The sequence below is a fragment of the Hippopotamus amphibius genome, chromosome 7, assembly GCF_030028045.1.
Source record: "Hippopotamus amphibius kiboko isolate mHipAmp2 chromosome 7, mHipAmp2.hap2, whole genome shotgun sequence".
NCBI lineage: Eukaryota > Metazoa > Chordata > Mammalia > Artiodactyla > Hippopotamidae > Hippopotamus > Hippopotamus amphibius.
The window spans coordinates 19,356,360-19,500,538 of NC_080192.1; the positions used below are offsets into that span (position 1 = coordinate 19,356,360).

The 144,179-nt window shown below is 40.9% G+C and overlaps 1 protein-coding gene across 4 annotated transcripts; it reads left to right on the forward strand.

Moving 5' to 3' along the window:
- The first annotated feature begins 41,953 nt into the window (after positions 1–41,953).
- IGF1 (insulin like growth factor 1) lies at positions 41,954–110,141 on the forward strand. 4 transcript variants are annotated; one of them, XM_057742476.1, is made up of 5 exons: positions 42,016–42,298; positions 46,817–46,973; positions 95,265–95,446; positions 96,899–96,950; positions 109,920–110,141. In XM_057742476.1, the coding sequence occupies exons 1-5, from the start codon at positions 42,236–42,238 to the stop codon at positions 109,943–109,945; spliced, it is 480 nt and encodes a 159-aa protein (XP_057598459.1). In that variant the 5' UTR covers positions 42,016–42,235; the 3' UTR covers positions 109,946–110,141. The 4 variants fall into 4 exon arrangements, with proteins under 4 accessions (XP_057598460.1, XP_057598459.1, XP_057598461.1 ...); XM_057742477.1 differs by lacking the exon at positions 96,899–96,950 and having other exon boundaries at positions 41,954–42,298; XM_057742478.1 differs by lacking the exons at positions 42,016–42,298; positions 96,899–96,950 and adding an exon at positions 44,016–44,104.
- Positions 110,142–144,179: the final 34,038 nt, after the last annotated feature.

Below are 144,179 nucleotides of genomic sequence, written 5' to 3' on the forward strand. Positions count from 1 at the left end.
TGATAGAATTTACCTGGGAAGCCATCTGGCCCTGGGCTTTTCTTTGTTGGGAGATTTTTAATCAGTCTCAATTTCAGTGCTTGTGATTGTTCTGTTCATAAATGTCCATCAACAGATGAATGGATAAAGAAGATGTGGCACATATTTACAATGGAATATTACTCATCCATAAAAAGGAATGAAATCAAGTTATTTGTAGTGAGGTAGATGGACCTAGAGACTGTCATACAGAGCAAAGAAAGCCAGAAAGAGAAAAACAAATACCGTATGCTAACTCACGTATATGGAATCTAAAAAAAATGGTACTGATGAACCCAATGACAGGGCAAGAATAAAGATGCAGATGTAGAGAACAGACTTGAGGACATGCAGCGAGGGGTGAAGGGGAAGCTGGGACGAAGTGAGAGAGTAGCACTGACATATATATGCTACCAAGTGTAAAATAGATAGCTAGTGGGAAGTTGCTGCATAATACAGGGAGATCAACTCAATGATTGGTGATGACTTAGGGGGGTAGGATAGGGAGGGTGGGAATTAGTTGCAGGAGGGAGGGATATATGTATAAATACAGCTGATTCACTTTGTTGTACAGCAGAAACTGGCACAACTGTGTAAAGCAATTATACTCCAATAAAGAGCATTAAAAAAAAAAAGAATCAAATAGGGCTTGAGTCTGGGTCCCAGTGACCCTTGTAGCCCAGCTCCCCAATAATTGACCTCTGCCTCCTCCCCCCCTTATGTCTGAGTCCTTTTTGGCTCTCAAGTTGCCGGGGATGTCACCTCTTTCTTCTAAGCCTGTTTCCCTGTGCCTGCCTGTAGTAGACAGAATTGTTAGCCCCAATTCTTCACTCCTCCCGCATTTACAGCCTTGCCGTGGTTTCTTCATGGGTGCAATGTACTTCATTACTTTTGACCTTGAGTTTGGCCTTACGGCTTGCTTTGGCCAATGGCATGTGGGCAGAAATAACAGTGTGCTAGTTCCAACCTTAGGCCTTAAGAGGACTTTCATGTTTCCATTTACAGTCTGGCAGCTTTGTTATCACCAGAAGTTATCCCACTGGTCCCCAGAGAAGGGTGAGAGATTTGAGACAGCCTCCGCATCTGCAATAGCCTGAGGCTGAGCTACCCCAACATAACCATAGACTTTTGTTTAGAGACAGAGCTGTTCACGCTAGAGCAGCCTAGACCCATGAATCACAGCCAACCTGTAAAAGCATTAGCAATTGTATATAAATGATTATTTTAAGCCACATAATTTTGGAGTGATTTGTTATGTAGCAATTGCTCACTGATATACTGACTTCCTTATACTGGCTGCCAATATCACCTTCCTGGTCCATATTCTTGGACATTCCCTAATTACCTGTACCTCGTAAACATCCTAGGCATGCTTTTTTTTTTTTAAGATATAATAGTTTATTTTATTTTATATTTATTTATGTATGTATGTATTCATTTATCTTAGGCTGTGTTGGGTCTTTGTTGCTGCATGAGGGCTTTCTCTAGTTGTGGAGAACTGGGGCTGCTCTTCATTGTGCTGCGCAGTCTTCTCATTGTGGTGGCTTCTCTTGTTGCAGAGCACAGGCTCTAGGCACATAGGCTTCAGTCGTTGTGGCACTCAGGCTCAGTAGTTGTGGCCCAAGGGCTTAGTTGCTCCGAGGCATGTGGGATCTTCCTGGACTAGGGATCGAACCCATGTCCCCTACATTGGCAGGCAGATTCTTAACCACTGCACCACCAGGGAAGCCCCCTGGACATCCTTGAGTAAGATATTTAGGTTCTGTATATCTAAGAAGACTTCTCTTTTCTTCTCTGTAAAGGTGTAGGATAAAATACAGGATGTCCAGTTTAATCTGCATTTCAAATTTTTAAAAAAATTTTAAATATAAGTACATAAGCAATATTTGCAAATATTTATCCAAATTCAAATTTAGCTGGGCATTTTTTTTTTTCATTTACTTTTTTGCTAAATCTAGCAACCCTGCTCCTCTGCTACTTACTCTGCTGGGCTTTGACCAAAGAAGAAGATGACTCCCCCCAACACAGACACACACTTAAGGCTTAGGGTCGCTTATTCTATCATTTCATGGAAGAGTTACCAGCAATGAAAGTTTAGAGCATCAATTTTTTGGTAAGTCTGTTTGAACTGATTGCCCTGTGACTATCCTCTCCAAATTCCAAGGTGCAGAGGTGAGGCAAGAAACGAGTTCTTTACATTCCACATTCAGTTCACTGAATCAGTGGAAGGACTTCATTTGCCTCTCCATAACACTCTCTAGTGAAAATCTGTCCAGCCTCAACCCATCAGAGGTGAAGCACAGAGTTAAATACCAGCAACCACGCACTGGGATCACAGACGGCTGCTTATTCCTCGGTTCATAGAAGGACCCTGTCTTTAATGTCAATTTGATTAAAGGCTTCAGCTTCAAAATAAAATTTGTGTCCAAGGGGCTTTCATTTTCCCTTTGATAAACGGGCAGAATTCACTTTTCTTTAATGTTATTCCAAAGAGCATTGTGTTACAATGGGGTTTTTGTGATGCCCCAAAAACATTTTTGAAACTGGTCTTATCTTTCCAGGCTCTTACAAACAGCCACCACAGTACTCTCTCGGGTATAAGTGTGCCTACTCTAGCAGACGTTCAAGAAATAAGTTTATAGCCTCTGAAAGTCGGATCTCCTGGGTGGGAGGGAGAAAAGGTTGCATATAAATTCTTTCCCATAAAAGGCTTTTTCAAATGAGTGAAACACAGCATACTAGGTAACGTGTTCCAGATTCATTTTCCATCAGTATTTTGTGAGCACCAGCTAGGTACCAGGTGGTTCATAGACCAGTGGTTCTTCACCTTGACTGCACATTAGAATCCTCTAGGGAGACTTTTTGAAAAGACTGCTCCCTGGGGCCCACCCTTGGAGAGTCTAGCTCAGTTGGTTTGGGGTAGAGGCTGAGCATTAGTATTTTAAAAGCTCCCTAATGACCCTAAAGTTGGAGGAAGCAATAAGCAACGCTGATGTATCCAATTGTGTTTATTCTTCCCAGCCATCTGACCAGGGCTGCAGGAGTATCCTGCATAACAGGAGGGGATTGCTCACTGGAAAGCAGCCTCCATCACCGTCCTCAAGCTTGGGTCTATTTCCTGCTCAATTTCATATCATGACAGCTCAGCATACCAGGGGGCTGCAGTGGATTTTTTTTGAATTGAGTCCTTAGAATGTGTATAATGCTTAGAGCATCTCAGAAAATTGAAATCAACACCCCAATACATGATAGACATATTTTAAACTTTGTGTTAAGTATTTAAGGTACATGAAAGGTAAAGAACCATATAATGAGCCCCCATCACCCATCACTCAACTTCAACAATCACATGCATTTTCTCAGTCCTGTTTCCTCTGTCTTCCAAGGTTTCTAGTATTTTGTTTTACTAGATTGTTTCAAAGCTAATCCCGGTCATTACATTATTCACCTGTAACTACTCCAGCATTTGTCTCTAATATCTGAGGACTTACTTATTTTGTTGTGCTAAAGTAAAAATAACGCAACATTTACTGTTTTAACAATTTTTAAGTGTACAGTTCAGTGAATTCCATTCACATTGTTACACAACTATCACCACCATCCATTCTAGAACTTTCTTCATCTTCCCCAGTCGAAACTCTGTACCCATGAAACAATAGCTCCTCAACTGCTCTTCCCCTGGCTGTGGCAACCACCATTCTACTTTCTGTGTCTAAGAATTTGACTTTGCTGGGTACCTAGAGTAAGTAGAATCATGCAATATTTGTCTTTTTATGTGTCTGGATTCTTTCGCGTAGCAGAATGTCTTCAAAGTTCATACATGTTGTAGCATGAAATGCCTGAGAACTTTTTCCCATAGCAAAGTCCGATACTATTTTCATCCTTAACAAAATTAATACAATATTAATATGGTAGGTTTCCTTTAGTCTAACAGTGCCCTCTCACCCAAAACCTAGCACTTTTTTTTCCCTTTTACATTTCATTGTCTTGAACTTAACTGCAGGAGAAACTGGGAAAAGTTGTGTTCTGACTGGGCAGCCAAAAGACCTAGCACTTTTTTGTGCCATTCATTTGTTAGTGAAAGAAACCAGGTCGTTTGTCCTGTAGAACTGCCCACATTCAATTTGGCGGGTTATATACTTATTCCCTGGGGAGCATTGAACAGGCTCCTCCATCCTGTTATTGAAAGCTGGTGGGTAGTTGGAGAAGCTTAACCAGACTAGTTTTTTAGCAAGAAGGCTTCACGGGGAGCATAACATACATCCCATTGTGCCATTCAGGAGACCAGTAATGTCTGACTGTTCTACTACTGGTGAGGTGAAGATAGTTCAGCTGATGTCACCCTATTCTTCTGTCCAACCTCTGCATGACAGGATTTCAACACTGAATGAAGCCACTCCGAGTTTATGACCCCTACCTAGCTTTTCTCATCTGTTCAAAGGAAGAAACAGGACCAAGGAAGTTTAAGGATTTGATCAACACCATTTGTTTGTCAACAAATATTTATCAAGCTCCCTCTCCTGGGAGAACCCAAGTCTCTTTCATCCCTCCTCCCCATGCTTCCACGCGACTCAGTTCTTCAAGAACTTGGTAGCTATGAAAGTTGCCTAGAGCGGACCACAAGCCGCAGAAGGGCAGACATCGTCTCTATTCATTCTCCACTGAACTCCCTGGACAGAGCATAGTTCCTGGCACAGAACAGGCAGCTGACAAATATTTGATATTTGAAAGGAAGAATGGGGACTTCCCTGGTGGCGCAATGGTTAAGAATTACCTGCCAATGCAGGGGACACGGGTTCGATCCCTGGTCCGGGAAGATCCTACATGCCATGGAGCACCTAAGCCCATGAGCCACAGCTACTGAGCCCATGTCTGCAACTACTGAAGCCTGCAGGCCACAACTACTGAAGCCCATGTGTTCTAGGGCCCATGTGCCACAACTAATAGCCCACGTGCTCCAACTACTGAAGCCCATGGACCTAGAGCCCATGATCCACAAGAGAAGCCACCACACTGAAAAGCCCATGCATGACAATGAAGAGTACCCCTGCTCACCACAGCTAGAGAAAGCCCACACGCAGCAACAAAGACCCAGTGCAGCCTAAATAAATAAATAAATATTTTAAAAATAATTTTAAAAAAGAAAGGAAGAATGAGTGAATGAAATGAATGCTTAATTAATCTAATCAAAAGATGCACGGACTTTTTGGGCACTTTTCCAAACGTATGTCTCTCCATCTCCTTTACATACATACATCTTGACAAAAAATCCCCAAATAGTTCTTATTAGATGCTGTGTATGATTCCATCCCAATATGAATCTTAGATATTTGTAAAGAGCAGTGTGATCTTTTGCCAAGTGGCTTTTCTGGGATATCTCACAAGGAGTTGAGGAATGGCTTTGATTTCCCCAAAAAACTTTGAAGTCTCTTACCTAGGTGCTCTGTTGCCCCTCTATAATTTCCAGGCAGCTGCCAGGGTGAAATTTTTCAAGTGAAATTCTGATCATGCCATTCCACCACCAAAAAAACTCTCCAATGTTCTTCCATTGTGTTTAAAATACAGCTCAAACTCCTAGCTGGGACGCCTGCCCATCCCACCTCATGGCCACCTCTCCAGCCTCATCTCTTAGCGTCCCTCCTCCCACACTGGCTGCTTTTTTCATGCCCCTGACCCCAGAGGCCCTTGCACCTCAGCCCCACCCAAAGCCCTTGGACCTGCTTCTTTCTCTGCCTGGCCTGCTCCTTCACAGCTCTTCGTACGGGTGGCGTACCTTCACCCTTCAGCTCTCTGATCAACTCCCCTGGGACAACTGTATTTAACATGGGCTTCCTCTGGTTACACTCCATTCCATCAACCGGGGTATTTGCTTCATAACACTGTCACCATCGGTAATTATCTTTTTTTATTTATTTGTTCCCTCATTTATTATCCCTGTTCTCCATTAGAATAGAAACTCCATGAAAACAAAAAATTTATGTATCTTATTCACTATTCTCAACAAATAGCACAGTGCTTGGAACAGATAACTATTTACTGGGTAAATAAATTAAGGCAAACTGTTAAAAGGTTGTGAATGCAGAATATCTGAATCCTTGATCAGTCTGCCTGCTCCCCTACCCGGTCCTCACCCCAGATCATGGCTAAGCCTTTTGACACCCAGTAGCTCAACATGCCACCAGACTCTAGGAAAGTTTGAAAGAGTCCCGATTGCTTAGATTTCACATCAAATTCCATTAATGTGAGGCCTGCTCCCACCTTGGGCCCAAGGTCTAACTCCCAAGGTTGTGGCTTATTTTTGGACCTAAGTCTTCATATTACTTCTCAAGTCATACACAGACTCTGCCTTGTTCTCCCTGCATCTCCGTCTGCCTCATTCTTATCCACTCTCCTCCCATCCTAGCACTTAGGGTGCTGGTCCTCATCCCAGGCCCTGTACTAGGCTCATGCTGCTGCTGCTGACCTGGTGGGCCTCTTCTGCATCTGTCCCCGAGTCTCCCATCGAAGCCTTTCCCATCCCTCTTCCCCCAGCCTTTGTCCGCAGCAGCCAACGCCCAGATGGCGGGTCACGTTAAAGGCTGTTATACCAAGAGCAAGCGGGCTTGGTCTGCCCCTCCTCCACGGCAGTGGGCAAGGGTGTCCCCAAGATGTTGAAAGGGAAGAGGAAGTGGGTCTGTTGCTCACATAAACACATCAAATGAAAGAAATGTCAGCATTTTAGATTTGAAATACTAAGTTGAACCACATGAAATCGCCAGTTTGCTACTTACCGAAAATAGAAGGCTTATGTCACTCCGCCACACATCTCCTGGCTTGCTTCTCCCACCCAGACACGGCACGCAAAGCTATTGTTGGCTGTCTTGGACTAATTTGGAGTGAAGAAAATATGGACCATAATTAAAGGGTGAAGTCTGGAACCAAACTCTATGGAAGAGAAAGCCTTCCCAATCCCTTTGGTATTGCTTAGGACACTTGAAGCCAAGGATAAGAAGGAAACATTGGCCACTCATTCACTCCTTCAGCACAAATGCATTCAAGTCCCACTGTACACAAGGTGTCATGCCTTTAACATAACATTCTCTTTACACTTTATTTTTAATCCCAGCCTTATCTTCTTTTTGAGGAAGGCCTTTGTATTATATGAGGAAGAGAAACTTGTTTAGAGTCAGAAAAACCATGGCTCATCTCCCAGGGGTGTTCTTCATTAGCTGGTTGACCATGGGGGAAGTTTCAGACTCTCTCTGAGTTCTCAGTTTGCTCATTGATAAAATGGGTCTAAAAAAATACTCCCCCTACACTTTCAGGATAAGATAAGTTGGTCCCCACGGCACTCACCCTGGGCAAGTTCCATTCACTCCTGCTTTTCTCATAAACGTCTTATTTATTTTCAAGTTTCCTCAGAGCAGCTATGGCCCCTAGTTTAAATAGGTATGTTCATACCATGTTCCTGGATTGGAAGAATCAACATCGTGAAAATGACTGTACTACCCAAAGCAATTTACAGATTCAATGCAATCCCGATCAAATTACCAATGGCATTTTTCACAGAACTAGAGCAAGAAATCTTACGATTTGTATGGAAACGCAAAAGACCCCGAATAGCCAAAGCAATCTTGAGAAGGAAAAATGGAGTTGGTGGAATCAGGCTTCCTGACTTCAAACGATACTACAAGGCCATAGTGATCAAGACAGTATGGTACTGGCACAAAAATAGAAAGGAAGATCAATGGAATAGAATAGAGAACTCAGAAGTAAGCCCAAACACATATGGGCACCTTATCTTTGACAAAGGAGGCACGAATATACAATGGAAAAAAGACAGCCTCTTCAATAAGTGGTTTTGGGAAAATTGGACAGCAACATGTAAAAGAATGAAATTAGAACACTTCCTAACACCATACACAAAAATAAACTCCAAATGGATTAAAGACCTACATGTAAGGCCAGACACTATGAAACTCCTAGAGGAAAACATAGGCAGAACACTCTATGACATACATCAAAGCAAGATTCTTTTTGACCCACCTCCTAGAATCATGGAAATAAAATCAAGGATAAACAAATGGGACCTCATGAAACTTAAAAGATTTTGCACAGCGAAAGAAAACGATAAACAAGACTAAAAGGCAACCCTCAGAATGGGAAAAAATAGTTGCCTATGAAACAACGGACAAAGGATTAACCTCCAAAATATACAAGCAGCTCATGAAGCTTAATACCAAAGAAGCAAATAACCCAATCCACAAATGGGCGGAAGACCTAAATAGACAATTCTCCAAAGAAGACATACAGATGGCCAGCAAACACATGAAAAGATGCTCAACATCACTCATCATCAGAGAAACGCAAGTCAAAGCCACAATGAGGTATCACCTCACACCGATCAGAATGGCCATCATCACAAAATCTGGAAACAACAAATGTTGGAGAGGGTGTGGAGAAAAGGGAACTCTCCTGCACTGTTGGTAGGAATGTAAGTTGGTACAGCCACTATGGAAAACAATTTGGAGGTTCCTTAAAAAACTAAAACTAGAACTACCATATGATCCAGTAATCCCACTCCTGGGCATATACCCAAAGAAAACCATAATCCCAAAAGAAATATGTACCATAATGTTTATTGCAGCACTATTTACAATAGCCAGGACATAGAAGCAACCTAAATGCCCATCAACAAACGAATGGATAAAGAAGATGTGGCATATATATACAATGGAATATTACTCAGCTATAAAAAGGGATGAGATGGAGCTATATGTCATGAGGTGGATAGACCTAGAGTCTGTCATACAGACTGAAGTAAGTCAGAAAGAGAAAGACAAATATTGTATGCTAACTCACATATACGGAATCTAAAAATGGTACGGATGAACTCAGTGACAAGAACAAGGACGCAGGTGCAGAGAATGGACTGGAGAACTCGAGGTTTGGGAGGGGGCGGGGGCTGAAGGGGAAGCTGAGACGAAGCGAGAGAGTAGCACAGACATATACATACTACCAACTGTAAAGCAGATAGTCAGTGGGAAGTTGTTGTATAACAAAGGGAGTTCAACTCGAGGATGGAAGATGCCTTAGAGGACTGGGACGGGGAGGGTGGGGGGGACTTGAGGGAGGGTGGGGGGGAGTCAAGGGAGGGAGGGAATACGGGGATATGTGTATAAAAACAGATGATTGAACTTGGTGTACCCCCAAAAAATAATAAATAAGTAAAATTAATAAAAAATAAATAAATAAATAAATAAATAAATAAATAGGTATGTTCAGGTGGGAGCAGACATGTATTAAGTGGGATACAATTCTGGGGTAAGGTTCGTAGACACGAGGTTAAGAATTCCTGATGTATGTTTAGATGCTTCAGTACTCAGTGGATGACTCTGACCCCAAATGATCAATGTCTCTGCTTTCTTGTTCTATTTTCAGGTGCTGTATAAACACACCAATATCAAAGAGCAATGTCAGAGTTCTGCTGTCACACTGGACTTTGCCACTGCCCAGAGCCCTTGGCCAGTGTTATCACTGATCAGGACTAACTGTTGGCAGAGCTGCAAGGAGTCCCTCTCCTATCCTGCCTGGGGAAGTGTAAATCCAGAACACTTTTTGGAAGACAAGTTGACAGTCCCATTAAAAACCCAGAAATGTATATAACTTGTATATTAGAAATTCACTGTTAAGAATATCTGGTGAGAAAGTAATTCGTTAGATATTTTTTTATAAAAACTTGAGGGGGGCCCTTCAGTATCCAAGCAGAGTTTTAATTAAATCAAGTAAGACTAGCTATAAAATGGAATACAATTGGGCCATCAGAAATCTCATGATAGGAGTCAAGGAAGGGAGGGAATACGGGGATATGTGTATAAAAACAGATGATTGAACCTGGTGTACCCCCAAAAAAATAATTAAAAAAAAAAGAAATCTCATGATAAAATGAGAACGTATAACCCATTGCTAAGTGAATAAAGCTGATTATAAAACAGCACAGTACAGTGTTTATATTTTTTTTACCAAATACACCAAAAGTTTAACAGTGGTCATGTCTATATGGAAGGATTATTGATGACTTTTATTCTCCTCTGTGCTTTTCTATATTTTCCAAATTTCCTGCAATCTATGTAAAGTACTTACAATACTTTCAAAATCAGAGGGTGGGGGGACGGATGCATCTTATTGTTTCTAAGCAGTTAATTCAAAAACAACTCTTTAAATAGCACTTTACCACAGGGGAACAGAGCAGAGAACAGGGACTTCTGAGAATGATGGAGACACAAATGGCCATTGTTACGTTGTGGTTATGAAAGATTTAAGAGCCAGCCTTGTTGCTGTTTCCATGTTCTTATTAGTCCATGTTTAAAGGATGTTGTAGTGAGTTTTCCCGGACGTGTGGAAAAAATTGCCTTGACCAATTGCTTTCAGCTCAGTGACGAGTACAGTGGAATATCAGGGCAGGAAAGAATCTTCAAAATCAATTTGCTTTACTTCATTTCCTACATGAGGTATCCAAGCTCAGAGGAGCCAAGGGACTTATCTGAGGCTGCAGAGCTAGTCATGGTCTTATCTATGGCACTACGTAGCAAGTAGATTGGGGTTCATATGATGAATGGGGGAAGATGATCACAGATTAGAAAGACCCTTCATAAAACTATCCATTTGGAATAAGTGTATAAAAAACAATAAGACAAGATGAAAATTGTGTTTGCCAGCATTCCACTCACACAGTGTTTGTTTCAAGGAATGGTATGATAAGCCTACCTGGACTAGAAACTGAGGCCTTGGGGCCATGAAATTGTTGGTGTCAAGGCTTCAGGAAGAGGGGCAGAACCCCTCTGCACAAGAGGAGGGAATTGTTTTTGTTCCTTAAAAAGGGAAGGATGGGGAATGAGGAAAGAGATAAGAAATGTTGGTCATGAAACGGTGAATAGATGGTTTTCTGTAAGGTCCGTGAAATAGCTGAGTTCGGTATCCAAGTTGGGACAGCCCGTAGGCTGACTTGTCCCAACTCATCCTAGTTAGCTTCAGACTTTCCCAGTTTTAGCAGTGATGGTCCCGTGTCCCAGGAACCCCTCAGTCCTGGGCAAACCAGGGTAGTTAATCACCTTACGGCAACATGTGCAATTATGGGAGTCGGAAATCTCATTTGACTTCAGGTTACAAAATACGTTTTTGCAAATCCGAGAGATTATCGAATTTTGCAAAACACTGTCAAGTTTTGTAACAGGGTAAATGAGCAAAATGGGAAAGAAAACATCTCTTCTCACACCCAAAGAATCTATAATTTTTTAAAAGTCACTTCCTAGGCTGTAACAATGCTTTAAATTATTTATGAATGTGAGAACCTTCATTAGAAAGATTCTCTCTTGCCCGAAGACCAGGGATTATATTCCTGCCCTGCCAATTGTGCAACTCACCAAACCTCTGTGACATATGTAGAAATCACATCTCCTGTAAATAAAACCCAACCTCCATATGTTAAAAATGGAGATATACTTGTTGTACTACTTCAAAGTACTGAAGTTTATTTTTATTTTTTTTTATTTATTTTTTATTTTTTATTTTTTATTTTGGGGGGGTACACCAGGTTCAATCATCTGTTTTTATACACATATCCCCGTATTCCCTCCCTTCCTTGACTCCCCCCCCTCGAGTCCCCCCTACCCTCCCCGTCCCAGTCCTCTAAGGCATCTTCCATCCTCGAGTTGGACTCCCCCCGCCATACAACTTCCCACTGACTATTTTACAGTTGGTAGTATATATATGTCTGTGCTACTCTCTCGCTTCGTCTCAGTTTCCCCTTCACCCCCCGCCCCCTCCCACACCTCGAGTTCTCCAGTCCATTCTCTGCATCTGCATCCTTATTCTTGTCTCTGAGTTCATCAGTAAAGTACTGAAGTTTAAATGAGCACTTCTTTTCTATTTTCAGATCCTCTGCAAATGCGCTAATATTGAAGGTGGAAGAAAGGTGACCATAAAAGTTCAACATCATAGTTTGGGGCTAAAGGCTGTCCCTAGTCCCGTGGAAACTGACGAGTTTTCCTCCCCCAAGTTTTCTCTTTTCCCGAACAGACTAAGACAAGCTTTGCATCTTTAGCAGGCACCTGTGTATCTAACTACCTCCTCAGGCGATTCCAATGCACAACCAGGGTCAAGAACCTTGAGCATAGAATATGTGTGGTGCAATAGGTCTCAGACTGGGTGGTTCTGATGTAAGTGGAATGCAGCCTGCGCTTTGCGAAAGGTTGCTATCGTGGCTAAGAGCACAGGTCAGGCATACACTGGGAACGAAAATAGACCCTTCCTGTCAGATGAGAGGAGAGAATGTTTATAAAATGGTTAGAAGCACAGAACATGGTACACAGTGAATAGTAAAAGACAGTCCTTACTCTACTTCTAATCAGTCACTTAATCCTCTGGGAGCCTCAGCACCCTTATCCACAGAATGGAATTCACCCAATGTCGTCTCTAAGGTGCCTCTCAGTTCCACCTCTCTATGACTGAGGAGGATGCAAAGCAGGCATTGGCAAACTTTCCCTCTAATGGAACAAAAAGTGAATGTTTTAGTCTTCGCAGGCCATATGGTCTCCATTGCATTAGACTCTACCTTTATAATGTGAAAGCAGCCATAGTTAATACCTAAACAGATGAGCATGGCTGTGATCCAATAAAACTTTATCAACAAAAACAGGCGATGGGCCAGATTGACCTTGTGCTCCAGTTTGCAGCATCTTGGTGTGAGACAGAAAAGGAGCAGCTATGTTCCTTCTGCTCTGTGCAGTCAGAACTGCAGTAGTGTGTCTTTCTTCCCAGGCACTGCACTTGTAGAAAATACCAAGGCACAAAGCAGTTTCACAATGTGCCATAAGTAGGTTATATTTTTCAAATTGGCCATAACAATATCTCCCATTATACTCGCTCTTTGTACAATGAGACTTTGACATTCTTCTCATCAAGAGGTGAGGCCCGGGCTTCCTAGGTGGCTCAGTGGTTGAGAATCCACCTGCCAATGCAGGGAACATGGGTTCGACCCCTGCTCCAGGAAGATCCCACATGCCGTGGAGCAACTAAGCCCGTGAGCCACAACTACTGAGCCTGCGCTTTAGAGCTTGTGAGCCACAACTATTGAGCCCATGTGCTGCAACTACTGAAGCCCACACACCTAGAGCCTGTGCTCCGCAACAAGAGAAGCCACGGTAATGAGGAGCCTGTGCACCACAACGAAGAGTAGCCCCCACTCACTGCAACTAAAAAGAAGGCCCGCACACAGCAAAAAAACCCAACACAGCCAATAAAATTAATTAATTAATTAATTAATTAATTTAAAAAAAAAAAGAGGTGAGGCCCGCGTCTCCTAACTTTAGCTCTGGGCAGAATTTTGACTATGGCAGAGTGACACTATGTGATTTTTGAGGAAAAAAAAATTACTAAAATGATACAGTTTCTGCCTGTTTCTCTTGGGACCCTTGTCTTTGTAACCTAGACACTACACTGTGAGGAAGCCCAAGTCACCCTGTGGAGAGGCCCACTTGGATAGAAGCTGGCAGTCAGCACCGAACTGCAAGTTGTGTGAATAAGTCATCTTGGAAGTGGATGATCCAACACCACGTGAGCCACCCCAACCAGGAGGAGGAGAGAAGACACGTTCCTGCGAGCACTGACCAGGTGGAAGATTCAAGAACCAAATGAATAATTGGTTTTACTTTAAGCCGTAAGTTTGTGATGGTATGTTATGGAGCAATAGATCAAGACAGTTTGGCATTGAGAATGGAAAAAGATGTGTGTGTATATATACATATATATATTATACACATACACACAATAAATACATATATATACATGCACAACAAATATATATATACATATATATGTGTGTGCATATATGAGGGTGAGTAAAAATTATCTTCACTCTGGCTGTAGAATTTATTGTAATTAACTTTTAGAAAAGACAAATACATCATTTTTCGACATAATCTCCTTGCTTTTCAATACACTTTGTCCATCTGTCAACAAGCTTTCGTATTCCCTCATTAAAAAATGTTTTAGGCTGAGCTGCGAGCCACGAATGCACCACTGTCTTCACTTCTTCATCAGAAGTGAATCTTCGTCCTCATACGGCTGCTTTCAGGGGACCAAACAGGTGAAAGTCTGAGGGAGCAAGATCAGGACTATAGGGAGGATGCTTTCACACCTTAAAATGAAGTTTGTGCAGAGTGTCGACAGAGTGGGCAGAAGTGTGCAGACCACAAAAAACAAATCACTGCACGCTGCTCTTCTTTCCTGCAAATCACAAGTGGGGCATCCATCTTTGCTCACACCACAGTTACAAATGAACTGCTGTAACATGTTCACACCCACAGCAGTGACTGGGGAGACAGTAGCCTTGAACGGAAAGCTCTGATAAGACAGCGTGGCCAACAGAAATTTTACTATAACCAGAGTGCAGATAATTTTTGACTCACCCTCGTATACATACATATATATAAAGTCAATGCCATATGTACACATCTATTGGACAGTGGGAAGAAACCTAGAGAGTTCTGAAGGGAGTGTTAATGAAAGTCTAAAGGGTCTTAGGAGGTATCAGAAAGAAAAGTGAATAAAATGTTGTTTTGAAGCTGGAGAAAAGAGTTTCCATATTATGTAGTGGCAGAAAACTTGACATCATCCACCCAGGTTAGCATGGCCAACAGGAAATGTACCTAGTGAGTCTGATGATTCAGCTAAGGAGATTTCCAAAAAGAATATTGGAAGAGTCACCTTGCTTCTTCTCACTATCTATGACAAAATGTGAGAGGAGAGAGATGAGCTAAAGAATAAACTGTTACCTACAAAGGAGCCAGGGTTGGCAGGCTTTGAAAAATAAAACTATTTCTCACTCCCAACCTTTCCAAGGTTTTTAAATCTATAAATGATTTCAAGGCAAAGATAGTTGAATAAAGGGTGTGACTATAAACCCCTTTGTTAAGACTTCAGAAATATTTGAGGTGGTGCCTCAAAGACCCTTTCAGATAAAAGAACTATTACAGATATGAAGGATGTAGATCACAGATCCTCCCATCAAATCACAGGGCTTCCAAGAATCTTAAGGGCAATGTCCTTCAGAAGGCTTATGAGGGGTCAAAGATTAAGAGCCTGTTTAAAATAGGTTTGTAGGTATAACTTTTGTCTAATGGGTAAAATCAATATGTTCATGGAAAACTCACAATGTATTTACGATACATTTTTTCTGGTGGAAGCACTGCCAATTTGGGCTAAAAAGCACAGCAACTATACAAAATTAAAAGAGACCTTTGGACTGGAATACAGACTAAGAAAATGACTTGTGTACAAACATGGGCTATGGTTTATGGAAGATAAAGGAGAATTCGGAAGATAGAACCAAGAGTTAGGTGGTACAACCACGTGCTGTGGAGAACCATTCCAGGGAGTAGGATGAGCCCTAATCAAGGAACTAATAATACGTATCTGGCTGGATTCTAGAATTATTATGGCCCCAAATGGTTTTGTGCTTCTTATTTTTCTCTCTTTCTCAATGGAAATGTCTATGAGGTTTTTCAATGCCTGTCCCAAATTATACGTTGGGTGTGAGAAGAGCAAATACCTTGCTTCAGTCACAAGTCTTCAAATGGTACTCAAATGGCTGTACCCAATGACAAAAAGGGATAGGACTTGGATTCTGGGAAAGGCGTATGAGTATATTTTGCATAAAGAATGAATATGAATCATTGTTCCCAAAGGGTAGATTATGAAAGAGTGTATTTTCTAAAAACAGCCGTAAGAATAGCTCCAATCTCACATGATTTTTTTTACAACGCAGTATCCACACCCTCTATCAAATTGTGATGATCTGTGACTTCTGAGGCTAGGTCATTAAAAGTGATAGAGCTTCTGCCTAGTTATCTTGAAATGCTTGAAGTGCCTTGGAATCCAGGCACCATGCTGTAAGGGAGTCCAAGCTCACTGGTGGAGAGGTCATTGCTGAAATTGCCACCATGTAAGTGAGCCATCTTGGAAGTGGACCTTCCAACCTTAGATGAGCCACCCCAGCTAATGCCATATAGAGCAGAAATGAGCAGTCCCCACTGAACCCTACTCACATTGCAGATTTGTGCTATAAATAAACGATTGTTGCTTTTGAAGCCATTAAGTACGGGGTTGTTTGTCACATAGCAATAGATAATTAGAACCCTTAGCAAACGGTGGAGCTCACATTTGAACACAAATATGGATTTGCAGTTGGTACAGAAAGCTGCTCTTCCCAGATCCCCCCTCAGGACTAAAAGGCATATTCACTCCAATGCTGGGAGTATTTCCCACCAACAGCTCTCAGCTCTCAGGCTTCTCAGTATTTGCCCTTGGCTAAAAATAGCCATCTTCCCCAAGGTAATGACTTCATCCAGGGGCAGCCTGCCTCCAACGTTTTGTTGATATAGGGCTATCAAACCTCAGCCTCCTTACCCTAACTTGGGCCAACTCCAAAAATGCCACCCCAGCTTCAGAACTCTCTATGGGGTCATCTGAGGCCCTCTTGCTACTGCATCACAGCCCAACTTCTCTCTTTTTCCCATCCGCTTCTTTCACTTCCTCCACAGGTGCTGATCCCGAGAGACCTCCCCACAAACTTCTTGCACGCAAATCTCCATTTCAGAATCTTCTTGGGGGACCCAACCTGCAACACTATTCTTAACTATCATGAAAATAGTAAGAGTAGAATGAGATGTATACAGAGGTGGTAAGCTCAAAGCTTTCAAGTAGAGGCACTTGAAGGGAATAGCGTAGAAAAAAGTCTATGTAAACAATTTTTACTGAATGCCTACCGCATGGAAATATAAAGATAAGGAACTGTCTTTATCTAGAAAAGTTTACCATCTAATAAAGGATATAAATAAGGAAATATGAAATTACAGTAGAGGGACTTCCCTGGTGGCACAGTGGTTAAGAATCTGCCTGCCAATGCAGGGGACACAGGTTGGATCCCTGGTCCAGGAAGATCCCACATGCCTCAGAGCAACTAAGCCCGTGCGCCACAGCTACTTAGCCTGCGCTCTAGAGCCCGAGAGACACAACTACTGAGCCCAAGTGCTGCGACTACTGAAGCCCGTGCACCTAGAGCCCATGCTCTGCGACAAGAGAAGCCACCACAATGAGAAGCCCACACACCTCAGCAAAGAGTAGCCCCCATTCGCTGCAACTAGAGAAAGCCCGCGCACAGCAACGAAGACCCAACACAGCCATAAAGAAACAAACAAACAAACAAATTAATTAATTAATTAATTTAATTTAAAAAATACAAAAAGAAATTACAGTACAGTGTAATAATTACTGTAATAGAGAAGAATTCTAACAGGGCCATGGGAACCCAAAGGGCTGGGAAAGGTGCCTCTGAGCTTGAAAATACAGCACAAGGGCAGTGTATAAGGATCCACAGGCACTGTGGAAAATACAAACAGATGAGAAATGGGAGGTAACGTAGCTAGAAAAGTTGGCAAGGGCTGGACTGCGAAAGACTGAGTACCTTGGTTAGTGGAATGTATTTTACTTTACAGGAAACACAGAAGGCTTTCAAGAAATGGATCAACAGGGTTATACCCACATTCTAGAAAGATCCCTATGGCCACATCTTGGTAGATGATGTTAAAAGTAGCAAGACTGGAGACCAGGAGAGCATTTAGGATTTGCTGGTGCAATAATCTTTAGGAGAAATCACGATCTTTCTTATTATTATTCAATGGGGCCAACTAAGAGAAAAAGGGATTCTGTACCTCTCCCCTAACTCCCTGCCAAAGATTAAACCCTCTAATCTGGGCAGTCTGTACTGATTAAATTGAGCAATTAGCTGACTAATCCTCTTCTTCGCTGAGAGGCTGAGAAAGCAGAAGAAACATCCGCAGTTCACCAGTTTCATAAAGGCAAATGAGTTCCTCAACACCCAGCACTCCAGAAAAAGCACCAGTTCCTCAAAAGGAAGATCGATGTTAATTAGACATTTCTGTGACACGCCACTGCCCAGTCAAATGTTGAGACATTCCGGGTGCCCCTAAGGAATGGCTTCCCTGCCCAAGGGTGTCACGACCACTCGAAAGGTTTTCCCCGAGGATGAGAACATTTCTGCTGGCAATGTATTATCAAGAACATCTAGTCTGGCTTGTGCCAGAACTTATTTGTTGTTTGTGTTTGTCTTAAAAACATTTGTCAGCCACCATTTCTTTGGTTCACAGGAAAGCAGAGACCTGTGAAAAATGCAACAGAAAAAGAAGCCTGGAGTAGGTCACTTTCATAATTGTCTTGAAATGGGATCATCCCAACAATAGGAGATCTAAGAGCCCCAGTAAATTTGAGATTCAATTCCCTTGGGATTAGAAGGTGAGCCTGGAGGTAGGGGAAGATGTTTCTATTTTGTTTTATTAACTACAGTCTATACACACATACATACACAATTACCATGCACTTAAAATTCTAATTTCTTACATTACTTTCTAGATTGGGATTGCCATGTATACATTACTAAAAAGAAAAAAACATCAAATTGTACACTTTAAATATATGCAGCTTATTGTATGTCAATTGTACCTCAATAAAAGTTCTTGGAAAAAAGTACTTTCCACATGAATATATTTAAAATTTAGACAGTACAACAGATTATGGTAAAAAAAAAAAAAATGTATGTTTTCCTTTCACCTTGTCTGCCTTTTCTCTCATTCCCAATTTCCATGCCAGAGGAATCACTGTTTCCAATTTCTTCTGCACCCTCCCAGTGATGCTCTATGCACATGTACGTATATATACTTGGTGGACTCACATCTCAAACTACTTGCCCTCAAATCTTTGTCTCAGGGTTGACTTCTGAGGAAACTCAGTTAAAAGGTACCCTCCACAAAAGCTGTGATAATTTGCACTTCCACCAACAATACTGTTCCCTGTCCCCACCTCAATTCCGTCTCCACCCCAACTCACCACCAGTTTTATTGTTTATTCACTCATTTACTCATCTGTTCGTTAATTTAACAGATAGTTGTCGAGCATTTTCTATGTCAGTCCTGACCCTAGATACAAGACAGAGCCCTGGAGCTCAGACATACTATCTCCATCACCTGTACCCCTCCTCCTTTAAATTGACAACTAGGCATCTTTTTTAAAAAGGTAAGTCCAATATTCTTCCACAATTGGAGCAAAAGCATTTCAAATGCATGGTCTTGACTAAAGCAACACACAAAACGAAGGCTTCCAACAATCTGTAATGGGCAACAAGCAGAGTGATGATCCTTCCCAGGTTTGCTAGGGGATGAGGTTGAAGAGAACAGGAGATGTCAGGCCCTTGAATTAGGTCAAAGGGACCTAGGACAGAAGGTATTTTTTCAGAGATTTCACATGTTGATCTAGACAAGGGTCTGGTCCAGGACAAAAAGAAGCTGTTTACCGAGCAATTTTGTCATAAGGCTACAAATGTTCTGCTTCCGTGATTTATGGATATGTTTTTGTTTTTCAGACTGCCTGTTTTCATAGTAAAGCGCTTTATTCCTGGAGCACAAATTAATGGAGGTATTATTGTTTTTAAAAGAACAAGAAGGAAAGTCACCCCTATCCTGGATGAATGCCACAGTCTGCCTTGTCTGCTCCTAAACCAGGCCTGCCAAGCTTTGCTGGGAAGTCCCTCTATTCTATAATCATGGACTCCAACCACAGCTGGGCCCCTGATGCTCTGAATAAAACTGGTACTTATCCACACTCAGATGTTTCCCATTCTTCTCAGCAGCTTCTCAGACTTTCTCCTTTCTCTTTAAATCCCCTGTTCTTCTGCTTTCCCCCTCGTTCTAAGCTTATTAACCTCTTTTCTGTTTTAGGGGGAAAACCAGGCAATCCAAACATGGGCTCCTGCATCCACAAACCTCTCCACACGTGCTTCCGTCCCCTTTTCTCAGTTACCGGACTCTCCACCAGAGGACCTCAACTCCTTTCTCTGGTCCCCGCCAGGGACCAGCCCCTGTATCTTCAGCTTCTCCAGGCTTCATTACAACCCGTTGTCTTCAGTAAATAAACAAGCCCAAATCTCTCCGTCTTTAAATAAAAAGGCTTTCCCTGTCACTCCCTCTAGCTGGTTCCTGCTCTCATTTCTTTGATAAGTTAATGCCTTGAAAAAAATCATCTACCTCACTGCCTCCACTTCTCCCAATCACTTCTAATCCCCTTCATCTTCTTGTGCCCACCATAACACAGACACAGGTATTGTTCTCCTTTCCTCTCTTCAAACCTTGCCTTATTCAAACCCTCTAAAACTACAATGAGGTATCATCTCACACCAGTTAGAATGGGCATCATCAGAAAATCTACAAACAATAAATGCTGGAGAGGGGGTGGAGAAAAGGGAATGCTCTTGTGCTGTTGGTGGGAATGTACATTGATACAGCCACTATGGAGAACAGGATGGAGGTTCCTTGAAAAACTAAAAATAGAGTTACCATATGACCCAGCAATCCCCCTACTGAGCATATACCCAGAGAACACCATAATTCAAAAAGACACTCTCACCCCAATGTTCATTGCAGCACTATTTACAATAGCCAGGACATGGAAGCAACCTAAACGTCCATCAACAGACGAATGGATAAAAAAGATGTGGTATATATATACAATGGAATATTACTCAGCTGTAAAAAGGAATGAAACTGGGACATTTTTAGAGACATGGATGGACCTAGAGACTGTCCTACAGAGTGAAGTGAGTCAGAAAGAGAAAAACAAATATCGTATATTAACACATATATGTGGAATATAGAAAAATGGTACAAATCAACCAGTTTGCAAGGCAGAAATAGAGATACAGATGTAGAGAACAAACATATGGACACCAAGGGGGGAAAGCAGGGAGGGTTGGGGGGGGAATGAATTGTATATATAGGATTGCCATATAGACATTGCTAATAAGAAAAAAAATACCAGACTGTACACTCTAAATATATGCAGTTTATTGTATGTTAACTGTATCTCAATAAAAGTTCTTAAAAACAAAAAGCAAAAAAAACACCTCTATAGCAATGTTTCTCAAAGGTGGTCCCTCGACCAAAAAAAAAAAATTACCTGGGAACTTATTAAAGACTTAAACTCTTAGGCCCCACCTAGACTTACTGAGTTGAAACTCTGGGATGGGGTTCAGCCATCCGTGCTTTAGCAAGCCCTCTAGGTGACTCTTGTCATGTAGACTCACACTGAGCTCACACTGAGTTTGAGCTCAATACTGCTAACCTCTCCTCTTCCTTTTAAAAATTCTGTCTTTATTTGGTTTCTGTGAACTTGATATTGCTGGTTCTGCTTTTGCATTTTAAGCTGTTTCTTTTTAGTCTCCTTCTCCCGCTCATCCATAAATGTGGTATTCTCAGTGCTCTATTCTCACACTATCTCTTCTGTTCATGTGATGTCATCTATTCACAACACTTGGCTTACACCTGTTTTCATCAGGACTCTAGGTTATAAATGGCAGAAAATGCAATTCAACTTAAGCAAAGTTGAACAAAATTAAAAAAGAGAGAATTTATTGGCTCAATGTTACATACTCGTTTTGATCCAGGATCTTAAATAATGTCATCAGGATTTGGTCTCATTCTTTTTGTCCCTCAGCACTGCTTCCCTCTGAGTTGGTTTTGTTTCCAGTCCAGATTCTTCTATGATGTCCCTTGAAGCTCCAAAAATATATCCTTACAGTTCTAGGGCTATGGTGGTTTATGTGCCCATTCCAAACCAATTGTTGTCATCAATAAAGTAGACTATGATGGTTTTCTTAAGCTTTTGTCACATCACCACCCCTAAAGGTAGAAGTCAGATCAACCTTAACCAAATTGACACTGACTTATTTAACATACATTGAGCACCTACTACGTGCCAAGTGCTGTTCTTGGTTCTAGGGATGCAACAGTAAACAGCAGAGTCAAAGTCCCTAGTCTCATGAAGTTTATATTCCAGAGGGAGATATAGGCAATAAACAAATAAAACAAACAAATAAACAAAGATAAGCATAGGAAGATAAAAGACACAGAGAGCGATGGGGCTGCTGGGGAAGGACAGGGGTAACTTCTCAGAGAATACCAGAATGTTGTGAACAGAAGGATTAATGAGTTCTAGGTGGGCAAAAACAATAGGTACAATACCTAGGTCTACCTCTTTAACCATTATATCCAATTGACCCTGTCATTTGCTAGGGAAATTAACATGTCCCAAAGTGAAATTAGCATATCCTTATTTTTAACTTCCTATTCAGTTTTATTTGAATTAATTTTTCTTTTTAAATAAATAATTTTTTAAACTAATAGAGGTCAGTATCTTCTCTCTACCCCCTCATATTGGAGATAACAAATAGCAAAGGGTAGTAGGATAGAAGCCACAAAAATAAGAGTAGAGAGAAGCTACAAAGAGTATTTTTGAGAAGTCTGAGGTGGGAAGCTTGTAGAAAGACAGTTAAGGTAAAAAGAAATGAATGACATTCTTAAGAAGTCCCTTCCAATCCCACTAGGAAGTGTAGAAGTAGGAAGTACTCTGAGTAAAAGTCTTAAATTTAAAATGACTTCATTTGTCCATTGTTTCTCGCTTCTACCCAACGGTTCATGATATGAGCAAGTTGAGTATCTGGTTGCCTAAGCTCGGTTTCACTCACCACATCATGCCAGTTCTGCCTCCTAAGTGTGTCTGGAGAGTATCCTCTGACCTACACGCCTGTGGCCACTTCCTTAGTCCACATGTCCATCATCTCTTTTTTGCATCTCTCATCCAAATTCTACCTGGTCTTCTTGCTTGTAGACTTCTCCTTTCCCCCAATATTCTCCACATTATTTCTGGAAATGTCATGGATTTCTAGGCAGTTCTGAAGGTTGACTTGATGTTTGTAGTCAAAAATCTAAGTAAGGCCACTTACCTGATTGTGTGTTTTCTTCAGCCACATTCAGCTGCCTGGATGCAGGCATAGATTTGACAAAGATTCAGATTTGGAGTTTTGCCTGGCAAGTACGATGGGAGGAAGGATGAATAGGTATGTGAACACAAGAGGATGGATTAAACTGATGTATCATGGAATCCAAGTTGAGTAAAGGAGTGAAGCAAGGGCATGAGGAGACAATAGACAGGAAAATAGTAGAATCAAAGGACTGGAGATCCCAGTAGGGCCAAGAATGTTTAGAGTAAGAGCACTAAAATAAGTGAGCTGGAAAGATAGAAGATGGTTTGCAGGGAGTGGTACTTGAAATGAAGATTTTGGAGATAATTTCTTTTTTTTTTTCTTCCCTGAGAACAGGTTTATCTAGCATATTCTGAAATCAATGGAAAATGAATTGAACTTGGTTTAAGGTGAGAACACACTTTAGCACTGGGATTTTTGTGTGATAATATTTGGTAACCTAAGCAAGGGGCAAAACCCACAAATGACTGCCAAACCAGGACTTGAACCCTGGGCCCTCAGATTGAAAGTCTAATGTTCTATGGACTGAGCTACCCAGGCTAGAAGAAATTCAGTTAACAATGACTAAGGTATGAACGTGGGGAGTGATAGTTGAAGTACAGTGGAGGAACAGATGATTAGATGCAAGGAAGTCAAGGAGTTCAGACGCCAAGTTGTCAAATAGTCTGTCCATGTGGATGCTGAAGTCCCCAAGAATGGTGGAAGAACAATGGTAGAAAGAAACGATATAGACAGTAAACCTTCAGCAAATGAAAGGGAACAATCAGGAAGACAACGGGTAACAGCAACAAGGTGGGAGAGAAGGTGGAATATTCTGACAGCGAGTGCTTCAGAGGAGTTGGAAGGGGAGTAGCTTAGGGAAGAGACAGCAAACATAATAGTCATAGGGACACGCATGAATCAACTCCAGACCCTGTTGTGCCTGGAATACAAGAAGAAAAAAGGAAATAGTCCCAAGAGAAGACTGGGGAAAATCATTGTCCTGGAGAGGCAGATGAGTTTTTGTTAGAGCAGAAAGGGGAAGCAAAAGAAGATGAAGAAACGGGAGATTCTGCTGATGACGTGTCATGAGTTCCAGAGGACACAGCAGAAGAGTTTGCGGAAGGGATACAGAGGAGTAAGTCACATTAAAGGATGTGCAGAGAAGTATAGAGAGTCCCCAGGGTGGCATGTGACCTGGAACGTAGAGAGGGATCAAAAGCATAAAGAAGTTAGTCCATGTGGTCTTTTAGAAGAAAGTAATCAGCTCTGACTGTAGCCTCCTTTCTGACACTAGTCTCTGAAGCAGTTTTCTTTTAAAGCTCTTTGTTGTTATGTAATTGCTTTACACTCTTGTGCCAGTTTTTGAGGTACACCAAAGTGAATCAGCTGTATTTATACATATATCCCCATATCCCCTCCTTCCCACGACTCCTTTCCACAGCCTGGCCTCTAAGTCATCACCCATCATCAAGTTTATCTCCCTATGTTATGCAGCAACTTCCCACTAGCTATCTATTTTACATTTGGTAGTGTATATATGTCAGTGCTACTCTCTTACTTCATCCCAGCTTCCCCTTTGCCCCCTCAACCCAGTGTCCTCAAGTCCTTTCTCTACACCTGCATCTTTATTCTTGCCCTGTCACTGGGTTCATCAGTACCATTTTTTTAGATTCCATATATATGAGTTATCACACGGTATTTGTATTTCTCTTTCTGGCTGAAGCAGTTTTCAGTGATGATTTGGGAAGTGTTGAAAAGCAACACGTTCTTGCTAAAAAGTATGAGAACCTCCGTTAGACTTATATGGAACCCCAAAGCAATTCCTACTAAGCTCTGGGTAAACTGTGACCTTTCCAGGGGCTTTTGTATTTTATTTATTTATTTACTTACTGAATTAATTAATCTATCTATTTATTTGGGGGGTCTTCATTGCTGTGCAGGGGCTTTCTCTAGTTATGGCAAGCAGGAACTACTCTTTGTTGTGGTGTGTGGGCTTCTCAGTGAGGTGGCTTCTCTTGCTGTGGAGCAGGGGCTCTAGGAGCACAGGCTTCAGTAGTTGCAGCACATGGACTCAGTAATTGTGGCACATGGGCCCTAGAGTACTCGGGTTCTAGTAGTTGTGGTGCACGGGCTTAGTTGCTCCGTGGCATGTGGGATCTTCCCAGACCAGGGATACCGTACCACCAGGGAAGTCAGGGCCTGTTTATATTTTTAAGGGACGCTGTTTTCCGCTAGCTGATGAAGGAAAGGGGGTTGAGCCTCTGCACCTCACCTCCTCAGACCCACCTTTATGCATGCTCCCCACTTCGCCTCAGCTAATGGTCTAGAGGGTTAACATGGCAGAACAAAGATTATAGCTGCAACTCTCCCATCATTAAATCACTAAAATCAGATAAATACTAATATTTGATTCATGTCTCTCAAAATCACAGCTGGTAAATATGACAGAAAGATCAATGTGACTGCTTGTAGTTTGAATAAAATTTTAGAATAAGAAATCCTTCTGGGTAGCTATTTCAGCTGAATCTTTAGATTTGGTTTCCAATATGGATTGATGAGAGGGATGGTAAATTTCATCGTAGGTGAATTATTCTCAAGGCTTACATAAATTTAGGACTACCCAAATCAGTTTGAAACAGGTCACCTTAACTTTGACCCAACTTTTCTACCAAGGAGAGGACATCAGACAACTCTGCATGCAGATAACACGAAGCAGCTTCCAAACTGAAGACGTTTATAGGCCAGTTGTTTATACTAAACATATACAAACATCCTCACACTAATAATATCTACTCTATTAGCACTTTTCATGTTCTCAATCTTGAGGTAGGTATTGATATCCCAATTCTATAGGTAAGCAGTTTCCCAGAGAATGAATAATTTGCCCAAGATCACATGCAGCCAGTGATGCTGCTGGGATTTCCATCCCAATCTGTCTCATGCTAGGATTGTAGATAGGGATGCTCAGGGGGAATGAGTAACTTTCCCAATGCCATCGAACTATTTGGTGATACTCTGGGGATTTAAACCCAGGTTTTGCCTGAATTTCTGTGACACTATTTTGGGGGACAGTTATTTACTCTTTCTCACATGATACTTCTATTTCCCCACCTAGACCACCTTGAAGCTTGGCTTATCCATCCAAAAATCTGTTTCTAAACTTCCTTTCTTTTACTGTTACCCCTCTTTCCCGAGGCACACACATCTAGAAGAAATGCTTTCCCCAAGCAGGTGCCGAGCTATGTGTCCAAGAAGCCATTATGTTTACCATTTGCCTTTTCTACAAAAATGCCACATTAGTGAACATATGCAGCAAAAATACACATTTTTCCCTTCTTGTTCTCCTGCCCATTTGGGATCACTGTCCCTCATTATTTTGTACACTATCCCTCATCAGATCTTCTAGTCTCCGTTTCAATATCAAATGAATAGGCAGTTGGACCTGAGATGGCCTCTAAGGTCCCTTCCAATTCTAAAGTCCCATGAGTCTCTCAATACTGTAGTTCTGATTCTTGTCTTGAAACGTGGTACACTGAGCACTGGTAGCAGATATGTGTTTTGGTTGGCACTCCCCTACCCCACCCCCCAGCAAAAATATGCATAGTGATTCTTTTAAATGTTGGTTTTGCACTTCTGTAGTTTCTTCTATGATGTCAAGTAACAAGGTTTGATCGTGAAGAAGGAAGAGTGTCATGGTTCTCTGGATTTGCCATCAAAAGTTCCAAGTACTCAGTAGTAAGATGAAAAGATGACATCGATTGCCTTTATCTTTGAGGCTGAGGATAGATATGTATTTATCAAATAGTTCATGTTCATGTAGATGCCTACCGTGTCTACACATCAACTGTTTTAGAAATTGTCTTGGCAATTTACCAGTTGACCTTTGTGTATTAGTTTCTGACGTTCCATGATTTTCTCAAATAGCTACCTACATCTAACATAATTTTGGTGTAGTTCTACCAGATAAATTATTCCCTGCCAATAGACTAAAATTATCATAGTTACAATTCAGTTTTATAAACAGCAGTACCTCATTCACCAATGATTTGTGTTCTCAATGTTCATCCACTCCAAGGAATCAAAGCTGCATGAAGAAATTCAGGCTTGGGGACATTATCCACTTGCAAGGCTATTGGCTATGACCTCTTGCAATGGTACACAAGTCCTTACTTTTATCCCAATTTTCATTTTACTGTGCCTGATTTTAAGAGGTACCTTCTTTTTTTCCTAAAGAAAACACTTTATTTCTATCCAGTTGGAACCAGACCTTTAGGAATCCTCAGCACTAATAAACAGTGATTTCCCCTGTTCTCCATAACAATAATTTTTAAACATTAAGTGGGGAAAAGTTCAACAAAATAATGCTTGTGGTAAAAGGAAGGAGAGAAACGAGGTGGCAGCTAAAGGGGGAAAGTAGAATGAAGATGGGAGAAGGGCCAGCATATTTATATGCTGACAAGAACAATGCAGGAGAGAGCTGAGAATGCAGGAGAGGGGAAAGAATTTCTGGAGTGAGGTCCTTGATAGGCAAGAGGGGACGAAAGTGATGGTTGGCCTCAACTAGGAGCATGGACCTTTATGTCTACTAATAGGAAAGAAAATAGTTTGTAACAACAACAACAAAAAATGAGTGAGTAGGTGAGTGTTATGGGAGGAGCTTGCAGAAAGCCTCATGATTGCTTCCATCTCTTTGATGAAACAAGAAGTAAGGTCTTCAACTAAGAGTAAGGGCGGTGGTGGAGGTGGTAGAGAATTGAGGCAAGAAGAGAAGATCTGAAACAGTCTGCAAAACGAGGTGAGTGAACAGACAAGGGAAATGGAGTATGACTGCCAGGGAAGGTCAGGGGCCCATTCTCTGCTCTCTGCCCACCGTGGCAATACACATGTAACGATAATCATGTAATTTAGAAATTGATCATGTGTTGAACACTTTCATGGCTATATCATCTCCAATTGTGTGTGTGTGTGTTCAGTGCCTCTAAAGCAAGATAGCAAGCTCCTCAAGGTCACAGACCATGTCTTGTATTTCTTTGTGTCCTCATAGCGACTCCCAAGGGAGCTGGGCACAGAGCAGAGGTCCCGTGAATACTCACTGTGTTCCATTAGAGCCGCATCTGCTGCCTGTTTAGGATCAGAAACTGACATGGTGTGGTAGAGCTTACAAGCTTGATGCCAACACAGGAAGAGACTGTGCTTCAGGATGATTGATTTTGAGCTCCTTGACCTCTCTAACTTGGAGATTTTGGCGGGGGTGGGGGGTGGGGGGGGTCATAGGCTAGGAGGGCACCAACTGAGATACAAATATCCACACTGGAGAGCTGTCCGCTCCATGTAGACTTCAGACCACAGAGGTCACTTGGGAAGACTTGTTTGTGTTTATTATAATGTTGCCTGGCAGGCATAGTGAAACCTTATCTGGCCCAAGGCAAATATAGTAAAATCTTTATCTGTAGCATGTAGATGAGTTAACTGAGGTTTATTCTTAATGCACATGCTTGCTCATTTTTCAAGAACATTTGGATATTTGTTTCCTACCTCTGTGCTTTCAATTTATAGAAACTACACTTTCAATGAGCCGAATATTTGATTCAACTTATAACACTAAGCTTATTCTGCCAGCTAAGAGGTTTGAAGCAACTTGAGATTTTAGTTTTTTTTATTGCTTCTTTAAACCATGGTTGTTATAACAGGTAATTTTTACATGCTCAATTTTTTTTTTTTAAGAACGGCCTCTAGATTCTTATATTTCTGGTCTTATTTCAGCATTAAATTACGTACCATTTAAAGTCAACCTACATTAAAAAAAATTACTTAGGACTCATGTTGTTTAGTTAAAGCTCACAGTTAGTGCCCACAATACAGTTACCCTTTGGGTTTCTAAGAGGCCTTTTGCCGAAGTGTGTCAAGGCCACAATTAATTAATCCAGGCACTAAGTGGAAGAACACAGGTAGGAGAACATAGATTGTATGTCTAGTTCTTAGCACGTTGCCTATTATGCTCAGCAGTTATGTTACGAATGAGGGAATAAATACACAAATAAATGTCTGCATATGTACATAAGTGCACGCAAGAAGAGACGGCATGAACGAAGTGACATGTGAGTTGCCGGGGGCGAATCATCACTTCAAGCTGGTGCAGGAATGGGGGCGTGAAGAGACAGCAGGATGGTTGAGGAAGGGCAGGAGGAAAATGCGCTGAAATTTTCAACACAAAGATTTCAGGTTGGGGGGCGGGGGGCAAAGACATTTCATCAGGAACTAAAGGGTCAAACGGGGCAAAGCATGTCTAGAGTGTAGTGAGTAGTCCCAATTTGGCCCGAGAGGCAGATGAAGTTATGTGACGAGGTACATTTGTTTGCAAAGATCAGTTCAAGCTGAACTGTAAAGGGCTTGGGAATTGTACTGATCCCATAATAACGTCAACCAAAAAGTTGGTGTGATTCAATACACTACCCTCCAGGATAAAGAACACTGTGAAGCAGTCAGCTGCAGTCTAAAAGTCTAAACACTTTTTAAGAGGACTCAATAGAGGTCGCTTAGAACTAATTCCCTTTGGAGGAGATTTTGAAATGTAAGCCACTCAGCAAATAGAAGCATCTTTTTCTGATCGTGCAAGACACTGAACACTGATTTTACAAAGGTCAGTTACTCAGTGATCCATTTGAGCTGATCTACAGCTGCATTTACTTTCCGTGCCCCTAGAGCTTTCCAGCAAAGGCTGTTTGATGGTAGAAATGAACATAGTGCTTGTGAGGCTTAAACAAGGAAAGAAAGACCTCAGATAGAAAGATCCCATAGAATTGCCTTGGCTTGCTCTTTTTCTTTTTCTCTCCCCCCTCTTTTTTTACGTTTGTTTTGTTTTGCACACATACACTTACCTAACTGGAACTATGAGATTTAGCATTATAATTCCAAATGTATCAGATTTCAAGCGTGTCTCTGTCTCAATGACTAAAATCAGGCTTCCTGGGCAAGGAGGAAGCCTCCACTTTGCTCCCAGCAAATGATTGAGACGTAATGAACATCTGGAATGTATACTCGGCCTCTTCACATGATTACTGGGAGACCCAATCCCGTCACGTTCTTCCAGGACTATAAAAACGTGTTAACGTGGTTACATCACACAGTTCAGCTTGTTTGTATAAGGCATGATTTTGCCACATGATATTTACTTAAGAAAGTAAATAATAATCCCATTCAAAGTGATGCTGTGGCTCGGGGCACCCAAGTCAGCCCAGCCCTGGCATTTCCTGCCCATTTTCTGGACTTAACCAAACTACTCGACACTGGGCTGCATAAACTTACTCTCCAGGCAGCATAGATTAGTAGTTCCGAGAAAATGATGTTTGCTCTAGTTTGGGGTGACCCTAGGTTTAGTGTGGGTAGTTGGACTGCCCCAACTGAGGAGCTGCATCTTTCAGTCATGTGTTTCAGAAATGGTTTCCCTTCACAGAGAAAATCCCTCTTGTGTAGAATAACACAGCCCTGGGTTTGGCATGCTCAGGACATGGTTGCCGCTGAAATTTTTCAGAAGGGCTCAATGAAGACCCTGTGGAATTGTTATTTATAAACCGTAAAAAATGCAGATTTATCACCACTGGTGCTAACGGCTGACGACTGCTATTGTCTGGTTATTCCTGACCTCACTTAGTGTCTGTTCTTGGTTCTTCTCTCCCGTCAAAAAGATTTCTTTCATTCCCCAGGCATCTTGGGGTTTAGGTTTTGTCTGTTTTGTGTCTGGGTCCTGAGAGTTGCTTGGGTTTGGATCATAAGAGTCCCCTGCTCCACTGAGGCTGTTCATAGGGGCAACACCTGGCAAATTGTCTGTAGTTTGAAAACGTTTACTTTACCTGCAAAATCCACAAAAGTTAGTGGGTCAGAAAAGTCCAGCTATTGGAAGACTTGACTTAGATAGCCCTTTGGGTAAAACGTATGTTCTCACTTAGCAGTCCCAACGTCTCTCCAAACTTTGCAAATGCTACAGGTGCCTCTGGGTGTCTCTTGCTCTCCAAAGCAGTGGAGTGAGTTTAACAAACTTGGCACCTTGCAGAGAAGCTAGTCAGTCCAGGATGTGGGATTGCTACCTTGATGGGAACCCAAGCTAGGAAGGAGCCTGCCAGTTGAATTGGCAGTACTCTGGCCCCAGCAAGGTCCAAATCTGAAGTCACCATTTTCCTTGTGAAGAATCAGAGATGTAAAGCCAGAGAGTAGTTGATTAAAAGGAACTAGTTCAGCTCAGATTCAAAAGAAGGGGGTAGTGAGGGAAAGAAGGGGGAAGTGAAAAAAAAACACACAAAGAATAACTGGGAGCAAAAGGCTAAAATTCTAGTTAGTGAGAATATAGTCTGGTCAACCGAACCTATCTTGAATTGCAGGAAACTCAGTAAGACTTTAGGAACTGTCCCTAATCCATCACAAACTCCATTTGGGAATTGCCAGACAGCAAAGGCAATAGCTGACTGAGAACCCCCAAGCTGCACGGATTCTGAGGCAGGCTGAGAGGGATTTGCTCTGTCATCTATTCCACACCAACCTGCAGATTCTTCCCTAATCTGAGAAGTATAGACACCAAAGACTGAGTTTGCACTAGCCTCTAGGACGCTAAGTACAACATAAATTGTCATTGAGCTAAGGAAATGTTAAGGCCTTTAAGTTTCATCAGAACAAAGTTGATTTATTTTCTTTAAATTTTTATTGGAGTATAGTTGACTTAAAATGTTGTGTTAGTTTCTGCTGTACAGCAAAGTGAATCAGCTATACATATACATATGTCCCCTCTTGTTTAGATTCTTTTCCCATATAGGTCATTACGGAATACTGAGAAGAGTTTCCTGTACTAGACAGTAGGTCCTTATTAGTTACCTATTTTATAAATAGTAGTGTGTATATGTCAATCCCAATCTCCCAATTTATCCCCCTTTCCCCCCAGTACCCATAAGGTTGTTTTCTACATCTGTGACTCTATTTCTATTTTGTAAATAAGTTAATTTGTGCCATTTTTTAGATTCCACACATGAACGATATTGTATGATATTTGTCTTTCTCTGTCTGACTTACTTCACTCAGTATGACAGTCTCTAGGTCCATCCATGTTGCTGCAAATGACATTATTTCATTCTTTTTTATGGCTGAGTAATATTCCATTGTATATATGTATCACATCTTCTTTATCCATTCCTCTGTCGATGGACATTTAGGTTGCTTCCATGCCCTGGCTATTGTAAATAGTGCTGCAGTGAATATTGGGGCACATGTATCTTTTCGAATTATGTTTTTCTCTGGATCTATGCCCAGGAGTGGGATTGTGGAATCATATGGTAGCTCTATTTTTAGTTTTTAAGGAACCTCCATACTGTTTGCCATAATGGATTCAGTTGACAGATGTTTGCCAGTGTGAGTTGCTTTACTACAGTTGCCCACATGGAAAGCTCCAGGAAGATTACACCCCAGAAAAATCTATCCTCTGTTCTTACCATAATTAGAAGAGGCAGGTTTTGCCTGAGCTTCTGGCTTGAACTCTTGTATATCTTGTTTCTGGAGAGTAACTGTCTCTTTCTGCAGCTTTGGTTGCTTGTTTTGTTTTACTAGAAGCAACATGATATAAAGAAAAATCTGTAGGGACTTGATTTCCTCTCTATGTATTCTGAGGCAGAAGCTAAGGCTAGAAGTGGTGGGAATGAGGACCAGTAAGCATAATCTCTCATTGTTAGTTTCCCCTAAAATGCCTCAAACATGGCTGTAACCAGACTCCATCCTAAGTGCTCATCTCTGAACTTTCCAGACTGGCTACTTTGGAAACGGCTATTACAATTATTCTAAACTCATGTTTAGAATTAATTATCCCTTTACTGAATACCAATAAACATCCCACTTTGTACTGTGGGGAATAAAGGGGTAGTACAACAAAATATTGCAAGAGAGAATCCATCTACCAAAGATGTGTAAACCATGAAGTGGTGCATATAAGACCAACCTGAATTTGAATCCTGGCTCTGTAATTTACAAGCCATCGGACATTAGGCAAATCATTTAACTTTTCCTAGCTCAATTTTCTCTTCTTTCATCCAAATATTTTTGAGAATCTGGTATGTTCCCAAAACAGCACCAAGCACTTTGAAACAAAAGTGGGAGTAGAGTATCTATTTCATTGAGGTTTGTGAGAATTAAGTGAGACAATTAAAACAATATGAAATAAAGAATTGAATATAATATATACTCAATAATGCTAGTGGTTATTATCATTATTAATTAACAAATATTTATTGAGAACCTATTAAAAACCAAGCACAAGGCTGGGGCCAGGGATGGACAGGTTATGAATAATGGGTTATGAAGAAGCCACGATGGGTATTAGCAAGAGAGAAGACTGCTGAAGAAACGAGTGTTTTGAACGACAGGAGAGGACTTAGCTGTGACCAAGGGACTCTCAGGAGGTGTAACATGAACATGGCGTCTGAAGAAGATGATTCCAGCAACCACACTAAGCTAGACTGCCATCAGGGAAAACTGGTTAGAAGCCCATACAATAATCCAGGAATTCATCAGTCCAACCTAGAACAACTCTGGGTAAACTGAGACGAAGAGGCTGAACTTCAAAGACATGGTAAAGGAAGAAGGGGAAAATGAGGGTGAGGTTTGATGAGTGAGTGCATGTAGATGTCACATAAGCAAGCCAAGACTGAGAGAGTAAGCACAGAGGTTAAAGCTTTGAAGAATAAGGAGGTAAACTAATACATACCCACACAAACATACACATATAGACTACATTTTCAGTCAATATTAAGAACACACAGCACTATTCAATGATGTTTTTAACAACTGTTGACTCTAAAAGCAATACCTCTGCACTTTAGAGCCTGTGAGCCACAACTATTGAGCCCATGTGCTGCAACTACTGAAGCCCACGTGCCTATAGCCCGTGTTCAGCAACAAGAAAGGCCAGGGCAATGAGGAGCCGGCGCACCACAACAAACAGTGGCCCCCACTCACTGCAACTAAAAAGAAAGCCCACACACAGCAAAAAAGACCCAACACAGCCAATAAAATAAATAAATAAATAAATAAATAAATTAAAAAAAAAAATAAAAGCAATACCTGCTGAAAGTAAATAAGAATAATAATAACTAGAAAATGCAGAAAAGTATTGAGAAGGAAGTTAAAATCACTTGACATCCTGCTCCACAAAGGGTCACGGGATCCCCCATTAGGCCAGGCATAGTCAGGCTATTGGGATAGAGGCATATGGGAAACCTCTCTCTCCATTTTGCCAAAGGGCAGGACATCACCCTACCCCAAACACTGCCTTATGCCTGAAACGTCTTTCCATTGATCAAAACTGCAATTTTCTGCGTACAGGTCTTTTGCCTCCTTAGGCAGGCTTATTCCTAGGTATTCTATTCTTTTTATTGCAATGGTAAATGTGAGAGTTTCCTTAATTTCTCCTTCTGCTTTTTCATTGTTAGTGTATAGGAATGCAAGAGATTTCTGTGCATTAATTTTGTATCCTGCTACTTTACTAAATTCATGGATTCGTGCTAGCAGTTTTCTGGTAGCATCTTTAGGGTTTCCTATGTATAATATCATGTCATCTGCAAAGAGTGACAGTTTTACTTCTTCTTTTCCAATTTGGATTCCTTTTATTTCATTTTCTTCTCTGATTGCCATGGCTAAAACTTCCAAAACTATGCTGAATAGTTGTGGTGAGAGTGGGAGGGAGTCGCGGGAGGGAGGGGATATGGGGATAGATGTATAAACACAGCTGATTCACTGTGGTGTACAGCAGAAACTGGCACAACAGTGTAAAGCAATTATATTCCAATAAAGAGCTTTAAAAAAACCTGCAATTTTTAAAATAAGGAATGAATACATTTCTTATTATCTAGAGAAATTAAGCACAGATGATTACATGTGTGTTTGTATGCATGTGTTTGAGTGGTATGAGTGTGGATGTGTGTGTGTGTCATAGGCACACTTGTTCTCCTTCGTGGAGGGAAAAACAAAATAGTGTTTATTTTCTTGTCACCAGTGAACAGAATTTTCATAAAATAATGATATAGTCAAGGCAAGTGTGCTGTGACTTGCTTTTGGCAACAACCAAGGAACAGTAAGTTCAGGAGCTGAAGTTTAGTGTGTGGGAGGAAAACTTAGAACTGAACAATGTAATCCATTAACTTGAGTTTTCTTTTCATGAGGTGAGTGCACCTTTTGAGAACCACCGATGTGATCGTTAACTATACGAGCCCACTTGGCTAGGCCACAGTACCCAGATATGTGGTCAAACTTTCTAGATGTTTCTGAGAAGGTATTTTTTAGATAAGATTAACATTTAAATCAGTAGACTTAAAAAAAAAAAAAAAGCAGATTTCCCTCCATAAGGAAGGTGGGCCTCACCCAATCAGTCACATCACTTAATAGAAAAAGACCCATCTCTCTGGAAGAAGAGGGAATCCTGCCAGCAGACCACGTTTGCACTCAAACTGCAAATTCTTTCCCAAGTCTCCAGCCTGCTGGCCTACTCTGCAGATCTTGGACTTGCTAAACCTCCACAATAACATGAGCCAATTCCTTACAGTATAGGAGGGAGGGATTAACATTAACACACTATTCTATATAAAACAGATAATCAACAAGGACCTCCTGTACAGTACAGGGAACTCTACTCAATATTCTTTAGTAACCTATATGGAAAAAGAACTTGGAAAAGAATGGATGTGTGTATATGTATAACTGAATCACTTTGCTGTACACCTGAAACTAACACAACATTGTAAATCAACTATACTCCAATATAAATAAAAACTTTTATTTAATTTTTTAATAAAGATTAAATTTAAAAAAAAAAGAGAGAGGAGATAGATGATAGATGATAGATAGATAGATGATAGATAGATAGATAGATAGATAGATAGATAGATAGGATAGATATAGGCATATAGATCCTGTTTATTCCATTGTTCTGGAGAACTCTGACGAATACAACTGGGTTTAAAGATGTATTCTGAGCTCTGAAAGATGCTGAGGCCTTTACCAAGGTGTTGTACAGAGGAGTAAAAGTGTGCGTTTCTGTAGCACTTCACACCTCACTCCACCCTCAAGGGACTATGTTGGGCATAGGATGAGGTACAGTGTTCAAAGATAGAGGCTTCCCAAATGCATCATTACCAAAGGCTCCTCTAGATTCTACATCTCCTCCTCAACTGATTACTCTAACTTCTGTTTATGCAGGGACCCCTCGCTGGAAGCAGTCTGAAATGTTTCTTAGCAGCCACCTTCAAGTAAGAATCGAGGCTGGAGGCTGTGTGCCCTACTCTCAAAAAGCATAATAAAACTGCCTCAGCCGACCCACAGGAAGAGTGCGATGCTCTGATGAACCAGTTTTTCCAGGAAGGTCAGGGCTCACCAGAAACAAAATCTTTTTACTTCAACCTTTATTGTGGAAAATCTTTATCAAGTGTCATCATTTTGTTTATCCATTAAAATTTACTTACCAAAGTATAAACACTACAATTTAATCTTTCAGAATGGAATCTCTAGCAAGACTGCTGGGAGATCAATCTCCACCTTCGTTCATCTTACCCAGCACTACTCAGATCGACCTAGGTTATAATGTAACCCGGCTCTGCAGTTGCATGTGTACCTTGAGGCACTATGCCATTCCCAGAATTCATCACAGACTCAGTTACATACAAATCTTTGTTTACGAGAGAATTGTGAGGGAATTGGACTGTTCTCCAGTCTTGCGGCTCTGGAAAGGCTCCTGATGGGGAAAGGAGAGACTAAAGGGCCTCCACAGTGCGGCAGTCTTAGAGCATGGCTGCAGCCTTACCTCCCACAGCACAACACTGGGAACCTCCTCATTCCCATAGAATTTCGTCCATGCTGTTCCCTCTGCCTGGAATAGCATTTACTGTTTGTTTGTTTGTTTGTTTGTTTGTTTGTATCTTGGACATGAGCTTATGCCTCAAGACTCAACTCAAAAGCTACTCACTCTACAAAGACATTTTCAGAATCTTTAAGCTCTAAGGAAGACTGGAATGAAAAAGAGTGAGCTTAAAGGGTATCTAAATTATCAGGAAACATAACTGATACATTTATATGGTGGAATGTTTTATGTACAGGGTCTTTGTTCCCTGGGTTTTCTTCCTAACACACAGAATGTTACGCTGCAATCATGCCCAAGCATCAGACATTCAAACACCAGTTACATTGTATTTTGGTCATAAACTGTCTGTCATCTGTAATACAATTTTCTTACTTTAAAAATATTTTTTCCTAAATTGTTCTTTTAAGACTTAGAAACATATATTTTTAAACTAAGCTTTAAAATATCTACTTCAAAAAGAGCATCACTGGCTCTAAATAGAAAATATTCTTAAAAACAAATACCATAAAACAAAATGGTATTATTAAATTCTGCATAAAACCACTGCATGAAAAGACTTTTGGCTTAAGGTTCATTTTTTGTTTTTGTTGTTTTGTTGAAAAGGGCGATTAGCAGGTGTCAGAGAGGCACTGAAGACAGATTCATACCAAATAGACTTTCTCGTCAGTAAATTCAGGCTGGAAAGAGAATTAAAAATGGAACCACTTCCGCTTTTACATGATTCTTTAATGCCGTGTCTTTGACCATCAGTGTTAAAGCCTGCATTTCGAACATCGACGTGGAAGAAAGTGCAGAACAGACAGGAGGACTGAATTCGAGCTCGGTTTGCAAGCACCTAAATCTGTTACATTAAAACAAGTCACTTTTCTATCCGCCACTCCCCGACCCCTCATTTTTCTTACTTATAAAATGAAGAAGTTGGTCATTTCACTCTCAGAGAGTTTATTATCTTTTTATGTGAAATAGTTTACCATTATCATTACTTAGTTTCCAGACTTTTATTCAACCAAAAAAAATGTTTGGAGCCCATAGGAAGCATTGGGACTAAGCCATGGAGACGTCATCTGTACTCTCATAAAGTTTATCATCTTTCTTTCTCCCCTTAGCACTTTTCCTTTTTTTTAAACTAGAGCGAATTAAATACCTAGCTTATTTGTTTCAAAAGATAAGTGCAGTTTAAAGTATATTTGAATGCAGAGCTCTTCAAAACGCCCCACGCCTCCAAACTCCACACATCCACGGTTAAGATTGTGATGGCAGTTTCCCCACAGTCCACTAGAGGGCGCGCACATTTTTCGATTCTAAAAGAAAGCGCTCTTTGGGTACTTGCCCCTGAAATTTGGAATTGGTGTCTCCTTGCCTCACTTTCTTTTCAAGTTGGGGCAATTGTGGTGAGCCCTTAGGTTCTCTCACTCCACCAAGCCATCCTCGCCCCATGCAGTGACTCCTTGTCTGCCATTACGAAGAATTCCTTTGCTCCCAAAACCACAAAAGTTTTGCTTCTGACTGTTCTCCGCATTTGCCCTTTTGACATTTTAGAAGAAATAAGATCCAAGTTTGATGTTGAAAAGAAAGCATTGATTTCTTTAGTGGGAGGATTTCTTCTCCCTATTACTGTTTTCCCTAGCTGTGGGGAAGAAGCGCCTCTAAGGATTTAAAGCAGTTCCTTTGAGCTAAAGATCTTTCTGAGGGCTAACAGAGCTGCTTCTGAGCAGATCTTTCGGAGCTGACATTGGTCCCCTTGTTCAGCAGCATGTTGTATTTTGGAGGCCCAGCCTTTTCCTCTGAGTTTTACATTCTGAATTGACAAGATCTTGATCTCAGACACTGGAGAATACACTCCCAGACCCACCCTCCCCACAAACCAGGGAGCCAAGAGACACGTCGAGTAGTTTACCCCAAATTCTTTGCCTGGTGGGTGGCCCCAGAACCTTAAACCTCACCCTTTATTTGGTTCCAAGGTCCTCTTACCTCCAGATATCCATCCTAAGCTTTTCTTAGGAGTCAGCACGGGCATTAATGAAATAAATTCTAACTCCGCCCCATCACAGGTGGATATGAGATGACCTTCCTCCCTATCACAGGTGGATATGAGATGACCTTTTGAATGAGCAACTCCACAGTTGACATGGGGAAGATTGGGAACGTGGCTTGAGCAAAAAAAGTGGGGGACAGGGTCTTGCCTACCCCTTTCTGTGAATCTCAATCAGCCTGCTCTTTAAGGAGATGAACAACTTTTTTTTTTTTTTAAGAAAGGTGTCAGAAGTCTGAGACTGCAGCTTTATGCAAATATGCTACTCAAGAAGAAGACTTTAGGAGAGAGTTATTTATATCCCTCAGGCATTGCACATGCAAAAGGTGAAACTGTGAATCTCTGCATTTCCAGGAGTGGATGTTCTCATGATGATCACATCCTTGCTATTTTGGTGGCACAAAATTCCCATAGCTAACTGTCAGGTTGTTCCAAGCAGGAGACTACATAATCATTCAGTAATTTTAGAATGACCCTATATGTTTCTCTCCAGTGGGGCTTCTTGACCTGAACTCTTCCTGGGGATTAGATTTACTATCACCTTGGACCCTCCAGTAACAGGTGCATCCATCGCTTTTTCTCCTAAACAGGTGCAGGACTCAGTCATTAAAAAGTCATCATGTGACACATTTATTGCCCTTTGGCTTTCATGTTGACTCCTGGAATTAGCCAAGAAAATGGCCATTTCCTTAGGAATTATTGCTCTGTTGCTGGCTCACCCTACCCAGAAATCTAGACCATTCTCCACACTGAAGTATACAATAATCACTTCAGGAAATTGCTTTCCCTATTGGAAACTGAGAGCTCACATCGGAATGTTTCCACAGCACAGCTGATGGTGATTACGACTCACTGAAATTTCAGTTTTCTTTGATTGTGACATTAAAACTGGGACATAAATTAAAACCCAATTATCCTTTAAGGGTAATTGGGGTTATAAAACCAAGAGACTGAGTCAGTGCGTCAGTAGCGCAGGAGCCCAGTGTCAGAGGGAACGGTGTGCGTCCTGTCTCACGAAGCACCTTTCACATGAAATGGTTGGGGATAAGGTGACCTGTGCACATGGCATGCTAAAAGAGCACATCAGACCGGGGAGAGGGTAGTGAGCTCCTAGGACATCTTGGAACAATTAAAACAAGTGAAAACGGCACTGGGAAAGTCATGGCCTTTACCTGGGAAGGTGCCCCGCAGTGGAGCGAGGCAGCGCCAAGACTCAGCGGGTACCTGACTCTGCATATGTGGAAACGGCAGATCTTTCTACCTGTGAGACAATCTATATCATCAAAGTCCACGAGAGGAGGTTGGGCTTTTCTTTTTCCCCACAATGGATGTGATCTGCCAAAGCTGCAAGGAAAAAAACAGATTTTTGGTAAATCAAGCCCTAAGTTAAACGTATGAAGGGGAGTTGATTTAAGGAAGTCTTGGATTATTCTTGAAGTCCAGGAATTGCCCACACACCCACAGATGCATATTTGTATACTCTTTGGGTTAAATCGCATCCCCTGAAACTTCCCAACTTTGTACCCCAAAGCCTCTCATGACACACCTATCCTCCCCATCACTGGATTCTGAAGTGTTTCACTTCCCTGTCTTTCCAGAGAAAGTGTCTACTTTTCATATTTTGAAAAGAGCACATGCCCTCCACGCGAGAGTGATGTTTTCCTCTCTGTTTCTGCCACTTATCTGAAAGCCCCTGTGGGGCCTTGACTGTGATACATGGAATTGGGCACATAAAAGGCACTTGCTAACTGATGCCGAATATACTGCACCATTGAAATGGCATCACTATGAATGTCTGACTTGTCTTTCTCGAAGGTAAACACTGCCACAAGTTATTAATCACAGAGGAAGCTTGAGCAAACTCAACCCCCTTTCAAAACCAATCAGGTTTTCCTTCGAGGGCACTCACTTCTGCAAACAACTTCCTGGCCACAGGACAGCATAAAGACCCAGACGAGGGTTTCCAGCAGACTTCTGTATTCAGTCGATGTGTCAATATCACTGGGTCCCCTGAGAATCACGAGTGAGAGATACAAGGTCCAGACTATTTCCTCCGTCCCTGGGAAACATTGCCCCTATAGATCTCCAGGGAAAGTGGGAAGTCTGACCTGAGCTTTTGCAACCTTATTTCATAATCCACTTTATCTCCCACTTCACGAAACCGAAGAGAAATTGGTACAAACTCTTATCGACAAAAGATCAGAACTCGATTCTCAATGGCAAAGGCAAGTAAGTATACATTATAAATAGCAAAACAGCTGGCTTGGACCATGTTGCCGGCCACTCATCCAGTTGAGAGATTTGAATGACATCATAACCCTTGAGAGGGTATTGCTAGCCAGCTGGTGTTATTTAGAATACACAAAAATTGGAGAAAGAAAATGCACTCACGTGCACACACACACACACACACACACACACACACACACACACACATAGGTTCAAGTTATGCAGAAAAATATGCACAACGGGAAAATCATTTGCCCCTCAGGTGCCCTTCCCCTGGGGTAGGGGAGTAGCGTGGGGGATAAGGAGCAGAGGAGAGGAAGGAAGAAAAGATTTTGTTTTATTTTTTCAGTTGGCTTTACAGCTCAGCAAAATCTTTGCCCTGTCGTGGGCAAAAAGCATGAGACAGTATCCTAAAGGGAGCCAGTTGCAAAGCTGCCTGCCCCTTTCCAGATTCTAGGAAATGAGATCATTCCCCTCACTTGGCAACTAGGACGAGGGGTCATGGCAGCGCTGTCTTCCCACCTAGTTTGCCCCAGTCACTTGAGGGTTAAAATTGTAGGGTATGTTTGAGATGGTCTTTTATTCCTTTCTTTCTTTCTTTTTTTTTTTTTAATTTTGTGTTGGCTTTGGAATATAAAATTGCTTGCCCATCCTCCACATATATTCCTTTCATTACTGGGAAGGTGTATTAGCAGATGTGTGTCTTCCTGCCCAGCAGAAAGTTAATCAGAGGACAGCATCAGTGTTTTAATGTCTGCTCACCCTGTCACTAACACACATTCTTTTAAGGGAAAAAAATGCTTCTGTGCTCTAGTTTTAAAATGCAAAGGTATGATGTTATTTGTCACCATGCCCAAAAAAGTCCTTACTCGATAACTTTGCCAGAAGAGGGAGAGAGAGAGAAGGCAAGCGTTCCCCCAGCTGTTTCCTGTCTACAGTGTCTGTGTTTTGTAGATAAATGTGAGGATTTTCTCTAAATCCCTCTTCTGTTTGCTAAATCTCACTGTCACTGCTAAATTCAGAGCAGATAGAGCCTGCGCAATGGAATAAAGTCCTCAAAATTGAAATGTGACATTGCTCTCAACATCTCCCATCTCCCTGGATTTCTTTTTGCCTCATTATTCCTGCTAACCAATTCATTTCCAGACTTTGCACTTCAGAAGCAATGGGAAAAATCAGCAGTCTTCCAACCCAATTATTTAAGTGCTGCTTTTGTGATTTCTTGAAGGTAAATATTTCTTACTCTTTGAAGTCATTGGGGAATTTTCTTTAAATTGTGTACTGTTTGCTTCTGCTTAGAGATGTTCTTCACTTTAGAATTTTCATTGTTTCGGCACTGGGAGTTATTTATAAATTGCTGAATATGCAATTCTGTGGGATCTGAAAAAATAGCTCCGGGAGATAAATGCCTTTGCACAGATATCTGTATGAGTAAAAACTATTGCAAGGTACTTATGCTAAATCCTCCACTTCTGCAGGGCTTGAGTGGTGTCATTATAGAAGATTCCTTTAAATCCTGTCTATGGTTAAGGGCTATAGAGCACGGATATGAACTTTTGGGGTTTTTTTGCAGGTGCAGATGTTTTATTTTTAAGACCATGTTCGTGTGTATGTGGGGCTGTGTGTGTGTGTATGTGTGTGTGTGTAACTTGTCAGGACTTCTATTACAAGACATGCCACATATAAAGAGTTACATTTTAAATGATATTAAAGCTTTTAAATATGATCTTTGGAGCTAAGGTCCTGAAACTCTCTGCACTTATGCCCAGAGAGTCAAAGTTAGAGTGAAGTTTAATTTGCTCTTCTGGAAAAGAACTCCTTAAGAACTCTTGCTGACCTTGCATATTCGTATAATTTAAACAAATGCATACTGTATATGGAAAGCGGAAACTTTCTAGCAACTGCTATTCCAAGTTTTTTCTTTTGAAGAGGATTCTCAGGGGCGAAGTTTGGACTTGGGGTTTCGTGTTGTAAAACTCTGATTTTGTACTCGGTGTTGTAAAGTCTCTTTAGGTAAATTTGGCTGGCGTTGTCAGTGCACTGACTTCTCGTTTCCAATCACTGGCCCTAGTTCAAGTTTCCATTCTCAGCAAAATTATATCTTTCAAGACTTGTGTTTTTCCAATTTGCAAGCACTTTTAAGCCTCTGTCACTGGCTCCCCGATGCAATTGCCTGAGGGCTCAATTCATAAAACGTCCCTACCACTTAGTACGGTACTAATTTGCTGCTTTCAAATACTCCACCACTAAGACTTTTCTTAGTCAAGTAAGTGGCTTAGGAGTTAAGGATACATCCTTGTCAGGCACCTGATTCTGCTGCCCTTGAGATGTCAAGATGCACGCTGGCTGCCTTGCTTTTAAAAGAAATGAAGTCAATATACACATATGCTATGTGGTCTGACAGCTGGGGTTCTGTCTCCCTGCTTAGATGATCCTAAAAGAGGCTGTGGAGTGTTATCTCTGCATTAATTATAAGTTTGGAAAACTCCAAATGAACTTTCCATGCTGTGTCTGCTGAACTTTTCAGAAGTAGAGCTAGCTGTAAGTTGTTGCTTTTTCCTGTACTTGGAGCAGGAAGTGGTTTGAGGGAGCTACGTGGTCTTTCAAATGTAATTCAATGAGTAAAGGTGTCTGCCAGGCAGAACTTGCAAGCTGATTGTACTCTGAGTCTCAAGATATTTCCAAGTGTTCTAGTCAGAGGGAAAAGGGCACCGGAGAGGACTGGAGCTTGGGTCACTGTCCAGGGCGGCGGCTATAGGCACACAGTGGAAATTGGTGGATTGATTGGGAGGAAAAGATTGACTCAAATCCCGGCTGTGCAATTTGTTCACTGTCTGAATGGACAAAAGGCAGTTTACCCAAGCTCATAGCATACCTGCCCGGGTGTCCAAATGTAACTAGATGCTTTCACAAACCCCACCCACAAAGCAGCACATGTTTTTAAGTCCTCAGTTTTCTATTCACATCAGTCTCATAATACCCACCCTGACCTGCTGTAAAAGATCTGGAACACACAAAAATGGTTACACCTACAGTGAGTATTTGCTTATGACTATTGCCCTCAAATTTTGCTGGGCATTTTTATTGTAGCCCGGACATCTGGAATCAATTGATATTCCATTTATTTAAGATAAAAAGAGAGGTCTTTTAAAGTTTGGATTTGTGAATGATTTTTAAGAAAGAGTGCTCTGCATTTTTTTTCCTTTTTTCTCTTCTCTTTCTGGTTCTTCCTTCCTTTCTCTCTCTCAGATCTTTCCTTTCTCTTTCTTCGTTTCTTCTGTGTTTGGAAAAATAAAAGGCCAAGGAAATGATGAACATATGGGGCCACTTGTTTCGAACTTTTAACTCCTAGGCAAGTTCCTTATTGTTTTCTTTTTGGGGAACATATTGTGATAAATTCTCTGGTTCTCTGTGGGTGTACTGGACTGTTCCCTGAACTAAATGAAAATGCACTAGAGGTTCTATTTTGTCCTAGAACTATAAGTGCTAATATTTATCTGAGAACATAACTCAGCAAAAAAAAAAAATAGAAAGAAAGGAAGGAAGGAAGGAAGAAAGGAAGAAAGAAGAAGAAAGGAAGAAAAAGAAAAGGAAAGGAAAATCTTTAAAAACTAAATCTTAAATTTTTAAATGCTAGCAATTTATATGTATTGCTGGATTTAAATGTGTTATACAAAATAAATAGCTACTAACATATAATTTTGACATCTAATGAAGTTCTCAATTCACTAAGGCTGTAAGTTGAATGCATTTTCCCCTGGATTTCATGAGAACTGAAGAACTTGACAGCATCTACAGTTGCAGGTGCTTGGCCTTAAGCATCACTATTAACTCAACAGAGAAGGAGGGATGAAGAAGTAGGATTGGCAAAATAACATACATTCTAGAACCGGCCTATTGCCAGAGTGTGGGGTATGTTCTGTAAGATCAATTATGAGTTTTCTTTAAAAGGGCAAGGAAGTCCAGTTGGGTTAGACTTGTTGAGATTTCCACTGGAAATACTGAAAGGGAAAACTCCCACCAATTATTTTATAACTAAGAAAGATAAGGATTGGATGATGACTTGTTTCTAGCAATCCCCGTGGCTCTGGCTACGTGGGGGTGGAGGGTTTCCATGAACAGGTCCTATGGAGAAAATGGAAGAAATGTTCCATCAAGCTTTCACCTCTTCTTCTATTTTATGTTCATTATTTATGATGATTTGCAAATAGAGGACGCTTTTCATCTTCCACTGTTTTACAGGCATTAACTAAATATTTACGTTGTGTTAACGAGAGTCAGGGTTGTTTTTTTTTTTTTTTTCTCTCAATTGTTGAGCTGAAAGTCTGGCCACAAAAATGGAAATCTCAGTTACAATGATGGAGCAAACTTTGCCACTGATGTAGGGAGGCATTAAGTTAAGAGTCCATGGAGGGCATGGAAGGTGGCTGGAAAATAAATGACTGAGTCTGTTTCTCCAAAAGTGATGCGGTTGAATGGACCTGCCACCACTGGGAGGTTCAGAAAAGCCTCTTTTCATAATGATAGCTTCCAGCTTAACTCCATGACCTTTTGATAGGGTCCCTCGCTTAACATCCTGTCCCTGACTCTGCTGGTGCTGCTGAAAGTGAATGTATCTGGGAGGGGTGAATGCATCTTGGGAGGCTTCCTAGAAGAAACCACACCTTGGTGCCACAAGTAGGAATGTGGAAAGACTTAATGATCACCTTCGCATTGTTTCTGCTGTTGAGAGTTGAGGATGGAGACTTGAGCCATTGGAGTCCTGCTTCTGACAGGGCTGCAATTTGGCTGTCTACCATTGGCTAAGTCAAGCCAACCAGTGGTCCCTGCTATAAAATGGATACGGTGACACATAAGTCCCTCCAAGAGATGAAGTCAGAATTCCTGTGACTTTAAAAAAAAAGGCTTTTGTAGGTTTGGAACCCAGTGCCCTATTCATAGAAGGCACTGTCCACATGTGTGTTGATCTGATATTGAGCTTGACACAAGGGGCTTTAGAATGAAGAAGGTGTAGGGTCTGCTTAGCATAAGCCAATTTCATTCCTAAATCCTCACATTTTTCCTGTTCCTGGTTTTTAACTTCTACTTGTAGTTGCTAACTGCTGATATTCCTCAGGTAAGAAATCTCTCAGTCTCTCTTTCTCTGCCTCTGTTTCTTTCTGTCTCTGCCTCTGTCTCTCAAGTGGAAAAAGAAAAAAAAAAAAAACCTGTAATGACATATGGTATTTTCACAAGTTCTTTTTCAGCTGCAGTAAATTTTCTTTAATCAGTAGCTGGAGAATGACATTCTGGTTAATTTAATATTCTGGTCAATAATGAATGCACATGCCATCTGTGGATGGCCAATCTTGAGAGAATTTAAATTAATAAAACATATTTGGCCCCAAATCTGGACTGAGCACAATTTAACCTTTGATGATTCCAAAGTTTTACCAGGATCTCTGAGTAGTGTGGGATCCTGCTGCAATAATAGCATCTTTCATATTCACATAGTAAATGTTTCTAGATTTTATCTCATTGAATTGTAATAGGAACCCACACAGAAGGGGTTCAAGAAGGCCTTCCCCAAGGTTCCACAGTAGCAAGGGGATTAAACTCAGGTTCTTGATGCTGAGACCTGCTCAGTCCTCGCCACCCTGAGGTCACTCACGCACTTTGTTGTACTTCTGAGTGGGTAGTTTCGATGAATGACAGGGATGGAGAGGACCCAGGAGGAAGCATGACCCTCCTTCTGCTTCTTCGGCAGGTAAAGATGCACATCACGTCCTCCTCGAATCTCTTCTACTTGGCCCTGTGCTTGCTCACCTTCACCAGCTCTGCCACGGCTGGACCCGAGACCCTCTGCGGGGCTGAGTTGGTGGACGCTCTTCAGTTCGTGTGTGGAGACAGGGGCTTTTATTTCAGTAAGTAGCCTCCCCCTCGCTGCTCTGTGGATTTACAACCACAGGGAGTGTGTGAAGAACTGAATGACTGCCCGTGGCTGGCAGCCATCCTCAGCCTCTGAGATTCCTCACCTTAAAGCGAGCCTAGTGTTTCAGCGGGGCTGGGGCACGTTTTGCAGATTTCGGATGGAATTTTCCTCCTTAGCAGTTTGTCTTTTAATGACTTCCCGCTAAGCTTTCCCGCAACTATTCTGCTCTACCCTCCCTATTCCATTCCTTCCAGTGAAAAGGTGGGACAAAATGGCCTTGGGGGATTGAGGTTTCGGTTTTTGAGATGTGTGTGTGTTCACATAGCAACATATGTGAACATGTAGAGCTATTCTAAGCGCTAGGTGACTTGGAGGAAACTAGGAAGGTGGACTTGGGCAGAGCATGGAGGGGCACATCCCAGACATTCTCCATGTGGTGTGAAATCACTGTGAAAACACAGAAGCTGAACCTTGCTGAAACGCATGACTGCAGACACTCAGGCTCTTGCTCAATGCAAACCGAAATGCTGAATTAACTTGCCCTCCATTCAAACTGACCTTGAGTCTTGCTTACTGCCTTCCTTTGACATCGCTCTCCTCTGGGGCTCTCCGGTGATGTCTCCGTCTGGAAAAGGGTTTCTGACAAGCGCAAGGGCCCTTATCCCGTAAGTAGGTCTCAGGTGATTAAAAAGTCAACAGTCAATAAAAAGTAGACAGCCAAGTCCACGCTTGCAAATAAATAATAAACACAAACAAGAGTCCGTGCTGCCTGAGGGAACGGATCACCTCAAGAACCTACCTCAGGGGCATCTGTCTCATTGTATGTTACAGGACACTGAACAACGGAAAGCCAGATGCTCGTTTCTGTATAATTCTTTGGAAGTTTAGAGAGTTTCAGGAAACTCACGCTCAGGTCCTCAGGACCGTGAATCATTCTTAGAGGTTCATATCGCTTAAGTGTAGACAGCTTACCTCACTAGGCTTTGAATAGCTCCTGTGGTGACTCACACACTTCAAGTCTCTCTCATCTTCTTCCCAGGAAGGGGTGTGTGTGTGTGTGTGTGTGTGTGTGTGTGTGTGTGGAGAGAGAGACTGGAAGGAGGGGTCTGTGTGTAGCAGTCTGGGATGGGTAGGGAGCATGGGAAGGAAGAGGCTGATAGGCATGTTGATGGTCTGTACTCATTGAAGATTTCCTGACAAATAGCTTTCCAACAACTAGTGACAGAGAGTGAGAAGTGCTTTCTACTCTTTGAATGGGCAAATTCCCACTCTCTGTTTCCAGCCAATACTTTGAGTGAATTCATTTATTTTTCCGGCAATAAAGCGATTCTATCCCATTCTCTGTTGCCGTGCAGTTGAATGAGTTCATTGGGCTAGTGCTTTTCAAATAGCAGGCTTGTTTTACCTTCTCACTATCTCGAGGAAGGCAAATGTGTCACATCAACATCACCCAACGATGGGTTGTCACTATTCTTTACTTTGCTACTACTGATCCACATTTTAAAAGATGGATAAGCGGTTCTCACTTCTTATGCCCAAGAGGATTTTTTTTTGCCTTGATAACCCATTTGTGCCATTTCCTTTTATCCAGTTCACTAGGTGATGCCAAGCCCCCAAGTGTCTTGTGTTATGTGCCAGGTTGATTGTGATGGTCAGTGTGACATGCTCTAGGATTTCCATGCACAGTGCATGGAAACTGGATCTTTCTATGACTGTGATGCTTGGATTAAGCGTTTGAAAATGAGGATGGAAGAAATAATTTGATGCCAAGTAACCATATGATACTTATATATGTTCACACAGATAGTGAAGAGTACCGGACAGCTCTGGTGGAGACTGATTTCAATACATTCTGTTACTCCAAGGATCAAAGTTTAGCAAAAGTGTTTTATTTCCATTTTAGTAACTTGAAAGGGGAAGGCTCTACATGACAACTCTTAATGTTTAGAGTATGACTTTGGGTAGAACGTGGTTTTATAAATTGTGTTTTATGATTGTTATTGAGAGTCTAGGTTTCGTAAGTTCTGCCTTATAGGACTCCATGACAATGTAAATTATTGGTCTGACATAAACCCTCATGCACAAAAGTATTCTTGTTAACTTTCTACTCAACTGGACTAGCCTTTTTGCCCAAGGGAAGTTAACCCCTTTAAATTCTTTGATTCAAAGCACTGATGGAGAATCTGCTATGTGTAAGACACTGTAGGAGGCATGAGTAAGATACCTAGAAATGGACGAGAGATTAACTTTGCCTTCAAGGAACTCAGTCTAGTTGGGAAGTTAAAAAAAAATAAGTATCAATATTACCAAGTGTCATAGAGAAAACTAATCATAGAAGAATATAGTTCTTTATGTTTTTCCTGAATACTTTTTCCCATTTTTTGAAATCACCTAACCAGGATCTACCCTCTCAATGGGCTCCTTGATACCAAAGGCCATATTTATTTACCATTGAATCCCAGTGTCTAGCTCAATGCCTGGGTAATATACGTGCAGCTTAAATTTGATTGTTGAACTGGCAGGACTGAATTGAATTGAATCTAATTGAATGGAATGGCATGGCTTGTTTGGGATCTTAATCTTCAGAATCATGAAGAATTAGGTTTGTCAGGTACTTCAGACAATTCTCATCTCATATTTAGCCAGCTATTTGATAAAATTTTATCTTTTTTCAACTGAATACAATGTATGCTAACAATGACTTAGAGGCAGGATTTTGGTCCTCTGCAAGCTGCACTGATGGTCTGTTTTGTGTCTGCACCAATTATTCTTACAGGCATTAACTGTTGTCAACAAATTTTATTGAGTTTCCTTTTTGTCCCCTGAGATTTACTGTGTGTGGAGAAGTTAGCTCTAAGCATTTACAGCCTTTGAAATACTTTTTAGAAGAGAGCAGTCTTCCCCACCTCTATCCTCTGTCAATTGAGTCATTGTTTTTACCCTTATTTTCAAAGTTTTATTGCGTTTCATTTTAAGCTGCTTCAAATCCATTTTGAACGTAAGGATTGTTTTCATAGTGGAAGGGGTTTCTGATCTTAGTTTGAAACACAAACATCTAAAAGAAAACTGCCTCCATCTCTATCTTTTTTATTGGGCCAGAATATTTAACAAGGAGAGATTTAAACCCTATTAGAGACAGAACTGTTCTGAATAGTTGTGGGTTTTTTTTTTTTTTTTCTGGAATGCTTATTCTGTATAGATTGACCCGATGCTGTAATTGAGTTCCTATTTTGCTACAAGCCCAAGTTCCACTAGAGCATAGGGGAAGCCACCTTCTCAATGATCTGTTTTGTGAAATCTTCCCAGCATAAGGGGAACACTTCCTCTATAATTAATGCAGCTTCCCCAGACATTGTCTGCAATGAAAGTTGCAAAGAAGAGCTAAGTACTGATTCTTCCCTATGTATCGTAGTAAGAAAGCATATCAACCAGTCTTGTACCCTCATAGTCTTGGGAGAAAAATGGTGGCATCATGGAACTGGCACATTGGGAAAGAGCTAGCTATGATCTTACTGGATTGATGGAGACCACAGAGAGAGCAGCTTGTTACAGCTTTGCTGTGCCTGGAACAGAGCAAGAGGAAAGAGCTTCAAGTGAAATAGAAGTTCAGCTTGCCATAGATATAATTTTGACAGTCATGGTGATTAACCATTTTAACATGCCCTTTAGAGGCATGTGGAATCTCTCTCCTTGAAGATACTTTAAAAATTGACGGACAACCAACCACCTTGGATGGTTTCAATTAAGAGCAACCAAAAGAAAGCAAGTTTCTGGGGTCCTTTTTAGTTTTAAGAGTCTATAAACAGTCCCTTAAATAAACTGTATATGCTTTACCTCGGCGGTCTGGGAAAAAGGAGAAGTAAATCAATTAGAAAGGAAAGTTGGATACCCTTTTGGCTATTTCAGATTTATAGCTTTTGTAAAACGTACTTCCAACGCATAGTTATTAAGAACAGGTCTGAATAAATGAATGGCATTCTTCATGTGTTAAAACATACTGTTTTATAAAGAATTTAAGTAAAACTTTGCAGTGAATTTCATTGTTATTGATTGCACCAACCTTCCTAGATCGAGGTTATTATTATTAACTCAAGCTTCTTTCATTTGAAATATAGTGCTCAGAAAACTACTCCCAGACCTGTCATTCATTAGCTGTATGACTTTGGCAGGCATTTAAACTTCCTGGGCCAAAATGTCCTTGTCCATAAAACAAGGGGATTTTGTTAAAGTAAATGACCTCTTCTAACTTTAAGAGACTCATAGTCTAGGTTGTAATTAACAAGGATTTGGTGCTATTCAAGGAAGGAGAACCTTGGATTTAAATAGTGACCAAAGTACATTTAGACTCCTTTATCTTCTTCACATAGTTTCTTTTCGTCCCCAAAGATAGGAGGTCCCACCTACTTAAAGAAAGAGGAGCCAGCTTCTTTGTTTTATTTTGTTTTAAGCTGGGTTCCAACCCCTCAGGGATGGAATAGAAGCTCAGACATGACCACATACACGCCAGTCATCTGGCCAAAGGAAAGCACACCTCATGAAAACAAGATTGCCATTTTTCTTTGCTAGGAAGGACCAGCTGACAGTTCCCATCTTTACATTTTCTCACTCTCCTGGACATGAGGTCAGTAAGTGGGTCAGTTTTTAGCCGCCCTTTATTAAATTAGAGGGGGCAAATTAGAATCTATAAGCTTCTAAACCTTGACTAAAAGCCTTTTCCCAGCCTACTGAGACTGCCTTTCCAGTTAAAGAAGAGAGTGCACTTTTGGGGGCATCAAAAGACACACTCAACCACCATTAGCATTGCTTTGAGCGGGCCAGATTTGAGCTGCACCATTTGCATTCCTTGGCTTGGCACCCCTTAGACAGCCAGCCATGCGTTTGTATGACAGCTGGTCAAAGTTAGAAGTACAGTCACTGGCTGTGGAAAAGCTTTTCTCTTTGAAACTGATTGGCACATGTGGGATTTGACCTTGGCCCTGGCCTCATTAGCACCACTAAGCTAACAGGCCACAGATATTCTTAAAGAAAAACAATGAGTTTTTATATTGACCCTAAGTGCTTACTACTGCTCTTTAAATATGCCCAAGAGGACCAGTCTGGGCAACCAAGGGACCACTAAGAAAGTGATGATTTCTGTGCAAATGTAGAAAATAATTTGCATTTTCCTGACATTGTAATGCTCTTCGAGACCATCTTCTCCTTGATGGATAATTACAAAAAGCAGGAGAGGGAAGGATTCAAGACCAAGCATGGTCTCTATTGCCAAGAATCCAGGGTTTGAATCCCAGCTCTGCAACCTACTTGGTGGGTGGCATTGAGCAAGTAACAACCTCTTTGTTCCTCAGTTTCCTTATCTATAAAATGGGGCCTACCTCATAGAACTGGTTAATCTATTAGAACATATTAAATTAGAATACTGCCTGGCACATGGTAACCATCATAAACACATTAGCAATTATACTTATTTATTCTCTCCTGGGATCAGTTGCAGAGTCTATTGCAAAGGTAGAGGTATCCAGGCAGCCTGATTCATTAGACACTCATTTCTCTCTATAGGGGCAGCGGATAAAACCTGTTGCCAGTAGTAACACTTACATAGTAGCATCAGTAGCACAGAGGATGTCTTATGTTTGACGTATATTCACTTTTTCAAAAGACAGTTGTATCAGCTCTCTCACTTTGTTTTTACTCCAGTCTTAGATGGCAAGCATGATTGCTCCATCAGACAAATGAGAAATGTGAGACATTGAGATTTTGTGACTTACCTTACTGGATGGATCCAGAACCAAAGTCAAGGTCTCTTGTGTCCAAGAAGCATGTTCTTCTGGCCATTCACACTGCTTCAAGGTCCAAAGTGTTGTAGCATAGGAAGATGCTTCCAAAACTCTTGGGCTCTCTAAGAGATCAGGAGCAGGAACCCCTCAGTTCAGTGTCAATTCTGAACATTTCTTTGAAAGGAGGCTTGAGGGAGACATCTAGGCAATGACCCTACATTTTACCTTCAGGAAAAACTTGGAACATGCTAATAGAATTTCCTCAGGGGGCACAAGAAACGCTTCTTTGATGAGAGGCTGGTGCTGTTTGAGAGCCCTCACAGACGGGTCTCCCCTCAGACAGAACACCGCAGCTCACCTGTTGAGCGTGAAGGTATGCCATGGGATCTGGGGAGCCCCCTCCTCTGGCCAGCTTCAAGTTTTCTTCTTTCTCTGCCAGCAAAGCTCCAGTGCTTCACTTCTAGCAGCTAGGAGTTCCGTTGGTTTTTCTCAAAGTAAAAGGGCTTTCCTGAAGAAGGGCTCTTTATCGGACCAAGGATCTTTCTCTGGGTGCTATAAGAGAGGTGATAAAGAAGAGGTGGTCACAAGGCGCCCTAAGCCTAAGAATGAGCCAGGCAGGAAGAGTCTTCCCCAGCTTGACCATGGAAGGCATTGTGGGAGCAGCCAGGGGTTTCGATGGGAGGCTCCCACCTGTGCAGGTGCCCCTCCACCAGTTGCTTGAAGACCATCGTTATTGGGAGCTTTCAGATCTTCAGTGGCTGGTAGGCATATATCTCCATTTTGGATCCAAAAGAGAGTATTGGTGTTCTCCAAACCCTCTGGGCCTCCATGTACCTAGTCCACACATCATGTACCATGTCAGCATTCTTCAGGGCCTCTGTAAAGAGCTGACCTCATCCCTCTAGCAGACTCTCTTCTGATTTCACAGCCCATATCAAAGAACCAGACACACTGCAAACAGGCACGAGATCTCTCCCAAGGAGATTTCTCATTGTTCTCAATAATGGGCTACAAAGCCTTTCCTTTTTTATGCAGCCAGAGTCTCTGACAACCATGGTGGCAAAAAATTGTTTCTGCACTGAGCTGCTGCCCTGGCAGAGTTCCATCTTACACCTCTCAGTGAAACATCAGCAAGGTCTTACATCACAAAGAATTACTTCTGGTTGCCTGGAAAGTTCAAATCCGCAGGCCTTATTAGCTGTTAGAGTAAGGAGATGACAACAGAGCATTTCGCTTGTCTTTATCTATATGTGAGATTATGTTTAAAACATAGCAAAGAGCTGTTATTTGACGTGTGATTCCTTAACTGCAGTAAGTTGTATGCCTATTTAATGCATTGTTTAGTCTCACATTGGCTAAAGGCACTTAAAGAAGCACTTGGCAAGCTCTGGCTTTTCATTCTTGGCATAGCTGCCCCTCTTACTTTTTCACTGAACCTTAAATACCAAGAAAAACCCTTTGCTTACTTTACATCTGGCATATTGCTTTATGCAATTGGCCAGAACTTTTGCACGTGGCCCTCTGCATTTGTCCTAAGGTAATTAATGGCTTTGCAATATTTGATTAGCAGCAGCATGGACACAAAGAAAAGTTGTGCAACCAGCAGAGACCACACGGTCTTTTAAATGAAAACCTTTTGCATTAAATGCTCAGGCGTTCTGCAGGGATAAGGTTTTCCATGCCAAAAAACAACCACAAAAAAAAAAAAAAAAAATGGGCAAGCTGAAGCCCCTGGGAAGACACCCAAGGACCTGATTCTTGATTAAGCATACACCTCTCTAATAAAACTACCTCATTGTTTAAAGGAAGTAAAATTGAAGATTGCTGTCAGCTTGGAAGCCCTTGAAAAATAATCTAGTCAAACATCAAGATTGGAACTCAGAGAGAAGGGACGTATCCAAGGTCATGCTGCTAATTAGTGGCAGAAGTGGGAGATACTCTTGATTCTGTTTCCTGATGCCATGTGGTGTTCCACCTTCAGCTGCAGTGGACCATGCCTATGTTTAAGTTACCTGGTAAATTTAAACAATCAGGAGAGGCCTCCAATCAGGCTCACCCAAATGAACATAGATCTTGGTGGTGCTCTCATTCCAATAAATTCACCTGAGACTGAAATAAATTCACCTGTTCCCTTGCTGTAGAAATGTGTACCAACTGAAGGGATTCCCTGCCTGTTCTCTGTACCATGCACTGGGATTTTCAATGTGCTTCGGGCATCCCGAGTCCACTTCAGGTCATGATTTAGACTATTATTGTATATTATATTATTCTGACTCTTTGGTCACTCTCTCCAATGTCAACTTGGGTAGAACTGCTTTGGAATGACTTAGCAAAGCTGTGCTCCTGGAAAATCTGAAACAGCCTGACGAGTTGTTGGATTAGCTTTTCTTCTGGAGATTTCTCTGACGGCCCTAAGCCAAAAGAAATTTACACCTGATTTTTTTGCAGATTTCCAAGCAAATACTCTGTGAATCTCTCCAGATTTTCTTTTTTCACCTGTGGCCTTTCTGAGGTCCTAGAAAGGCTATTGGAAGGGTCTTTTAAACTTAGAGTTTGTTAGTCATAGAGTCAATTCTGTGAGTATTTCTGGGAAGATGGTCCTACCTCTGTGCCATTTACCCTGATGAAATGGGTCTTTCATCAGAGGCAAGTGATGAAGAAAGTCTGTACTGTGCCAGCCCACATGCAACCAACTCCTGATTATCTATGAAACTGGGGAAAGGAGCACCAAGGGTGGGAATTCTGGGTTCCGCTGATTCAGCGACACTGTACATTTCAGCCTCCTCATTCCTCCTTCCTCCCTGCCCCCCAGCCCCTGCCCTTTTGTGAGACCAAGTGGCATGTTTTACAATTCTATTTTATTCTTCTGCTCCCCGCTCACCTCCCCCAGCAGTGCTGTTGGCAACGGGATTTCTCAACTTCAGTACTATTGACATTTTAGGCCAGATAATTTTTTGTTGGGGGAGAGGGTCTGTGCTGTGCATTGTAAAATGTTTAGCACCATATTGGGCTTCTACCTTCTAGATTACGGTAGTACCCTCCTCCCCATTGTGACAATCAAACATGTCTCCAGACATTGCCAAATTCCCCTGGGGGGAGGGGTACAAAATCACGCCTTACTGAGAACTACTGGACTAGAGATGCCTCCAGAGATGGGAAAGCCACGAGTGAAAGTGACACACAAACTAATTATCAGTCACTGGTTAATAGGGTCTATGGTCCATTGCCCAGAGTAAAGCAACGAGAAGAGTTACTAGGGTTTTGAAAGTTTCTCTCTGAAAATAGAAAGTTCTTCCTAAAGGCCATCCAAAAAGGTGTTTGCGGGCCCTCCCTTTTGTCTGATAGGTATGGAACTCATTTATTTTAGTAACAGCAGTAAGGGAGGGCAGAAATGTTGTAGAGCAAAGCTGCGTGCTTAGAAGTTTCACTGTGACTACCTGGAGCAAATGAAAAAAAAAAAAAAGCTGGTCCTCTTCAACCTCAATATTTGTGGCTGTTCCCTTCTTGGTCATATAATTCAGAGTGAAAAAGCCTGGCTCAGTGATAGGGGCCACAGTTTTCTTTCCCCCTCTTGTGTCTTTCCTATCTGAGTATCATCACAGTCATTTTATTGTCTATAAACAGCCCCACCAGAAAGCAGACAGAGAAGATGAATGAAGCATTACTTTGGAAATCAGAGGTTCCACATTTGGGCCTCGCCCAGCTCCCTTACTTAACAGCTCTGTGACCTTGGAGAAGCCACTTAATTTCTTTGGGTCTTATATTCCCCATTTGTAAAATAGGAATAAAAATATTACACCTCAAGGTTTTGTTAAGACTCAACTATAGAGGGGCTTCGGAAACTGAAAGGGTATCCAACTGTGTCACTATTAGTGGACTGAATTGAAAACTCACTCTGCCGTGTCCCTCTAATCACCATCCACAGATTAGTTCAATGGTTTGACTTCAACTTTTAGTGACATTGAACCATGGTTCTGCAATAATTATAATCTAGAAAAGTTAATTTGGCAGTGTATCTCCTCAACCTTATTAATTAAAAGCATGCTGGTATCTTCATTCACCTATCACTTTGCATTTAGACCACCCAAGAGTCTCAATCGATCCTCAGAACGCTTACTCAGTATGACTGTTTATTTCCTCTTTGGAGGAAGCATAAAAAAGATGGGGCCTATCACTTTACCACACTGAGCTTGCTTAAAGGGTTAGTTTCCACATAGTGGTTAGGTAGTCACTGAGGTATCACATGTATCCATTCTTCCAAGTCAGCTATTGGTGATTTTTGCTTACCCTTAAAAAAGCAGTGTTCAGAGAGGAAATGTTCTCACTAATCAGAAAAGTATCTTTGTACTCTCAGGCTGCCCATCTAAACTGCTTCCTTATCACAGCCTGACTTAGGGGAATTGAATCTTTTTGTTTGAGCATGGCTTTGATGACATCAAAATGATGAGTTTCATCACCATTTGGACCCGTGACCATGTGGTTCTTCTATCCCAGAGGTTTCACATCCAACAGCTCCCAGAGACAAAACATTTGACATAGAAACCCGTGCTCAAATACTGGTGACTGCTGCCGTGAATTTCCATCCTCTCTCTTTTGAGTTTTTCAGAAAAACAGAGACTAAGTTTTAAAAGTTTGTTTCTGTTCTCCACAGCATCTAGTATTGGGCACTTAATAAAACTCCTTGATTTGACGTTTAAAAAGGCATTCCAAAAGCTATTTCCTTCTACCAGTCCCCAGGATATACCCATGACTTTCCACTGGCTACTGCCACCACTGTGGATCTGAGATTGAAGGTATAGAAGAAAACAGTCTACTTGAGGTGTTATCCCTTGGGACTCCTTCACTGTAGCCCAGTGCAAACTTCCCCTAGATCAACAGTCAGCTAATTCTAGTCAACAGGGAATTTTCAAGAGCTATTATAGGAGCCTGCACAAATAGATTCCACCTATGAAAATGGTTTTAAGAACAGAACTTCCATTCAGTTCCACTCACTTATTTCATCTGAGGCATTTGCATTAAAAGGAGAAGTGGTAGGCAGGAAAGATATGTAACAAATGGTACATCCCTGGCAAATAAACCCCAAGGTAGGTGTAACAATGGGAGCACCAGGCCTCAGAGAACACAAGTACTTTCTCTTTGCCAAAGTATAATTTAAGAATTGGAGAGCTAGGAAGAACCATATAGAGCAATCTGGTCCAGTGTTCTCACCTCCCAGATGAGGGAAGCAAAGTCCAGAAAAAACATGATGTGCATGAGGTCACAAAGCATGCTGGTGGGAAAGCCAGAACTGTGATTCAGTCACCTCACCTTCTGTCTAGGGCTCTTTGCATAGCTGGACACATTAAACTTAACCTTGATAAACTCATGAAGGTAGCACTAGCAACCACAGTCCAAAAACTCAAAGTGAACAGCTCTCATATTCTTCTGGTGTCATGCATCAGAATAGCCTTTGAAAATTTAAGCCCTTAACAGTTCATAAGAACTCTTTTCCCAATTTGTATCACCCATTGGATGATGTCATCAAGTCTCTTTAGCTCAAATCTGATCAACCTGACTGTAGGACTATGGATCTTCATAGACTGTAGTAGTTTGAAGGTTTGGAGACTTAAAAATGGAAAGAACGAATTCCTCTTTAGAGGCCATTTTAATTTAAAGTCATGTCAGCTGGTTGACTGGCGGATGCATTTTGTATTGCTTGTTAACTCAAGAAGCTACCCCAAAACAAAAGGTATTGCCGTTGCATTATTTCTGCCTCTAAACATTCCTGACTTGCTAGTCTTCCATGAAGGCCTTCCATGAAGAAGCTTAAATTTTCCTACGTATTCTGAGTTTTATGTTTCTTTCCATTAAAGTTTCCAGCCGTTCATAGACATATTTAGTTTGGCAGAAACTAGTGGTGACTCATGGAATGAAGAAATTTGAAAGCAAAGCTACTGAAAATGGATCTAATTTCTTTTTTGGGTAATTTGGGAGCAAGCAATTGATAATTTGTCTAATTTTTCCTGGTTTCATCAGCTGCCATACTGCCAAATATTTGTTCCATATGGATGCTTTGTTACTCCTAAAACATGTAACAAATTTCAGCTGCAACTATATCAAATTTGGTCAAAGGGTAAGACTATTGTTGGCTCATTTTCTCATTGTTTTTGGCTGGACACCCTCAATCAATGGCTATTGAGTGAAAAAACAGGATCATATTGAAACCATTTTCAGCATGTTCCTTCCTATGGATCCAACCATTTCACTCTGAGTTTGTCAAGCACAGCAAATGTTCCCTATTAAAGGGATGATTATGTTTTCGGCATGGACGCCACTGCCAGCTAACTGCATTCACCTTATAATTCCACTCTCTCAATTCAGTACAGAGATGTTTTTGGCTCTCCAAAGATTCCTCCTTCTCTGATTCTTGTCTCTCACTATGGAACAGATATTTGGGGATAGATTCTGAGAAGATCAATGGATATCCTACAGTAGGCATCGTTTTGGGGTTTCTTTAAGATACTCTGTGGGCCCTGAGACATATGAATCATAAGACTTGTAAAAGGTATCAGTGCCACAAATCTAGCTGGCATTTCTGTAGAGTCCTAGTGCTTTGCATGCAATTATGGAGAGCTCCCTTACCAGAGAAATCAGACGAGGATTCAGTAACACTGCACAAAAACACCATCATATGTAAGTTAAAGACACAGAAGAACTTACTTAGGGCTGGTTCTGAAGTAGACACCGATCATTTAGTATCAAAGTCATTCAGGGGGTAATTGGTTTCAATCAATAAATGAGTTCAATGCTCCCCCATAAAGAAATAGCAATAATAAAGAACAGAGAAGTCTATCTCTTAAAAGAAGCCAGATTTTACCAAAGGCCAGGAAAAGTGTTTTGTGGCAAGAAATAATCCCTTATTAATCATGGGAAAGTTGAGTTTGATTAACAAACATCGCAAGGGGCACCCATCAAGGTCACACAGTAAAAATACAGGTTAGTGTAGATGGATCTAGAGCCTTGCTACTCAAAGCCAGCTGAGAGCTTGTTCGAAACGCAGAATCAGGGGCCCTACTGCCAACTAATTCAAACAAAACCTGCCTTCTGAGAGATATCCAGGGGATATGTATGTACATGAGGGTTTGAGAAGCCCTGGTCTAGGGAATCACAGGAAATAGCACGTACCTGCTGATCGGTGTCTCTTGTCTGTTGAGAGAACACAAAGTAATCAGAGCTGAACTTTCACTAAAGATTTGAAAAATGGTGTTGGGGCCAAACCTGCTTGTGGTCATTAACGATATATATGCTGATCTGATAATATCAAATCCTGATTCTCTCACGTTGGTGGAGCCTTTCCTCAGAGGAAGTATAGAACTGCTCCAAGCATAACCCCATGGCCTGACCTTCTGTGAACTGGAAATTGGAACTCCTAATTGCTGTGGCTGCAGTTTCCAAACCCATCACTGGGGCCAGGAACTGAGATCCAGGCCTTAAGATCTTGCCAGTTTCTTTTTCAATAGTTACATTTTTCAAGAACAGCCAAGCAAGAGTCCTTAAAAAAAAATATTTCTAATTGCATTGAGTGGAGAAATGTGTGTTTTACTCATATTGAATTGCTTCCTTTGTCATCCTCAGCCAGGTTCTAAGATTATTTCTTATAACTCTGAGTTGATTAGCTCCATTAGGACTCCTATTGGGATTTAAGAGAAATGGTTTTAAACTAAGAAAAAGTGGGTTTCTGTCACCTACCAGAAGGTGAAGGGTAAGCTTTAAATCTGCTTTTCAAAGGGACAGTTGGTTCTGCAGTTGATAGCCTTCACTAGACCCATTCTGAAACTGGGCAGTTTCCCCAGGCTGAACCCATTAATGAAGGTCTGGTTATCTGAGAGACATAGCTTCCTAAGAAGGTCATTATCCCACAGCAGGGGATAGGTAGGTAGAGTAGGTAGAAGTGCAAGGAGGCCAGTGTGTAACTTCTCTTCTTTGAATGACACTAGAAAAAAAGGGTGTATTTGAATTGGGGAGTTCAGGACTCTCGGATTGACTCAGAGTTCTTCCACTAAATAACTTGGTAAGTTTGGTGATTAGTCTCAGGGGTTTCCAAACCTGCTTGCATTGGAACCATGATATTAAGATGAACCAAGATGTTCCTCTTCCAGAATGGGATTATTGGGATCTGTTTCCACAATTTTCCAAGGACGGGGGAGGGAAATAAGCCATAACTAGAGTTTTCATATTTTTTTCACAAACATGTTCTTAAACTTTAAGTACCTGTCAACTGTTAATTTTATAAAACTCAAGGATAAGGTGGTATTGGACTTAGGTTGCAATTATATATTAAATTTGTTTAGACTTGATTCATTGCATTTTAATACAACAATATCCCTGACTCTTTGGCACTCTACCCATTGAAAGCATGTTGACAAGATAATTTCTAAGACCTTTCCAGAACTAACATTTATTGTCATTTTGTGGAAATCTCTAAAATCCTTTAAGAAATCTAACTGGATGTGGAGATAAATGTATATTTCTTTTATTTATTAGCATTCTTCTTTCATTACTCTTGTTCAGTGCCTTAGTAAAATGTATGGGAGTAAAATTACAGCACTAACTAACCAATTTAATTACAGCATCATTGGCTAGTCATATGCTCTGTGCTAAGCAACACCCAAGGGAGGATGTAGCCATGCCTTCAAAGAGGTTTCCAGCGAATGAGGACCCATTAAATATCAATCAGACAACCCCAAGCTTGACTCAGATAGAACTAATTCTCCCCTATTTTATTCCAGTCCACACCATTCATTGAGTGCCTTCTGGTTAGCAAAGCACTAACGATGAAAGGAATGAGTAAAGCACAGCCCCTACCCTCATGGAGTTAATACTCTAGAGCGGATGTCACAAAATGGTACCAGACCCTACTCCCACCCCACCTGAATCTAGCCAACAAACGTGGTTTGTCTGATCCACTCAATAAGTCTTTTTAATTTTGAAATTTTAAAAATCAAGGTTTTAAATAAAGACAAAGTAACAGCTTCTCTTGAAAAACTGGCTGATCTAACATTGCTGGCTGGCATTCCTGAGTGGCAGCTATTGGCTAAAGCCTTTTAGATGGAGTATGTGCCCCTCCAGCTCACCACAGTGCCTTACAGGCTTTCTTTATTCATTTATGTACCCATGCGGCCTAAGCATACATTGATCTATGCCACTCATGTTCCAGATGTGCAAAATCTCTTTGGATATTAATCATTCAGCCTTCTCTTTTATTCAACTCAACACTCATTTATTGCCTTTGTACTGTCACCCAGGCACTAGGCTAGCCACTGCCAATGTACATGAGTAAGACACAAACCTTAGCTTTGAGGAACTCCACAGCTCTCCTCAAATGTAGCAAGAATACAGTTCAGGTAGAATTTAAAAGACAATCAAGTCCTCCTGGTGAAGGAAAAACCCAAATCTGAAAAACTGAACATTCAAGAATTCAGAGATCATCAAAGAGATATTTCTTCAAGAGCAAGTGGAGTTTTTGGCCAGTGACCTTGTAAAGCAGGAAAGGCCAGGTTCCCAGCCAGAGCAATGGACAAGTTACGCAATCATTCAGAGTGTTTAGGACAGTGGAGACCATCAAACCCAACTCTTCAGACAAAGCGAGTTGTAGCATTGTAGTTTGTTTTGCATCAAGATCCAGAACAGCTGTTACCAATTCGCTGGAAGATTACACATGTGTCCCTCCTTCCATTCCCAACACTGTTTAGGTCCTCCTCATCACTCACCAAAACTATTGCAACAGCTTCCTCAATGATGGCTCTGTGTCCAGTATTGCTTGACACCAGCCATCCCACCCATGAGATTAATCTTCCTAAAGCACAGTCCTAATCACTTTATCCCTCTTCTAAACAATTTCCAGTGACCATCCGTGGCTGAGTAAATTGAATCCAAACTCCCCAATTTGACAGTAAAGCATTTTATACAAGGCCTCTATCTAACTTTCCAATTGTATTTTTGTTTGTAATGTTTTGTTTCTAATGTCTAACTAATGTTTCCCTACAGCAGTGCTCACAAACTGGCAGTCTGTAAGTGATATCCAATCTTCGGAAGTATTTTGTTTGGCGAATACAGTGTTTTCATGAAACTGAATTATCTGTCAGTATTTACTAGATGACTCTTCCCTCTAGATTGGCATATGCTTTCTGCTTTACCAAAATCCTCACCTCTCTCTATTACCTTACTCTGGCCCACTTTACTCCTTTATATGACTTGCTTGGCTCTGATAGGCATCTGAGTTTACAAATGCCCCCTACATATTCCAACATCTAACCCAGATGACTTACTACCACATGTTTTATTTTCCTGGACTTTCCTTCTGTTCCTCTCTCAAATGTCACCTCCTCTGCAAAATCTTCTACCAGATGTTAACTCTCTTTTCTCTGAATAGCAATAATATTCCTCTAACAACACATCATCTATCCTATATTGTGTTTTTTATTGAGTGCTTTATAGCGTCTGGCTGACTAGAAGCTCCTCAAAGGTGAAGGCTATAACGTCCCACATACCCCCCTGTACATGGATGGTACAGTCTGTGTTTGTATGGAATCAAGTTATCCATTTTCCTTTGGCTTTCCAGGCCTAGATTAGTTGTGTACGCGCATAAGAAGGCAGTAATTCATTTGAAATGCAGACATGGCTGAGTTGGAAGGCTCCCATGACTTTTAGGCATTTTCAAGTAGGGAGTGAGAAATGCTGTACCTAAAGGAAACTACTGAGGGAATTTAGGTAAACAGAACATGATCCTTTTTGTTGGAAGCTGGCTGTGATCTTCAGATTAAATCACTATCGCATATCTCACAAGAAGCATCGGCAAACCCTTCAGCATGCTCATCTTGTGTCCGAATTACAGGAGTCAATCCATTCCTGGGGGCCCAATTGAAAGAGTGAATTGAGCCAGTGCCAGGCAGAGCACAAATACCCAGGAAAAAAATGAAACAGAAAGAGCTCTGCACACTGCATTCAGAAATGTCTATTTCTAAAGTTACTGAATGACCAGAAAGGAGCTCTTATTCCTGCTTGCCCTGGCAGAAGAGCTGTCAACAAGTTACAAGGTTATGGAGTCAAAACTCAGTGACTTCAGAAATGGATCCAACATAATAGGTTTTGATCAAAATGACCAGTTGTAAAATATGGATTAAAAGAAGAAAGCCACTCTTCTTAAATATAATTTAATTCAGCAATGTTTTATGGACAACTGTATATCTGGGATAGTGCTGGAAATGAAGAGAAAACTGAAATAAGAAAGCCAGTGGAGACAGCTAATATCAACAGGCACCTACCACGTTCTCAAAGTGGGGTATCAAAACTGCCTTAATGTTGCCTTCGATCTGGTTAAGAATGCAACACTTACCCATGTGTAGGAATTGTCATCAAGGTAATCTGACAGCAGTAAAATAAATAACAATATATAAATGTGACATTCTTTTTTTCTATTCCTCCGGGACATGGCAGATCTCAAAAGATGTTTACAAACGATGACTAGGGAGTTCCATTTTCTTCTCCCACCTACCATCTTGTGAGGCTTTCCCCTGATGTTTAAAAGTAAGGTGGAATTTATCACCTTCATGTACCTTCTGTCGGCCTGGGTCCTTGAATAGGTAGAGGTATGGATGGCCAGAGAAGGTCAGAAATACTGTCTGAACAAGGTGCTTTGACTTTGAGTTGATGGAAAATTCGTGAAAGAATCCTTCCTTTTGTGAAGTTGCCGGGCCAGTCTTTCCAACTGAAGTTCAATGACAATCCAATGACAATTCCAGTTCAAGTTCAATGCAAACCCTACCTGGAGTCACGAGTTTCCCCTCTCACCTGAGCTTCCTCTGTATCCCCCAGTCCAGAAAGGATATGATGCAAAGAACATGGGCATCATTGGTTCTTTTTCTTTCAGCACAAGCAATCCTCAAAACAGAGATTTTTGTGAATTAAACAGAAATCCAACTATGAGTGTCTGGGTATATTGGAATAATATTTATTTTGTTATCAAAGAGATGTTAGGTATCAGAAGGAGCTCTGACTACGAGGTGAGGAGACTTGGCTTTGTTGGTTATAAGCTGGGTACCTTTGGGCAGCTCTCTTGCTTGTAAAATGGGTACAATCAGCCCTGCCCTACTTCCCCAAAGGGTTTTTTCTGAGTATCAGGGGAGATAATACCATGGAGTCATCACAAAATTCTCAGGGAATCAAGGCCAGCTACTGGCTTCTAGAGATATTTGGAATGAGGCATTATTTGAATGGAAGGAGCGCTAGGCGGGGGTACATTCTGAAGTTGCATGTGGGTTAGCCAAGATGGCAGTCAATTCCTGCATCTTCCTTGAGAGCTTCCTCCGGAGCCGTTCCTTTTTGGGTCGTGTATGTTTTCTGTGGACTGGAATTACAAGGGCAAAGGCAGAAGTAGCTGTATTATTGGTCAGCGCTTCCCATAATCCACCATCCCGTGAGGAAGGATAAGAGGTTAATTAAATACATCTCTCGGGCAACAGAAACGATCAAGGCTGTCCCTGGAACACAGTTGCTTCAAAAAGTAGGCTTTTGTTTCAGGGAAAATCTCCCACAGAGAAACATGGAACGCCAAAGAGAACTATAAATAGGACTATCATTTATGTCAATTATAAATAGATTTGTTCCCTTTTGATTAGAAGATTAATGCTAGCTGAAAGTCGGCAGTGGAACAGAAATGAGGGAAAAACTCCTGACAAAATATTATGACGTGCAAACAGTTAGATCTGATACCTTTTCCTCCCTGTGGTATTTTCTCTGATTTTCTCTAAATGAAGACTCTCTTCTCATTTGAGTTTAGAATTTAGTTGTGAGTCTTTGAAGTACATTTGTTCATACTTTATCAGCTCCTCAGGATCTCTCCTTACCTTCCAGATTAGAACACACACACACACACACACACACACACACACACACACACACACCCCTACCTTTTTTAAAATGGAAACATTGACTATCAGTGTTAGGAATTGGAAAGGGGCAAAACTTTCTCCTCAGATGCTCCCAAGATGGCCGCCATGACCTGTTACAAAAGTTCTCCTGTTCACCAAGGAGATTCTTTACCAAATTGCTATGTACATGTGGCTCCTTAGCAATTAATGTATTAGCATTGAACGTAATGACTAAAGGGATAAAGTAAAAGATCAGCCGATGAAGGGCCACATCCCACAGGCTGCGGTTACTGAGCACGTCATCAGATATGCAGCCATTTTCCTTTCATTCTGGAGGGAACATTATCCAGAGGGATCCCAGCTCTGTAGGTCTGGTTAGCCAACTCCTTGTCGTCTGCTCATGTTCATGACTCATCTCTTCCCAGGCTCAGGGAGAGAAACGGCCGCTTCCCATCCATGCTGTCTGCTAGGTTGATCCTGGGACGAAGGTCTGTGGCTGGGGCAGCAGGGTGCCTCGGTCCTGTACCAGGTGTGATGGAATGCAACAGAGTGCGTGTCTCCTGCCTGCTGGGCTGAGGCAATGGAAAATCTTACCTGAGTCCGCCCACCTTGCCTCATGCAAGGTCTTGATTCCAGCTACCCCAGACTCAGCATTAAGAAAGAGGCTGTAGGTAGAGGTAATTGGGAGGAAAGGGCAGATGCAATCAGCAGGGACCAGTCTGGGAAATTCCTCCCCTGCTTCAAATGCCCAATTCTGGTTTCAATGTGGGATATTTTAAAATAACTTAGCTTGTCAACTGGAAATTCACTGCCTGACCCAAGATTCAGGGGGAGATTTCTGGAAAAACACTAATCAGGGATTTTGAAAGCTTGGGTCCCAACACATAAAGAAATATATTGAATATTTTTAAAGATATAAAATTCTTAGAACCGTTGGACAGGCTTCTGTGTGTGGCTGCTCTCTTCCAAGCGGCATTGCTCAACAGCCCAGATCCCATCAGAAGGCTGACATCATGCTGTTGTGCAACTCCCAGCCATCACAATGTCACTTTGCTCACAGCACTTGCTGTGCGTTCACTACTGAGAAGCCGAGCGGCTTTAGGTTTTAAGTCAGAAGCTCTGAGCAGGATCACTCCCGTGCAACCTGAACCCTTGGTTCTTCTAAAAAGCCAAAATACATTTGGATCCTGCAAATCAAGAATGTCAGAGCCAATCATTTCTTCTTTAATCAAAGAAGGAATGGCATGGTGGGTGGCTGGGGCCGTGTTCTCCCTTCCTCTCGTTCCCTTCCCTCACCCCCTCAGCCACGATTCTCCAGGCTTGAGAGAACTAAATGGGAAAGAAGCTCTCAGTCCTGAACCTCTCTGCTAAGCACTGCACTGGACGCTGACAGAGTGGGATGTGGAAACACAAGCCTGAACATCAATTTGTTCCCAGACTGACAGGTAAAGAGAAAATAGGGCAGGCTTCTTCCCATGTGTTTTTGCATTCCCAGTCAAATATCTGGGGTTCTGTCCAACAGCCCAACTCTACAGCTGATGTTGGCCTCTGACTCAGTTGGCCCCTTGATGGGGAATCTTTTAACCAGTTGGATTATTTCTTGGATTCGACCTATGGAGCAATTTTCAAAATTGAGGAGGTGAGATGCTTTTCCATTCTAAAATAGGCTGGCCCAGAATGTTCTTGGGAGCTTCATGAAGTGCTCTGAGTCCTGGCTTATTCACAAAGGTGGCGATGGGCTTCAGATTGGGTTAAGTGAAACACTGGCACATGTAGGTGGCCAGCTTTATCTTGTTCATTCTGTGTGGCTGTCACCTTTCAGGGAAACCTGGGAACAGCAGAAGGACAAACCTACCCTTCCCCCTGGTGCATGCATTTCCCTCTGGGGAGAAGGGAGAGAAAACCCTGACATTCCCTAGACCTTATGAATCACTCCAGAGGATCTGTAGTGGCCTTGGTGAATGGCAAGATTCAGAAAGGGAGCTTCCAAAAATTGGCCTCAATGCCTGTAAAGTTAATGAGGGTACTCCCATTTGTCTGAAAGTCATATCTAGTGTTTAACACAGACCTTGAATAGATAGGATTTTGACAGATGGAGAAATTCTGGGCAGAGAATCCGACTCAGTGGAAAAGTACATAGACAGCGGAATGTAGAGTAGGTTTGCAGGAGCAGACACCATTCAGCCAGTTGTTGGGGTCACATGTTAGTGGAGACTCGTGCAAGATAAGCCCCCAAAGATAGGTTAGAGCGACATTTATATTAAAGAGTAATAAGAGCTAGCACTTTCTGAGCTCTTGTTACATGCACAGCTCTGTTCTAAATACCGGTATGTTCTAACTCTTTTAATCCTCCCAAGAAACCTGTGAAGTGAGTTCTGTCATTATCCTCACTTTAGAAGTGAGGCCACTGAGGAGTAGGACAAAACCGAGGTTTTCACTCAGGCAGCCAGTTCCAGTTCCCGTGGTCTCTGGCTGCCTTGACAGCCTCCTGCCCACAGCATGCCTTTATTCTTTGCTTTTTTTCTTCCATTCCCTCTTCCCTAGCTGTGGAAATACTGGCTAACCTCTAAAGCCATGTTCACATATTCCTTCCTTAGTGAGACCTCTTCTAGCTTTCTCAGCAAGAATTTATCTTTCACTATTCCTGACTCCCTATTTCTGGCTCCTCTACCTTTTCCAAACTTACCTATGTTAGAGTTCAGGATGTGCTCATTTGCTAATGTCTTCGGGCCAGAATTAACATCATATTCCCTTTATACCCTCAGAACCTGGGACAGTGCTTTGCATGTATCAAGCGCTCAATCTACATTGCTTACATTGAACTGAATATCAGGGTCCACTGGTTGAGGCCCGAATGTCCCACCACACCTCTTTAAGATCATATTTCCAAATTCAGAACAAACAAAAAAACCCTAAGAAGTCTTGGGACCCACAGGGAACTCTACCACTCCTAAAAACCTACAACCCATTAAAAAACCATTTGGAAAAGCACAACATGGACAATCTCAGGCCACAGACCAAGAACACCATTCCAGGTTCAGTCCTGCTTGGCTGCAAAAGATGGCTAATGGTAACAGGGCTTCTAAAGGCAAAAATGTGGCCACATGTGGATGAAGTCTCTCACCCAGGGCTGTGGCATTCCAGGATTTCTGAGAAGACTCCCTCTATCCTAATAAAGTTCTCAGCTTCTCGATCCCCCAATCCCAACTCCCTGCAAGAGACTCAAAAACACCCAATTTAATTAAAACCTCTCTTTTTTTTCACATTGAAGTCACAAGTTTTCACAGGGTGCAACGTGTTGCTAACCCAGCATTTTCCAGACTAGACCGTTCAGCAAGACAGGTGCTGTTTTCTTTTTAGGGCCCATGTCCTTAAATTGCTTTGCTGCTTAGATATCTGAGGGCCAAACTGCTCTGGTAGATTGCAGCCCAAGCTCTTTTTCCTTCACCCAACTCTTTTCTGGCCTGCAAGATTTCTTTCTCCCATAGGCAAGATTAGCCAATAGGAAGAGAATGTCCTATCTTTTTTTTTTTTAAAGTGTATTTTTAATGTTTGTCCTTAGTTACCTTGAAACTCAGATAGTCAATAACAACAGTAAGCAAAGCACTCTGTCTTCTGGAAGGATGTCAAACAAACATATGAAATGGTCTACAATTTTCTAATTGGCAAGACCATTACATGGATTGAGCATTATATTTCTGCAAAGTTGGTGCTAAAATAAAACATGATCAGTCCATGCATAGATATTTCCTAAGTATCTATTACACACCAGGCTCTGTAGCAGGTGCTGGGAATATAGTGTCGAACCAAACTGACAGGGCTTCTGCCTTAGGTGCTTACAGCTTTGCCAGAAAGATACAGACAGCTAGTGCTAAGGGAGAACGAGGGTTGGTGAGACCCTTGTGCCCTGGATTTGTCTAGGAGGAGACTATACAATACATTCCCCTAGTTTTCTTTCCTTCCCAACTATGGGAATATCTTTCTAAGCAATCTCCCATCTTCTTTCCCCCTTTTCTTCTTATTTCCCTCTACAGCACACATTGCTGCATAGCCACTGTTATAGTCACTGGTTTTAGATTCCTTCTGGCAAGGAAGTCTCACTATTAGGTTCAGTGTGGACTCTTAATCTTTCCTCTTTACCCAGCCAACCAAGGGAGGCGACTTGAATTGTGTGACTTGTTGGTTTCTATCTGGAGTCAGGCTCATTGGTCCTCTCTGTTTTCCTACACATATTGAGAAATTCCAGGTACATTGGAGTCTCTGGTCCTGGGAAGGCCCACAATTCCTGAGGTGCTAAGAAAAGGACACTATAACATGTCCATGGGCCTATATCTTGGTCCTTGCTCTCAAGCTTCTGGAAGCACTAGCTTCCTAGAAATTTATTACCCAAGCTGTAAACAAATAAAATAGAAAAATGAAAAAAAAAAAAAGAAAAATGGTTTAAAAAAAATTGGCAGTTCTCCAATTACTTGCTTGAGAAATACACAGGTGTTCTGTAGAAGGGAAAGCAATGGTCTCTCTAATCCTTGAAAACTGAGTCTGTAAGGATGTCACAGGTTTTGATACAACTTTGTTGATGAACTCAGTTCCCTATCTAGGAGCCAACTGGTCTACCTGGAAGAGTTCCAGGAATATACAAGCTAGACTATGTGTGGGGAACCATTGATCAAATTCCAGATATGAAACTGTGACTTGATATGGCATTAGAATGTATATTTTGACATTAGCTTATTTTCTTGCCAGTAACCTTTCTAATTTTCCAAAATCCTTTTCCTTACTTTCTTCTGACACTAGCAGACTAACTTCCTATAACGAAATCATCTGAAGCCTCTGTTAAGGCTAACCCTCTGTGATTTTGTATCCCTAGATCCCAAATCCTGCAATTAACAGGGGTTTAGGAGAAATGACCCAAGACCCTTTTTCTGAAAATCTATGCAATTTATCCTTGGAATCTTATTCGAACTGGAAAGAATGGATCAAAATGAGATCCACAGAGAGAAGAATATAATGTTGACAAACAGCATGCAGATCTTGAGAAAATGAAATTTAAAATAGCAAGAGAATTTAAGGGTACCAAATGAGTTTAAAAAGAAAGCAAATGTGTCCTTTATCTGTATTTGACAACATAGAGTAATAATCACAGTCTCCAAATTAGATGGTGCATACCCTTGGCCTTCAAATGAGGGGTGAAAATAGATTGAGAAGTCAAAACAAAACAAAACAAAACAAAACAGTGTTTTATCAGGTCTAATTTAGTCCTAGAGCTATCGGGAGTCCATTTGTCTCCAAGTGGAGCATTGCCTGGTGGCTGTGTTTCCGTTCATGGCAGAAAGCTTCTGGGGCCATCAGAGCAAGAGAGACTTCGCAAAGAAAGTCAGAAAGCATGGCCAAACAGCAAATAAGGCTCCTGTCACAGCCAAAATGGCTCACTCAGCTCTTTGTGCTACTCTCTTACTCTTTGTAATGGAGCAATTTCTATGAGAGTTGTGTAAAAATAAGGAGATTTTTAGCTTTGAGCAGCAAATGAGTGAACTGGGCAAGAAAAGCAATTTAGTGAGAGAAAGAAAGCATGATAGGAAAATAATGTAAAAGCCCTGGAAAAGAGTGCTTCCTCTTTAAAGACTCTGCTGTGTGAAAATCCACACCTGTAAAACAGATACACTCTGGATGGATTTTCTCATTTCTGAAGAATCCATCACTTGACCAAAATGCTTTTTAAGTCTTCATCTCACAACCTCACATTCAACATGGTTGAACATTTTCTTTTGGACACCTCTCTCTATCTACTCAACTGGAAGATATGAAAAGAAGAATCCATGAGATAGGGTCCCTTGGAGGTTTTTGTGCCTACCCATGTTTGTGCTTTGCTTCTGCCAAGTACATATAATATGACAAGACTTAGAACCCTGGGTAGTCCAGAGGGTAAGAGTTTCTGTTAAGAATGGAGGTAGAAGAATCATGGAACTCTAGGGTTGGAAAAGACCTTCAAACTCATAATCTCTCTCTGCTGAGAAAGCTATCCGTTCTTCAATGTCCTGAGAGAAGGCCTCTGCTGAAATCCTCCCTATGGTGGGGACATTAGCGGTAGAACAATTCCACTGCCTCCCTTATTCTGCAAGCAGGAAACCATAGCAGTGGGTACAAATCCATGAGGCAGTCATCTCTCTCATGAGTGAAGGTCACCCCTCAGTGACTCAACAGAATTTCTTCTCTGAATCTTCATTGTATCTGTACCTGATAAGGCACTTAACCTCATTCTGCCTTATATTATGATTAGTTATAGGTTATCTCATCCCCCTGCTGGGTCACAAACTCCTTGAAGGCCAGGACTGTGCCTTACCTAACCATTTTCACCAACTCCACATCACTTAGGACAGAGCCTTAAATATGGCAGGTATTCAACAGTTTTGTTTGCTTTTTAAAGTGATTTGTTTTTAAACTGGCTTTCAGCTTTGCTCTGCAGAAGACTATTTACTAGAAATTATTTTGTCACCATAGATTTAAATTTCCTTAATATTTCCTTATATTTAATCCATCAAAAGTATGTCCGCCACATAGTAGCCAGTAAATACATTTGCCACATGAATTTTGAGTGAATCCATTAATGAACAACTGCTTATAGCGGGTGTCCCCTTTTCCCCTGTGAAGTTGAGGCAGTATTGGGAGAATGCTTTACTTGTCTGGACATAACTCTCCTGTTTCAGTCTAGTATTGCTGATATAAAGGTGTCATCATCACTGCTCATCCAGTATTGATATAACCTGAACTTTTGCTCTGTGTAATCACAGATCTGGGTGAATTTCCTAGAAGAGAACAGCCTCTGAACTAAACTGTTAAGAAGACGAAATACAAATTGGGCCCTTTCCATGTTGGTAAGCACAAGGAAGGACCTAATTCTGCTCTGCCCCTTCCATCTCGGCCCCTCAACCCCCACAGCAGCACCTACCAACGCTTTCCACAAAATTTTAGGCACCTAAAACCTGCCTGTTTTATGCCTCCTCCTCCTCCATTCATGCACCCTGGGTGATATGTTACTTCCTTCCCAGAAGCTCTGTATAAGTACATCCTAATCCAACGGAACAAAGCTATAATGGGGACATTCAAGGTACCAGCAACCATTCAGTGACCTTCAATGAACTTTGTTCATTCAAGAAGCGATTGTCATTAAGATATTCTGCGAGTAACAGAGTTCTAGGGTTACGTTGGCTTAAACAGCATGAAGTTTATTCTCTCTCATGTAGACATTCTAAGATACATAGAGCAGGGCTGGTGAACTATCTGCTGGACATCAGTTCTGTTCCACAAAGTCCTCAGGGATCCAGCCTCCTTCTAGCTTTCTACTTCATCATCCTTATATTTGGGCCCTCACCTGTATGGCCCAAGATAGCTGCTGGAGCATCTAGGAACAACATTCCAGTCAGCAAGAAGATTCTTAAAAAGTAAAGGAAGCTGTCGTGTAACCCTTTCACTTATATTCTATTGTCTAGAATTTCAGCAAATGGTCACACATAGCTGCAAGGGAGGCTAAGAAATACAGTTAGTTGAAAATGAGTGTTTCTATTATTATGGAAAGAGGGAAAATGGAAATTGAGCAATGAGTAGAATTCCTGCCAGAAGGACCATCCCAGAATATGTCATATCACTTATGTGCTCACCTAGGTGCTACAAAATCAAAGGCTGATCTAGTGTCAGCCAGACCCAGATGCCAATCCTGGCAGCATTACTTGATGAGCTGTGTGATGCTATCAACAACAGGAATAGTGCCTCCTTCCTTGGTTTCCATAAAATGATGTGAGATGACCAGCAATGCCTAGCATAGTGCCTGGTACATAGTAGATGCTCAGCTAACATTTATTATTATTTTTATCGTTCTGCTTGCATATGAGGCTGGCTCTGCTCCAGACTTTAGACAAACTTGGGCACAAAAATATTAACAAAACTCCTGGTGGCTGTGTTTCCTGAGCAATTTCATGCCCTATCCATTAACCAGTTGCATCAGAGCAAATGAATGGCTACCAGAGAGAATATCTTTATCCTCCATTGCCTTTTCCCTCTGTCTTTGTTGGATGATGTCAAACAAGACAAAAGTGGGCTTCCCTGGTGGCACAGTGGTTAAGAATCTGCCTGCCAATGCAGAGGACATGGGGTCGAGCCCTGGCCCAGGAAGATCCCACATGCCACAGAGCAACTAAGCCGGTGTGCCACAACTACTGAGCCTGCACTCTAGAGCCCACGAGCCACAACTACTGAGCCCACGTGCCACAACTACCAAAGCCCACGTGCCTAGAGCCTGTGCTCTGTGACAAGAGAAGCCACAGCAATGAGAAGCCCGTGCACCGCAACGATGGGTAGCCCCCGTTCACCACAACTAGAGAAAGCCTGCGCGCAGCAATGGAGACCCAATGCAGCCAATAAATTTTAAAACGAAGAAAAAAGAAAAAGGAAAAAAAAAGTTGATTACATTTTTTTAAAAAGACAGAAGCAATTAATACACTTCTCAGCACCTTAAGAGAGCACAATTAGGGTCAGCAGAGCTTAAAAAGGAGCCTAACATGAAGGAGGGCAGAAGTAAATTCTTTAGAATGCAAAGATCATTTGTTTTCATATTGCTTTATTTATCAGGCCAAGGAAACTAATGTGAGAAGTCACTCTGGAAAAGGGTAAAGAAAAATATATCTCTTTTAGTACTGTCCACTATACCATAGCAAGTAAATGGATTAAGAGGTATACTAAGCTTTATTTTCTATTGTTACATACTCAGTTCCTCTTTGAATATGCTCTAAGATGCACTCAGCACTTCCCATTGGCTTCTGTCCAGGCAGGAATTTTCTACTTAAGTTGAGAATTACTGTGATAGAATGATTTAGTGCTTGGGCAGACCTGTGTGAATCCTGGCTTGGTCACTTAATAGGTGAGTGATCTTGAGACAAATTAATAAACTCTTCTAATGCTCAGTGTTTTCGATGGGAAGACGGAGATAATAATGTCCATCTCATAGAGCTGTCTTGAGAATTAAATGATGAAGTGTATGTATAAACCAGATATCCCCAAGTTTTCTAATCTACTTGGGTCACAGTTTTATCCAATATCTGCATAAAAGGTCTTATGACCCCCTTTCCACATTCCATGGGAAATCCACATATTGCCCAAAAGCTCTGAAGATTTAGGGTGCCGTGCTTTTCCCAAGTTAATTCACTCCATAGTCGGTTTTCCAACTATTTCCCACTTCCAGGTGTCATTCTTGACTGCCATCCTCTGTCACCTGCTTTCTTTGCTCTAGCTCATCTGAGAGAGAAATAAGAGTAAGAAAAAGCTGGAAGCAGAATAGCCACGAGTGCCTAGAATTTTGCAGGAGCAGTGGGACTGGGCAGGAATAGGGAGACCTGGCAGCTGTAATAAAGGAAGACGATACAAAATGTTGCCTGTCTGGATAAAGGGAGAAAGGAGGAGAAAGTAGTCAAAGATGATTGTAAGATTTTGAGTCTGGATTAGCAAGAGGATGATGGTGCAGACATGAGCAAGACCAGAGGAGTATTTCACTTTAGTCGACTTTAGTCAATGGCAAAGACATTGAATTTGGTTTTAGAGATTCTAAATAATAATGGAGCATTCAGAAGATAATCCCCATGGCTCAGGAATGGTGGTGGTCCAAAGCTCAGAGAGATGGCAGTCCAGAGGAACAGGTTTGGAAGTTTCTTTTTACAGGTGACTGCTGTAGCACAACTCTCCCCGACTCCAATATTAAAATTTTAAGTTATTGTTTTAAATAAAAAGAAAGAAAATTGGCATTTTGGAGTCTCAAAAAAACTGAACACCATCCAATTACATCACAAATAATCACCCCCTAAACTCATTCCTTTAGCCCAGCAACTGAGTTTCTATTCACTATTATTTTTGTAACAAAAATTTAAAATCACAGAATCATAACTCATCGCAGTTGTAATAAGCCTTCAAATGTTCCTGGTCTAAATACCTCACTGCCACAGGGGAAACTGACCTGCTAGAGAGTACAGGTGACCTGTGCATACTTACTCAAGCCGAATGATGTCCCCAGGTACCCATAACCTGCCAGAGGAATTTCTGCTCTTCCTTGCTCATCTTTTCACCTACCGTTTAGCTGCTGAAGATATGGTTTTCGACATTCTATCTGCATTTAAAATGTTTCTTCCAACTAAAATACAGGCACAGGTAGCAAGGAGAGAGTGTGGAATAAGGAGCCAGAAGGCGTACATTTTAATCCCAAGCAGAGAGAGCTGGCTGCATGACTTGAAGATATTGCATCTTTCAAGGTCTCAGTTTCCTCATTTGAGCAGCAAGGGACTGGCCTGGATTAGCTCTGAAATGCCTTGCAGCTCTGATGTTCCTTGATTCTTGGAGGTATTGACTGTCTCCAACTGGGTGCACATCTTCCAATCCCACACAAGATGGAGAGCAGGCCCATCCCAGTATTTGGGGAGGCCCATCAGGACCAGAGCTGGCCTCTCTCTGTGGGGGCTGGAGAAGGGAAGCAGCTGAAGCAACACTATCAGTTTCCTTCCTATTCAGAAGAGAACAATCGAGCTCCTCCCAGGGGAAGCCTTTTGGATTTTGACAGTGCGGGGTCTGTCTTGTGACGGGAACGGAGGATTAGTGTAGGATGGGGTGCTTAGCAGCCGGGATTCTGAACACGGAATCAAAGATGGAAGGAAAGCCAAGAGGTCCTTAGGTCCAGTCCCCTGCCTCTATCTAAGCCTTCCAAGGCAGATGGTTGTCATGCTGCATTTAAAGATCTCCAGGGCAGCTTCCCACAGCGTCCTGGTCGGCATGTTTCCCCTTACAATCAAGAAATTCTTTCTGATGCTTAAGTGGAAACACTGTCAACGTAGCACAAGTCTGTTTACCCTCGTCTACTCCTCAGTGGAGATGAGAATGAATATTCTGCGTAATAATGACCCTTATTATACCTGGCGGTGAAGATTAAGTCACCTCTTAGCCTTCTCTTTTTGGGGGCTAAATCTTCACTCTATTTTCCACCCAGTTAATCATTTTTTTTTTTTTTTTACTCCTATCTGGATCCTTTCCAGCTTCTACAAATGAGTCTTAAAATAGGAGGATGAAATCTGAGTTCCCACTCTAATTAAAACCTCAGCAATGCCAAGTTTTGTGGAAAGATTACTCTCCAGGCTTTCATTTCATAATTCTCGACATACGGCCGCATCATATTACGATTTTGTTGTAGTTCTTTCTCACTCACTCAGGACCCACAGCTCTCTTGCTATAGTCCTCATCGCTGTCAGTCAGAGCCCATTTTCTGTCCATTTGAAACATCTTCCTGTTTTTAATGACCACCCCCTTCTAAACTGTTAAAGGTCACTTTAAATTCTAATCCTACCTCCTAACGCTTGAGGATCTTTTCCTGCCTTAATGCAATCTGAAACACATTCTCCTCTTTATCTCAGTCCCTGAGAAAGGAATCTCAGTTCATATCAATCCTAGAAGAGTCTGACTATCACTCATTTCTCCCAATACCCACAAGCATGGTTTGAGAATGAAGAACAATGCAGACCACCCCCTCCATTCATTTATTCCACAAGCATCTTTCTGAGCACTAATGATAGGCATTGGGGATACAGCAGTGAACAAATCACAATTTCTCTATCCATTCAGTAGCATGTCCACGCAGTGCATACCAGAATAAAGTATTCAGTAAGCTCTTACTCTTTGCAGACCTGCGGTGGGTGTTGGGGCTATGGCAGTGAACAGGATCTCATGGCTTTCACATTCCAATGGGAGTGGGGAGGAGGGAGACCAGGTACAAGTCAACCGAGAAATAAACAGAACCGAGTCAAATCTTGATAAATGTTTTGAAAGAAACAATGGAATGATAGACATCAGGGTGGGGGCTATCTTAGATGTGGGAGACTCCCCAAGGAGAAAGCTCCCCAAGGAGGGGGCTCTGAAGACCTTACAGCTCAGCAGGGGTCTGCTACTCTGAATCAATGCCCTTTAGCAAACCAAAGGTGCTCGGTTCTTCCTTACAGACCCAGACCTCACCTTTGCTAGGGTGTTGATGGCTGACAGTGCACTGTTCCTTAGTAAATTATTGACAGTTTCAAAGGGCTCTTTCATGTACTTTAATCAGAAGAAGGGATAAACGGAAGGAATTTCAGAATACGGTTGCCTTAGTTCCTTAGGAAGTTAATAGACATTCCTGGAAAACAAGAGTCCAGTGGTCCATTAAACATGGGGAGAGTGGACTTCAGAACCATCAGTTCGATTTCTTCACTATAGAACTTCTCACACACTTGAATACGCTGGTGAACTTTCAGGCTCTCTAAAATGGGATCAAATTTACAGCTGTTTCTTGAGTTTTTTGCATGCAACCTCTTGAGAAACACTCTTTGGTGAACACTGGGCTGAGGAGGTATCGTGGATGCTTTGTTGTCTTTTGACATTGGATGTGGCATTTGGGATATGATGTGCAGGCCAGCTGGATGTTTGTGAAAGGTAAAATAGGAACGAGACTGGCTTCTCGGCAAGCCTGGGCCTGTAATTCTCTACTTTCCTCAGATTGTGAAACCTTTTGAGAATCTTTTGAGTGTCTGAATTTCTACTTTCCAGGAAAATCCACAAACACACATAATTACACACCATGCAGAGGATTCACAGGCCTCTTACCAAAACTCATCTACGGACTAGAGGGTTTCTAAGGACCTGCTCAATGCTAAAGTTCTGCTAAGCTTCTGCTCTCAGATCAGGTTGACCTCTTGATCCATGTTTTTTATGAACGTATGGGTTTCTTGGGCCCAGACCAAGTGTTCTACATCTTCCCAAGCTCCTTCAGCCTTCGCAGGATGCTCAGGACACAGAGGATGCTAATAAGTAACAGCCAGAGAGGGTGGGGAGACCCTGCAACACACAAGTACCAGCCAACCCTGGGGATACCCAATTGGCTTCCCAATTAGTGAATGAGGTCATTTTCCCTCTGATGTTTTCCAGAAATAGATCTGTGAAGAAGGCGTGCACTGAAATGACCTAGCGAGGCAACGGGAAGGAAGCGACTAGAAAGGGAATCATTAAAGATCCAACTTCTTCTTTAAAGGGAAGTGGAAACAGGGGCCTGGAGGAAGGTTATAATTGCCAAGCCAGCAGTGGCCCCTGCTTTCCTCCCCCCTGCTCCCAATATGGATTTCCTGCCTGCGGGGCACCGTTTGATTTAAAGCTATGGGAGCCTGGCAGCCTCTCTCATGAGAAGGGCTCAGCAGAGAAATAGAGCAGCGTGTGCCCTCTTCCTGCCACTTCTGCATGGAAGCAGTTGGATTAATTAACCCTGTTTCCTCAGCAGGACTGATCCCGACACTTGCTCAAGAAATTTCGATGCTTATGCATAGCCTGACTGACAACTAACAAATTATGATTCTCCTTCTCGCAAAATTGAATGTCCTCTGCTTTACATAACCACCTGGTTCTATAAGCAATCATCAGCGGTGTCTTTCCCTTTCACGCTCCTTTGCCATGAGTTTTGAATGACCAGTGAAAAGATGTTTTGATGATGTGGTCCTGAGAGTGTGCCAAAAACCCACCCCACCTGTGTGGCTTTTCTGCATTAGCCTGGGAGGTTATAAAGGGTGAGGGCAGAGAAAAGATGGATTTGGGTCCTTGGGACTGTCTTCTAGAACTAAGTTTTACAGTTGATCAGATTGGCTTGAATACCCACCTGACAATTTTGAAAGCCTAAAAATAAATTGAACCTGGTACTTAGAAAAGGCAGCTTTCAATATCAGAGGACGTCTCTGTGTTTCTAGTTTTCCATTTGGCCGGGGAATTTGTTAAGGCTCTAATTTCCCTCCCTGTGACCTGGCTTGCTGTCTTCAGGTACTAGCTGCAAGTCAGAATGACACAGACTGTGCAAATAAAAGAGGCAGGGAAGGGAAAAAGGTCAACATGTGTTTTTCGTTCCAGTGTAGTTTCTTACTTTGGAGGGTTATGTTTTTTTTTTTTTTTTTCCTTTTTGCAATAAAACTGGTTCTGCTACTAGACTAACATATGGTTACCTTTATTAGGCAATTATCAAAAGAGATAGGAAGTCTTTCTGGAGTTTTTAAAGGGGTCCTTCCCAGAATGCCAGTCTTCATTGGCCCTTTCCTCCTGGCCAGTGTTCCACCACTTAGTCATGTATTAAATCCAAATGTTGGATGTCCATTTCACACAGAAGCCAGAGACACGGGCATCATCTGAGAACCTGGAAATGCAAACTACCAGGCACCATCTCAGACTTACTAATACAGAAACGGAGGGTGGGCCCAGTGATGTTTTAACCAGCCCTCTGAGTGATACTGATACAGGCTCAGGTTTGAGAAGCATTGATACATAGGGTGTAACCACCCACCGCATGACATGTGAGTCACCTTGGGCACTGGCTGCTTCAGAAGCCCCCACAGATTTATGAAGCTGAAGTTTGTCTTTTTATGGGGGTTGGGGGCAGGTATGTGGGTGGAGACGTTTTACCACTTGAAATCAGAGGAACTTCCAGATTTGTAAGTCACTTAAACTCTCAGTTTTCTCATCTATAAAATGGGAATAATTCCATCTGTCTCACAGGGTTGTTGAAATGGCTGAAGGACAGAATGTGTGTGAAAGTACTGTGTGAACTGCCAGACGCCATCTGCAGTGAGCTCCAGGGTTAGCTCTACAGATTAATAATGCCAACATGCACTGAGAACTGCAGGCTCCTGGCTGGGGAAGGGGACAGGCAGGGACTGCATGTCCTCTGTCCTTGTCTGTATTCTGAACCCCAAGTCCAGGTACATAGTGGCCATTCACTGACTCTTTGCTGAAAGCTTGGAGCTAAGTATTCAGTCATGCAGTCATCACAAGTACCCTGTGAGGTGGATTCTATTCACACCTGCCTTTTTTCGATGAGACCTGAGAGGTGAAGCCACTTACCCACAGCCACAAGATTAGAAATGAAGCCAGTGTCTGAACTCAGGCAAACCGGCCCCAGAGCCTTTGTTTCCATGATTTCGCTGCACAGCCTCACAATTAACTCATTAATGGTGATGCTAAGGATGGTGATGTGAGGTGACATTTCATGAATGCTGCTTCTGTGTTACTCTCCCAAGCTCTCCATGTGCCTTAACTCACCACAGCCCCATAGAGGAAACCGTTGGTAACCACTACTAACATTCCCCTTTAAAAAGAAAGGAAACAGAGACACAGACACGGGCCCTGACTTGGGGTTTCTTCTTTCCAGTGTAAAAATGTCTTCATATGGTGCCTCTCTGTGTACTGTTGGTGCACTTGATATCTACCAGTAATCGGTGATCCCTTATAAAGCGCCCAAGAAGTGCCCAGGGCTGTGCTTCTAGACATAGAAATATAAGACACCATTTCCACCCTTAAAATGCTCCAAATCAAGTTGGGGAAATGGACTGGTCCTCATAAAACAGAAAATAAAAGCTAATCTATAGATTAGGTGCTGGTTTGGGATGCACAAAGTAATCCTTTTGCACCTTCAGAGAGGTTAGTGGGAATGAAGTCCTCAGATGAGGATTCTCACAGGGGACGGAAGGAGACTCCCTTACTGGACTCAGATACCAATTGCTCTGGGCAATGGGCATTAACTGTTGAGTTCAGCATCTCCGCACTACACTTTCCCATAAGTTGTCATAGGAACCAGGGGCATGGAGGGCGTGGTGACCTGCTATCCCATTTTTGTCTGTTTTGTTCACTTCTTATGCTCGGTACAGAGGGCACTGTCTAGAATATAGTAGGTGCTCAATGAACGTTTGTGATTGAATGATTATAAGCAGGAGAGGAATAACATGGTAAAAGGAGGGCAGATGTGGGCAAATTTGGGGTTAGATGGGGAGGTAGGTTGTCAGGGATATTACTCCCTGAAAGAAGGTTGAGAGACCCCAGGTTGGGCAGGAGGCAAGTACTCCAGAGAGGTCCTGAGTTCAGAAGGAGCATGAGAGCAGAGCCTTTGCTATTTAGAACACAAACTTCCCCACTCCCTATAGGGGATGTGATACTGTTGGCAGCTAAGTTTCTGGGGATCCCCTCTCCCCACCCTGGAGAAGAAAACTTGTAGGTACTTGGTGATTTTGAAAATTGAGAACCAGGGTCTCTTGTCATCAATTTCATTTTTCCTGGTTTTTCTTCTACTTAGCAAACTTTTGGACACCATGTCCAATTTTTGGTTACATCCCATGTATCCTTCAGAGGAAACTGCACTAGTAATTGAAAACACAAACTGGTTCTTTTATTCTAATTCACGGGAATGCAGGTAAGATTCCTGTTTGTGCTCTACCTTGGCTCTCTCTTTTCTAATCCTGGGAGAAAATCTGGATCTAATTCTCTGCTTTGGTCCTTATGAAAAATTGTAGGATTTCATCAAAATAGGATTGTGTGATAATATTATTTGACACAGTAATTCCATTCCTGGGAATTTATTCTTACAAATGATCTAGAAGTAGAAAGTTAGGTGCACAAAGACACTTATTGCTGCATTAGTTAAAATAATGATAAAGCTGGAAATAGCCTACACATCTAATAACAGGAAGATGGTTTGAAAAAATAAGTGGTGGGAAGTCTACTCAATAAAATATTCTTCAGCCTTAAAATTATAATTAATAAAGATTATGGAGCAATATGAAAAATGCTCACAATATAATGTTAAGGAAAAAAAACAAAAAATACTACCTTAAATTTAGGCTGTGACTGTACCTGTGTCAAAATGATGCATACATCTGGGTGAGAACTAGAAAAAAAATAGAAAAATGATATTATGATTTGTTGGGATAGCAAGATTATGGGTAAAATTTCTTTTTTCGTCTTCTGCTAAAGTTATTATAACTTTGTGCAGTTCAAGGGGATTGGAAACAAGATGGTCCGGCTGCCCTACAGAGCTGACTGCCCCTTTGGAAAGCGGGAAGAATCACAGGGTACTCAGTGAGATACGAACATCTAACACCCAGCCATACCTTAACCTGGATTGCCCAGACTTTTCTCTTGAGGGTAACAGTCATGCTTGATATTCCTTCTGGCCCTCTCGGGAACACCTAGGCTAAAACTCTGTCTACTGCACGTGCTCAAACCCTGGGGTTGGTGGGCTGACTTAGATAACCACCGCCCCCCGCCCCCCATAGCTTTCATGGATTTTAGTATTATTTGCCTTTAAGAATCCCAGTAACGTATCAACTTCAGAATTTTTCCTCACCTGAGAATTCTCCCACTTTCAAGGTGTCCCCAGTTGAGGTGAACTGGCTCGGCAACTTACTAGCTATATGATTTGGGTCAGGTTACTTAACCTTGCTAAACCTCAGTTTCCTCATATGTAAAATGGATATAGTAATAGTGCCTACTCCATGCAGTTGCTGCAAATGAGATAAGACATGAAAAGTAATATTTACTATACCAGCTTAATAGAAAGTACTCAACAAAGGGAAGCTATTGGTAATATATTATTGCAAAGGCACCCATTTGTTCTAAATGTCAAAGAAATAAGTTTAAATGTAAATTGAATAGGAGAATAAAATACCCCCTTTCAATCTCCAGAGAAACTTGTGTTTAATGGAAAAGTTTCAAACCTCATTTGATTATACCTTTCAGTCTTATTATAGCTCCTTCTTTCTCGCTAGCTAAAAAGTACGCTCTAGGTTTGAGTCTTTTCAAGTGTTCTTTTTTTATTTATTTTTTATTTTTATTATTTTTTCTTATTGGAATATAATTGCTTTACACACTTGTACCAGTTTTTGAGGTACACCAAGGTCAATCATCTGTATTTATACACATATCCCCGTATCCCCTCCCTCCCTCGACTCCCCCTTTTCAAGTGTTCTTGAGGCATGAAAGTGTCGTCTGCACTACTGTGTTTAAATCAATGTAATGGAGCTTAACTAAGCATCAAACCAGGTAGTTTGGTCTGCATAGTAACTCTGACACTTGGAGAAACGCATCATTTCAGGCCAGATAGAAGGCTAGGAGAAAGAGCCATGGTTTGTGATGCCACAGATGACTAACCCAGATGGGGTAGATGAGAAGGCTTGGAAGCCAAGAGCCACAGCCAAGGACAAGAGAGAAATTTGGTTTGAACGGACAGTGTTAAGACCTCAACAGCCTAGAAGAAGTCTGGGGTGATTTGTGACCTGTTGAGTACCAGAGAAAAAGATGTGGCAAAAGAAGGCACAGATGTTCTGAAGAATGCAAAGAATTTGTGACAGTTCATAGTCTGACTGCGGGAAATGCCTGCCAAGGGCAGATCGCAGTGGACCGTGGGAGCATTTGTTCAATGAGAAGATATGGGAAGACTACGACTTCACAAGTGCCTTTACCAGAGTATCGTCTTGAACCAGAAACAAAGGAGGAGGAAGAGCAGGACAAGAAGTTGCTTCAGAAGAAAAATAAATAAATTAGCGAGTCTTTAGAAGTAGATTAAAATATTTCTAAACCAACAGCCCCCTTTCTCCTATCACTTTTTTTGTAAAAGTTATTGTCAATGACTTGAACTGACAGCTCAGAATTGAGGATGTTTGTAGCTCTCTCCACATTCTCTTATCAGAACCCCCGCTACTCAGAGTCAAAAAGTTCCATTTCTCCTCCCATCCCTATTATACAGAAGCTGCTGTCTAAGACCTTGGCAAGCATTTCTTCTTATCAACCTGAAGGTTTATACATGCAGTTTTTATACAAATGTGCATCTAATTCACATAGTGGGAATTATGGAGACCATACCCATTAAGAAGTCACTGGATTTGATATTCTCCTTTCTCACAGGTATGAGAAGCTAGGTGTGGGATTACAAGGAAGCAGGTACTTGCTGGAAGGCTGGAAAGAGAGAATGGAGGCTGCCCTGTTCAATGACTATGCATCAGAAAAGAGCATTTAGCCCCTGAACTTGGGCCCTGACTTCCTACTAGAGTTAGGACAGAGCTAATTATGCCTAAGTATTAACACCAGCAGTGCCTTCATGCAGGCTTCCAAAACCCACATCTGAGCCAAAGAGAGGAGACAGAAGGCAAGTGTTGAGGGAAATAAAATATCCCATAAGCAGTTATCCTGGCCCAATGTCCCTGCATGAAGGAGCCTCCGCAGCTGTAGGACACATCAGGCCTCATGTTGCTTGCTTCTAATGAGGCCAACTAATTCTGTAACCAGGGACAGGTTTTGTGATAAACTGGAAAGTGACTTCTGGGGCAACTGTCTCCAGTTCTCAGAAAGAAAATTCACAGAAGTGAGTGATTGGCTAAAAGGCCAAGAGGCCGTTGACTCAGCGTGGGGTCCCAGAGCAGAGCGATGTGGTCATTCACAGTGTGAGTATGTGAGAAAAAATAAAAATAAAAAAGTTTAATTTCTCCAGCCAACATCACAAGCTGAAAATATTTTTCCTTAGTAAAATAAATAAGAGAATCAGAGATTTTTCTTGATTGGTAATAATATTTGCTAAACGTATTTAATGCAGTTTGGAGATGTAGACTTGTTATCAGTCCCAGAGGAAATAAAGATGAGAACAGGATTTAGCTTGGCGATGAGCTGCAACCTAGCCACTCCTCTCTCTCTCCTTATTCATACTTCACTTGCTCAGTTCAGAAAAATAATATCTGGGGGTGGGGAGGGAGGTTGTAAGGAGTGGGTTGGCTAAAACTAATAGGCTCAGTGATTGCCAAATTACTAAGAAACTTCTTAGTTGACCCTGAACTTGCTTCCTGTCTAAAGATATATGAAATTCTAAAATATAATAATTTGAGGAAAGCCATTAATGAGTCCAGATTTTAGCTGAAGTCTCCTGAAATAATATAAGCACTCTCTAAATGAACGATTCAGCCTCAGTCTGCATACCTGCTTGATATTTTGATGAATCATACTACCACTTGCTTGAGAACTCCTTGTACAGATTTTAACATTTTAATAACCTTAACATTCGTTTATTTTACCAAAAAAAAAAAAAAAAGGTGTAGCATTTGAAAAACCATATTTATAATGGTCCTTTTCTAATTTTGTCCTCTGGGCAGATGTTGGGTAGCAATGGTAGAGATGATGACCTGTCTGGAAACTCATTCACATTATCAGAGATGGGATAACATGTAACTATAGATGGAATGTTCTGGGGAAACGATGTACCAGTCCTCCAGGAAGAAACTACATATCGCACAGAGGATTCATATACCATTGATAGACACTCAGGAAGCCAGTGAAGGAAAATGTTGCCCACACTGAACACTAGGAAGTTTAGCATTCTGGTCAATAATATTAACAACCCTCCTGGGACTTGTCACTTATCTTTTGACGATGCAGCTCTGTGAAGAGTGGTGTTAGAAGACCATGCCCAGGAATTTCTAGAAAGACTCTTCTCATACTCATTCTCACTTCCAAGTGCCCACATAAGTGAAGGCCATCCCTCTTCCTCATTCCTCAAAGCCTTTAGGATCCCAGTTTTCAAAATGAAAACTGTTTCTACCGTTTCAACAGCTCCAGCAGACGACTCCCTTATCTTTCTTATCCTCCTAATTCACACCCCCTAGATGGTCTTGTCCCCTCCTCTTACTCAAACCCACCTCCACATTGGACATTTTCCCTATGTTCCTCCGTCAAACTCAGTGCTGGTCCCTGCTTTTCTTAAGTTCAATCTGATACATCAATCTTGTTTTCATCTAAAATTAAACCTGACAAAGAGGAAAGTCCTGGTTCTCTTATCAAACTTCGCTTCACTGTATTTTTCTCTACTATTGGGGAAAAGCACTGATGTACCACATATGCATTGCTGATTTAAAAAGTGGGTCCCATAGCCATTTAGTTAATCCTTGGAGCCATGTAGTTAGAAAGAGTGCTTGATGTTATCCAGTACTTTGTTTGTCTCCATGAGAGAACAGAATCTCAGAGAGTTTGGGTGACTTGCGCGTTTGCACAAAGGGTCTGGGCTGGAGTCCAATGTTGTTTTCAGTATACCATATTGCCTTCTTTTTTACTTCCTCTCTGCATATGGCACTGTGCTAGGTGCTATAGAAACACTCCCCAGGACCTTTCAATTCAGGAACAGCGCCGTTGACACACCAGCATGAAAGGTACATCACACACCACCCAACTGGCACTGACGTGCCCTCCTGCAGTTATTTATATCACATAACGCTCTCACCACCTTCTCCCTCCCTCCCCTCTTCCCTCCCTCCTTCTCTCCTGTGTTCAACCTGTCGATGACTCTGGCCGTTGCTCCTCTGCAGTGATACCGAGGGCTGTCTCTGCTGCTGTGAGGCTGCCTTTCAACAGCTCAGTCCCTGGTGCGGGCCTGGATGCCTCTCCTTACGGGGCCTCCACCTCCTGACACTCTGCCTTCAGACACGCCAGACTGCCCTGGCAGCCATCACCCCTTCACCTGCCATCCTGACCGTGTCACACCCACCCCTGGGAAAATCTCCAGATGTACCCTGAGCAAAACACAGAGGCCTGAGTGAGGAGACTGATGGGGAGCAGGGCCCCTGAGAACACAGGGCAGGTGCCAAGTTGCAAACAAAAGAGAAATGATAGACTTTAGAGTGAAACTAAAAATAAAGAGAATGTGTTTTAATACCCCTTTGGCTGATTCATCTTTCTGTGGCACCAGAAAGAGGGCCGTTACCCTCTATTCACGAACGCCTTATGTTTTGCTTACAAGGCCTCTCTTCCCACATCTGAAAGAGTAAACTGACAATAACAGTGTAAGTATAGGAGATAATGCTGGTGGCATGGCTACAATCTCCACATTGGAGCCGGGCTTATCTTACAATTTCCGTCACAGTCTTTCTTAAAAAAATGAGATAACTCAGGCCCCTGTATGCGATTCCTCAACATCCCTTCTTATCCTCTCTCTTGTTTTGTCTGTTTTCGTCTTGGTCAGGCGTGGGTCCACGATGGAGTAGTGATTAAGTGGGCCTGGTGACACTGTATACTCGGTGGCTGCTTGTTTACAAAGCATGGTTGGCAGGAAAGGGAGCCTTAGATTTCAGTCATTCCAGAGAGGGAATGAAACTCTAATTCTTAGCCTACCATGAACTCTGCATAATATGAGCTTTTGCTCTAAAGTGCATCAGTGAGTAAAAAGAATGTCAATGGCTGTCAAGAGCAGGAGATGAGAAGATATAGAGGAAGAAGAGGAAAGAGAGAGGAAAGAAATACATATGCTGGTTGAAAGTGATTGGGGAACCACTTCTGACCATGTATTTTGCCCGCACCCATCCCATGCCTTGCAGCATCGTTTTGAGATAAGTGAATAGATACTAATGCTGAAAAACCAATTATTTGAGCCGGTGGATTACTTGGGAGACATCAAAGGGAACAAGAGTTCAAGATAAGCCCATATAGCTTGTCTGACTTGATTGGAGGACCCGTTCTCATGGAGTGCCTATTGCAGATGAAAACTATTCAGGACAGTCTATACAACATAAAGTTTGGATATGCTTTCAAAGGAACACATATTCATTCACTTTAATGGAGAACAGTGCTCCTTTATCTAGAAAGGACATCTTTTCAGCCAAACTTTGGAAAGGATGCACTTTTAAGCGGAAGAGAGGAGGAGGAGGAGGCCTGCCCCACTAGCCTTGTTGGCCAACTAACTTCATAACAATAATAATTACAAGAGCTAACATTATTTAGAATTTATTGCGTACCAGACTTTGTGCAAAACACTTTACGTACATTCTCACTTAATCCTCACAACAGTCTTGGGAGATACTCTTATGTCCATTTTACATAAGAGGATCTGAGTCTTAGCAGAGTTGGTGCCTTGCCCAAGGTGAATAGTGTAAAAGTGGCAGAATCCAGATCTGTCTGACTCCAAAACATGTGCTTTTAGCCACTCCACATGTTTCCTCCTTCATTGGTATGACAGATGTCACAAGCAGATCATACTCAAATCCTGCATTATGTTCTAAATAATTGAAACTATATAACTGGGAAATGGTAGCTAACTTACATAGCAGGCCCAACTGAAATAATTCAGACATAAAAATGACCTCCTGGCATTTGATTATCTTTTACCTTAGACGTTGATAAACCAAACTATTCCCTTAGGACAACATTTCTGTCCAGCAAAGCATTTCTCTTGCCAAAGTATAATTTTGTTGGCTACATCTATCTCCTCCAAGCCCTGGAATCAAACCTAAAGTAGTAAATTGTGCTGACCTGGCAAGAGGCTCGCCCTCCAGGGCATTGTATCAGGCTAGAGTAATACATCATGTTGCTTCCCACTCTGTCGGCCCATTTCTCCAAAGAGCCCTAAAACGGTAATGTTTCTTCTCTGAATCTCTAGTTTTCTTGCCTGTAGGCTGTGCACTTTAGCTCCCTGGCCTTTGGGACAGAGGCAGACTGAATAGCACTCATTTCACACCGGCCCTTGAGTTGGGGCTTCCCAAAAAAAAGGCAGATTTGAAGAAAGGGGCAGCCCCACAGAGCTCTGCTTCATTCCTTTTAGGTCCAGAGATACACAAACATTAACTTGATTGGGTAATGGGAAGACTTTGGTCTTTTGGGTTATGGGGATTTAGTAGCTGAGAAAGAGTTGCCAAGTGGTGGGGGTAGTGGCAGGTTGAATAGGGCCACAATTCCTAGAAAAGATGACCTCGTCCAATTGAGAAGTAGTGGGACCAGCAAACACTGGCAATTAAAAATTAACACAGGCCAAAGTGAAATCGATGCCTAAATTTGATAGGTTTTCAAGAAAAGTTTATGACATGCCGTTCATGGAAAAGAGGACATTTTCTCAGTGTTCACTTTTATAAATCCAAAGGCCGGTCCTACTTGGAAAGACCTTCTGCAGAAAAGCAGAAATGTGCAGAGTTCACTAGAAACATATAAGGGAGGCAATAGGTAAACATTTTTGAAAAATTTTCTTCAAAAATAGTCCTACTTTTAAAATGCTTTGACAATAGTTTTGATACTGACAGTCAGGGACTCAATTCCCCAATATGTGTTTGAGTGTGTGTGTGTACATACCCTTGTTATTCTAAATGCAAAGCGATGTTGATGGTCTTACAGTAGTGAAGGCATCTTTCCATATCTTTACTAAGCACATAACTACATATAGCTCAATATTTGTTTTAATTCAAGTTGATTTCCATAGAATTTTAAAGGTAAATTATCGATTTATCAAAAGGCTTTAAGTTAAATGCAAATCCTATGAATTCAGGAAATAACAACCATTCAATGTATTACATTTGGGGTCTAGGTAATGGTCCTATCACAGTTTTCCTCGTATTAGGAATTCATGAAAGGAGTCCGGTTTTCCACGTAAAGCCATAAAAAAGGAAAGTGAGAAGTGATTCTCACTAAAATGGAGGCAAATTTAAGATAACTCACATTTTACCCAACTTTCCTACTAGCATCCCATGTGAAATTATGTCAACTGAATAAATTTTTATTAGATAACGTGGTCCATGGAGCATTGTTGCCTAAGAAACTAATCATTCTGAGTTATTTTAAATTGTCAACACGTCTGGAAGTTTTGGATAGATAGTTGGTGTAGGAAACCTAACTGTCTGGCTTCTAAAGATATGAACTATAGTATTTGATTGTGTGATCAATCCTAAGTTCATCAAAGTTAAATGCAAATTCATTTTTTATTAGTTAATAATCCACTTGTGTTTTCTACCAGACACATAATTGTGAATTTTCTAGAAATAGCCCTGGAAATACAACTTGAACTGTCTGACTTCTTTTTTTCTGCTTTCAAAACATGATCAACTTTAGTACCTCCCCCTGTTAGCAATTTCTAGAGAAGTTTTATTCCTTGGAACCCAAAGTGTAACGAGTGTATGTCTTCAGGACTGGATATTTCTCTATTTGGAAAATGTTTGCATTTTTCATTCTTTAAATACTGATTCTTCAAATCAATATCTCCTGTTTCCAACAATAGAGTTAAAATAAATAAAGAAAAGCTTTCTCAATAAGCAAGAAGCGAACTTTCAAAAGCAATTAAAGCTGAATACAATGTCCCAACTGTATTCACAGAAATCTATAAGAAACACAAGCTTATGTAGCACCAATAAAGGTAGTACCATTTTCACCAATGATGAATGACCAGAGCTCTTTACTCTAGAAGTGATGACCCTAGGTTAATCTCAGTATTACGCCTTCTCCTTCAGAGATGGAGGGAAGCAAGCTGCTTGCATCCATGACAAAATGTGAGACTCAGCTAACTGGCATGGTTTTGATGATGAAACTATTCTTCCCCAAACCCTTGTCACTAGCAAGTTTTTCCTGAAGATTATTGAATTACTCCACTGCCCATGCATTATTTAAAGGGAAGTGCTATTATTATAGAAGCCAGCTGTTTAATCATTGGAATTCTGTCTGTTGGCCAACTTTCAACAGCGGTGCACTGTGACAGCACTTTATGTCTGCTCATAGAGGACTCAAGGCCCAGGTTAGGTGCTAGCCAACTTGCCTGCTAAGCAATCTTTGGTTTGCATGTGCTGGAGCAAACCTACTGAAAACTAAATACACAAATATATAAATTTCCAATGTTAGGACTTTGTCAGCAAGGAAAATTCTGTGTAATTCTATACATGCCTGTTTGCCCTAACAGTTGAGTAAGTATATGGACGCTTCATAATTGGTATGACAGAACTCTGGGAGTATACCTAGTTGTAGAAAGAACTATCCCAGTCACCTGTTTTTGTTTTTTGTTTTTTTATAGTATTGAGTACAGAAAAGGTTTTGAGCATCTTGGGGAACTCAAATGATGAATAGAAAACAAATTTTAACCCTCTAAGTCAGAAAATATTTGGACTTCTTTCTTGAAGACAATGCAAGTGGCTTCTAATCATAGTGAATATTTGGTTGGCCTAGAAGAGTATTCTCCTCCATTTCTTTACTTATTGCAGAATACTTGGAATGGAAATGACCATAGCAGTCAGACACTGTGTGCAATACAGGAATATGCTCCTAGGATCTCTGACAGGTGTTCATACAGCCTTTACTGAACTGCTTCCAGCAATGGAAGTTCATTACCTTTAAAAGAAGTCAGTCCCAATTTTAACACTTTTAAGTTCAAATTGTTAGAAGTTTTTTCATATATTAATCCAACATTTGTTTCTTGTTCACCTACCAATTCTGATTCTGCCCACTGGAGCATAATTACCTAGTGTTTGATGAGGAGTTTCTAAAGGCAAAGATATAACAGTTCATTCCATCTCATTTAAAAATTACTCATAATGACAACAGCTGCAACTTTGAGGTCATTAAAAATCCCTATTCTTTTCAAAATTGATACTGCAGCAAATAATTTTACTGCTTTCCTGGTAAACTACATTGTATCATGCTCCTAGTTTTAACCCATGGCAACAAATACCTTTATTTTCGTTCTGGAAAAAAAAAAGAAATATGAGGCATTTGAAGATAAAGGGAAAAACCTTGACCCTCAACTCTGGCCTCTCAATTAGTGAGAAATGATTTTTTGTTGTTGTTGTTAAATATCTTTATGTAGAACCAGAAATCAAGTCTATAAGACACTTCAAAGGATCAATTAAACTTTAAAAGGCAAAGTAAACACTTGTTATATTCATATATTTTCAATGAAGTACAATTAGTCTATTGTAGACATTATGAATATACAAAGAAAAACATCTTTCTAGGACTGTGGTGGCTAGAGATAACTGGTGGTTACATTTATAGCAAGGTCCAACTCTGTAATATTTCAACAACATTAAAAAAAACAGATATAGACATAAGGTAAACTTTCTTTTTAGAGCATTACAAAAGAGGCCTAAATTTCTCTGTTCCTAAATTCATTGATCTATGGACTAAAAAAGCACGGCTATTTTATAGACTGAGCCGTGGTGAATTCTGAGCTCATCTAGGAGGTGACACACCAGATGCCTGGTGTGTGCTACTATTTTTTGCTGTGCTCATGATTACTTTCTATCTCACAAGAGGAAGTAGACCTGTGGTGAGTTTCATGGCTGTTGACAGTCACCAAGAAGGGAATATACTACACATATAGTGTTCGATGCTGTTCTGAGATAAAGGTTAGTGTCTTCCTCCAGTGGCAAGCAAGGAGCTCCACAACCTATGTATGGAGTCTCAGAAGGAAGATTACTTTAGTGATGCTTGAAATGCAAGTGCTAAATAGGTCCTGGAATCACAGAGCCCATCCCTCTCGGTCTTCAATCCATAAGGATGAACTCTGAAATGAGTTGTTTCTAAGTTAGCCAAGTTTGAAGATTTCTGGAACCACTCCTGCCACCTTACCTCCAAATATCAAATGACTACCCCAAATTCAACAAATGAATCTCCATTATGTCCTGTTAAGAAATGTACCGTTTTGGCAAAGAGCAATCATTACCTGAGGTGGACGACAGGGACAGTTACCTCAAAGTAGGCTGAGTCACCTTCTCCTCTTTCCCCACCCCAAGAGAAAACCAAAGTGTATCAGTTACTCTCCACTGGCTGACCCTTTCAGCCTCTTGAAATAGCCACTTAGCAAAAAGTATGTAGAAGTCCTTTGTGGGTTACAAAGAACCATGTAAGCCTATTTGTGTCTTTATTCTAATTTATAGTTCCAGGAAAAGATTATAAAAACAAAAAACAAAAAATATTGTTTACATTGCCCAAGGGACCAGATGAGTCCTGGCTTGCCAGGGCCGGGCTGGCGAGCAGAAGCAGAGAGTCTTCTGCACTGGTTGATCCTCTGATGGCAAGTGAAAGCACCATTGAGGCTCCAACTGGGGCCAGCTGCCCAGTCCCTTCCAAATCCCTCAACTGTGAGGAGCCCACAGGGTTCACCCTGAAAAACAGCAGCACACCCCACCCAAAGAGACCACAAGTGAACCCTCGCTAAGTTTCTACCCCCAGCTGCCCTAAGAATGACAATAAACCTGCCTTACAGGGAGGAAGCATCCCCAGGTTCCTGTGCCGAGCATCAGGAAAACATTTGGATTCTTAGAGGATGCCATGAACAGCTGGCCCCTTGAGCTGCAAGGCAGCCAAACTAGTTTGGTAGCAGGCCATGACCATGGGTCTGATCTCCCCCAACTAGGGAGTTCAAAATATACATGGGGATTTTGACTTTCAAAACTTCATCCTAAAATACAGTATCATTACTATGTGAACATAAGCCTTTTTATTTGAAATATAATGCTGTCTTCTGTGTCAGGAATTAAGATTAAACATATGTCACATTGATTAATTGGATCCTTCTGGGTCAACAGTTCACAAATTTTCTTCCATGAAGCTTGGACATCGGTGAAGACTCAGGCCCTCCACCTCCCAAGGGAGGTAAGGGAGACAGAGAAAATCAAGATCCAGTCCCCTGCCCTTGCCCAAGCCACAGCAGTTTCACTTCTGTCTGTTTTATATACTGGTATATAAGCAAGATTTGGTGTAACAAAAGTTCTACTGTGACAAAAAGTTTACGAAGAATTCAAGTACATTTTAAGATCCATGTAAACTTGTTTTGCCTTCTTTTTAATTCTAGAGCCAGGAAAAGTGTGTCCAAATCAAAACAAAACAAAATAGAATCAAACTAAAACCTACTTGCCAAGTAAAGAGGCCTAACTGATTTGCAAATATCAAAAGAAATTTGATTCCTGGTGCTCCCTCTGGGCAATGAGAATCAAATGAAAAATGCACATTTAGTTCATTCTATCTCAGTCTATTAGTTATCCTATAAGAAAACAGAAATGATGGTTCTGGTCTCTCTAGGGTGGTAGGAGAAGGAGCCCTATCTCATTGATATTGCCATCAGTTCCAACCAAGTTCCAAAGCTTCTGGATGCAGTCAATAGAGGTTCTGTCTCTTCATAGACCCTATATGATCCTGGAAAGTGATGCTCAGAGGAACCAAACCAAGGTTTATTTAGGACCTACCAGGTGTCAGGTGATATGCTAAGTACTTTTCATACAGTATGTCATGTAATCCTCAAGCAATCATTACACGGAAGATCTTATTAATCTCACTTTACAAATGAGTAAACTGAAGTCCAGGAAGCTTAAATAACTTGTCCAGAGTCATACAACAGGTCTCCCAGGCTCTATGAGGCACTTGAGCTTTGCCCCGAGTAGATCTGTGTTTGAATCCTGGCTCCACAACTCACTGCCTGAATGAACTTGAGTAAGTCATTCCCAACTCTGTCTCAGTTTCCACATCCCTTAAGTGAGGAGACCGTTCCAGACTCAAAACCTCTTTAATTCTCAGTGTGATGTTATAATGGAAGCAGTTAAGCCAAAGAGCAAACATTTGAACCATCCTGCACACAAAAACCATGCAGATTTGCTAAAAAAGATTAAGAAAACGTAAAACATGATCTTTTAATTACTATTCCTAGCAGCCTCCTAATTAAGCCAATACGAAAGGAAAGGCGAGGATCCAGCATAGACAAGATCCTTGACTACAGGTGGCTAAGAAGTGGAGGAGAATTAACACAAATAAATGCATGATGAATGAGGTGTTGCCAATCAAGTGTGGCACCGACTCCAGGAGACATACTGGAATCCAGAAAGATCTAGGGGGTCAGGAATTGTTGGAGGAGGTTGACTTACAAAAGTGTGGGCTGACAAGGAGGGGAGAGGAGAGTCTTCAGGGGCTGGGTGGAACCCTGAAGATAGCACATTATTCCACTCTAAAGCCAGGCCCCTCTGCGTTTGATTTGAACAGACAAGCCCACGGGGTATGGCTCAAGCAGTCGGAGGGCGCCTCAGACAGGAATCGTGGATGAGTGCTGCTTCCGGAGCTGTGATCTGAGGAGGCTGGAGATGTACTGCGCGCCTCTCAAGCCTGCCAAGTCAGCCCGCTCCGTCCGTGCCCAGCGCCACACCGACATGCCCAAGGCTCAGAAGGTAAGCCAGCCCGGGGTGGGGGTGGAGGTCGGCCATCCTCGCGAGATCTGTATCTTACCCGTGTGAGTGAGCCAAACAGTACTTATGCCCCATGATCTCCCGGCTCACAGGTCAGAACAGCTCCATTCTTACTTGAGAGGTCCATCCCTTCCATTGCTCCACATTCTAAATTCTCCTTTCCACTGCTCTGAACCATCTGACCACCAGAAGAGGGTGGAGAAGAGTGACTAAACCTGAGCTTTGGTATCAGACAAAACCGACATCCTAGCTTCGCCCATCACCAGCTGAGAGCCCTTGGCGAAATAATGTAACCTCCCAAGGCTTAGTTTCACCAGTAACGTTGGGATAATGGTTCTACTTCATCAGGTCATTAACGCGCATGCAATGCTTTTCACCTGACTGCACAAAGTAATTGTTGGACAAGTGTTAATTTCTTTTGTAATTGTATGAACAAAGCATGTGAAGTCCTGGTACTCTGCAAAGGTGCAAAGAAAAAAAAACACTCTAAAGTGGGAACTAATAGAAATTCACATTCAGTAGCAAACAATTAAAGAAGAAAAACAAATAGAAATTTGGCTCTAAGAACACCAAAAAGTTTCTAATGATCAAAATCTGCAGGTATCTCTTACTAAGAGCTAGACTTTTAAAAAAGCCTTAGAGGCACTGTCTGTGCCATCAGAAGTACATAAATCTTCTGATGCAAACTGATCCCTTGATAGATTTTTGTTGAATGAATGAATGAATGAATGAGTGAACAAATGAATATAAGTGATTACATTTTAGTCATTAAGTAGAAAGAATGAGAATTAAAGAGAAGGTGAAGAAAACAAGGAAGTATAAATAAGTAAAGTAAAAAGCTCTGTCAGGACCCTGTTGACAAAAAAAGAAAAAATAAAAAACAACCTGTGGTTTTAATCTTTGGAGTCAACACTAGCATCATGCAGAAGGCACAAGATGAGAGACCAAGAAGTTCATAGTGACATCTGTGCTGCTTCCTGGTCCTAATTTGCAGCTGAGGCTGGGACAGGGGACTTAGCAGAGATGTGACCTCAGGGAGCCACCTGGAGTGATGGGAAGGAACTGGGCACAATCTGGTTCACAGAGAAAACAGCCAGAGAATGAGACAGGGAGCAAGCCCCACAGAAATACCTTTTAGGTGAATGTAGCTGGAAAGTGTGCTTGAGCGGACGAAGGTAGGTTAATTCTTTCTCTTTCCAGGTGACCCAGTGCCTCTCAGTTTCTAGTTGGGGAGGGGGTGGGTGGTGTCAGAGATGAGTCCCAAAGTTCTGGAAGGTCAGGTCTAGTGCCTGAGGGCCAGACACCTCTCCAGCACCAATGCTGTCTCCTGCATCCGTGGAGCGCAGGCATTCTGGGCTGACTCAAAGCCTCTGTCTGCCGGGATACCAAGGGAACCACCTGTTCTCAATGCAATTATTTTTGTGATGTTTACAGTATCAGCCCCCATCTACCAACAAGAAAACGAAGTCTCAGAGGAGAAGGAAAGGTGGGCCAAAGAAACACCCAGGAGGGGAACAGAAGGAGGGGACAGAAGCAAGTCAGCCGATGAAAGGAAAGAAGAAAGAGCAGAGGAGGGAGACTGGAGCTAGAAACTGAACACAGACAAGAAAGGAAAACGGAGGAGAGAAGGACTAAGACAGAGGCAAGGAGGATGAGAGAGAAGCAGACAGCAAGAAAGAAAAGTGGGAGAATCTATAGAGGAAATGAAGAAAAGTAGGCCGGAGCTAGAGAACGCATGTGACAGAAGGAGGAGAAGTGACCTGTTGTAGGTGGTTGCAAATAAAGGTGGAGAAATGGAAAAGGAAAATGTAATGCCCAAGAAAGACAGTGGCAAGAATGAAAAAAGAACAAAAATTATGAAAGAGGCAAATAAAACATTAATCCCCTCCCCACCAAAAAAAAAAAAAAAAAAGTAAAAGAATTAAAATAAAAATCAGGCTTTTATGTGCATTTTAAATTTTTGTGTGAATTATATAAGAATTCTCATGTCAATACATATCCAGAGTTAAATATTAGCCCCAAATTCTCAGCAAGACTGAATTGTGTCATAAAAGTTCCCAGATTTCCTTTCCTACAGTGTCATTGGAGGCTGCATTTCTTAGTCAAGCTTGGGCCAAAGGGCACCCAGTATTTGCCTAAAGGCCCATGAGGCCTGAGAGCTTACCTATGAGAGGAGGTTACTGAACTTTTTTGTGTGTGAACTTTGGAATCAGATATAAAAGATGTATTAGTGTGCTAGGGCTGCCACAATGAAGTGCCACAGACTAGGTGGATTACACAACAGAAGTTTATTTTCACACATTTCTGGAGGCTGGAAGTCCAAGATCAAGGTCAGTTGGCAGGATCCGTTCCTTCTGGGAGTTGAGAGGGAAGGATCTGTTTCAGGTCTCTCTCCTTGGCTTGGAAAGGAAAGGTCTCTTTTTTTTTTCCCTGTGTTTTCACATTGTCTTCCCTCTATACCAAGCTCTGTGCCCAGATTTCCTCTTCTTATAAGGACACTGGTTGTATTGGATTAGGACCCATCATAATGATTTTCACTTAAATATCTGTGTAAAGACCCCATCTCCAAATACAGTCACATTTTGAGGGGTTAGGACTTCAACATATGAATTTGGTGGGGGACACAATTCAGCCGCAAACCAAAGACTCAAAGACTTCTGATGTCTGACCACTGCCTTGTGATTCTATCACCTATAAAACTCCCTCTCTCTCTCTCTCTCTCTGTCTTTCTCTGTCACACACACACACACACACACACACACACACACACACACACACACACCCCTAGATTTTTAGACCTGAAATCCTATGAGTTTCTGCTCCATGGAAATGCTAGGGCCATGTTATTTTAGAGCTGCACATCATTTGCTCCAATCCCTCTGTTTTCAAGATAAGGATACTGAGATTCAGAAATGGGTAAAGATAGGCTTGGGTTCTAAGCTACCCTCCTGGCCAGCAGAGAATAGCACATAATCAGCATGGACTAAGAAGGAATTCCAAAAAGGAAAAGATGGGGCAGAAATGGCCACACGAAGTCTCCCACTAATTTAATATCTTCCACCAGAAGGAAGGGAGTGAATGAGAGCAAGAGCACTAGATTTTCCTCAGGATAAAGGAAAGCCAAGTAGAATCATAGAATTTGAGTCTTAGAGATTTTCTCCTTCAGCTTCCTTGATTTAAACAGTAGGGTTAGAATCTTCATAGATAATAAAGCAAAACGTCTCAAGACCATTCAAATTATGAATTATAAGAGCTGAGAGAGGGTGCAAGAGAGGATTGCTTAGCCAAGCAAATGATGACACTTGGGCTAAGAAGACTAAACTGAGAAGTGAAGCATTTCATCCAAGTAGCCTACTTTGAAGATGTCATGGTATAAAGGAACATCCATTCTACCTGTCCTTCATGCCCCAGCCATGCTTTCTACTTCAGGATCATCCTTCCTCCATGGGTCACTGAAAACCCAGGATATATAATACATGGATATGCCAAGGCTCAAGCCAGGAGGAAAAGGGCTGAACGCAAGCATGTCAAAGTGCCATATGGAAGCCAAGACACTGCTGCCATGGTTGCAAAGTGGGTCCTGGCTTATCAGAACAGACAAAAGCCAGGCTGGTTCCTGAGCCCATCTGGCCAGCCACCTTATTCAGGAGATGCCCGGTTCTCCTGCTAATATATCCATGCTTTGGGACCAGCCTCAGGCATAAGCCAATACTTACTGTTTCTACCACCTGAGAGTAACCTGCAAACAGAGATGGCTTTTCAAGGGACCACCATTTAGAGAAGAATTAACAGTTCATGTCCTATGTAAAGATTTATTAGAGAATTATCCCTTCCCTTTTTCATGGATGACTGAATCAATGTCAGTTATAACACAGGGCTTTGGATAAACTACAGTTATACCCAATGATGAATTTCATTCAAGAAAATATAAGGCAAAGACTTTAAAAGAAAAAAAAAAGCAATAGAACTTTCTAGTTAAAGAATGCTTAACTACCAGACTATTAGTTAGAACCCACTTCTTTTTGCAATGGGTTTTATCAACTCTAAAGCAGTCACAGTAAATGCCTACATGTGGTTTCTGAACAATATGAATTAACAGGAAGAATCTATCCTTGTCTTTCCATCTCCTCTCTTCTAGCATCAGTACTAAGCACCTAGTGATACATGGCATATAATGATGGATGAAAGGATGGATGGGCAAATGACTGACATAGGGAGGGGAATAGTGGTAGTAAGTAGCAAGTAGCACTGCTGAGATGAAATAATTCCCCTTGTCCTTGCATAAGACAGTAAGGCAAGTACAGCGTGAAAAAAGGGAAGGCAGAGGAGTTGTGCTTGCACAAGTCTCGCATGTTTGGAATTTCCTACTCTAGCCAAAATTGAAATCATTCAAGGACCTACTGCTAAAGGTGGCAACTGACTGAGTGGTTTATAATGAATGTTATGTTCTTATTGGTGCCTTCAGTGCTTTCTTGAAGTAGAGTATTAATCGTCATTAAAATGCCACTGTTTCTTTTAGGGCAAATTGATGATTGTGTGTAAAACGAACAGGAATATGTAAGGAATCATGATCCTTAAATTGTTGAAAAATATTTTTATTGAGTACCTACCATGTGCAAACCTCTCTACAAGGCATGAAGGAGAATTATAAAGATTGGAGAGACAGTAAAACATAGTGGTTAAGACTACAGAATCTAGAATCAGACTGCCTGAGTTCAAATCCTGGTTATATCACTTAATAGCTGTATAGCCTTGGGAAAATCATGTAATTTACCAGTGCTTTAGTTTCCTCATCTGCCAAATGTGAGTAATAATTGAATCTACCTCATAGAGTTGTGAGGATTTATTGAGATTATGTGTGTGTGCATGTACAAATATATATTATAGTGTTTAAAATGGTGCCTGGCACATAGTAAGCACTGTTAAAATTTTAGTTGATATTATTTTACTTAGTTCTTAAAATTAGAGCCATCTGAAAAAGAAATAGGCCTCCTCCAGTGGAAGTGAGTCGTCTATCACCAAAAACTTCAAGCTCAAGCTTACCAACATTTTCCAATGACATGGTGTTTCAAGCATATGATAGGAAAAGAGAACTCAATGACCTAAGACCCCTTCCAACCCAGAGAACCCTAGTTCTATAAATTATTCCAACTTCAATGGAAGCCTAGCTGTCCCGTGTAAGGAATTGTTAACTTTTATTTTGAGGTCATAGAATGAACTTTCAGAAAACCACCATTTTTCTCAACCAGTTAAAATCAAATGTAATCTGTGTTTTCATTTCATGATGCCTGAGGAAAATTTAATTGTAGCATGAACTCCAGCTCTTACTAGTTTAAAGTAAAATGGCCAAAATAAATAAAAATGTGGGCTATTTCCGGGCTCACACAGCTTCCGGGACATTTCAGTTTCTAGGGCTGCCGATGCAGTGCCTCTCACAAGCATTTGATCTTCTTTCAAACATCTCTTGAAAACAAACAAAACCTCATACAGCTTCGAATGTGCGTGCTGTCAGGATGTAAGGGTGGAAAAGGAGGCAAAGAAAGGAGCTCCCAAAGAGCCCCTCCTCTTCTCTCCCCTCCATGGCCTGACCACTTCCCTCCCACCAGTCACTAACAGGGAACAATGTTTTCTTAAGTAATAAACTTTGCAATTTCTCAAGTCCGCTTGCATCCATGGGGGAAGATGAAGTCTATTCTCTTTGCTTGCCTTTGTGAAGGGAATAGGGCTTTTGGCAATTTTACTAGACAACAAGGAGCTGACTTTTAATCCAAGGGCAAAGTTGATAGTCTGGAGTTAAAGGTGAAGCCTTGGGTAGCAATGAAAAGATAAATCATTTTAGAGGAAGCAAATGCCCTCTATGAGATTTGAAATACCCACTATAGAATTCCTCAGTGATTAAAAGCCCAGCTGCTGAATCCTTTGAAAATCAGTGACAATATGTATTGACCTAGGCAAGATAAGTCCACTTTTAAAGAAGAGCAGGCAAGTTTAGCAAAGGTTCTTCAGTGGCCACTAAACTTCCATACCTGCAAGGTCAAAATCAGCTTCTCCATCCTCAGAAGCCTAACTGAAATCTGAGTTCCTTTCCCTGATACCCATCTATCTGGGACTCCTTCTTTCAATGAGATTCCTTTAACACCCTTAGTGCTCCCTCGTTTTTATCTAGCAACCAAAAGAGATGGTTTAGAAATGTAGACTCACATTTAAACTCTAATAGAGAGAAATGGAAATTGAAAGCAGCAGGGAAATTATGAGAGATGTGGGACAACGGGTCTATGAGTCCACATCTGGTATTTCTAGAGAGCAGCAAAGAAACTTCGCAGCACACGAGGAACTCAATCATAGCTCAGTGGGCTATTGCTAGATAAGTAACAAGAGCTAGAAAACATTTTCAAAATTTTCCATATTTATTTTATTTGCTAATGTGGTTATCATTTTAAGACCCATCAGTCAGAAAACTTTCGAAAAAATGGAGGTTTGATAGAAATAAGAATGCTAAAATAAAGTCCATCCAACTAATGTTAATTCTAAATACTCTTGCTCAACCAAGACTGACAAAATAATGCTATGTATTTATTGATTCCTTTATGCTTTTCATACTGTACTTAGCTACAGCAAATAGTTTTGCAGGGGAAGAAGATTATTTTCTCTTCTTTACTTGTGTGTGTGTATGTGTGTGTGTGTGTCTGCGCATGCATGCTCACTGGGATTCACGTGCCAAAATTTTTTACGAAGTTCTCTGTACAATATATAAACATTCACATGGGGCTTTCTGTCTGGCCAGCTCCAAGAGGTCATGCAATCAAAGACCAACCAGCTCTGCCATCCATGAAAATACAATGTGCTATTTTCACAGCGGTAGATAACAATTAATGCAAGACAAAAATTCCAAATGATTACGAGTAAGACCATGGCAGGTTGAGGGGTGGGTGAGGATTCCTAACCAGCTGACGATGGGAGACTTGGGAACATGCAATGTGTATGTCATGGTATGAGTGTGGCAAGCTGGAATCGTTCAGGAGGCATGGGAGGACTGGGAAAAATGAAAAGCATAAAGGAATCAATAAATACATAGCATTATTTTGTCAGTCTTGGTTGAGCAAGGCCATGATTGGATGCTCTGGTTTGTCCGTGTCCATAAGGATACTTGTTTCCTTCTTCAAAGAACACTAGGATGGAAGTAAAAGTACTTTTGGCGCAATGCAATGATTCTGATTTTTTTTTAAACTGTATACACGCATGAATTGTTCTTGTGCCATTTTCTGTCTTGGAAAAGCACTGGCTGGCACCACACATGTTTACTTTTGTATGCTGAAGGCTCCCATCAACCTCAAACAGATGCAAATCACTTTAACTTGTCATAGTGTTATTTTGTTCATCCTAAAAGTTCAGAAGAGCCTTCCAAACTTGCAAAATTTCTCTCAATTCAGTGAGAAGGAAAATTCAGAACACAACATTTGAATGTTCTGCCCAGATTTGTCACACACACAAAGAATGAGTAGAAGTGGGCAACACCCTTTCCTACTAATCCTCGGAACTCATCACTGTTGCGTTGAAATGACACCAAAAGGTAACAACCCTGAGCCTTGCATCTCCCCAGAGTGTTATAAATTACCATATACATGAGTTTAAGTACTCCAGCATATGTTGTATGTGAGATGAAACAATGCCATTTTGGAGGCTTAAGAGAAAAAAAATAATCAAATCCAGTTTTTAGGTAAAAATGTGCTGAATCTTTAGCACATATCAGTGAAATTGCTAGAATCTGGTGTTTCACTTTTTAAAATACCACAACATTTGAACCTTTCAGCAATTCCAAAATCAACTCCCTCTGGAAAAGATAGTGTGCTTAAAGTTTTGTTTTTTTTTTTTTAATTTAAAAATGTAACACAAACACAAACAGCTAACTAAATAGGCTGCCCATAAAATCAACAGTCTAAGCAGCCCTGAAGTATTTTACAACATCCTTCAAGACTATTAAAGGCAACATAAATAACTCTTGCCAGCAAGGGAAAATACCCTTCAGGTTTTTTTTTTTTTTTCCCTTTTCTCTCTCTCTCTTTTTTTTTTTTTTTCTTTTTCAGGCTTTTAAACCATTTTGGTAGTGATTTCTTACATCACAGACAGAAATACTTGAAATAGAGTCAGGTGGTGTCCTTTGAAAAGTAAGAAACTTGCCAAGACAGGATAATCTGTGAATAATTATAGGATAAATATACTCCCTAAACCTAGGGATTCCTAGTGATGGACAAGTCACTAAAAGAAATAGCTATACATCTGCTATCCCAGCACTCAAGGGAGCTCTGGGCACCCAGTAAATACTATTCACCAGCCAGAGAAAAGGCAGCACCAGAGCATGGGGTGTGCTACAACAGTAACTATTTTTAAAAAGGCAATAATAATAGCTGTTATTTATTAGGCATATGCCCTATAGTAAAGGCTATCACAAACCACCTCATTTAATCTTCACCATTAGCCTGCAGGGTAAATGCTATAATTACCCACATTGTACAGATTAGAAAACTTGAGCTAAGGGCAGTTAAAAGTCTTGCCAAGGTCTTTCCCTAACAAGTGGTCAGACCAGAATCCAAACTCAAGATGGACTCCAGTGTGTTAACCATGCACTGTGCTCTCTCTTCTGCATTTCTTCACTGATATTTACTGTACAGCAACCCACCATTTTTAAGTTCTGAGACCAGAGGGGACTCTGTGCATAGCAGGAAGTGGGAAGCCATGCAAGGTTTGCTATTGACCTAAACTCTATTCCACCACTCCTGAAGGAAATTTAAATCAATTTAACAAACATTTCCTGGTTTGCCACTTTGCGCAAAGCAACATGCATCCAGGGAGGAGACAGAGGTAAAGGAACCATGCTACCTGCTCTCAAGGAGCTTACTTTTTAGTGGGGAAGCAAACACTTATGTAATTTATTCCACAGCACGTCGATGCTCAAACAAAGGTAGACCCAGGGTGGATTCTGACAGCACAGAAGCCAGAACAGACTGGTATTGCCATCAAGTTCACAAAATAGATCTAAACCAAGGACCCTTGAAGAAGTAGGCTCTTTTGCATATAACTATGCCAGGTAAATGTGTAAGGGTGATCACATGTCATCATAACATTATGAGGTGGGTGCTCTTACCCCATCCTTTCATTTTACAAAACAGGAAACAGAAGGAGAGAAGAATGCAGTGATTGTCAAAGGTCACACAATTCTGTGTTGGGAGCTGAGATCCAAAGTTAGGTATGTAAGCCCAGCTCCTCTGAGAAATATAATGAGATTGAGTTAAAAGAGCAAGAATTTCATTAGGGAAAATGCCCGTGTGAAAAGCAATAGGAGAGGATCAGGGAAGCCTGAACAAGTCATCAGAATGCAACGTAAGTCTGACCCCAATGAAGGAGGGGAAGAGAGGTGGTTGGGCGGAAGCATCTTGGACTGCTGAACAGTCTAAGGAAAGTTCAACAAAGCCACTGAGGAGTCCTTGAGCCGAAGCTGGCAAGGAAAGGAGTCTTGTGTTTCCCAGAAATTGGGTCTGCCTTGGTTTCCCCACCACACTCTTCTTGAGCTATGGGAGGCCAATCCACCATGGCCAGAGGAGAGGATCATATTGGAAAAAATGTGCATTCCCACTATAACCACATACAAGATAGGATGAGGTCGTTTCCAGAAAAAATAAATAAATAAGAGGCTGGGCAGACTAACCCTGTGCCAAGACTGTACACCTCTCACTTTGTTAACGAGGCAGTTACTCCACCAGGAGCATATGTTGCTTGAAAAGTGTACCTTGTCCTTTGGGTTTAAAAGTCACATCCCACAGCACTGAGTTGATCACATGACATTCACTCTGCTTGGTTCCCAGAGATGAAAGACTGACCTCACTCTCCTGGAATCTGAACTTGTAATCCGTCAAAATAACAAGATATCAAAGTTGATATTCAGACACCTAAATCGTCCTCTACAATTTCATGTGTCTCCAGGTCAAGCCAGCAAAATAGTTAGAGCATATCCTTTTCAACAGGTAAAGAGCTGACACCTGGGCCATCTCTTCAACCATCCACTGCCTTTTTTTTTTTCCATTTTGCTTTTCTTAGGAGAAGGTCACTGCTGAGTTAGAAGTTTATGCTGTACAATAGGCTGCTAACATTCCGTGATGGACGGTATTTTCCCAGCATTTTTATAGGGTGCCAGGCTTTTCTTAGAGTTTATGTCATACAATACTTAACTTGTGTGTAGTGGGTGGAGATGGAAACATAGTCTACTGCAAACATCACTGCTTCCTCCCTAAAATTTAAAGGGCCTATTATCATCCTCCTTTTAGATTCTGTCTCTCAGGCAAAATCTCATAAAGACAGGCAGGGAGGAAATAAGGGCTTATAACAGCCACAGGGTTAGTTTTTGCTAAAGGAATACCATGCTACTAGACCTCGATCAATAACCATACAAACGGGACTCAGCTCACACTGTGATGAGGGAGCGCACCCGCCTCCCTAGTTGAGCGTCCTGCCTTCCCCTCTAAACCAGCATCTACCATCTGGGATCACGAGCTCGTGACATTATCATTTATTGTTACGGGAAAGAGACTTGGATTTTGAGGCACCAGATACTGTTTGACCTCTTGAGGAGGCAGCATGGTAGAGTGGCTCACTGGTGCGCTCCAGAATCAGAAGGGACTGATGCAAATTCCAACCGTGGTCACATCTTCACTGTAAGAAATTAGGCAAGCTGTTTAACTTTTATAAGCTTCATATTCTGTAAAGGTAAAATGGACAAGGCACGAGTACCCATCTCCAAGAAAACGATCAGAATTAAATAAGAAAATGTATACAATGAGCACATTATAATACAGTGTCTAGCACATACAAATGTTCAAGTGGTGGAATTGTTATTCTTTAATTAAAATAATACATTGTTTTACTACTAGTTCTACGTCTATCAGTTTGTTCCTGTGTGACCTCATTAAATCTTAGGCAGCCTCAGATTGTGAATGAGACTGATGCAAACAACATCTCACGAGGTTGTTGGGAGGATTCACTGAGATTGCCGTGTAAACTGTAAAGTCTGTGCAAATTTTAATCAAGATTACTATTATTGCCATTGTCATTACCTCTCAGTGATCTTAATAAAAAAGTTTGTAGATAGCTCTCTTTTGGAAAAAACAAAGAGCTAAGTAATAAAAAAGTTTGTAGATAGCTTTCCTTTGGAAAATCTAAGAGATAAGATGCCACAAGAGATAACAGGGGAATGTGAATGACCCTTCAGGGCATTTTCCAGCTTCCTCAATATCTGTGTATGGTACACACTGTGTAATAATGTATATCACAAATTAACCCCTATCAAACCTATTCCATCATGAACTGGTTAACCCTTCTTTCAGAGGGTAAAATTCCTCAAACCACCCCAGTGAGCTAGAGGACCAACATTTTTTTTCTTTTGCAAATAATCTTCCCTTCCCTGGTGTCAATAGGAAACAGTATTTACTCACTACTGTTTTCCTTTCAAAAATCTGTCTAGTTGCATACTAGAAACAGTTTCAGCTGGTTTGTTTGTCTTGGACAAGCTGTTGAAGTGAAAAGTTTTTGCTTGGCTGAATGTGGGACAGTTTCATAACCCCTACAAGAAGTGCATTGAAGGTGGGTGCCAGCTCTGTCGGCTGCTTCTAACATGTCTCCACTTGCCACCCATTGTCAAGGGTGGCCCGCGTCATTAAATTAAGACAATGAGCAAAGCAACAGATGCAACTGAGACTAAATCCCTGAGTGCTTTTGTTTTGTCACTGTCATTGTCTGCAACAAAGAAGTCACATGTGAGAGCCCGGGAAAAGAGCCAAATGCAAACCAGACAACATCCCAGCTGGTTTTGAATGGCCTCCACCGTATGCCTGTGTGCACGGGAACCATGCTACTTGGAGCAGTGTCAGCTTTATCAAGCAAGTTTCTGCCCATGACTTTGCTGCGATGCCAAGACAGACCCTGAGGAAATCGGCAGAAGATCCCTCCACTCAGTTTACACTTTACACTTCTGCTTTGAGAGAAAAGAAGGAATCTCTCTGTTGGGGAAAAGGATAAGATCTATACGGTTGGCCAAGCTAACATCAATCCTTTTTTGCTACAGCCCTCGTGAATTTGAAGAGTGAAGCATGGACGACACCTGAATTTTTTCTTCTGGAAATCTGGGATTGATTTGGCTTGAGAGGAAGACTGGAGGTTAAATACCTCATGTGCTTCCTTTTTTTTACTTGTTACCATCTCATTCTGGAGCATTTTCCTAGTTTGGGCTTTATCCAGATCCTTAAAAATCTTCTTTTTCTAAGCTGACAGGCTTCTTAAACAGAAAAAGAGGTAAAACCCAAATCAGGGTATTTTTAGACCTGTTAGTTACTTCGGTTAGTAGTTTGATAGAGTGATAGTGTCAATAATAGCGATTGTGGGGCTTTGATGAGCCACATACAATCATCAGTACTGAGAACTGAACCGAAATGTTTCAAGGAGTGTGGGACAATAGTGTCTCTACTATGTAGCACCATATAACTTTTTTCTATTTTCTGGAGAACTCCTTTAAGGAAGCAGAATAAGATGTAAGATTAGGAATACAAACTTTATTGGTAGCTTAACAGCAGAGACTTTGTAGAGCAACAAATGTGTGTTAGGTGAACTTGGTAATATTCTACCATATTTGGGGGAAAAGTGTCAGGATTTTAAACAGACAGCATTTCAAGCTATCCTATACAAATGCCCAATTTCTTCCTGCAAATTTTTTTTCCAATGGCCACTGAACTATTTTAATAAACATATTTTACACAATGATTTCATCTTTCTTCTTTTCAGTAGGTGTGAGATATTTTGACCATCAACGTACAAAGTGCTAACCTGCTTTTATAAAGGTCTTGGTTATAACTCTAATGCTCCAGGTAGAGCTGAAAAACATGTGTAAAAAAATAATCAAATTCCTATGGGTCTCAGTCCATAGGTATCATTTCCAGGGATTGGTAGTTGATTCTGCTCCAGCTTCTTACGGTCTCCAGTGCTGAGGTCTGAGTGATCTCCAAGGTCCCTTACAATGACCTCTAAACGTCTAATAATGATTGTGATCCTCTCCTTAGCCAGAAGGTAGAATTTGGAGATTTCAATTACCATGGTGAGAACTCTTGGTTTTGGTCTTGATGGAAAATGTTCCTGGGAAAAAGGACACTGAATCCTTGAACCTCATTCTGTACCAATAATTATCCATTACATCCTTCTCTAAGGGCCTCCCGACTAGAAGTGAAATCAAGAGAAGCAGCACCTGATGTTTATGCATGCAAATGTCATTTCCTCCTGGATTTTGTTTTACATCTTATTTGTCTAAACAAATGTTGCTGTTTAAGTGTATTCAAGGATAAAATAATAATTACAGAAAAAGTATAATGACTTGATTCTGCACATTATCACAGGGTCCATTATATTCATTTATTCCTTCATTCAATTCATTCTACAGCTATTTATTGAGCACCTGAAATGTTCTGGGCACTGCTCTAGACATGGGGCTATAACAGTAAACAGAGACAAGTCCCTATTATCATAGGGCTTCTATTCTAAGCAAAACTCAATATTCTTTGGATAACAGAATTGTTTGTTGATAGGTGAATGGTAGCACCAAAAAAAGGAACCCAGAATTTTTAATCCAATCATGGTTACTTTCCAATAAAGATGGAAGAATAATCATAAGAGTAGATAACAATTGGTAACACTTATGCAGTGCTTACCATGTGCCAGGCCTATTATAAGCGCCTTTATGTTCTAATTCCTTAATCTTTAATCCTACAACGTAGAAACTATTATTATCCTAGTTTATGGATGAAATTGAGACACAAGATTGTCACTTGCACAAATTCACATAGCTAGAAAATGGAAGAGCTAGAATTTGAGCACAGCTTAGAATGTTTGTAATTTTATAGGTTCTAAATCAACTACAAAACTTCCCAATCTTCTACTTCTAAAACTCTGCCTCTCCCCAAAGGAGAAAAAGAAAAAAATGAAAAAGAATTATCTCCTTTTTACAACAGCTAAAACAGAACAGAATGCAATAAAACAACAGAGGATGACCCCAGAATTTTTTCATCACTAGGAAAAGATGTTCCAGGCCAGAAGACTGAATTTTAAAGGATCTCCTTCCTATCAATTAATCTGTGATAGTAGCTGACGAATCAAAACACATTTTTGTGTAATTAGAAAGCAGACTGTGGTCCCCATGCCATCAAGGATAAACAGAAGTAGCCTGGGTGAGGTTTGGCTAAACCGAAAACTAAAGGCTCATCTACTTACATATGTCTTTCTCAGAAAAATCTGGCCCAAGCTGTCTATTAAATTGCGTGCTGAGGCATAAGATATGAAAGGTTGAGACCCAATGTTAGAAATAGATGGGTAGGATACATAAAGCTTCATCAAACTAATGTCCCTTTTTCTCCCTTATTTTTAGGAAGTACATTTGAAGAACACAAGTAGAGGGAGTGCAGGAAACAAGAACTACAGGATGTAGGAAGACCTTCCTGAAGAGTGAAGAATGACATGCCACTGGCAGGATCCTTTACTCTGCGCGAGTTACCTGTTAAACACCAGAAGACCTACCAAAAAAACAAGTTTGATAACATTTCAAAAGATGGGCATTCCCCCCAATGAAATACGCAAGTAAACATTCCAACAATGTCTTTAGGAGTGATTGTTAAAAGCTTTGCACCTTGCAACAATGGTCCTGGAGTTGGTAGATTGCTGTTGATCCTTTATCAATAATGTTCTATAGAGAAAATATATATATAGATCTTAGTCCCTGCCTCTCAAGAGCCACAAATGCATGGGTGTTGTATAGATCCAGTTGCACTAAATTCGTCTCTGAATCTTGGCTGCTAGAGACATTCATTCAGCAGCCTTGTCTAAGTGGTTTATTAATTTTTTATTTGCACTTCTTTCTACGCAACACAGGCTGTTTGTTCTACAGTGTCTGATAATCTTATTCGTCTGTCCCGCTCCCCCTCATCACATTTATATTTGCCAGATTTGGCCTCCTCAGTAGCAGCAGCAAGCAGTCAAATAGCACACCAATTTTTAACCCACGAGATTCCATCTGTGGCATTTGTACCAAATATAAGTTGGATGCATTTATTTTAAACACAAAGCTTTATTTTTTCCACATCTTGCTAAAAAAATGCAAGTAGTTGCAACTTTGAGGCCAATCATTTTAGGCGTATGTTTGAAGCATAGAAAGTCTCGAACTCTGAATGGTTCCTTCAAATGAGTTAGTGTGCAACCTGATCAGTACTTCTCTCTTTTTTATTTTTTCCATATAGAGCACTATGTAAATTTAGCATATCAATAATACAGGATATATCAAACAGTATGTAAAACTCTGTTTTTTAGTACAATGGTGCTATTTTGTAGTTTGTTATATGAAAGAGTCTGGCCAAAACGGTAAAAGGTGAAAGCAAAACAAAAGAGGAAGCCTGGAGCCAAAGGTGACACAGAGGGGAAGGGTACTCAAAATTCAACCATTTGGGAAAGAAAAGTTGCCCAGTTACGCTTTCTAAGAGGAATAAGACACAAAGTCCACTGATGCAAATTTGACTGGCGAGTCCAGAGAGGAGTAGATAAAGCTGAAGGCTAGGAATTTAACAGTCCTGGTTTCTTATTCTTGCTGAAGAAACAAACATCTGCCGACTCTGCCACGGACTCACCACTGTGTGACCTTGGGCAAGTCACTTCACCTCTCTGTGCCTCAGTTTCCTCATCTGCAAAATGGGGGCAATATGTCATCTACCTACCTCACAGGGGTGGTATGAGGATTAAAACGATAAAGCTCCAGATTTTTATCCTGAGTTGCAATGAGGGCGTCAAGATGAGAGTCCGTGAGTTGCTGGGATGCAAGGAATTCTAGGAACAACCCATTCAGAGCATAGCTAGAAAATTGATAAGCTGAATGCTCCTGACATGCCAGTTCTTGTCAGTGAAGCTACCCAACTAACTATCCAACAAAATAGTTGTTAAAAGCTAACAGCTCAATCTCTTTTAAAACACTTTTCAGAATCACTTAGAAACATTTTATCTATAATTTGATTTTGAATTCTGCATTTGGGTTAATGAATACAAAGTGAAAAGAGAGAAAGGAAAAGAAAAAAGGAGAAAAACAAAGATTTCTACCAGTGGAAGGATGATTACTCCATTTGTTAGCACTTAATGACTCTGCCAGGCAGTTACTAATAATCTAATAATACTTCTTTTAATATTATAAAGGATACTCTGTTCATTTTGAAAAACACAACAGTTATTTCTGCTCTTCAAGCAATCTAAAATAAAGTCCCAAGATTTCAAATATTGAAATAATGAATAAAAAGTCACAAATTTACTTTCTTTAATGAATTGTGTTCTTATCCTTGGAGGTACTGATACATACATATATTTTTTAATTGTTTTGGTTAAAGTATGCTTGACTAGAGTTGTTAGTTGAAAGACAAAAATTTCCTTCACAGTTAGAAATTTTCCCTCATGTCTGCTTAGAAGAGTGGCCTCTAGTCCTCTGTGGGTATGTCTTATCCATTTAATTAAAAACTGGTATCAAGAAAATCCAACAATGAGGACAGGTCCACGCTGACCTAGAAAATATTTCCTGTCTACATATCAAGATTTTCTTATCAAAACAACGAATCATCCATTATTCAGATTTTTTTGTCTACCTTAGAATTTTCTGGTGAAAAGCAACCAGACTTAATTACTTCATGCAAAGTATATCCCTTTTATTCCTGGAGAGTGTACATGCAAAACAAAAATAACATCTTTAGTTTTCATCCCACTGGTTCATCTCAAGGTTCAGAGGCCAGATTAAAAAAAAAAAAAAAAAGACTTTCTGGATCTCCGAACATATGCAAAAAGAAGGCCATTTAATGAATGCCCCTGCCCAGCTATTTGGTATTTTAACCTCAGTCCACAGCGTCATTTAAATTCAGCACCTCCGGCATGCTGAGCGATGATCTGATCATTGTGGACAGATGTAAAAGAAACCATAGGTCATTTTGCCCTTCATCTGTTTTCTACACATATGGGTTCTGTGAAATGAGATGCTGGACCCATTTTCCCAAAGTGGCACTTCTGATTTTTATTTCTTATTCCTAGTGTGTACCTTTTAAAATCACTGACTACCAACAACACTTTACATACAACCTCCTGCAGACCTATAAGTTTCCAGACATAGTTGAATATTGTAATTCTAACTGTCTATGACATTTGATTCACTTAATGTCTATTCATAGCCAAAAATACCCCAGTGAGGAAAGCTTAAATATGCAAAGTTGTATTACTTTTCTTAACTTTTTCTAACACATAGTCCTCTACAACTGTGTCATAAATCAGCTAATTAAAAATTAACTAATCAAACTAACCCAATACCTTATTTTCAAATGATTTAAAACTAGAAGACAAATTGCTGTCAACTCCAGAAGTCAGCTGATCACTATATACTACAGCAGAATGACCCAGTACTGACAGGAGGAAGCACATAAAATCTTACAACTCAAAGTTTTATAAGCTTTGCTTTAGAATTTTGAGATAAGGCAAAATCAAGATGTTTGTGAAAGAGCTATAGGTGCTGGTAAGAATGAGCTTTTAATTTATGGGTTGATTTCCAGTTTGACAACACCGAATAACTAGGTCAAATTTCCATTTCCATTTCCCCAAATAGTATAACTGTATTAGTCGAACATTGTAAGATGAGGAAGCTCCACTGAAAAAGTTAAAGCATCTTTCCATCAGAATCCACTCTTCTAGAGATAAAGAAAAACTCTCCCAATACCCACCCTACACACGCGCACACACATAGACATGTGCACACACGCACACTCATCCTAAGAGTCCAATGGAATTCTGAGAAGGAATCACTTCCTTCAAAAATCTTTAAAAGAAAAAAAAAAAAGCCTGGCCTCCCTTGAGAATCCTTCCCCTCCTTGGAATGTCAATGTTTGTGTAGATGAAACCATCTCATGCACTGTGGCTTCAGGGTTTCTGTTACTCGTTTATGCACTTGGAAGAATGCTTAAAAAGGAAGATGTAGCACATTTTGCTTTCCCATTTATTGTTTGGCCAGCTATGCCAATGTGGTGCTATTGTTTCTTTAAGAAAGTACTTGACTAAAAAAAAAAAAAAGAAAAAAGAAAAAAAAAAAGAAAGCATAGACATATTTTTTTAAAGTATGAAAACAACAATTCTTTAGCTAGATGGCTTAAAAAAATAGTATTAGGTCTAGTCACCACCACCTTTCAACTTTTTATCACTCACAAGTAGTGAAGTGTTCACCAAATTGTGAGTTTGGGGGTGCAAGGGCAGAAGACAGAAGTTTTTTTAAGGTGGAAAGCTCCATTATTTTGTTGGCTCTCAAACTCAACAAAATTAGCAATATATTATCCAACATGAACACCTTGATTGAAGAGCATGGAGTATAAATGGGAAAAAAAAAGATCTTATAGGCAAATGGCAGAACTGAAAAGATGATTAAGTTTCTCATTGATTGTGTGTGTGTGTGTGTGTGTACGTGCAAGCATGCGTGCGCGCACTCTCTGCTCTAAAACAGATATTCAGCAAGTGGAGAAAATAAAAACAAAGAGAAAAATGCGTAGATTCACCTGCTAAAAATAGCTTCTGCCACATTCCCCTTGAGGAATTCTTTGGAGTTTACTGGTTTATAGAAGATATTCTCCCTTCACCTAAACATCTCAAAGAGCAATAGCTCTCTTAAAAAGCAATCACTGATCTCATTGGGAAGTGTTGGAAAGTATTTCCTTCTGAGATGGGGGTTATCTACTGATAAGGAAAGAGAAGAATTTATGAGAAACCGTTGAAAGAGATGGCTAACAATCTGTGAAGACTTTTTGTTTTTGTTTTGTTTTTTACGTTATACAGTCTTTATGAATATCTTAATGTTCAAAAATGACTTGTTCTTTTTCTTCTTTTTTTATATTGGAATGAGGGATGATAAGTTAAACCCACATAGACTCTTTAAAACTAGGCTAGATAGAAATGTATGTTTGACTTGTTGAAGCTATAATCAGACTATTTAAAATGTTTTTGCTATTTTTAATCTTAAAAGATTGTACTAATTTATTAGAGACAGATCCTATTTGGCTTTCTTCATAAGAAAGAGTATTCCCACTCAAGTCACCTGGGCTTTCCCATCAATGTTTTTGAAAGATAAATCTGATTTACGCATCAGTATGGCATCATTTATTTTTAAATTTTAGAATAAAATCAATGTGATTCTTTATGCCCCTCTCCTGCAATGCTCATAAAGTCCAGAATCTGAAGGGGCAAAAAACAGAGGAAAATTTTGTTGATTCTTTGTTTTTGGTTTGTTTGTTTGTTTTCAATACTAGTGTTTAATCCTATAGTACATATTTGCTTATTGCTATGTTAATATTCTAAAAGACTTTCCTGTTAGGCATTAGAAACTGATACATAGATATCTTTTTTGTGTGTGCTTTCTATTTAAAAAGAAGGAGATGAGAAGATTGTCTGAGCTTTAAGTGCTATGGACAGGATAAAGATACAAATTTAAGAAACCAAATCCTATCTGGAACAATACTTTTTGTAGGAAACCTCTCATAGATGAGACAGAGGCCCAGGGAATTTTTGAAACTGTCTTTTTCCCTCTTAGTCCTTATTCATTTAGTATCTGCCTCAAAATTCTGTAGAGGGCTGACCAAGCTGAAACCCTAGAATTAAAGGGACCTCTTTTAAAGCATACATTTCACATGTTCTTTCTTAATTTATGATGCCACATTGATCTTAAACATGGTCCCCATTTCTCCCCATTCTTCAGCTGTCATTGATAAGGTCTTTCAAGAAAAAAAAACTTAAAAAGAGAACACGAAAATTCAAATGTTACTGCCCAACTGAAATGTAACTTAAGCTAGAGATATTTTCTCCTATTTAACCGCTGCTGAATCACCTGTCACCTTCAAAATGACCTTCACAATCCTTAGAATATGCCTTTTTTTAAGTTGCCCAGTCCTACTGTATCCTAAAAGTAAACATTATTCACTTTCTTTTGCCCAAAATGCACTGATGTAAAAGTAGGAAAAATAAAAAAAAAGAACTCGAAAATCCCTTCCAAACTACCCACTGGCCCCACTCACCTACCCATAGGAAAGTCACTACTGCTAATCCCTTAATCTGATTTGTTTGGATATTTATCTTGTACCTGCTGCTAAACACACTGCAGGAGGGACTCTGAAACCTCAAGCCACCTACTCACATCTCTTATCTGTGTCTGTGTATTATTAAAATGTCTATTCAAATATCAAAAACTTTCAATCATCATGCAGCTTGTATTCAGTTTATACAAAGGCCCCAAATACTATGTCAGATCTCTTTTTGCTAAGAGAGCTAATGAAGTATGAAAACTGGGATTACATCATGTGTTTTGCTTCATTTATTTTTATCACATTCATAGGCCAAATGTGATAAATAAACTTACAGACACTGAATTAATCTTCCCTGCTACTTTGAAACCAGAAAATAATGATTGGTCATTCATTATATGTCTTAGTTCAAAAGCATATTTTTTATTAAATTAACTCTGTATTTGAAATTATTATTCAATTCATTTATGGCAGAGGAATATCAATCCTAATGACTTCTAAAAATGTAACTAACTGAATCAATATCTGACATTTACTGTTTAATAAGCATATTTTGAAAATGTATGGCTAGAGCGTCATAATAAAATGGTATATCTTTCTTTAGTAATTACATTAAAATTAATCATGTTTGATTAATTAGTTCTTTTGGACAATGTTGGTGTAATGTGTCATTCCTTAAGAAGTCTATTGTCATGTAGCATTATTATTAAAGTCATTGCAACAAATAAACATGAAAACTTACCCAGAAAATAAAACTAATCATACACCAGAATGGAGATATCTTATAGAATTTACAGATTATATTTAAAAATAAATGTTTCAGAGAACTTGTACAAACTATGTAAGAGATGTCTGAATTGTACAATAGATGCATTAACAATAAAACAGGTTTAAGTAAACCATCCCACTCACTGTCACCCAACAGTGAGTTATAATCTATGGCACAAAGCATTTGGGAAAAGATTTTCTATCACATAGAGTACATAACATACAAGCAGCATTTAATACACTCCCAATATTGAGATGTTATAAGAATGTGATCTCTCAACATTGAATTTTTGTTTCAATAAATCTTTCTAATTCTTTGCTGAATAGATAGATACTGTGAATATCAAACTCACAGCATTTGTGGAAGCACAAGGGAGAAAGGTTAGTAATTTCTCTCTTATTGTTAGAAAGCCTCTCATTCTGTTTCCCTTTTCTTAAACCCTCCTTGAGTTATTTGGAAAGTTACCTAAATGTAAAAAAGGCTCGTGAGGTTTGTACTTGATTTTAAGGAACTGATAATATTACTAAAGTTTCCTGTATCATTTTCCCACGTGGGGCTCACCATCACTCCCAACTTCACTCACTCAGTCTCCCTGGTTCTCCCTAGGACCAACAGGAGGACTAACCTCCTCGTCCTGTTCGTGCCCAGCATCGTGCCTCCTGCGGCCATGAGCTTCTAACTGCATGGCGGGCACGTACATGCGCGTGCGCATGGCTAATCTGGGTATAGCCTTTTCACTAAAGGTTCCGCGGGTGGTAAAGTAAGAGGGCAGAAGGATGTCAAACATCACTGTCATCTGAGTACGATCACTTCCTCTCTTCTGCACACTCTCCCAGGAATTACTTCCTATCTAACCCTTCATCCTCTCCCTTAGAAAGAACTCGCAAGAAAATTCTACTACATTCTTCCATCACAGCTTTGCCCATAGTGGGGATGGGGGCAGGCCTGGTCACCTTTTATCATTGCATGTGCCTGAAAGTTGTTTTTTCCTAAACAGAAGAGCAACTCTGTCCCTACGGGATTCTGTCTTCCTTTCAGATCATCTAGGTCAAATTACAGCCTCTTTTTTAAAATGGTATTTTTCCTTCCTGTAGGATCTGTGTAAGTGATAATTACCACCACCCCAACAATGGTTAATTTTTGCTGAGCACTTACTCTGGATCAGTCACTACACCGAATGGTTCACCTATATTATCTCATTAGTCCTTTTAAAAACCCTATCAGTCAGGCACTATTATGAACCCTATTTTACAGATGAGGAAATAGAGGGAGGGCAGGCTTGAATCTGGGTTTGAAGACATCAAAACCTGTGTTTTCACTACGTCACCATTCATGCCCCAATCCAGACACAAGGACAATCCCAGATACAGACTGACACCTTCTTGTTCAAATTCAGTTGTACACACTAGAGGCAGAAATATAGCTAATTGGACCTTTGAGTGATAAAACATTTTTGAATATGATATTATTAAGATAAATTAGAATTTCTGCTCAATAATCAATATATCTAACTGGGCTTTTAACCTTACCTACCACCATTCCTCTACTGTTCACATCACAATGTCATTTCATGATAGTCCTTCCCATCACGTATGTAATACCCAGTGGTAAATCAATCTCAGTGAGGAAGGGTATGTCTTGAGCCCTTATACAGTCCAGAAATAAACCATTTCTGCATAAGTAAAACTAGAAGCTGATCATAAAGAATCTTGCCAAGAGCTCTGGCAACAATACGCCTATTATTCTCTTGGCAGTTTGTCAAAGTCAGTGTGGTCTCAAGGAACGTGGTTGAAGCAAGACTTCCACAGACAAAAATGTGGACTCACAGGTTCCAGGTTCCTATGTCCCTGTCCTTCAAAAAGGCCTTAGTTATCCCACTCTAGGGATTCTCAATGGGTACAGTTCTAGCCGTAGATGGCATTTTGGAAACATGCAGGGACATTTGGGGTTGTCAATCACAATGATTGACAGGGGCATTATGGGTATTTATTGGGCAGGGGTTAGGGCTCCAGACACTTCATGCAGATGATAAACCTATTTATAATTACCTAAGCCTAGAATGTAACTCCGATTTGTTTATAAATGCAAAGCATTTTTGCATGATTTCAGTATAAACTGAATTTTCCAGGAATGCTACCATTGTCAGTCAAGGAGAAGGTGGTACTTTATTTCATTTGGAATTTTACCAAGCATTGTCCACTGTTCCAGAAAAACAACATCATTGATGGCAATGCTAACTGTGCTATTTGAATCTCTCTACTCGCCACCTGTATCAGTCTGCTTGTAGCTGTCACATTCATAATTCTCCACATAGGGGTAAATATGTGACCATTTCACTATGTTTTCCAATAGAGTTGGGCCTTAGCATTTCTATCTGTAATGCATGTTATTTTACTACAAACTGTTTTCATTCGACTTTATATCACAGTTCAGGCATCGTTCTGATTTTTGTTGAAATTGTATATGTATTATCTATGAATTTCACTTTGGGATATTAAAGGGTATATCATAAAATGTTTGCTATCAGAAGGGGAGCTTTGGGTCTGATAAGGTTGAACACAACAATTATGATCCTGCCTGAGTCATAATGGCAGGTGGATGACAGAGCTTTTGCCCTCCTCCCAGTGAGGCATTTAAAGTGTAAAACTGAGCTGAAAGCTTGTATCTTCCTCACCTGTTTATGGATAGAGATTAAACCTCTTTGGGATCCAATAAAGGATAATGGTTATGGGTAATATAACATCTGGTTTCTAAATGTTCTTTCCTTCACCCTGTGATGGGATGAGATGCTTTTGAAAAGAATAAAGCAATCACTAAAAACAGAAACAGATGTAAATTGGATTCGAAACAATAGCAACAGTACATCAGAAGTAAAATTTGACCTTGGATTTCAAGTAAGGTCGGAAATGTGGCCTAGAAGAGGGGTTTCTCTTTTCAATGGTTACTACCAGGAAAGTTAAAGATTAAGTAACTGTCCTGTAATTTCCTAACTCTACTATGTTTATTGAAGTCAGTGGTTCCTGCTTAGTCCCCAGCCTCCTCCAGAGGGAACAGTGGGGAGAGTCTCTCCAAATGGAAATTTGGGGGGTTCATAGTTTTTATTCATGACATCTACTCTATATAAGTGCTGTGGTTGAATCCATCATTCCATCCCACAAACATGGAACTCTCTTTCCCAACCCCAAATATCTAAAAGATGTGATAGGAGGCGGATAGATAGACAGAGATGGAGAAAGTGTTCCCCTAGAGGCAGAAGGAGACAGCAGTAAGAGAGGCAGAAATGATACCTAGTATTGTACTCTCTCACCTTATTTGGCCGAGATCTTTTAATTCAGCCACCCTTCTAGAACCTAAAATATTCAAAGATATGGTTTGAATATCCAAGACCAATATTCTCTCCCTATTTTTTCTGCCTGTCTCTCCTTTAAAGGTCTTTTGGAAATGGAAACATTTCCATTCCTTTCCTATAGCCAAGTAAATTCTCTTACACGTGTTGAAAAGTCTCTTCTGGTATCTCTAGCCCTCACTGCAGTAGTAAAAGAAAGAGTGAAATAATACATATTTATATTAGAATGTACTGGATATTTGTCTGCTCTCATATCCATTTTCCAACATTCCATTTATCTGCTCCGTTTCACAAGGAACTACATTTTCCAGCCCTCCCCCCTCCCCCTCCCCCCCCCCTTTTTTCTGATTTCCAGGTAGACTTGGATGTAGGAGGCACTAACAAAAATGGAGGGCAGGAAGAAGGAAGAAGCCAGGGTATTTCCTCCCTTTTCTCTCTGCTTCAAGTAGCATCTTCAGCAGTAATTGCAGTCCCTACGCCCCACTTGGAGCATCACCCAGTCCCCCCAGTGGACCTAGATTCATCCAGATGGTTTTTCTCAGATGGGAACACCACTTCCTCTATGTGTCTCTTGAGTCCCAGGGATGGTAGTGACTTCCTGCTGTTAATCTCTGCGTTGACTCCCTTTTCTCATTTGGCTACTCATCTCTTCCATCACCTATACTAAATCCCCTCTGTTTAAAATACCGAGAATCATTTCTGCTCCCCTCTCCGGACCTGAACTAATACCCATAGGACTGACACAGAGGTAAGAAGCATGAGTGCTGAAATCAGGCAGATGTTGGTGTGTGTTGTGACTCTGACACTTCTGTCTGGGTGCTTTAGACAAACTAAAACAACTTCCGTGAGGCTCAGCTTCCTCTTTGGTAAAATGATATTAATAACAATAACAACAACCACAACAGCAATAATATCTATCTCACATTGGTATCTGAGGATTAAACATTACATGCAATAGTTTCTAAATTTCTAGATTTCTCAAAATTGTAAAACTTCCAAAAATAAAAGTAGAATTTTCAAGAAATTGAAATAGGATGGCAAAATCTTTATTGGGCTAAAACAAGGACATTTAAAAAACCAATCATTACCATCATGTAATTAAAAGGGAATTCATTTGAATAACATGGCATGGATGTAACCTCAGAATAAAGGGCAGTTTCTTAAATTTAATAAGTTAAGCTTTATGAAAACCTCATCACATTGACTTAATTTATCCCTTTCATCTTTCTGATTTCTCTAGAGCTAGACGCAAACACGGGCACAGTCCAGCACTGGTCTGCTCCTCAGCTCTTGCTTAGGATATTTTTGTTGTCACTACTTCTATTGTTATTATTAGGAATGAGGGTACCCATTAAGGACCTAAGATAGCCAAGGCACAATTGTCTCCATTGGCTTTGTCACACTTTTATACATACACTCTGATTCATGGCCCCAACGTTTCTGAACAAGTGACTACCTCTTCCCCTAATTTGACTCTGACTTAGCAAAATCAGGGGAAAACTACTGTTTGAGCCTAAAAAATCTTTATACCACAAAAGCAAATGTAAAAGTCAAGGCTAGCATTTTCTTGCTGTGTCACTATAATCCTTTCTCTTTCTTCACCTCAGCCCAGCCCAGCCAGCAGAGCTATAAATTTTCCATATAATGATTTTTAACTATTTATATGATATTTTCAGGTCCTCCCTGTATAATACCAAAATAATTACTCTAATGAATTCAAGGAAACAGTGCAAATAAGTCAGTTGTTTGTCATTACACACAACCTGAACACCAATAATTTTTCAACCAGTTTTACTGGCTTCCTCAGAACATAACTTCAGTTATTCTGCCTTTTACTTTTAGTGATATTCCACACCATGTTCTTCTAAGTCATCACTGCTATTCTCAGCAATTGGCATTAAATGATATTTGATGGTCTGGTCTCTTACTCCTCAGCCTTTTAAATATTCCATAATGTCAAATAATAGAAATATCCCTGATGAAGCAAATACATCCCTGAAAGAAAAGTGAACCTATTTTCAAGTCCTTCTTAAGCCATGAGAATTTATTTTTAATCTCTCAATGTGTGCATAACATTATTCCAAATCCTCTTTGGGGTTGCTCCTGCAGGACCCAGGGGTGTATCAGTCACTGGAAAAGCAATTTGAGAACCTCTAAGATTGATTTTTGAAAATGCAGTGTCCACAGAAACAGACTTCAGATGCTATCCCAGCAAATGCTGGCAACTCTACACTTGTGTGGAAGATGCTTTCTGCAGGTTTGTCCAAGGGCTATTCTGCGAGACCATCACTCTTTTAAACACAGCACATTCTATGCTGTATCCTTGCATGACCATCACAAGAATTCTGAGTGCAGACTTGTGTTTCCCAGAAAGAGTACGCCTCAAGCTAAAAGCAGCTGGATAAGATAAGGAAAATCAGTCAGTGAAAGGTTTGCTTAGACGCTCTTTGGGGCATGTTCAAGCTCTCCAGGGTTTATTTGTACAATACTAATAAGCCAATCCTAAAAGTCAAACAGATAATACTCCAAAACTTATAAGTAGACTCTTGCACCGAAGAACCACATACTCCTGGGTCAGCACACTGCTTTTTACCTAAGATGTTAAATGAATGTGGGAAACAGATGTGGGTGGCCATCAACAGGGCAGTTCCATGTGCATTTGGTCAGGATACTATCTCTGAAAATGTGATCTCTGTCACACGCGCTGAGGGAGGAAGGAAGACAAACTTCTTGAAGAAGAAGCCCGGATAAACCCACTTGGAGCCACTCTTCCAGTAGTTTTAATGGGTTGCACACAACCACTCGCACTTTCTCACCAGGTCCCCTTGGGACCAACGCTACACAGTTTAGAGACAAGCAGACAGGATTAAGGGTGAAGTCTGTGAATCACGGAACACAATTTTCCTCTCCATGAAACTAACTGGCCCTTCTGGGGACCAAACTCATGACCTTGGGCTTGTTAGCACTCTACTCCAGCCATGCCCAAAACAAATACAGGTCTGAAGCCAGAGGAGCTTCAAACCACACATAAGAATGTAATCAACAGAGCCACAGGGAAACACATAAAGTAAACACTTTCTATATAGGCACAGAGAATAGAAGATTTGGAAAGAGCCTACATTCTCTGAATCCCTTAGTCATCTGAAGGCTTACTGGAAATTTCCACTTGGATATCTTCCATCATTTTGACTTCAACCATTTTCCTCTCTCAGCCCCCACCCCTGAAAGGAATTTACCACTGGGAACTTTCAGTTCATGGCACCATCACTCAGTCAACCAAGTTCAGAATCTTGGAGTCATCCTTAGCAACACATTGGACAATCCAAGGCATATTTAGTCCAAAAACAAAATTCATTGAGGACTTTGCTCAAACATCTCTCATATCTCTCCTCCTGCCTGTTCCCAAAAGCATCACCACAGTCCAAACATCATCATCTTCTGGATATTATGATAACTGCGTTGCAACTTTTGCCTCTCTGATCCATTTTATATGCCATTCTTAAAATTTTGCTCGGCACATCTTCTCCAGAACTTCAGTGGTTACTGTTCCAACTCGATATCTTACATTTTTCCCAAATCTATTACAACTAAACTATTTATATTCATCCCCACCTTTGCATAAGCCCTTTTTTTCTAGATATCCAAAGGCTAGCCACCATTTAAGACATAGTCCAACATGGATGAACTCAGAGACTGTCATACAGAGTGAAGTGAGTCAGAAAGAGAAAAACAAACATTGTATACTAACGCATATATGTGGACTATAGAAAAATGGTACAGATCAACTGGTTTGCAAGGCAGAAATACAAACACAGATGTAGAGAATAAACATATGGACACCAAGTAGGGAAAGCAGGGGTCAGGGGGTGGGGGAGGGTGGGATGAACTGGGAGATTAGGATTGCCATATATACATCACTAATAAGAAAAAAAATATCAAATTGTACACTTTAAATACATGTAGCTTATTGTATGTCAATTATATCTCAATAAAAGCTCTTAAAAATAAGGTGTGTGGTGGGGGGGACATAGCCCATATTTCAGTTGTTTTTCTAGGCTACTTCAAACCCTTCAGATCTTTCTCTTTTGAACTCCTGGACCCCACATTAGCAATACTAGGACTCTGATTCTCTAATAATCTATCACTACTTTATTTTTCACTCTACGAAACACTTTATCAATCATACTGTAAATTCTCTGAAGGCAGAGACTTGGCTTTTATCCCATAGGTATTTATTGAGCCCTAAAATGTGAGTGATACTATTCTGGGACTGTAATAATGAATGAAACAGACACATTGTAGTAAGACGGAGACCGACAGTAGACAAATACATGAACAAGGTACTTGCAAAGAGTAGAGAAAACAAGAGGGCAATATAAGAAAACATGAATTGAATCACTACTATTAATCCATCTCTTTCCTGGGGCCAGGCAATCCAATGGGGAAGTCAAACCCTTACAAAATGAATTATTACCCCATTCTGCCTTGGGTTAGTTTTTCCTCTAGCATTCTCTCCCTTATAAATTCCATCCTGTCATCTGGTTTTCTCCTCCATGAAGATGATGCCAGACTGACCTCTCTCTTCTGAAATGCTGTCATTATAGTCCACTGTCTGACAATCACCTCCACCTAGAACTGTACTGTCCAATACAGAAGCCACTGGACAGCTGGTCCAAACTGGGATATGCTGTAGGTGTAAAATACGTACTGGATTTCAAAAACTTAGCACCAAAAAAAAAAGGAATATAACATAATTGATATTTTTATATTGACTACGTGCTGGCATGATAATATTTTGGCATTAAGGAAAATACATTATCAAAATTAGTCTCCTCTATTTCTCTTTACTTTTTAAATGTTACTGCTAGAAAATTTTTAAATTACACGTGGCTTACATTTATGGCTCTCATTATATTTCTATCAAACAGTGCTCACCCAGAAGATCTGCAAACCATTCAATAGATATTGAGCACTTACCGTATACCAGGCATGATTTTACTTGATACCTAGCTTCTAGTCTTGCTAGTACTTCAATTCGAACTGAAGGTGTCTTTTCTCCTCCTGAGGCTACTCTATATTTTCGCTTTGTCAATGATTCTGTTCAAACTTTCCAGAGTTAGGAAATCAGACATCTTTATCTTTTTTTTCACAGTTCATCATTTGCCAAGCCTTGAGTGTCCTCTGTAGCATGGTCTCTATTTCCTCCCTCCCTTCTGTTCTCATACCACTGTCCTTGACATCTCTCAAAGAACAATTTAGTAAGATCTCTGCTTCCATATCTCCCCATTCCAGTCTAACCTATATGCTGTTGCTATATCAGTCTTCCTAATCCGATACACTGATACCAGAATCAAAAAATGGAACCATTGAAGGAATACTGGGCATCCTTGTGGGACCTTATCAAAATAATGAAATTAATAGATAAGATCTGTAGAGGGAGTGTTTCCTGTTTGCCACTGACTCTTAAGTACCTCACATATATAATCACATTTAATCATCCCAGCAACCTTATGAGGGAGATATTATTAACATGCCCATTTTGCAGCTAGGAATCCCAAGATCCAGGGAGATTAAGTAATATGCCCCAAGGCACAACACCAGTTGTGAGCCCACGTCTATCTGACCCCAGAGGCCTTGCTCTTAATTTCTATGCTATATTATCAGAGTGAATGGGGAAAGTCTTCATAATCCTGTCCCCCAAAACTTGCTATTGTATCCAGATCAGTAAATGATACCACTATTCACCCAGGGGCTCAAGTAAAAAACTTGAGTTATTCTTGATGTCTTTCTCTCACATTCCACTCAAATTCATCAGCAAACCCCATTAACTCTCTATTACAAATATATCCCAAGACTGCCTTCCCACTCTCTGCATACATGTACCCTTATCATTGCATCAAGCCCTGTCATTGCTCACTTAAAAATTCTAATTTGGTTCCTTGCTGCTGTAGTGGATTTAATTGTGTGCCTCAAAAAGATATGTTCGATTCCTAACCCACCCACCCCCGTACCTATGAATGTTGGGACTCTATTTGGAAATAGAGTCTTTGCAGATGTGATTAGTTAAGGATGCACAACGAAATCATCCTGGATCTAGGCTGGGCCCTCAATCCAATGATTGATGTCTTTCTAAGAGAAAGGAGAGGGCAATTTGGGCACAGAGATACAGATGAGAGAAGACTCTGTGAAGGTGGAGGCAGAGACTGGAGTTATGTTGCCTTAAACTAAGAAATGCCAGGAGCCACCAGAGCTAGAAGACGCAAGGAAAGATTCTTCCCTAGAACATCAGAGGGAGTAGGGCCCTGTTAGCACCTCGATTTGGGACTTCTTGGCTCCAGAACTGTGGAAAAATAAAATTTTATTGGTTTAAGCCAGCTAATTTGTGGCAATTTGCTATTGCAGCCCTAATATACTAATACTCTGGCCTTTTGTCTTATTATTTAGTCTATTCTTAACATAGCAACCGAGTTGTTCATTTGACTGAAAGTCAGACCAAGGCACTCCCTGCTCACAATCCTCCCTTCTGTAGTTTTTCATCACACTCAGAATAATAACCAAAGTCCTGCCCATGGCCGGATATGAACCTGTCTCTAGCTACTCTTAGACCTACTCCTGTTAAGTCCACTCACTGCTCTAATCTCTCTGGACTCTCACGCTTCCTCAAAGGCAAAAGTATATTCCCACACCATAACCTCTGCACTTGTTTTCTCTCTGCAAGGATCCTCCCCCAGCTCTTCTCATGGATTTCCCTTGCTTCATACAGGTTTCTGCTAAAAAGAAAGGCCATCCCCGGTCAAGCTACGTAAATAGCATACCCTGTCCTGGCCTTTTGATCCCCCTACCCTGCCTCAAAGCACTTCCCACGGAATCCATATTATACGTATACTTTTGTATTGTATTGCTTACTGCCTATCGGCCTCACTGATGCACCCGCAGCACCGACCATGGTCTGTGACACGTATAGGCTCTCAATGAAGATTCATGGAATGCACAAGTAAATGAATGAACACTTGGGTTGGAACCTAAGGAAAATTTAGTAGGATTGTCTGATGGCCCAAGTATTTTAAGTCAGGGTAATAAAAAACATAATCAATAGCAGCAGTAACCATTTCTTGAGGGGTTTCTATGTGCATGAAGGGTTTTAAATCTCTTAATCCAATTAATCCTCAAAACAATTCTATCAGGTAATAGTAGAAAGGTTAAATAGCTTTATATATAATTCTTACAAATCAATATAAAAATACAAAATAGCCCAGTAGAAAAATGGGCAAAGATATGAACAGAGAACTCATGGAAATGAACATACAAATGGCTGATAATCACTTGAGAGAAAGTACTCAATTCCATTTATAATCAGAAAAATAAAAAATTAAGTGATTAAATAGAATTTTTACTCATAGTCTCACCAAGTACTGACCAGAGTGTGGGAAAACAGGTATTCTCATATCCTGCTTATGGACGTACACTCTGGTTCATTGGAGGCATGCAGTCATAATAATTAAATTTTAATTGCCCATATCCTATGATCCATTAATTTTACTTCTGCTCTAGAGAAGTCCTCACATATATGAACATGAAGGAAAGAACAAGGATATTCATTGCAGTATTGTCTGCTAGAGCAGAAACCTGTGAATAACCTCACGTCCACAGTAGGGGAACAAGTACATAACAGTGAATGTATTCATGGTAATGAACACTACGAAACAGTTAAAAATAATGGGGTAGATCTCTATGAACTATATGATCAGATTTCCAAGGCATAATGTGTTAAATAAAAAAAGCAAGGTTTAGAATGATATGTGTAATAACATATCATGTATGCAATAGCAAAACGATACATTTTCTGTGGAAATGATAGATGATAGACAGATAGATAGATGATACATAGGCCCACAGATATCCAAGTTCATTTGAGCTGCTATAAGAAAATACCATAGACTGAGTGGCTCTCAAACAACAGAAATTTGTTTCTCATAGTTCTGGAGGCTGGAAGTCTGAGATCAGAGCAGGAGAGGGATCTATTCCAGGTTGCACATTTCTCATTGTGTCCTCACATAGCAGAAGGGAGTAGGGAGCACTGTGGAGTCTCTTTCACAGGAGCAGTAATCCCATCCATGAGGGCTTCATGACCTAAGCACCTCCTAAAGCCCCCACCTCCTAATAGCATCACATTGGGCAGTAAGATTTCATCATATGAATTTTGGGCAGACACAAACATTTAGACTATAACTATATAGTTATAACTATAACTATAGATAGATGATAGAAAGAAAGAAGTGAGGGAAGGAAGGAGGGAGGGAAAAGGAAGATAATTTAGAGCAAGGAAATGGATGATATCATGGAAGGGGAGAGTGTGGAAAGAAAAGAGTGGAGGGCGCAAGTCTAAACGTGAAAGAACTCCATCACTAGAGTTTGGGTAAAAGAAGGGGATTCTGAGATGTAGCAGTCACAAAGGCAAGAACATTGTGGTGCCACCAAGTCAGAATGACAAAGTGTTACAAGGAGACAGTCAATGTTTTACTACATTGAAACATGATAAAATGTTTAGTAAAATTACTTTTGCAGCATAGCATATGTTAATGGCTTTTCTTGAGTAGTTTTGGCAGATTAGAGAGAGCAAACACCACACTGAGGCTGAAGTAAAGAACGAATGAGAGGTGAGGAAATGAAGAAAAAGGTATAGAAAACTTTGACCAAGAAAAGGTCAAAGACACAGGGGAATGTGGGCCCAAGAGTTATTTTTAATGAAAGATACCAGAGAAGATATGTATGTGAATAGAAATGACCCAGTAAAAAGACAAAGATTAAAGATGAAAAAGAGGGGACTTCCCTGGTGGCGCAGTGGTTAAGAATCCGCCTGCCAATGCAGGGGACATGGGTTCAAGCCCTGGTCTGGGAAGATCCCACGTGCCGAGAAGCACCTAAGCCCGTGTGCCACAACCACTGAGCCTGTGCTCTAGAGCCCGCGAGCCACAACTACTGAGCCCATGTGACGCAACTGCTGAAGCCCATGTGCCTAGAGCCTGTGCTCTGCAACAAGAGAACCCACCGCAATAAGAAGCCTGCATACCACAACTAAGAGTAGCCCCTGCTCGCCACAACTAGAGAAAGCCCAAGGGCAGCAACGAAGACCCAACTCGGTCAATAAAAAATAAATAAGTAAATAAATTTTTAAAAAATGAAAAAGAGAGAAAAGGGAAAATTTGAAAAACAAAGTCCTTGAGAAGATGAGAAGATCCAGATCCCAAAAGGAAAAAACAAAAAGGTCTTTGACTGGAGAAAGGGTACTTCCCCAATGGTAATAATGGGGGGAAAAAGAAAAAAAGAAGTGCAGCTGCAGGTAGGTTTATAAACTTAGTACCCAAAAAAAAGGAGGGTTGTGCCTATTTGATGATGTTTACATTCTTCATGAAATAGGATTCAAGGTCACCATTAAAATTGAGGGCAGTGTGGGATGAGGAGAGGGGAATGGGGGAGGTGGAAGTTTGAGGTGGGAATAACAGGTATAAAATATATTCGTTATGGTGGGTAATTTGGGGCTATCTATTTGTTATGCTGGGTAGAAGGACATACAGTAGAGAATTATATTAGCAGAGAGTGTCTATTTGAGGTTGAGGATTTCAAATACATGGTGATGCCAGTATGACCACTTGTCTCTGTGGCTATAGGTTGCATATATACTAGAGGAAAAGATCAAGGTCGTTGTTAAATACAGCATTAAATTTTACTTTCTTTCAACTTCCAGTAAACTCCTTAGAGTCAAAAAGTGTGCATTATATCTGGTATCTTTTTTTTTTTTTTTTGCTTTTTTTTTATTGGAATATAATTGCTTTACACGTATATCAGTTTTTGAGGTACACCAAAGTCAATCAGCTGTATTTATACACATATCCCCATATCCCCTCCCTCCCGTGATTCCCTACCTCCACCCCTGTCCTGGCCCTCTAAGGCATCACATCAACTTAATCTCTCTTTGTTATATAGCAACTTCCCACTGGCTATCTATTTTACAGTTGGTAGTATATATATGTCTATACTACTCTCTCACTTTGTCCCAGCTTCCCCTTTGCCCCCCACCCCCCCCAACCTTGTGTCCTCCAGTCCATTCTCTGCATCTGCATTATCTGGTATCTTTTTAAGATCAATATGTATAAAGGTGTTATCTTTGACTCTGCTCTCTCCTTCTTTCCTTTTGCCACCTGTAGCCGCCAAGCCCTCTCATTCTGCCTTCTAGGTCCGTCCTTCTTCAATGTGTCCTCTTGTTCCATAACCACTGCTATCACTCTAGCCCTGCACAGTAGTGGGGCCAAAGCCAGCTACACATCAGAATTCTCAGAGCTCTACTGAAACTGGTTCAGAGCTTCTGGAAATTAGGACCCAAAAATCTCCATTGTTAACAAGTTCCTTAAGTGGTACCTTTTTGGTCAACATCAGCCCACATTTGGAACACACTCTATCATATGCAAGGTGTATTTTGGTGTTTCGTAACTTTGGAAAGGAGTTACTAAACACCAAACATAACAGAGAAATAAATCTGAGGAAGTGAAATGGGATTTCCATTTCTGAACAAATAAATTATCCTCAGAGATGACTGCTTGAGTCTAAAGTACACAAGGCCATATTGTGTGTAAGAACTAATGTTTGTGGAAGGAATCAATGAATGGATAACAATTGAATCCAAGGAGGGGGTGAGGAGATGCTGCATTTAGTAGTAGTTCACAAGACTGGACAAGAACTTTGCACATTCTGTGTTGAATTGCTGCCAGGGAGAAGAAATGCCAGGCCAAGGAAAAGTTGTGTAAGAGGAAAACTTAAAGAGGAGTATGGAAGTTTGGAAGGAGCCACATATGAAATAAAATGTCATTTATTCTTTTCTAATCACAACTCAGTTTAATGAGGAGATTTGGCAGGGAGGGGACCCTGGTTGGAATAAAGATGCTGTATTAGCCAAAGAAGCCAATAGAGGCTACACAGCCGAATAAACTCTACCGGCCTTCCTTAATTTACCAGCTGTTTCCTTTCTGTTGAATGGAAATAGAAAAATTAAACCTTCTAAACTCAATATGAAAATAATTCCTTCAGATTCTAGAGAGCATGATCAGGTTCTTACAAGAGAAACTATTTAGCAGTGACTTAATAATACATCTCCAGAATACAAATTCAAGGGACCAGACATGGAATGTTCATCAGCCTTTCTAATGACATTCACAGAGTTATTTTTATGCTTAATCAAATGAGTCTCAGACAGCTTTTGAATATGGAAAGGATGATACACAAATGTTTGTGCCAATTTCTGGTTATGCACTTTGCTTAAAAATTGACTTGGACTAGCTAAAATTTTGGCTGAAGCCTTTTCTTGGTGAGAACACAGTAATAAAATATGTGGGCATTTCATCCAAGTTAGGGAGGGTATCACTTCACTGTGGGTCTCAGCATTGTAAAAGGTCAGTTAGGTGACAAAGTGACAAATTCTCTTTACACTACTTAACAAGATTTTATAGATTACATGTTGAAGTAGGCAATTTCCATTACCATTTCCTGGATGGGGAATACACTGAAATCTTAAAACATAAAAATTAAAGCTTGTGCTCTTTATTCGCTCTTGCCTTAGAAATACAAATTTATAATAAAATTTGGAACTAAAAAAGACATAAGAGAGCATCTAACTCAAAATATTTGTTTCACAAATTAAGAGAAGCTGTGAGATTTAGTTCAAAATTAGAGCACCTAAGAGTTGATTGGCTTTATGATAGTATTGCCAAATTAGAACTTAGTATGACTGAGAACCCTGCTTCTATTTTCCACATGTGTACTGGAAATAAAACCAGGGCTCCCCAAATAATTTCCCACGAATGGACAGTGGTCATTTCCTTCAAAATCCTTGTCTTTGTATTTTTCCCACAATGTGTTGGTTTCTAGGAAATACCTGGTGGAATAAAGCAAAAAGGGGAAGGGAGACCCCAGCAAAATCTTACCAAAACTACTAATTCATGTGAAAAGAAAAAAATCATTTTTTCCTTGGCTAAAGTAATTTGGTTTGGCTTTCCACATGACCCAAATTCACCAGATAATTACCAGTTCTGTTTCTCTTCGTGCTGTTTCGGTCTGGCCTTTGAATCCTGAGTGTACCCACAGTCCAAGGGATTAACTGAAAATTTCCCCTGACATTATTAAACCCATATACCATGCATTTTATGGCCTGTTGCAGGACCCCAGATTGCCAGCACTAGGAAATGCACTCAGGGGATTTGCCCTGGACCCCAGATCAGATGAAGGGAAAGGAGTTATTGAAAGAGAATATTTGGGGTTGCAGACTACAGGAAGATAGAGATAGTTCTCTTCGATATGTCATTTTATCCTCAGCACCTTGCATAGTGCCTGATGGGCATACAGAAGGGGCTCAATAAATATTTCTTGAAAGCATATACAAATAAATGAATCCAAAATCAATTGAGAGTAAAAATGTAACTTCTCTGTTGGTTATTGTGAAAAACTGTCAGAGTTTGTCAGCTCTATGACACACAAACACACACACACACACACACACACACTCACACACACACACACTTGCCCTGGTGTAGCCAAACATGGACAAGAACAACTGTCAAACTAAAAATAGAACCACCATATGACCCAGCAATCCTGCTACTGGGCATATATTCAGGGAACACCATAATTCAAAAGACACATGCACCCCAATGTTTATTGCAGCACTATTTACAATAGCCAGGTCATGGAAGCAACCTAAATGCCCATCAACAGATGAATGGATAAAGGAGATGTGGCACATATATACAATGGAATATTACTCAGCTATAAAAAAGAATGAAATTGGGACATTTGTAGAGACATGGATGGATCTAGAGACTATCATACAGAGTGAAGTCAGAAAGAGAAAAACAAATACCGTATATTAATGCACATATGCAGAATATAGCAAGATGGTACAGATCAACCAGTTTGCAAGGCAGAAATAGAGACACAGATGTAGAGAACAAACATATGGACACCAAGTGGAGAAGATGGGGGGTTGGGGTGGGATGAATTGGGAGATTGGGATTGCCACATATACATTACTAATAAGAAAAAAATACCAAATTGTACACTTTAAATATATATATAGTTTATTGTATGTCAATTATATCTCAATAAAAGTTCTTAAAAAATAATTTTAAAAAAACCGATATCACAGGCAACCAGAAAAAAAAAAAAAAAAGTCAGTGACAATTACTGAACACTACGATTCAGGCACTGTTCTAACCAAGTCTTCCGTGTGTTAATTCATCTAATCACTGCAAACCTATGTGGCAGATTATACTGTGATTATGCCCTCTGGCAGATGAGGAAGCCAAGAGTTCCATAAACTTCTTCAAAATTTCCCAGCCAATCAGGGGATAGAACCAGGACATAAAGCAGTCAGCCCGATACAAAAGACCACAGTCCTAATAACCAGGCTCTATTAATTCCTCAAAATTGAAATTAAGCCTAAGTAACAAAAATGGTTGGGTGTGAGTGTTAGGGGCTTCCCCTCCACACTTCTATCCATCTTCTGGGGACTGTGCCTGTGTTTCACAGCATTTATTAGCGTCCTTGGCCATTAAAAAGAGAAATATCCAAATAGGTAACTCATATGGAGCTTAGCAAAATCTTGGGACGTTGTGGGGCATCACTCCTGAAGACGATTCATGGGTGACATGCAGACAGCTGTTTACAGAAGGTCCTCAACAGAAAAGGCTGAGAGAAACAGCTGACATGGCCTTCCCCTGAATGGCAGTGCATAGTCTGCCGGGCACCCCATCCCTCTATGCTCACCTGCTCCCTCCTACCTGGTCCCCCCAGGTCTGGCCTGCTTCTCCCAACCCTCAGCCTACCACTTCACCTCTCCCTCTTCTCATGAGGTGACCACCACCTGATAGCCCAGAAAGGGGGCTCCGTAACCCGGTTCTTTCCCTATTCTCTTTGTCACCTAATTTTACATCATAGATTCTGTAGCCTGTTTCCTTAAGAACCTTCCTCTTGGATTCTCAAGGGCTCTCTCCTCAATCAAAACCTGGCTCTTCCAAATCAAAAGTTCTGGCATTGGAATTCATGTTTCTGTTGTGGGCTGCAAGAACCTATTTTATTAGTTTCTTCCTTTTTGCTTTCCTGATCTAACAATCCTAACTCTCCTCAAAGCTGAACAGGGAAGAGATGCTGAAACATAAAGAGAGATTAGTATTTCAAAAACAAAACCAGAAACCTCTCTTTCAAGCCAGTCAACTACAGGCTGCTAAGTTTAATAAATCACCAAAGCTTAATAATTCACCTCATTGAAGTGCTGTATTTCATTTCATTTCATTTTGTTCTGTTTTGTCTCCTCCCCAGACCTGAAGAAGCAATTCTTAGACATGGCTCCCTTTGCTCCAGAGTGGAAAAGAGTTTCTGGGCCTTAGCTTTTGTCGTGAGTCTGTCATTAATTTACTGCAAAACTTGGGCTGGCCACTTCTCTGCACTGGGTGACTATCTCAGTTGCACCATCTATGGAACAATCATTTCACCCACAGTTTATGAGGCAATTATTGTGGACCAGACCTTTCTGGGAAGGTGTCCATGCATGCGTCTTTTGATGTCACAAGAATCCTGGGAGCAAGGAAGGTATTTTTATCCCCATTTCACAGATAAGGCAGCTGAGGCTTATCACCCAGGTGCAGTGATAAATCCAGGATTCAAACCCAGGTTTTCTGGACTCTGAAACCCCTTTCACTCTGCAACTATAGTATTTTAGATTAGGGTGTAAGTGCGCGAGTGCACGTGTGTGTGTGTCTGTGTGTGTGTGTGTGTGTGTGTGTGTGTGTGTTACTACAGAGCTGCTGAGTCTATCATAGGGGAAATGTTAATGGGCAAATACAAAGTCTGAAACACACCTGTGCATAATACTGGAAAGGAAATACCAATAGTCAGCCCAGTCAAGGGGCAGAGCCATGGGGATATCCTGGTCCAAGAAGATACGGGCAGCAAATGTGAGTGAACAAGCAAATTCCCTTTGGTTGACCAATCTGGGTTGATTACGTTGTTGGGACAATTTCTCACCCTGCTAAGGCGAGACTAGAGTTGCAAAATCTTTAAAAAGGGCAAGGCAGAGACCACAAGCATTCTGGCAAAATTCTGGTTTGCCGTGGCCTCTCACGCTGCCTTATTTCTGCTGAAATGATAAGGATCCCAGGCAGACTCTCTGGGCAGGAAACTCCAGCGCTTAGGGAGGGAGCCTAATTGGGAAATGGACAATGAACCATATGCAGACTCTTGTTATTCCTGACACAGCAAAACACTGTCTTTGCTCTGGATGGCAAAGTTGTTTTCCCACTGTGTGCGTGGGAGAGAGATGACGCAGTCTGTGACAGTAACTGCGAACAGGTGGGGGGAAAAACAAGGGTCACTTCCAAGAGGTCTGTTAAAACTTTCCCTTTTCAAAGTCTGAGGAAATAATAATGTGGCTGCCCAAGTGAAAATCTATCTGTTGCTATGCGTTCAGTGTACACCTTGCTTATCCACTCAAAAGTCTCAATTAAAATCACAGCTGTTATTTGTGTGTTGGGTTCAGACATTCTCCCATGGCCATGGCAAAGGATCAAAGGAGAATACCCATGTTGGTCGTTACACCTGCAACTGGGATGAATGGTGGTTGATGTTAGCTGCATTCATATCGTATCTGGAATAGTAATAATGCTTTTTCATTTGCGGAAAGCTTTAGAGTTTATGAAGCCCTTTATGTGCATTTCATGCATTTGTTAAAATTAAACATGGTGCCTCCCTTACCGAAAACAATACAAAAGGATACTTTTTTTTTTGAAAAATCAGCCTCTGCAGCATTTAGATGACCAAATGTTTGAGTGTCTAAATATATTCTTTACCTAGTCATAGCACCCCAAGATTTCCCACTCAACAAATTTCTTCTCCATTGTAACAACAGTAACACCCCCCCACACACAAAGCATATTTCCTGTTCTTAAGTGAGTTGTATATCTTTTTGCTTACTGATTTATAGGCATCCCTTATACATTCCTGATATGCGTCTTTGTCAGATATAAGATTGTTACTCTCTTACAATTGTTTATTGAGTGTGATTAGTACACTATTTATTGAACTTTAGAGTTGGAAAAATTGCTTTAGTACAACTTCTTCACCCACAAATAAGGAAAACTGTCCCAGAGAGAAGTTTCCACATAGCTACTTAGTGGTAAAATTAAGATTAGTACCCAAGTCTTCTTATCTTTTCTCCTGGGCTGTAGCTAATATTCTGCACTCGTGAATTCTTAAGATGTTATAGTCATACAGTGTGATACACTCTTACAATTCACGTATAGCATTAAAAATAAAAACCATCTATTGACATATGAAACAACATGGGTAAATCTCAGATATAATGTTAAGTGAAAAAGTCAGACATAATAAGCTATATACTGTGTGATTCTGCTCACATAAAGCTCAAAACTAGGCAAAACCAACCTATGGTAGTAGAAATTAGATCTCTATTCCTTGGGAGAGGATAGTAACTGGAAGAAGCCATGAGGGACCTTCTCTGGGTGTTGAAATGTTCTGTGTCTTAATGTGGGAGGTAGTTGCATGGATGGATACATATGGAAAAATTCATTAAGAGGTACATTTTAGATTTGTGCATTTTGCTGTGTGTAAGTTATACATTAGTAGAAAACAAAGAAGAAAACCAAAGCAGAGACTTAACTATTTCTCATTAACTTCATGGATTTTTGAGCAGAAGAGAATAATTCTGGCCCTCAAATCATTTTTAATCTGAATTATTCTTCTTGGCTGACTTTCACTATTACACAAACCACAAAGTTGCCAAATCTCTACTTCTTTGAATAGTTTGGCTCTGCCTCGAACAAGCTGTGGGTTGGGCTAATTGATCTTCAAAGTCACTCTTAGGTCCAGATTTCTGGGATTTTTGGAAAAAGAGATGCCAAAATATATCTCTGAGTGGGAAGGAACATCAGAGCTGTCTGGTTCTTGTCTGTTATTTTGTAGGAGAAAAGAATGAGCTTAGAGAATGGAAATGACTTGCCTAAGGTTGCCCTGATAGTAATTCAGTGCAGTTCTGCTGACTTCATCTCAACTCAGGTCAACAAAAATCCCTTGAGTGCCTGCTATGTGCCAGGCACTGAGTCAGACACCACACTGGGCTTCCAGGTTCCATAAAGCCACAGCTAAAGGTGTCATTGTGTTGCTTTGTGAGGGAAGCAGTGAGCTCATTTCCCACAATCTAGTGTGAAAGCACCAGCAGACACTCAGAAGACTTAAAAAGGAAGCAAAACAAAGGTCAAAGAGCCAAAGTAATGTAACCATATAATCTCCTCTCCTGCACCCAACCACAGAACTATCAAAGTCTCTCCTTGTCCCAGGGTAGTAGTTCTGGGACTCTAAATCATGATAATGGTAAGCTATAATTCTGGAATCTACTATATGAAAATTCTGGTCATATGACAACATCATATGAACCTTGAAATTCCCTATTTTATAAACTTCTGCTTCCTTTCTAGTGAAACTTGTATCTTTAAGCAAAGTTCTATTCTCCTTCCATTGATTTAGCAAACGTGAGGCACTATTCCTATAACCTTCTTACAAAGTGGCTGTAGGAACATGATAAATGTGAAATTCACCACTCAAAGCATGCAAAACATAAGAATTCACCAGTGTGACAACAGCTTAGTAAAGCAGACACAGGCTCAGAGAGTAAGCCAGGGACATGGGTCTGTCATACTTTCACCACTGACTAGCTATGTGATCTTTGCCTCTCTGGGCAATCACTTCACCTCTCTGCGCCTCTGTTTCTTCATTTATGTATTGAAGGAGTTGGACCAAAGAACTGCATGCATTTTTCTCAGCGCTGAGAGCTATGGCTCACAGGATCACGAAAAAAAGGTTTGGAGTCTTGTGGGTTTTGCTGGCTGTCCCCAGGAGGACTGTTGGTAGTGAAGATGCAGAGGGTTAAAGAAGAGGGAAAAGGGTGAGAAAGATAAAAGAGGGAAAGGGGAGGAAGCTGAGAGGCCTCTAACAGGGAGAGACTTTCACGGAGGGTCTGCATGACCGTGTGCTATGCAGGCCTTCAGGTGGCTCCTGCACTGGACTTCTGACCTCCTTTCCTTTTTCTTCACACCTGTACTCACAAAATATCTGATTCTATCCTGATCAAACTGGCCCACTAGGGTCCCCAGACCTCAGCCTGGGGTGATGGGCTGTTTTCCTAGACTTTCTCCCTCACCTCCCATCTCTCCCTCTTCTATGACATTGTGATCCATCCCAAAACTTTTCCTCTGTACTCCAAAGGCACCATAACCCACACAACACTTTTCTTTCCATTCATGAAACTTAGGGACTTGTTTGAGGTTTATACCTCTAATCTCTGAAACTAACGGAGACTATGTGAACATGTAACCCCTACTATCTCCTGCAGTCTTGCAGTCTTGCCTCCTTGTGCTTGATATGGCTCAGAACTCACCTAGGGTACAGATGGGGATTTTTCAACCATGGGCACAGGATAGGTGCTCAATGCATCTCCGAAGAAAGTACCAGGAATACTCAGTGCCCAGATATCCAGAAAGAAAAGTTCCCCTGAGGGCACAGCTAAGACACTTTATGGGGGCAAGTTCCCAGGAAAGCATCTCTTCCTGAACACAAAGGGTGTACAAACCAGATTGGGTCTTGTTTCCTAAAAGCACCATTTCATAAGAGCTAAATAGAAGTGTGAGCTTGTAGGAGCCACCTCTCCCAATCTCTCTCCGTCTCCTACAAAATCAAAACCAAACTTCCCAACCTGGCATGGAAAGCCCTTCATGAACTTCTTACATCTTCATCATAATTCATAGCCCTTCTACATGTGCCTCCTTCATCTTCTGATGCTCTGGTTCTGTGGTTCTCAAGTTGGGTGCTGTAGAATCACCAGAGAACTTTACAAATTCAGATGCCCAGGCCATACTCCAGACCTATTAAATGAGAGTCTTGGAGACTCAGGAGTCAGTATTTTTTAAAGCCCTTCTGGTGATTATAGTGTACTGAAGTAGACAGCCACTGCTTTAATTGGTTTAACAATCATCGAGGGGGGCGGGGGAATGTCAAGAATAAAGACTGCTTAGGCCCCCACCCCTGAGATTCTAAATCAATTAGTACAAGGTGGGGGCCTTGAAATGTGCATTTTCAATAGGCTCCTAGGGGAATTGCAGTGCAGATACCTGAGAACCACATTTGGAAAAAACACGGCTCTCGGTCCATCAGACTACTCAGTCCAAATTGCCTGAGTACAGCGAGCACTCTCTCCTTGGCTTTGAATCGGCTTTGCTCTCTGCCTGGAATGCCCTCCCCTCCCCCTGACCTCGGAGAGAACTTTCGGTCACCTTCCAAATGTAAACTCTTCTCTGTGACTTTTCCTGACCCTTCCCAGGAGGAATTAATTACTCCCCTGTCTGAGTTTCCATAGCACTGTGTACATGCTTCTGCTAAAGCATTTATCACACAATATTATGGCTGTTTCTTTGTGCGTGTGTCACACCCTTTAAACTATGAGTATTTTCCTTTTTTCATTTCGCCAGGACCTAGCACAGTGCCTGGGACGTAACTCAAGTCAGTAAATGTTTATTGAATTAAATGAAGTTATTTATGGAGTTGGTCATCATATTAGATGTCCGTCCATCTATGTGTGGCAAGACGACAGACACCTAGCACCAGGGAGGAGAGCCGGCCATAACAAGGCCGGGTGGGAGAAATGCCAGCCCTCGGACCAGGGCTAGGGCATGACTCCTCCAGTATAAAGGGCATACGGAAAGGTTCAGGTTTGCTTCCTAACATCAGCTGGGACAAGGAAAATACTTGGGATGGTAATTGAAAGTTAGAAGTAGATATGAAGCAGAAGTCCAAGCTCAAGGATGTAGATGGCGATCATAAGAATAACTGGGGTACTTATCATTTATATTAAAAGAATGCAGACACCTGAGCCAAAGTCCAGACCTACAGTCAAAATCTCCATGGAACAAGCAGAGAACCTGAACATTTAACAAGCGTCCCAAGAGATCTTTATGATCACTCAGGTTTATGAAACGCCTGGGTAAGCAACTTCAGGAAGTGCTGAGAATGGGTAGAAAAAGTTTTTAGTGAAAAGGAAAGCCAGCATCCCCAGGCACATAATGACCTGTCATGGTGGCAAGGTCCATATCTGATGGGGAGAAAGGGAAATTTGAAAAACAGTGGCCAAGGGTCATCCCTGGGTCCCAGGAGGCCAGAGACCTTTAGAGAAACTTAATGTGGGCTGCACCAGCCGAGAGGCAGCTCTTCTTATCTATCCTACCTCCGCGAAGCCCTGGAGTTAGGCAAGGCTGAGTACAAGGTGAGGGGTGTTATGAAGAGAGGAACCAGAAGTTTAAAAAGGCTGTAGAAATGAAGCCAGCAGAGTAGGCGGGAAAATAAATCAGAACACAAGCAAAGGTCAGCCCTGTCTCTCCCAAACTACAACAATGTAAAATTACGATTCCAGTCATGTTTCACACTCGGAGAAAGAGGAAGGATGAGGGGTGTCATTACCAGAGTTGGCCAAACTGCAGTCTCAGAGCACAGTCTCCCAGATTGCCCTTACTTCTGACACTAACTGCTAGTTTGGAGGATTCCCAAAACCACGCCAGGTTTGATCATTCACTAGGAAGATTCACAGAACTCACTGAAAGCTATTATATATACAGTCATGATTTATTATAGGAAAAGGATTAGAACCAACAAAAGAAAATTTCACAAAGGGCAGAGTTTAGGAGGGTTCCAAATGCAACCAAGTGCAAAGCTCCAAATGCAAAGCTTCTGTTGTCCTCAGGATGCATTACCCTCCCAGCATCAATGTGTGACAATACAAAGTATTGCCAACTTGGGAAACTCAGCCTCTGTGTCCAGAGTTTTTATTGGAGCTTCATTTCATAGATATATGAGGGTGAGTCAAAAAATTATCTGCACTCTGGCTGTAGAATTTATTTTAATTAACTTTTTGAAAAGACAAATACATCATTTTTCAACACAATCTCCTTGCTTTTCAATACATTTTGTCCATCTGTCAACAAGCTTTCATATTCCCTCATTAAAAATGTTTTAACATTTTAACATGTTTAACACCTCAAAACAAATTAATCCACGATAGACTTAGGTTTTGAAAAGTTTGTGTGAATTGGGTACCAAAACAACTCACGGAAGAGCATAAACAGAAGTGTTTGGATACCTGCGAACAAAATTTGGACCTATACTCTAAGGAAGGTGAAAGTTTCTTAAAGAGAATCATTGCTGGTGACGAGACATGGATTCATCACCACAAACCTGAGAGTAAACGGCAGAGTATGGAATGGAAACATTCTCAATCGCTGAGCAAGTAAAAGTTCAAAAGTCAACCACCAGCTGGAAAATTGATGCTTACAGTTTTCCAGGATTCTCAAGGGCCAATATTGGAACATTATCAGGAAAAACGTTTCACAATCAACAGTGCTTGTTACAGTGAGATGCTTACTGAAGGGCTGAATCCTAAACTTCAGATTAAATGCAGAGGACTGCTCTCCAAGGGTGTTGTGATGTTACATGACAATGCACGTCTGCACACTTCTGCCCACACTGCTGATACTCTGCAAAAACTTCATTTTAAGGTGTTAAAGTATCCTCCCTGTAAGTCCTGATCTTGCTCCATCAGACTTTCACCTGTTTGGTCCCCTGAAAGAAGTGTTACAATGATGAAGATTCACTCCTGATGAAGAAGTGAAGACTGTGGTGCATTTATGGCTCGCAGCTCAGCCTAAAACATTTTTTAATGAGGGAATACAAAAGTTTGTTGACAGATGGACAAAGTGTATTGAAAAGCAAGGAGGTTATGTCAAAAATATGATGTGTTTGTCTTTTCAAAAAAATTACAATAAATTCTACAGCCAGAGTGCAGGTAATTTTTGACTCACCCTCCTAATTGATTGATTGATTGCCTACATTATTGAACTCAGTCTCTGGTGGCACTTCCCCTTCCCCAGAGTTTGGGCTAGAAGAGGCCTGAAGTGGAGACAGTGTCTGCTCTTTGCCATAGCTGAGATGGAATTGATGTTGCAGAATCAAAAGTGGATCTTCTATGAAGCTGTAAGCCCCTCATCCACATTGCATAGTCATGGGATCAATCAAAGAACAGATTAGAACTAGTATAGCTCTACTAAAAGTTTGGAACAGAGGTAAAGATATTCAAATACATACACATAATGACTCACCTAAATTTCAGTAAAACCTTCAATTAGGCATCAATCAAAAATCTATCAATCATAGCCAAGAATCTGAAAATGTCCCTGAGGGCAAAATTAACTACCTACAATCAACACACTCTTCAACAGTGTCACCCTTTGCAGATTCTTAAATCCTCTGACCCTTATTGTTTTGCCAGCAAACTGGTGCTTTAAACCTATGGTTTTTGTGTTATATCTGGCGTTCCTGGCTGTTGTTAGAACATTACTAGAAGAGGAGTACATCTATCAACAAACTCTAAAAAGAAAAAAAATCTATCCATTAATTGCTTTTTGTTGAAAACTGTACTCACTGTGTGCCCAACACTATCCCAGATGTTAAGCTACTATGGCGGGGGTGGGGGGGGAATGCTATGGAAACAAGAGAAACAATCAAGGATCCCAGAAGTTACAAGCTGGTTGAGTAAGATAAGTCAGAATAATGAAATAGGCAGAGGTTTTAAAATAGAATACAGTGGGGCATGTCAAACTCTCCAATACTGATGATCACTGACAGGAGAGAGATGTTGATGGTGGGAATGTGTGAACTAGTAACTATGTGAAGGCAGAAAAGAGTTTGAAACTCCACTGGAATAGAATGCTTAACAGTATATTATTAAGGGCTTAAATGTCAGGTAGAAACTATATATGTGAAATGAGCTCAAAGGGAAAACCAGTGAGGCCTGGAAGAGCAGCAGGAGTTTCTGGACAAATCTTGAAGTAGCAGATGTTTTGGACAGAACAAGTGGAAAAAGAAACCCACTTTCACTGCCCTGATGGATGGTAAAGAGCTAACTCAATATTATATCTATTTCACTAGAGCCAGCCATCTGAGCAGCAGTGTGTACATTCTGATAATGAAAATATCTAGCAAAAGCTTCAGAATATCTTCAAGAACTGATACACAGAAGCAAATGTCATATGAGTCAGGATCCTGGGCCATAACAAAGATATAAGGCCCTTCCCCACCATCTTCATGAAGCAGCTGCTGAATAATCAAGATATACCACTTGGAGAAGAAAACGTTTTTTAAAAATAGAAGTCAGTAGTTTGCTAGAAAAGGAAACGAGGGTACTCAGAGGGAGATTTGGGGGGAGTTACTGAAGAATAGGTATCAACATAAAAGCATTCTCAGGAATAAGTGATTGGCACAATTCTGAACAGCTGAAGAACTTGGAAGATGATAGCAAAGGTCCCTAAGCAATTTCAAAAACTCTCTAAAACATCTTCTCTTGTATGCCTTATTATACTGTCTGAACTTTGAGAGGTTCAAACATCTCATCTGATTTCTAAGGCTTTCCATTTCCTGTTAATAAATCTTATCTTTGTCATTACGTGGATAATTAAATCACTTATTCAACAAATATTTGAGGACTTCCACTATTCTAGGTTCTATGGATACAATAATAAACAAAAAAAGTCTCTGTCCCCATGGAGATTATATTCCATTGGAGATGGACTGATGATAAACACATATATGTCTAATATCAACTATGCAATATAGTCACTAGTTCTATGATGGGAACTAAAGCATGTTGAAGGCAAGGGAGAGAGAGAATGGGTAGTAGGGTAGCACTGGTTATATAAGGTAAACGGAAAGTTTCAGAGATAAGGGCGTTTGAGCAGAGATTCAAATATAGTGAGGGATTAAGCCATGTGGAGGTCTAGGGGGAAAGCATTCTAGGTTGGGAAAAACAGCTAATACAAATCCTGGAGGCTAGAATGAGCTTCACCTATAGCTTCTAACATAATGGGCAATGGGATGAGTGGAATGAAATGAAGTGGGAGAGATCGGTAGCAGCCAATTCACATAGGCTTTTGTAAATCAGAATAAACTTTGGATTTTTATTCTGGTTTCAAAAGACAACCCTGGGAGGGTTTCCTTTATGTTCCTGCAAGTGCAGATATTTCCTGCTCTTTTCACATCTACTCTCAAACCATGACTTCCCTGGTAAGAAGGTCACAGTGAATATTTATTACTTTCACTCGCCACTACTCATCCTATGTTCCCTTTACTTTCTCTTCAGATGGCCAATGTTCCTACTGTGGAATGACCCAAAATTTTGTTCCAGAGGGATCTGAGCTTTCAGGGGTTCCCTGGTTATAAAGAATTGCTATAGTCTTCCCTTAAGTTATGACTGGACAGGGAAGACCTAGGAGGTTCCTCTGGATTTTATTCATG

Coding starts and splice junctions, on each gene's coding strand:
- IGF1 (XM_057742475.1), top strand. Junction 46,974..95,264: donor AGACAGGGGCTTTTATTTCA/GTAAGTAGCCTC, acceptor TGATTTGAACAG/ACAAGCCCACGGGGTATGGC. Junction 95,447..96,898: donor ACATGCCCAAGGCTCAGAAG/GTAAGCCAGCCC, acceptor TGATGTTTACAG/TATCAGCCCCCATCTACCAA.